The sequence below is a fragment of the Tachyglossus aculeatus genome, chromosome 14 (assembly GCF_015852505.1).
Source record: "Tachyglossus aculeatus isolate mTacAcu1 chromosome 14, mTacAcu1.pri, whole genome shotgun sequence".
Lineage (NCBI taxonomy): Eukaryota > Metazoa > Chordata > Mammalia > Monotremata > Tachyglossidae > Tachyglossus > Tachyglossus aculeatus.
In genome coordinates this window covers 35199716-35343894 of record NC_052079.1, presented here as the reverse complement: position 1 = coordinate 35343894, position 144179 = coordinate 35199716, and the positions used below count along the sequence as shown (strand labels likewise).

The following is a 144179-nucleotide window of genomic DNA, read 5'->3' as shown; positions in this document are numbered from 1 at the left end:
GAACCCAGTTCCTCTGATTCCCAGGCCCTTGCTCTTTCCACTATGCCATGCTGCTTCTCTAAGCTTGGAAATGTTCAAGAGCTGCAGTAGTGCTCTAGAGGAGAAAGAAAGCTAGAATAAAATCTCAGGGGCCAAGAAACGGAAGAACTTACAAGGAAAGAAGCCGTGGGTCCTAGCAGACAGTGTTACAGTTTCCTCAGCTGTAAAATGGGCATTAAATCCCACACCCTCCTATTTAAACTGTGAGCTCCCTGCAAGGCAGAGACTGTTTCCAACCTGATAAATTTGTATCTACCCCAGGGCTTGTAACAGTGCCTGACACATAGTAAGTGGTTAACATGTGTAATAATACTAATATTACTACTTCTACTACTACTAATGATAATAATACAGGGGGAGGTAGCCATTAAAATAAATTGTAGCGAGGGGAAAGAGTCATGTGTCATATTTATACTTATATACTTATATACTTATATTTATTCAAGAGTCATATTTATACGTGACGTACTTAGTACAGTAAGTGCTCACCAAATCCCCTTTATCACGTGCTTGATTAATAGGATCAAAAACAATGGGAACTAGAAAGAAGTCACTCTACCATTTATTAATTCATTCATTCAATCGTACTTATTGAGCGCTTACTGTGTGCAGAGCACCGTACTAAGTGCTTGGGAAAGTACACTACAACAATTAACAGTCACATTCCCTGCCCACAATGTGCTTAAAGTCTAGAGTGGGAGAGACAGACTAATAAAATAAATAAATAAATACAATTACAGAGATTTACGTAATTGCCGTGAGGCTGGGAGGGGGGAAGAGCAAAGGAAATGAGTCAGGGAGATGCAGAAGGGAGTGGGAGATGAAGAAAAGTGGGGCTTAGTCTGGGAAGGCCTCTCAGGGGAGATACGCCTTCAATAAGGCTTTGAAGCAGGGGAGAGTAATTGTCTGTCAGATTTGATGAGGGAGGCATTCCAGGCCAGAGGCAGGACGTGGGCCAGGGGTCGGTGGTGAGACACGAGAGATGGAGAGAAGCAAAGTGTGTGGGCTTGGTTGTAGAAGGATTATGGAAGCAATAATTGATGTCATCATTTTATTTAGGTGGAGCATCTAGTTATCATCATCCTCATCGGTGGTATTTATTGAGTGCTAATTGTGTGCAGAAAGCAGTATTAAGAGCTTGGGAGAGTACAGTACAACCAAGTTGGTATACGCGTTCCCTGCCCACTGAGGGAAAGGGACGGCAGCGGGATAAACATGGTAAGATGAAATGGGGTGATCTTAAAAAGGGTGGACCCAATGAAACAAAATCTCAAACTCTGGGCTGTAAGCTCACTGTGGGCAGGGAACGTTTATTGTTTCTGTTTATTTTCGTGCTGTACTTAGTACAGTGCTCTGCACACAGGAAGCGCTCAACACCTTCCATGCTGTTCCCTCGTTCTCATTAAATACGATTGAATGAATGAATGAATGTGGCTTATAACTATGGAGACTTGGGAATCTAAGCCTGGTGCCTCAGCCAGAAATGGGTAACGTCTGGAGTAGAAGCAACTCAATTAGTTGCTCTCCTCTCCTCCTCCCCATCCCCACTACCCTACCTCCTTCCCCTCCAAACAGCACTTGTATATATATTTGTACAGATTTATGACTCTATTTTACTTGTACATATTTACTATTCTATTTTGTTCATGATGTGCATATAGCTTTAATTCTAGTTGTTCTGACAATTTTGACACCTGTTTACATGTTTTGTTTTGTTGTCCTTCTCCCCCTTCTAGACTGTGAGTCTCTTGTTGGGTAGGGACTGTCTCTATATGTTGCCAACTTGTACTTCCCAAGCACTTAGTACAGTGCTCTGCACACAGTAAGCGCTCAATAAATATGATTGAATGAATGAATGAATTAGTTCTCTCCCTCCTACTTATACTTGTTCTTTTCCCACTACAACCCAACCCAAACACTTCATTCCTCTAACACCAACCTTTTTATGGGGCCTCGATCTCATCTCTCTTTCCTCTCACGTTCCCATCCTATCCTCCCTCCTTGATAATGCCCTTGCAAACATAGCCATCAAGTACCACCCTTCCCCAACCCCTAAAGCACTTAATATACAGACCCATACACTCTGTTGTTTCCCCTATCTGAAATTAATTTCATTGTCTGTTTTCCCTTTTAGATTTTAAGCTCCTTGAGGGTAGGGGTCATGTATGTCTACCAACTTTATCCGTTCAAACACATAATACAGTGCTCAGCATACAGTAAATGCTCAATTAATACCATTGATTGCTTAACTGATTGATTTAACGGGAAGATTTTGACATCAAGAAGGAGAAGAAATAGCTCCGTGGAGTACGTAACAGATGAAATGGTGCCACAAAAGCCAATCGGTATGCACATGATGCGGAATGGAATGTCAGCTTGCATTTTTTTTTTAAAGCTGGACAGCTATCCGCATTGATACAATGTCACTGCTAGTTCATTCATTCATTCGATCTTTATTGAGCGCTTACTGCGTTTCTTCAAACCCAAAGGACAGAGCTATACATTTATACAATATCCAAATGGCTGAAGCTTTATCAGTGTAGGAGAGGGGAAAATGGAGAAAGATTGGTATCTTTACTCTTGTTCTTTAAAAAAAAAAAACAAATCTCGACTCCCACTATGCTCTAGGTTCCTCTCAAACTATTGGGCCTCGTTCTCACCTCTATCACCACCAATCTCTCACTCACACCCTCTCACCTGTCTGGAATCTCCCCCAATTTATATCTGATTGACTACTATTCTCCTCTTTCTGAAATCTCATCTCCAGGAGTCTATCTTCTCACCCTGTAGACTTCTGATTGGCTCTTCCACACTTCTGTTCCACCTAAGCGCTTGGGAATTCATCCCTCTCCCAGCCATTACACTTCATCATCATCATCATCAATCGTATTTATTGCCCTCCCATCCATTACACTTATCTACCAAGCTCTATAGTCTATTACCTGCTCCTAGTTGTAATTAATCTCAGTGCCTAACTTCCCCACTGGAGTGCAAGCTCTTAAAAGGCAGGGATCATGGATAGTAATTATATTGTATTCCCAAGACTTTAGAAGAATGTGCTGCACAGATTAAGAGCCATACATATATACACAAACATATATATATAGTTGTCCTTCCAATTCAAATGACCATGAATACTATTGACCGATGAACTGATTGCCACAACTGAATGAAGTAGTTAGATATATCTAGGGTGAAAAATAGAATAACAAGAATAACTTTTTAGTAACAAAAAATCCTTGTCAAAACCATTTAATAGACATTTATCATTTCACGTAGTTATGGCAGGTGAGGTATAAAGTGGTTTGCAGACACAGTTTTCCCCTCTAAGAGCTTTCAGCCTGTACACATGTATGTGTATATATATGGATACACATAAAGGAGCATTTACAAATGGAAAAAATTGAACAGTACATTAATTATTTAATTGGGTCTTTAAATGAATAATGTGTTGGCTTTATGTGCAAGGACAGAAGTAAGTACATATTGTCTGGTGGTGAATGAAGAGGAGTCACGGAAGTTGAGACAAAGCAGAGCTTTGAAGGAACTGAGGATCCAGACGATCAGGGGTTCAGAGATGCATATTTGCTAGCTATCTCTGGCCAGCACATGAAGATCAGTCTGGTGTTGGTACCTGTCACCAGGTAAGGAAGTGAAAATATTATATTTTCTGTATTCACACCTCTTTCTAGTGAGTTGGCCAGAGGTAGGCAGTGAATATGTCAAGCTGATATTGCACCAGGGAAGTCATGTGGCAGCAAATAATAATAATAATAATGGCATTTATTAAGCGCTTACTATGTGCAAAGCACCGTTCTAAGCCCTGGGGAGGTTACAAGGTGATCAGGTTGTCCCACAGGGGGCTCACAGTTTTAATCCCCACTTTACAGATGAGGTAACTGAGGCCCAGAGAAGTGAAGTGACTTGCCCGAAGTCACACAGCTGACAATTGGCGGAGCCGGGATTTGCACTCATGACCTCTGACTCCAAAGCCCAAGCTCTTTCCACTGAGCAACGCAGATATGTTCTTGTTGCCATCAGTTGGCAGTAAGCCAGAAATAGAGAGGGATTGTAGGGGTAGGATGGTGCAAGAGTGACACTGAGGAGCAAGAGATGGGCCCGGCTAGAAAGTAGCGTTAAGTAGTGCACATGGAGGGGTTTTATTTGGGTTATTGTTTTTCTTTGAACACATGAATCATTAGCAGCTATAGTGTCCACAGCATAGTGACAATACTGGAATAACAATGACGGTATTTGTGAAGCGCCTAATATGTGTCAAACACTGTTCTAAGGGCTGGTATAAGACAAACTAATAAGGTTGGACAAAGTCCATGTCCAACATGGGGCTCACAGCTTTAATCCCCATTTTACAGATAAGGTAACTGAGGCCCAGAGAAGTTAAGAGACTTGCCCAAGTTCACACAGCAGACGAGTGGCACTGAGACCCAGTTGTCAGTTGTCTTGATAGCCACTGTGGTCTTCCCTGACAATGTTAACCAGCTAATTTTCAGGATTTTTGCTGGATCTTCCCACCTGGACAAGCACCCTAGATGAGTCTTTGATTAGAAATTTGCACCAGTGATGGTATGGCCGCAGCAAAGCAGAACAAGGACTAGAATCCAGCGCTCCTGAATCCCAGAATGGTGCGGTCTCTCTCTACACGACCGCACAGAGTACACAATAGCTATAAACAGTTTCAAACCCACTTACAAACCAAACCCTTGAGTGCTTTTCTTCATACCCAAGCCGTTTAAATTAACCTATAGAGTCACAGTCCTGTTTATTTTTAAAGGGTGTACTATCAAAATGAGGCAAATGAAAGATATAATGATTTACTATTTGCCCATTAAGTTACTATCAGTAACTTTGGCAAGCGAACAAGGAAATAATGCATAAAAGAAAATGGACTTTTGTTCAAGTAATGTTAAGGTTCCTTGCCTCTGTGGAGTCATGGAAAATTTTATAACTCTGAACTTGTGATTCTTGTACATATGCCACATATAATGATTCAGTGGAAAAATCACATAGGGGAAAGTCTAAAACCCTCTCATATCTCTCGATATCCTGAGTCATCACCATGACAAAAGTGCTAACCAAGAGGTCGCTACTCACCTCTGCACTTGATTTTATTTGTTATGAGAGTCCAGTCTAGAGATATGGAGTTGTGCAATGGAAAATTAGTTAATGTTATCTCTAGATTACTATAGTTTGTGTTTAGTTTTTATCACCTCTTTGGCAATGTGGTTGGGATGGTCACACTAAAATACTTCTTTATCTACTGTCAACCTATTTCTTTCAGTGCCCTTTCATTTAATTTGGACTTTTTTATGAATACATGTGAGTGGGGTATTCTTTAAGACTATGAAGCAAATTAGGGCCATTTGGAGCAGGGGTCAGGAGAAGCACTTTTTTCTTTCTCACATTTCAGTGACCACTTGAAGTCTAAAGATGGTTCAAAGATGGTTAGTTTATTAAAATGGCAGGGGAAGGCCAGGGTTTCAAACTTAATAATCTTAAAAGTCTGGAAATTGGATATACTAGGAACCTATGTTTGAAATCTAACTGGGCTCCAAACTAGAATCAAGCTAAGGCCCTTTGTCACCAAATATCTCCCCTTCCAGCAATGCTGACCTCTGTGGTTTCCCTCCATGAGGGAAGAGAGCCTGATCTGAGCGCATCAATCAATCAATTAATAAGCAGCATGCCCTAGTGGAAAGAGCCTGGGCTCGGGAGTCAGAAGGGCCTGGGTTCTAATTCCCACTCTGCCATTTGTCTGCTGTGTGGCCTCAGGCGGGTCACTTAACTTCTCTGGGCCCGCAGGTCAGTCCTCTGTGGAGGAAAGGTGCGGGGAGACAGGGAAAGAGATCTGAAAAGGGTGTTGGGTGATTGGGTGGGGCCAAAGGAAGTTGTAAATGATAGAAGAGGGTCTTAAAGGAAGACCAGGAAGATTTGGAGTGTGCGTTAAAATGGTCTGACGGTTTAGGGAGGGTGCAAATGCAATTGTAATGAATCTGGAATTCTATGGCAAACACGAGTATGGAAGCGTTCAGCTGTCGATACATTTTGTCTCTGATTTTTGCTGCTTATTGAATCATGCCACCTGTTCATTTCCTTTTTTTTGATAGCATTTATTAAGCGCTTACTATGTGCAAAGCACTGTTCTAAGCACTGGGGCTGTTACAAGGTGATCAGGTTGTCCCACAGGGGGCTAACAGTCTTCATCACCATCTTACAGATGAGGTCACTGAGGCCCAGAGAAGTTAAGTGACTTGCCCAAGGTCACACAGCAGACATGTGGCGGAACCGGGATTCGAACCCATGACCTCTGACTCCAAAGCCCATGTTCTCTCCACTTAAGCCACGCTGCTTTTGATTCTTTTTTGCCTGCTTGGCACTTCTCCATGAGAGTGTTTTACTTCCTACTAATCCCAATTGACAGTTATCGACTGAAAGTAATAACTCAAATGTCGATGTGGGATTAATGAAATTAGGCTCTAAATCTTAATGAACCCAGTTCTACTCTCTGGATGGGGGTGAGTGGGAAAGTTTTGAGCTCTTCCCCTGGCTCCTAGCCCATAGCTCAATAGTAATAATAATAATGGCATTTGTTAAGCGCTTACCATGTGCAAAGCACTGTTCTAAGTGCTGGGGGGGATACAAGGTGATCAGGTTGTCCCACGTGGGGCTCACAGTCTTAATCCCCATTTTACAGATGAGGTAACTGAGGCTCCGAGAAGTTAAGTGACTTGCCCAAGGTCACACAGCAGACATGTGGTGGAGCCAGGATTCAAACCCATGACCTCTGACTCCAAAGCCCATGCTCTTTCCATTGAGCCACGCTGCTTCACGTTGCATGACTTTGGGTGAATCATTTCAGTGTGCCTCACTTTCCTCATCTGTAAAATGGGGTTTAAGTGTGGGACGGGGACTGCGTCCAACCCCTTGATCTTGATCTTGTACCCCGGCACTTAGCACAGTGCCTGGCACCTAATAAGTACTTAAATACCACAATTATTATTGTTTACGAACCTATCTTTATAATCCCTGACCTAGAACTTATTTGGAGTCAGTCCTGTCCTGTCCTGGAGAACAGGGGTCCCATCTACTAATCAGTCAATTAACTGATGGTATTTATTGAGCGCTTATCAGGTGAGGAGGACTGCCTTCTCTGCCAACTGCTCAGTACAGCGCTCCTTTGCTTAGAGTCCGTGCTCAGTCATTACTCTCGAAGGGCCCCAGAACCCAATGGCTTCAGGGGGAACATGCAGTCTTGGCAAAGCGACCCTTGCCATGACTGCCCCTTTTGGCTTTCCTAATTCTTCAAGTTGTGCAGGAAAATTGTACAGAAAGTTGTGCGCATAGCCACTACTCGGAAAACCATCCTCTGCTCCAAGCTACTTTCTAGTCATGGAATAATGCTCCCAATAGCCTATTCGGATAGGCTCCGCACTTACTGTTCGGGAGATTTTTCGTCTCGCTTAATTTTAATTTCATTTAATTTTTCGTTTGCAGTTCACCCTTCAAGGTACCAGTTCTGAAGACGGCAATAAAAATTAATTAAAAGAAGCACAGTATGTTGCTTAGTGATTTCATATAATCGTGCCGTATATTACAGATCTAATTTTAACCAAGTTAAACTTAGAATTACCATATTATTAAGAAAATGTCCAACTCCAACATATTAATTGGCTATTAACGTGGATTCCCTAGGGTCCCAACAAAACCCATAAAGAAAAATGTAAGTTTTTTTTATTTTTAAGGTCTCAGGAAATCCAAAGTAACATCTTTGGTAATAGGTATCAGTAGACAGCCTCATTACTTGACTTGGAAATTCATTTTGTGAGTCACCTCGTGGGCCTGGTGAATATATAATAAGCAACTTATCCTAATTATTTATCTTCAGTATGCTTCCCAAAAAGGAGATGGTCTCCCTGTCTGATAAACCAGGAGCCTTTTTAATGTGATCTCTGGATTCATTCTGTAAATTTGGTTCTAAAGGCCAGCACTGAACTCTGGGCCATTTAATTAACCCACAGCTGAATTATTAGGATAGCATTTCTACTGGATTTTCCATTGCCTTCATCTGCTATTCATTATTTGGCATTGCTCAGAATCAAGTTCAGAGTTCAAAGATCATTTTGGGGAGGAAAATGATTTGGAACTTGTTTTCTAGAAAGCCATATAGTCTATATCACTCTTGGGGGACAATTATTGATTTTATCCTACTCTGAGAGGAATTTCCCTTGAGCATTTTATATGTTTCGAGGTTTTTTTCTCCATATATGGCTGGAATGGCCATACTTGCGGGGGCACCAATTCCGCCCCAAAATACAATAAATTAATCATAACAGTGATATTTGTTAGGCCCTCACTGTGCGTCAAGCACTGTTCTAAGCGGTGGATACAAGCTAATCAGGTCAGAAACGGTCCCTAACCAATCAATCAATCAATCAATCGTATTTATTGAGCGCTTACTATGTGCAGAGCACTGTGCTAAGCGCTTGGGAAGTACAAATTGGCAACATATAGAGACAGTTCCTACCCAACAGTGGGCTCACAGTCTAAAAGGGGGAGACAGAGAACAAAACCAAACATACTAACAAAATAAAATAAATAGAATAGGTATGTGCAAGTAAAATAAATAAATAAATAGAGTAATAAATATGTACAAGACCACATCAGGGTTGTACGTTTACGCCCCATCTCCTAGTTGCTTTGCTTTTACACCCCATCTCCTAGTTTCTTCAGGAGAAGCAGCATGGCTCGGTGCAAAGAGCCCGGGCTTTGGAGTCAGAGATCATGAGTTCAAATCCCTGCTACACCACTTGTCAGCTGTGTGACTTTGGGCAAGTCACTTAACTTCTCTGTGCCTCAGTTTCCTCATCTGTAAAACGGGGATGAAGACTGTGAGCCACCCGTGGGACAACCTGATCACCTTGTAACCTCCCCAGCTCTTAGAACAGTGCTTTGCACATAGTAGTGCTTAATAAATGCCGTTATTATTATTATTATTTGCTGATCACTTCTGATCCAGTCACATGTCGGGTGAGCCCAGGTAGCAGAGGCAGAAAAAGAAGCAGTGTGGCTCAACGGAAAGAGCCCGGGCTTTGGAGTCAGAGGTCATGGGTTCAAATCCCGGCTCCGCCAACTGTCGGCTGTGTGACTATGGGCAAGTCACTTAACTTCTCTGGGCCTCAGTGACCTCATCTGTAAAATGGGGATTGAGACTGTGAGCCCCCCGTGGGACAACCTGATCACCTTGTATGGGAAGCAGCGTGGCTCAGTGGGAAGAGCCTGGGCTTTGGAGCCAGAGGTCATGGGTTCAAATCCCGGCTACGTCAACTGTCAGCTGTGTGACTTTGGGCAAGTCACTTAACGTCTCTGTGCCTCAGTTATCTCACCTGTAAAATGGGGATTAAAACTGTGAGCCCCCCGTGGGACAACCTGATCCCCTTGTAACCTCCCCAGCGCTTAGAACAGTGCTTTGCACATAGTAAGCGCTTAACAAATACCATCATTATTATTATTATTATTGTAACCTCCCCAGTGCTTAGAACAGTGCTTTGCACATAGTAAGCGCTTAACAAATGCCAACATTATTATTATTATTATAATTAAAAAGCCATGACAAACGGTGGTGATAGCTGTGGGCTGGGCCAGTAGCCGACAGGTCAGAGAGCCCCCACATGGCTTCCTCTTCTTAAATATAAATGGGGGTAATGCTATAATCCAGCTCTAGGAAGGCTCACATTAATCTCCTCGCTCCCGACGTGCAGATAAAACAGACGCTGCTGGAGATGACCAGTACTTTTGACTCCCTTCCTGAGCATGAGTCAGTCAGTCATATTTATTGAGCGCTGACTGTGTGCAGAGCACTGTACTAAGTGCTTGGGAGAGTACGATATAACAATAAACAGACACCATTCCCTGCCCACAGCGAGCTTACAGTCTTGAGGGGGGCACAGACATTAATAGAAATAAATAAATGACAGATATGTACATAAGTGCCGTGGGGCTGGGAGAGGGGATAATAATAATAATGATGGCATTTGTTAAGCGCCTACTATGTGTGAAGCGCTATTCTAAGCACTGGGGGAATGCAAGGTGATCATGTTGTCCCATGTGGGGCTCACAGTCTTAATCCCCATTTTACAATCAATCAATCAATCAATCGTATTTATTGAGCGCTTACTGTGTGCAGAGCACTGTACTAAGCACTTGGGAAGTACAAGTTGGCAACATATAGAGACAGTCCCTACCCAACAGATGAGGTAACTGAGGCTCAGAGAAGTTAAGTGACTTGCCCAAAGTCACACAGCTGACAAGCGGCCCATGACTTCTGCCTCCCAAGCCTGGGCTCTTTCCACCAAGCCACACTGCTTCTCATACGACTCAAGGGAGCAAGTTAAGGGGACACAGAAGAGAGGAGGAGAAAAAGAAAGGCGGGCTTAGTTAGGGAAGGCCTTTTGGAGGAATTGGGCCTTCAGGAAGGCTTTGAAGGCGGGGAGAGCTGTCGTCTGTCGGAGATGAGGAGGGAGGATGTTCCAGGCCAGAGGCAGGACTTGGGTGAGGGGTCGGCGACGAGATAGATCGAGGCACAGTGAGAAAGTTAGCCTTAGAGGAGTGACCTGTGGGGGCTGGCGGAGTAAAGATAAGAATGCAGGAGCCAGACATCAGACCCTCTGAGACCACATCTCATCATCATCATCATCATCAATCGTATTTATTGAGCGCTTACTATGTGCAGAGCACTGTACTAAGCGCTTGGGAAGTACAAATTGGCAACATATAGAGACAGTCCCTACCCAACAGTGGGCTCACAGTCTAAAAGGGGGAGAGTTTCCTGTTTTCCTGTTTTCCTGTTTTCTCCACAGTCTCCTCCAGGAGCAGTTTCCCGGGCCATCTCCTATCTTTCCCCTCGTATCTCCCAAGTCCCTCTTTGGCCCTCCCATACTAAGCACTTAAGTTACCACATCCCTTGTTGGATAGGGATTGTCTCTATCTGTTGCCAAATTGTACTTTCCAAGCGCTTAGTACGGTGCTCTCACACAGTAAGCGCTCAATAAATACGATTGATTGAATGAATGAATATACATATACCTCATATAGCGCTTGGAACAGTGCTTTGCACATAGTAAGCACTTAACAAATACCATCATTATTATTATTATTATTATAAAACCTAGTACCCCCTACCATCTGTAATTCAAGTGTCCATCTCCCTCCCCAGACTGCAAACTCCTTGAGGGAAGGGGTTGTGTCTGCTTACCCTTTTGTACACTCCCAAGAGCTCAGCTCATTCATTCATTCATTCAGTAGTATTTATTGAGCGCTTACTGCATGCAGAGCACTGGACTAAGCGCTTGGGAAATACAAGTTGACAACATACAGAGATGGTCCCTACCGAACAACGGGCTAACAGTCTAGAAGGGGGAGACAGACAACAAAAAAACCCATGGAGACAGGTGTCAAAGTCATCAGAACAAGTAGAATTAAAGCTATCTGCACATCATTAACAAAATAAATAGAATAGTAAATATGTACAAGTAAAATAGAGTAATAAATCCGGACAAATATATATACAAGTGCTGTGGGGAGGGGAAGGAGGTAGGGTGGGGGAGTGGGGAGGAGGAGAGGAAAAAGGGCTCTGTGTTTGGCATGCAGTAGGTGCTCACTAAATGCTACTGTTGCTTCTGCTGCTGCTGAAAATATGAGACTTTTTTCGCCTCTACGTTCTTCTCTAGCGGGTTGGGAGAATTCAGTCCCATCTTGTTGTGGGCAGAGAACATGTCTACCCACTCTGTTATATTGCACTCTCCCAAATGCTCAGTACAGTGATCTGAACACGGAAAGCGCTCAGTGAACAGAAGTAATTGACGGAACGTGCTTTGTGGTGCTAGAATAAAAAAAAATTAAAGCATGAGAGCAAACTTGAAATGTCTAGAAATCACGTGGATTGCTATGGGATTCCTTTTGTTTGTCACTATTAAGATTCTTGAGGTCATATATTTCCATATCAGTGACTTCACTCTTCTTCCCAACCTTTCTCTTGCAACTGAACAACAGAAGGACATCTAAGAGAATAAGTCATTTATTCACTGGCAGAATAACCCTAAGCATTTTTCATCATTAGCATATTACACTGCCCAGTTCACTTTTAAACTTCGATTTTTTCAAGCCCTAATGATCTGTATTTCACTCTCAAATCATGATATTCTATTGATTGTTTCTCGCTTTGATAATCGATCAATCAGTTGTATTTATTGAGCCCTTACTACATGCAAAGCACTGTACTAAACACTTGGGAGAGTACAATACTACAGAATTAGCAGACGTGTTCCCTTGCTTTACAGTGATAGTTCATTTTCAAATGCCGGATGGCATACAAAGCAGAATCGTTTTCGTATCAGAGTCTAGCAAAAAGGAAGTCAACAATTTGACTTTGTAAGAAAGCCCACACACCTGTTATACATTAAAACCATAAGTAACTATCATTCAAAAACACTTCCCAAACCTTAATACTTCATTGCTGAAAAAGTCCTTTCCTGTAAAACTAATCTTAGAATTAAAAAGAAAGACTAATTTGGAGAAACACTCCAAAGACAGTGTGCTTTGCAAACAAAGGTGATATTTTTATATCACTAAGTGCTTAGTACAGTGCTCTGCACACAGTAAGTACTCAACAAATATATATTGCTTGATTTGTAATGACAATGTAACACTTGACAGCGTTACCTCCGTGGTTGCTAAGTATAGTTTTAGTACAGAGTTATTTTTTCCAGTTAAAGAAGAGTTGCTTTCTTACTAAAAAGCCAGTCCCAGACCTCAACCTTTTTATGCTGGATTTAAAGACAGAGGGAAAATTTTGTTATTTTTATTCACATAAACATTTTAGTTTATTCTAGGCAGATGGAAAAATAATACTGAAGCTGAAGAATTGTACCTAGATAAAGTCAATTGTTAAAAAAATCAATCAATCATACTTACGGAATGCTTTCTGTGAACTAAGCACTGTATTAAGCACTTGGGAGAATACAGTACAACATTCATTCATTCATTTATTCAGTTGTATTTATTGAGCGCTCACTGTGTGCAGAGCACTGTACTAAGCGTGTGGAAAGTACAGAGTTGGTAAACACATTCCCTGACCAAATAAAATGATAGATTCATATCCAAACCAGTATTAGAAAGGAAAATTAACCGTGTATCCTCTATGTGGTATGTAGGGTGCCTGAAGACTGAGTTTGTGTGCACAAAAGTATTATTAAATATTAATTGGGCGCAGAGCACTGTTAATGCTGCAGAGCAATTTTCCTTAAGGTGGGGTTTTCAAGAGCACAATCCCCACATATTAAGAGAACTAAGTATATTGATTTTAGTGTTTCCACTGACACTGTATGGATCAGAAAGCTGGATAGTGAAAAAACAGGAGAGAAAGAGCTTGGATTATTTTGAAATACGGTGTTGGAGAAGGCTTTTGCGAATACCATGGACTACCTGAAAAACCAATAAATGGATTTTGCAGCAAATTAAGCCAAAGTGGTCTTTGGAAGGCCAAATGACTCGACTTAGATTAGCATATTTTGGTCACGTAATCAGGAGGACTAATTCTCTGGAGAAGACACTAATGCTAGGAAAAGTCCAGGGAACACGTGGAAGAGGCAGACCAGCAGCTAGACAGATAGAGACCATAACAAGGATAACGGAAGAACCATTAGAAAGGTTGCGGAATATGGCAGCAGATAGGATGTTTTGGAGAAAATGCATCCATAAGGTTGCTATGATTAGGAAACGACTCGACGGCACTTGATAATAATAAAAGCTCCCAGTGTCCTGTTTGGAAAACTGCCTTTCATTTTTACACTTACTCACATTACTTGGCTTCTTTACAGTGCAATCTAAACAACGGATGATCATTTCTCTCTGTCTTGTTGTTAGCAGAGTGATTCATTCATTCAGTCGTGTTTATTGAGCGCTTACTGTGTGCAGAGCACTGTAATAAGTGCTTGGGAAGTAAAGTCGGCAACATATAGAGACGGCCCCTACCCAACAACGGGCTCACAGTCTAGAAGGGGGAGACGGACAACAAAACAATGTCACACTCTAGGGGCTGAAGCTAACGGAGTGTTTTCTAATTATTCACCGCTTCTTCCATCTTCCTTCCTCCTACTTGAGGTGTCCTATCAACTCTTTGCAGTATCTAGCAATGAATCAGGAGTGTGTTTATGCATGTTGTGGGGAAAGGAAAATGACCAACGTATACTTGAATACGATCTAGGGGCTTCAAGGAAATACTGGTACCTTCAGTGAATTTTTCTAGAGGTAAAAGAGTCATCATAGGTGAGTTAAGTAGGAGTCAGTCAATCAATCAGTCATATTTACTGGGTGCTCACCATGTGCAGAGCACTGTACGAAGCACTTGGGAGAGTACGGTAGAACAGAGTTGGTAGATGTGTTCCCTGCCCAAAGTGAGCTTACAGGCTAGAGGGAGAGACAGACATTAATATAAATTTTTAAAAAATACGGCTGGGTGCATCAGTGCTGTGGGGCTGAGGGAGGGGTGGAAAAAGGGGGCAAACTGGAGTGCAAGGGCGATAGAGAAGAGGAAATGAGGGCTTAGTCGAGGAAGGCTTCTTGGAGATGTGCCTTCAATAAGGCTTTGAAAGTGGAGAGAGAGTGATTGCCTGTCAGATATGAAGAGGGAAAGCATTCCTGGACAGAGGCAGGATGTGCGCAAGAGGGAGAGATCGATCTGATCAAGGTACAGGGGGTAGGTTCGCATAAAAGGGACAAATTGTATGGGCAGGCTGTAGGAGGAAATCAAAGAGAAGGTAGGCTAGGTTAAGGTGAATGAGTGCTTTAAAGCCAATGGTAAGGAGTTCTGTTTGAGGTAGAGGTAGAGGGGCAACCTCTGGAGGTTTTCGAAGAGTCGGAAAATGTGGACTGAATGATTTAGTAAGGGAGGTCAGCAAGGAGGCTGATGCGGTAATCAAGCCGGGATAGGATAAATGCTTGGATTAACGAGGTACCACTTTGGATGGAAAAGGAAGGGTGGATTTTAGTGATGCTATTTGTGATGGTTGAACAGAGACATCATTGAAACAGTCTTAATATGAGTCCCTCTGTGCTTCAAGTTAATGATAATGATGGCATTTATTAAGCGCTTACTATGTGCAAAGCCCTGTTCTAAGCGCTGGGGGGATACAAGGTGATCAGGTTGTCCCACGGGGGGCTCACAGTCTTCATCCCCATTTTACAGATGAGGGAACTGAGGCACAGAGAAGTGAAGTGACTTGTCCAAAGTCACACAGCTGACAGTTGGCAAAGCTGGGATTGAACCCATGACCACTGACTCCAAAGCCCGGGCTCTACGGGAATATCCAATCAATCAATAATAAATCAGTGGTATTTATTGAGCACTTTCTACGTGCAGAGCACTAATTAAGCGCTTGGAGAGGACTGGGCAATACCTTAATTTGGCGGGGTTTGTGGTTAAAATCATTAGAATGCCGATGATTAAGGCTTAAAATACAATTCTGTATATATATAGGTGAATCTGCTTCATACAAAACCATTTATTTATTTTTCTCTCTCAAATCTGTGGAAGCAGGGACAGTGTGGTTTGCCTCAGATGTGTTCTCCCAAAAGTTAATACAGTGTTTTGCTTAGAGTAGGGGTTCAGTACAAAGCAATCCATCAATCTACCAATCAGTAATATTTACTGAGCATTCATTCCATGCAGAGCACTGTACTAAGTGATTGGAAGACTACAGTAGAGTTGGTAGACATAATGGTGACAATCTAGTGGGGTAGGGGGAGGATAATCATCATCATCAATCGTATTTATTGAGCACTTACTATGTGCAGAGCACTGTACTAAGCGCTTGGGAAGTACAAATTGGCAACATATAGAGACAGTCCCTACCCAACAGTGGGCTCACAGTCTAAAAGATAATGTTAACATTATCATTAATAATGGCAATGTTAACAATAATAATAATAATGATAATGGTATTTGTTAAGCACTTACAATGTGCCAAGCACTGTTCTAAGCACTGGGGTAGATACAAGTTAATCAGGTTGTCCCACATGGGCTCACAGTCTTAATCCCCATTTTACAGATGAAGGAACTGAGGCACAGAGAAGTTAAGCGACTTGCCCAAAGGTCACACAGCAGACGAGTGGCAGAGCAGGGATTAGAACCCATGACCACTGACTCCCAAGCCCAGGATCTTGCCACAAAGCCACGCTGTTTCTCATGGGATTATGAGGTAGGAAGAGAAACAGATAATAAAATAAGTGAGAGGTGTAAGGGGGGAAATCCTGTTTAAAGATCTGTACATAAGTGCTTAGGGGGTGAGGACTCAGATCCGGAGGTGACTGAGTGGTGGAGGTAGGGGATTGTAGGGGAGAGGCAGAGAATAGGATGTGGAGATGAGAGAATTACTCAGGTAAGGCTTCCTGGAAGAAATGTGATAATAAGAAGGTTTAGAAGATGGGAAAGGTAGGGGTGATTGGAAATGTGATAATAAGAAGGTTTAGAAGATGGGAAAGGTAGGGGTGATTGGAAATGTGATAATAAGAAGGTTTAGAAGATGGGAAAGGTAGGGGTGATTGGAAATGTGATAATAAGAAGGTTTAGAAGATGGGAAAGGTAGGGGTGATTGATTCCAAGTTCACTGTAGGGAGCGGGTGTGTCTGTCAACTCTGTTTTTTGGGGGGACCGTTAATGGTCTTTGTTAAGCACTTACTACGTGTCAGACACTGTACTGATTACTGGGGAAGATGCAAGTTTATCAGGTTGGACACAGTCCATATTTTACAGGGGGCTCACAATCTTAATCCCCATTTCACTGATGGGGTAACTGAGGCTCAGAGGAATGGCATGGGCAGAATTAGAACCCACGTCCTTTTGATTTCCAGGCCTGTCCACTAGGCCAGCTGCTTTTCTGTTGCTTCCCTCCCAAGTGCTTAGTACAGTGTTCTGCGCATGGTAAGCACTCAATATCACAACTGATTGACTGATGTCTGGGGATAAACCCAAATCAAATGAAATGATCCCAAATAACTTGGCGATAAGACGGCTAAAATATGTTTATTCTATATGCACTGGTATCTTTGAATTCAACTAGTTCAATTGCAGTGTCGATGGGACAAATAAGGGACACACAGTCCATGTTCTACAGGGGGCTCACAATCTTAATCCCCATTTTACTGATAGGGTAACTGAGGCTCAGAGGAATGGCACGGGCAGAATTAGAACCCACATCCTTTTGATTTCCAGGCCTGTCCACTAGGCCAGCTGCTTTTCTGTTGCTTCCCTCCCAAGTGCTTAGTACAGTGTTCTGCGCATGGTAAGCACTCAATATCACAACTGATTGACTGATGTCTGGGGATAAACCCAAATCAAATGAAATGATCCCAAATAACTTGGCGATAAGACGGCTAAAATATGTTTATTCTATATGCACTGGTATCTTTGAATTCAACTAGTTCAATTGCAGTGTCGATGGGACAAATAAGGGACACACAGTCCATGTTCTACAGGGGGCTCACAATCTTAATCCCCATTTTACTGATAGGGTAACTGAGGCTCAGAGGAATGGCACGGGCAGAATTAGAACCCACATCCTTTTGATTTCCAGGCCTGTCCACTAGGCCAGCTGCTTTTCTGTTTCTTCCCTCCCAAGTGCTTAGTACAGCGTCCTGCGCGCAGTAAGCACTCAATATCACAATTGATTGATGTCTGGGGATAAACCCAAATCAAATGAAATGATCCCAAATAACTTGGCGATAAGACGGCTAAAATATGTTTATTCTATATGCACTGGTATCTTTGAATTCAACTAGTTCAATTGCAGTGTCGATGGGACAAATAAGGGACACACAGTCCATGTTCTACAGGGGGCTCACAATCTTAATCCCATTTTACTGATGGGGTAACTGAGGCTCAGAGGAATGGCACGGGCAGAATTAGAACCCACATCCTTTTGATTTCCAGGCCTGTGCTCTATTCACTAGGCCAGCTGCTTTTCTGTTGCTTACCTCCCAAGTGCTTAGTACAGTGTTCTGCGCACGGTAAGCACTCAATATCACAACTGATTGACTGACGTCTGGGGAGAAACCCAAATCAAATGAAATGATCCCAAATAACTTGGCGATAGGACGGCTAAAATATGTTTATTCTATATGCACCGGTATCTATGAATTCAACTAGTTCAATTGCAGTGTCGATGGGACACATAAGGAACATTTCCTCGATCAATCATTAGAAACACCATAAGTAATCCGGTGTCTAATGTAATGGATACATAATGAAATAATGGATGCATCTCTATGTTATTCAGAATCATTTTTAATTCCATTTTCAGCAACTATATTTTCAACATTATTTGAATAGACAGAAACTGAACATTTAAAACGTGACACTTGGCAACTTCCCTCACTACGTCCACCAACGTAATTTTAGTAACACACATTCATACAGAAGAAAGGTAAATGCAGGGCTCTGCCCACTTTAAGCGCTCAATGAATACCACCAATTGAAGGACCATATTTGTTGTAAAATCGAGGTTACGAATCGCCTGTAATTATTGTTCTAAAATTACGGTCACAATATTTTAGGGACATTCATATGTCATTTTGAACGGCAACCAACAATACAAATGCATTCCAATTAAATCCATTATGCATTTTCCTAGGGTGCCGTGGTAATGAGTCATACAAACTTTATTGTCAATTCTTGATTAAAGGAGAATGTATAATTGATTTTTTTTCTTTCTGAGACTCCTTCTTGGATGAAAAGCAGGAAAGGAGTCAATTATTCCTTAATGTCTCTGAACCTTTCAGAACAATTTTAGGGGGTGAAAAAAATTGACGTTTACCAAAATAACAATGCACTCAATCTACTTTCCTGCCAAAGAGCTTTGATAAGTGGCATGGCTTAGTGGAAAGAGCTCGGGCTTGGGAGTCTGAGGTCATGGGTTCTAATCCTGGCTCTGCCAGTTGTCAGCCGCGTGACTTTGGAGAAGTCACTTCACTTCTCTGTGCCTCAGTGACCTCCTCTGTAAAATGGGGATTCAGACTGTGAACCCCGCATGGGACTTGGCACGTAGTAAGCGCTTCACAAATACCATCATTATTATTAGTATTATTAAATGGCATGACGAGAGATAGAAATCTACAGTCCCACACGAAATCATTCTTTCACGGTAATCCAAAACAGGAAGTGCTTTATTATTATTCTACCCCCAAATAGGAAGTGCTTTATTATTATTCTGCCCCCAAATAGGAAGTGCTTTATTATTATTCTGCCCAATGCCAATTTTTGCAAGTCAGGGTAAAGCTAGGAAAGTTGGTGTTGTCCTAAGGGAATACAGAGTTTGAACCACGGGAGATCCATACCCTGACTTAGATAAAAAGATTAATTCTTCATTCTCCCAGCAGAACAGAGCAAGGGAAGGAAGTATGGCTCTAAGCGATTGTTAAACATATTTTTATAAAAATAAATGCTATTTTAATGTACACAGTAGCAAAGCAACACTTTACATTTCCGCCTGCCCGTTGGCTCTTGGATGGATACCAACATTCATTTGGCCTGCCCCGGAGCTAAAACAAGTGAATTCTGCAGAACTCATCTTTGGCTTTCATAAAACCGCACAGCATTGTGTTTGAAAACATAAATTTGCCATCTGTCCTGAGTCACACTGGTGAGGCCTCTGTAGCTGAGACTGAGTGAAAGCAACGAGGCAAAGACGGAGCACGGTATATTCGAATACATTCGAGTTGTTTTAATGAGAAGCAAGCGTGGCTAGCGGAGAGCCTGCGTCTGGGAGGACTTGGGTTCTAACTCCAGCTCCACCATGTGCTTACCGTGTGACCCTGGGCAAGTCACTTACCTCCACTGTGCCTCAGTTTCCGCGTTTGTAAAACGGGGAGTTAATCAACCAGTTGCGTTTAGTGAGTGCCTAGTTTGTGCAGAGCACTGTACCAAGCGCTTGAGAGAATATGGTACACCGGAGTTGGTAGACACATTTCCTGCCTAGGAAGATCTGTACTACCTCCCCGTTCACTGTGAGCCCCAAGTGGGACGGGGCCGCAACAATCAATCAAATCAGACTTACTGAGTGCTGACTGTGTGCAGAGCACTGTTCTAAGCATCTGGGAGAGTACAATATAATAATAATAATAATCATGGCATTTATTAAGCGCTTACTATGTGCAAAGCACTGTTGTAAGCGCTGGGGAGTTTACAAGGTGATCAGGTTGTCCCACGTGGGGTTCACAGTCTTAATTTGATTTAATAATAATTTAATTTAATTCAATAATAATAATAATGGCATTTATTAAGTGCCTACTATGTGCAAAGCACTGATCTAAGGCCTCCTCCAGGAGGCCTTCCCAGACTGAGCCCCCCTCCCTCTCCCCCTCCATGCTCCCCGCCTTACCTCCTTCCCTTCCCCACAGCACCTGTATATATGTATATATGTTTGTACGTATTTATTACTCTATTTATTTATTTTACTTGTACGTATCTATTCTATTTATTTTATTTTGTTAATATGTTTTGTTTTGTTCTCTGTCTCCGCCTTCTAGACTGTGAGCCCACTGTTGCGTAGGGACCGTCTCTATATGTTGCCAACTTGTACTTCCCAAGCGCTTAGTACAGTGCTCTGCACACAGTAAGCGCTCAATAAATACAATTGATTGATTGATTGATTGATCTAAGCGCTGGGGAGGGTACAAGGTGATCAGGTTGTTCCATCGGTGGGCTCACAGTCTTAATCCCCATTTTACAGATGAGGTCACTGAGGTCCAGAGAAGTTAAGTGACTTGCCCAAAGCCACACAGCTGACAACTGGCAGAGCCTGGGTTTGAACTCATGACCTCTGACTCCAAACCCCGGGCTCTTTCCACTGAGCCATGCTGCTTCTCTTAGCCATGCTGCTTCTCTTATTTATTAAGTGCTCAATAAATATGACGGATTGGCTGATCGAGTTTAAGCTACTTGGGGGCAGGGTCTGTTGCTCGGTTGGTGCGGTGTTTTTGGCCTTAAGTTGAACGTCTTACCGGCAGTTGTGGCAGTCTCCCCAAGCCCAATAATAATAATAATAATAACGATAATAATTATAATAATAGCATTTATTAAGCGCTTACTGTGTGCAAAACACTGTTCTAAGTGCTGGGGAGGTTACAAGGTGATCAGGTTGTCCCTCAGGGGGCTCACAGTCTTAATCTCCATTTTACAGATGAGATAACTGAGGCCCAGAGAAGTGAAGTGACTTGCCCAAAGTCACACAGCTGACGATTGGCGGAGCCCGTGTTTGAACCCATGACCTCTGACTCCGTGCTCTTTCCACTGAGCCACGCTGCGTCTCTTATTTATTAAGCGCTCAATAAATACGACTGATTGGCTGATGGAGTTTAAGCTCCTCGGGGGCAGGGGCTGTTGGCTCGGTGTTTTTGGCCTTACGTTGAACAGCTCCCCAGTGACCTGGCCGGGGCTAGAAGCCCCCCACCCATCCTCCTCAGCTGCTGCTGCTGCTCCATCATTCATTCAATCGTATTTATTGAGCGCTTACTGTGTGCAGAGCACTGTACTAAACGCTTGGGAAGTACAAGTTGGCAACAAATAGAGACAGTCCCTACCCGACAGCGGGCTCACAGTCTAGAGTCACCCAGCATTGACATCCCTGGGTTGGAAGCCCCCCAACCTTCTCAGTTGCTGCAGCTGTAGACCCCCAACCTTGGCAGCTATGGGTTAGAAGCCCCCCACCCCTTTCAGCTGCTGCAGCTGCAGACCCCTAGCCTTGGCAGCTCCGCATTAGAAGCCCCCCACCCCTTTCAGCTGCTGCAGCTGTAGACCCCCAGCCTTGGCAGCTCCGCATTAGAAGCCCACCACCCCTTTCAGCTGCTGCAGCTGTAGACCCCCAGCCTTGGCAGCTCCAGGTTGGAAGCCCCCCACCCCTTTCAGCTGCTGCAGCTGTAGACCCCCAGCCTTGGCAGCTCCGGGTTAGAAGCCCCCCACCCCTTTCAGCTGCTGCAGCTGTAGACCCCCAGCCTTGGCAGCTCCAGGTTGGAAGCCCCCCACCCCTTTCAGCTTTTGCAGCTGTAGACCCCCAGCCTTGGCAGCTCCGGGTTAGAAGCCCCCCACCCCTTTCAGCTGCTGCAGCTGTAGACCCCCAGCCTTGGCAGCTCCGAAGCCCCCACCCCTCCCAGCTGCTGCAGCTGAGCCCAGATTGAGCCCCCCTTTTTTCCTCTCCTCCTCCTCCCCAGACCCCCCCGCCCTACTCCCTTCCCCTCCCCACAGCACTTATATATATTTGCACATATTTATTACTCTTATTGGTACATATTTATTACTCTATTTTATTAAGGATGTGTATATAGCTATAATTCTATTTATTCTGATGGTATTGACACCTGTGTACTTGTTTTGTTTTCCGTCTCCTCCTTCTAGACTGTGAGCCCGTTGTTAGGTAGGGACCGTCTCTGTACGTTGGTGATTTGTATTTCCCAAGCGCTCAGTACTGTCCTCTGCAAACAGTAAGCGCTCAATAAATACGATTGAATAAATGAATGAATGCAGCTCCAGACTCCAGCATTGACAGCTCCGGGTTGGAAGCCCCCCACTCCTCTCAGCTGCTGCAGATCCAGGCTCCCTGCATTGACAGCTCAGCGTTGGAAGCCCCCCACCCTTCTCAGCCGCCGCAGCTGCAGACCCCCAGCATTGACAGCTCAGGGATAGAAGCCCCCCACCCCTCTCAGCTGCTGCAGCTGCAGACCCCCAACCTTGGCAGCTCCGGGTTAGAAGCCCCCCACCCTTCTCAGCTGCTGCAGCTGCAGACCCCCAGCATTAACAACTCCGGGTTAGAAGCCCCCCACCCCTCTCAGCTGCTGCAGCTGCAGACCCCCAGCATTGACAGCTCAGGGATAGAAGCCCCCCACCCCTCTCAGCTGCTGCAGCTGCAGACCACCAACCTTGGCAGCTCCGGGTTAGAAGCCCCCCACCCCTCTCAGCTACTGTAGCTCCAGACTCCAACACTGACAGTTCCGGGTTAGAAGCCCCCCACTCTTCTCAGCTGCTGCAGCTCCAGACTCCAACACTGACAGTTCCGGGTTAGAAGCCCCCCACTCTTCTCAGCTGCTGCAGCTCCAGACTCCAGCACTGACACTTCAGGGTTAAAAGCCTCCCACCCTTCTCAGCTGCTGCAGCTGCAGCCCCCCAGTATTAGCAGTTCCGAGTTAGAAGCCCCCCAATCCTCTCAGCTGCTGTAGCTCCAGACCCCCAGCATTAACAGCTCCGGGTTAGAAGCCCCCCAACCCTCTCAGCTGCTGTAGCTCCAGACCCCCAGCATTAACAGCTCCGGGTTAGAAGCCCCCACTCCTCTCAGCTGCTGCAGCTGCAGACCTCCAACCTTGACAGCTCTGGGTTAGAAGCCCCCCACCCCTCTCAGCTGCTGCAGCTCCAGACTCCAATACTGACAGTTCAGGGTTAGAAGCCCCCCACCCTTCTCAGCTGCTGCAGCTGCAGACCCCCAGCATTAACAATTCCGGGATAGAAGCCCCCCACTCCTCTCAGCTGCTGCAGCTCCAGGCTCCCAATCTTGGCAGCTCCGGGTTAGAAGCCCCCCACCCTTCTCAGCTGCTGCAGCTCCAGACTCCAATACTGACAGTTCAGGGTTAGAAGCCCCCCACCCTTCTCAGCTGCTGCAGCTGCAGACCCCCAGCATTAACAACTCCGGGTTAGAAGCCCACCACCCTTCTCAGCTGCTACAGCAGCAGATCCCCAACCTTGGCAGCTCCAGACCCCCAGCCTTGAGCAGTAATGGGTGGAAGGGGAGTGGGAGGGAGGATCCAGGCTGGGGGGCTTAGTGTTTTCCTTTCATTCATTCATTCATTCATTCATTCATTCATTCATTCATTCAATCAATCAATCGTATTTATTGAGCACTTACTGTGTGCAGAGCACTGTACTAAGCGCTTGGGAAGTACAAGTTGGCAACACATAGAGACAGTCCCTACCCAACAGTGGGCTCACAGTCACAGCGCTTGGAAAGTACAGTTCATTCATTCAATCATATTTATTGAGAGCTTAATTTAGTTCAATTGCATTTATTGAGCACTTACTGTGTGCAAAGCACTGTACTAAGCGCTTGGGAAGTACACCTCCTCCTCATTCATTCATTCTATTGAGCACCTACTGTGTGCAGAGCACTGTACTAAGCGCTTGGAAAGTACAGTTCATTCATTCAATCATATTTATCCAGCACTTACTTTCATTCAGTTGTATTTATTGAGCGCTTACTGGGTGCAGGGCGCTGGACTAAGCGCTTGGGAAGTACAAATCGGCAGCATAGACAGTCCCTACCCAACAACGGGCTTACAGTCTAGACTGTGTGCAGAGCTCCGGGCTAAGCGCTCGGAAAGTACAGTTCATTCATTCAATCGTATTTACTGAGAGCTTAATTTCGTTCAATCGTATTTATTGAGCACTTACTGTGCGCAGAGCACTGGACTAAGCACTTGGGAAGTACAGGTCGACAACATAGAGAGATGGTCCCTACCCAACAACGGGCTTGCAGCCTAGACTGTGCAGAGCACTGTACTAAGCGCTTGAGAAGGACAATTTGGAAACATTCACTGATTCAGTCAATCGTATTTATTGAGCGCTTACTGTGTGCAGAGCACTGTACTAAACGCTTGGGAAGTACAAGTTGGCAACATAAAGAGACGGTCCCTACCCAACAACGGGCTCACAGTCTAGAAGGGGGAGACAGAGAACAAAATGGGGGGAGAGGGGGTCCCCTTAAATCAGTCTAGGCTACGTCTTCATGCGGGCAGGGGACCCCACCCCGGGACAGAGAAGCAGGGTGGCTCAGTGGAAAGAGCGGGGGCTTGGGAGTCAGAGGTCGTGGGTTCTAATCCCGACTCTGCACCTTGTTGGCTGTGTGACTTTGGGCAAGTCACTTAACCTCTCTGTGCCTCAGTTCCCTCATCTGGAAAATGGGGATTAATAACGATTAATAATATTAATGATGGTATTAGTTAAGTGCTTACTATGTGCAAAGCACTGTTCTCAGCGCTGGGCAAGACTGGGAGCCCCACGTGGGACCACCCGATTACCCGGTATCTCCCCCAGCGCTTAGGACAGTGCTTTGCACATAGTAAGCGCTTAACAAATGCCATTATTATTATTATCTTGTATCTCCCCCAGCGCTCAGAACAGTGCTTGGCACACAGGGCATGGCTCAGTGGCAAGAACCCGGGCTTTGGAGTCAGAGGTCATGGGTTCAAATTCCGGCTCCACCACTTGTCAGCCGTGTGACTTTGGGCAAGTCACTTCCCTTCTCTGGGCCTCAGTTCCCTCATCTGGAAAATGGGGATGAAGGCTGTGAGCCCCCCCTTGGGACAACCTGATCGCCTTGTAACCTCCCCAGCGCTTAGAACAGTGCTTTGCACATGGTTAGCACTTAATAAATGCCATTATTATTATTATTATTATTCTCTGGGCCTCAGTTTCCTCATCTGGAAAATGGGGATGAAGACTGTGAGCCCCCATGGGACAACCTGATCACCTTGTAGCCTCCCCAGCGCTTAGAACGGTGTTTTGCACATAGTAGTGCTCAATAAGTGCCATCAGTGTTATAGTAAGCGCTTAACAATGCGCAGCATATAGTAAGTGCTTAACAAATACCACAATCATTATTATTATTATTACGGGCAAGGCCCCAGGCAGGCCCCCTTTGCCCTACCTCCTTCCCCTCCCCACAGCACTTGTATATATTTGTACATATTTATTAATTGATTTATTTTACTTGTACATATTTACTACTCTATTTTATTAATGATGTGCATGTAGCACATCTATTTACTCTGACGGTTTGGACACCTGTCCACCTGTTTCGTTTTGTTGTCTGTCTCCCCCTCCTAGACTGTGAGCCCGCTGTTGGATAGGGACCGTCTATGTTACCGACTTGTACTTCCCAAGCGCTTAGTACAGAGCTCTGCACACAGTAAGCGCTCAATAAATACGATTGAATGAATGAATGAATGAGCCGAGCTCTTGGGATTGCACAAAAGGGTAAGCAGACATGAAGACTTTGTATGTATTTATTACTCTATTTTACTTGTACACATTTATTCCGTTTATTTTATTTTGTTAATATGTTTTGTTTTGTTGTCTGTCTTCCCCTTCCAGACTGTGAGCCCACTGTTAGGTAGGGACCGACTCTATATGCTGCCAACTTGTACTTCCCAAGCGCTTAGTACAGTGCTCTGCACACAGTAAGAGCTCAATAAATACGACTGAATGAATTGTACTTCCCAATTGCTTAGCACAGTGCTCTGCACACAGTAAGCGCTCAATAAATACGATTGAATGAATGAATGATAGTACACCTCAAGTAGGAGGAAGGAAAATGGAAGAAGTGGTGAATAATTAGAAAACACTCTGTTAGCTTCAGCCCCTAGTGTGATTGTTTTGTTGTCCGTCTCCCACTTCTAGACTGTGAGCCCATTGTTGGGTGGGGACCGTCTCCATATGTTGCCTGCTTGGACTTCCCTAAGCGCTTAGTACAGAGCTCCGCACACAAGTAAGCGCTCAAATATGAATGAATGAATGAACACAAATTGTGATTATTATCATTACTGAGCGCAGCGCTGTGCACACAGTTAGTGCCCAGTGGGTCCCAGTGATGGACTGAGGAGTTCGGGGGGGCAGGAGGACTATTGATGATGATGATGATGATGATGATCTCTCTCTCTCTCTCTCTCTCTCTCTCTCTCATCCCCTCAGGCCGAGAAGATGTCTCGGTCCCGAGGAGTTCTGGAGGGGAGGAGAATTATTGATGATGATGATGATGACGATGATGACGATGATGATCTCTCTCGTCCCCTCAGGCCGAGAAGATGTCTCGGTCCCGAGGAGTTCTGGGGGGGAGGAGGATTATTGATGATGATGATGATGATGATGATGACGATGATCAATCAATCAATCAATCGTATTTATTGAGCGCTTACTACGTGCAGAGCACTGTACTAAGCGCTTGGGAAGTACAAATTGGCAACACATAGAGACAGTCCCTACCCAACAGTGGGCTCACAGTCTAAAAGGGGGAGACAGAGAACAAAACCAAACATACTAACAAAATAAAATAAATAGAATAGATATGTACAAGTAAAATAAGTAAAAGATGTCTCGGTTCCGAGGAGTTCTGGGGGGGAGGAGAATTATTGATGATGATGATGATGAAGATGACGATGATGATCTCTCTCGTCCCCTCAGGCCGGGAAGATGTCTCGGTCCCGAGGAGTTCTGGGGGGGAGTAGAATTATTGATGATGATGATGATGACGATGATGATCTCTCTCGTCCCCTCAGGCCGGGAAGATGTCTCGGTCCCGAGGAGTTCTGGGGGGGAGGAGGATTATTGATGATGATGATGATGATGATGATGATGATGATGATGATGATTCTCTCTCTCTCTCTCTCTCTCTCTCTCCCTCTCCCATCCCCTCGGGCCGGAAAGATGTCACGGTCTCAGGAGTTCTGGGGGGTGAAGAGGATTATTGATGATGATGATGATGATGACGACAGCGTGGCTCAGTGGCAAGACCACGGGCTTTGGAGTCAAGAGGTCATGGGTTCAAATCCCGGCTCTGCCAATTGTCAGCTGCGTGACTTTGGGCAAGTCACTTCACTTCCCTGCGCCTCAGTGACCTCATCTGTCAAATGGGGATTAAAAGTGTGAGCCCACCGTGGGGCAACCTGATCACCTTGTAACCTCCCCAGCGCTTAGAATAGTGCTTTGCACATCGTAAGTGCTTAATAAATGCCATTATTATGATGATCTCTCCCTCTCTCTCTCTCCCTCCCTCCCGTCCCCTCAGGCCGGAAAGATGTCTCGGTCTCGAGGAGTTCTGGGCGGGGAGGAGGATTATTGATGATGATGATGACAGCGTGGTTCAGTGGCAAGACCACGGGCTTTGGAGTCAAGAGGTCATGGGTTCAAATCCCGGCTCTGCCAATTGTCAGCTGCGTGACTTTGGGCAAGTCACTTCACTTCTCTGCGCCTCAGTGACCTCATCTGTCAAATGGGGATTAAAACTGTGAGCCCACCGTGGGGCAACCTGATCACCTTGTAACCTCCCCAGCGCTTAGAACAGTGCTTTGCACATCGTAAGCGCTTAATAAATGCCATTATTATATTATGATGATTTCTCTCTCTCTGTCTCTCCCTCCTTCTCCCTCCCTCGCGTCTCCTCAGGCCGGGAAGGTGTCTCGGTCCCGAGGAGTTATGGGGGGGGCAGGGAGGAGGATTATTGATAATGATGATGATCGATATCGATCTCTCTCTCTCTCTCTCCCCTTTCCTCGCGTCCCCTCAGGCCGGGAAGATGCCTTGGTCCCAAGGAGTTCTGGGGGGCGGGGGGGGGGGGGGAGGAGGATTATTGATGATAATGATGATGATCGATATCAATTTCTCTCCCTCTCTCTCCTTTCCTCGCGTCCCCTCAGGCCGGGAAGATGTCTCGGTCCCGAGGAGTTCTGGGGGAGGGGGGGAGGAGGAGGATTATTGATAATGATGATGATCGATATCGATCTCTCTCTCTCCCTTTTCCTCGCTTCCCCTCAGGCCGGGAAGATGTCTCGGTCCCGAGGAGTTCTGAGGGGGGGAGGGAGGATTATTGATGATGATCGATCAATCTTTCTTCGCGTCCACTCAGGCCGGGAAGATGTCTCGGTCCCGAGGAGCTCTGGGGGGAGGGGGGGGATTATTGATAATGATGATGATCATCTAAAAGATTATCTTTTAGACTGTGAGCCCACTGTTGGGTAGGGACTGTCTCTATATGTTGCCAACTTGTCCTTCCCAAGCGCTTAGTACAGTGCTCTGCACACAGTCAGCGCTCAATAAATACGAATGATTGATTGATCGATCGATATCGATCTCTCTCCCTCTCTCCTTTCCTCGCTTCCCCTCAGAGCGGGAAGATGCCTCGGTCCCGAGGAGTTCTGGGGGGAGGGGGAGGATTATTGATAATGATGATGATCAGTATCGATCTCTCTCTCTCCCCTTTCCTCTTGTCCCCTCAAGCTGGGAAGATGTCCCGGTCCCGAGGAGTTCGGGGGGGGGGGGGGGGGGAGGGAGGGGGATTGGAAGGATTATTGATGATGATCGATCGAACTTTCTTCGCGTCCCCTCAGGCCGGTCCGGGAAGATGTCTCGATCCAGGGGAGTTCTGGAGGGGGGGAGGAGGATTATTGATAATGATGATGATCGATATCGATCTCTCTCCCTCTCTCCTTTCTTCGCTTCCCCCCAGGGCGGGAAGATGCCTCGGTCCCGAGGAGCTCTGGGTGGGGGGAGGATTATTGATAATGATGATGATCGATATCGATCTCTCTCCTTTCTTCGCTTCCCCTAAGGGAGGGAAGATGCCTCGGTCCCGAGGAGCTCGGGGGGGGGGGAGGATTATTGATAATGATGATGATAGATATCGATCTCTCTCTCTCCCCTTTCCTCGCGTCCCCTCAGGCCGGGAAGATGTCTGGATTCCGAGGAGTTCTGGGGTGGGGGGGAGGATTATTGATAATGATGATGATCGATATCGATCTCTCTCCCTCTCCCCTTTCCTCGCGTCCCCTCAGGCCGAGAAGATGTCTCGGTCCCGAGAACTTCTGGGGGTGGAGGGAGGATTATTGATGATGATCGATCGATCTTTCTTCGCGTCCCCTCAGGCCGGGAAGATGTCTCGGTCCCGAGAACTTCTGGGGGGGGAGGGAGGATTATTGATGATGATCGATCGATCTTTTTTCGCGTCCCCTCAGGCCAGGAAGATGTCTCGGTCCCGAGGAGTTCGGGGGGTGGGAGGATTATTGATAATGATGATCGATATCGATCTCTCTCCCTCTCTCCTTTCCTCGCGGCTCCTCAGGCCGGGAAGATGTCTCGGTCCCGAGGAGTTCGGGGGGGGGAGGAGGAGGATTATTGATAATGACGATCGATATCGATCTCTCTCCCTCTCTCCTTTCCTCGCTTCCCCTTAGGGCGGGAAGATGCCTCGGTCCCTACGAGTTCTGGGGGAAGGGGGAGGATTATTGCTAATGATGATGATCGATATAGATCGATATCGATCTCCCCTTTCCTCGCTTCCCCTCAGGCCGGGAAGATGTCCCGGTCCCGAGGAGTTCTGGGGGGGGGGGGAGGAGGATTATTGATGATGATCGATCGATCTTTCTTCGCGTCCCCTCAGGCCGGGAAGATGTCTCGGTCCCGGAGGGGTGGGGGGGAATTATTGATAATGATGATGATCGATATCGACCTCTCTCTCTCCTTTCCTCGCGTCCCCTCAGGCCGGTCCCGAGGGGAGGGGGAGGATTATTGATGATGATCGATCGATCGACCTCTCTCTGCCCCGTCCCCTCAGGCCGGGAGGAGTCTCGTCCCCGCGCGCAGGCGCGCCCCCGCCTCCCCTGACGTCATGGAAACACCTACGTCAGCGCCTCCCGGCCAATGGGAGAGCCGAAGGGCGGGGCGGGCGCGCCCCCCCCGCCCCCGCCGACCTCGCGTGCGCGCGCCGCGGCACGTGACCGAGCCCGGCGAGGGCGCTCGGAGCGGGAGCGGGGCCGGGGCCGGGGGCGCGCGCGCGCGGCGCGGGTGCACGCGTGGGGTGCGGGGGGCGCGCGCGCGCGCTCTCTCGCGGGGGCGGGAGCTCGCCCCGGCCGGCCCGCTCCCGCGCTGCCCGTCGGTGCCCGTCGGAGGAGCCGGGAGGGAAGGACGGAGAGGACCGCTGGACCACAACGAAGGAGCAGAAGGGAGAAGGAAGAAGGAGAAGGAAGGAGGAGAAGGAGGAGGAGGGAGAAGGGCGCGCCGCCCTGTGCCCGGCCCTGCCCGCCCCCTCCCCTCCCCTCCCCTCCCCCGACGGCGAGCGCCGCGGCCCGGGTGAGTGCGGGGGGCCAGGGCACCGACCGACCCCCTTGCAGCGGCTGCATCACCCCCCCCCCCATCCCCATCCCCTCCCAACCGCTCAGTACACTGCCCCCGGCCGCCAGCCGCACGATACGTGCCGCTGAATGAATGCAGGACGGGCTCCTGGGCTGCCACCCCGCTCTTGGGGAGGGACCGTCTCTCTGTGTTGCCGGCTTGCCCTGCCCAAGCGCTCAGTACGGTGCCCCTGTCCCTGGAAGGCGCCCAGTACGTGCCGGTGAATGAATGCAGGACGGTCTCCTAGGCGGCGAACCCGCTGTTGGGGAGGGACCGTCTCTCTATGTTGCCACCTTGTCCTTCCCAAGCGCTTAGTATGATCCCGGTAGGCGCCCACTACGTGCCGGTGAATGAATGCAGGACGGTCTCCTAGGCTGCCACCCCGCTGTTGGGGAGGGACCGTCTCTAGATGTTGCCGGTTTGTCCTTCCCAAGCGCTCAGTACAGTGTCCTGTCCCTGGAAGGTGCTCAGTATGTGTCGGTGAATGAATGCATGACGGTCTCCTAGGCTGCCACCCCGCCGTTGGGGAGGGGCCGTCTCTAGATGTTGCCGGCTTGGCCTTCCCAAGCGCTCAGTACGGTGCCCTGCCCCTGGAAGACGCCCAGTATGTGCCGGTGAATGAATGCATGACCGTCTCCTAGGCTGCCACCTCGCTGTTGGGTAGGGACCGTCTCTCTATGTTGCCGGCTTGTCCTGCCCAACCGCTCAGTACAGTGCCCTGTTCCTGGAAGGTGCCCAGTATGTGCCGGTGAATGAATGGATGACAGTCTCCTAGGCTGCCACCCCGCTGTTGGGGAGGGGCCGTCTCTAGATGTTGCCGGCTTGGCCTGCCCAAGCGCTCAGTACGGTGCCCCTGTCCCTGGAAGGCGCCCAGTACGTGCCGGTGAATGAATGCAGGACGGTCTCCTAGATTGTGAGCCCGCTGTTGGGGAGGGACCGTCTCTAGATGTTGCCACCTTATCCTTCCCAAGCGCTTAGTATGATCCCGGTAGGCGCCCACTACGTGCCGGTGAATGAATGCAGGACGGTCTCCTAGGCTGCCACCCCGCTGTTGGGGAGGGACCGTCTCTAGATGTTGCCGGTTTGTCCTTCCCAAGCGCTCAGTACAGTGTCCTGTCCCTGGAAGGCGCCCACTACATGCCGGTGAATGAATACATGACAGTCTCCTAGGCTGTGATCCCGCGGTTGGGGAGGGACCGTTTCTAGATGTTGCCGGTTTGTCCCTCCCAAGCGCTCAGTACAGTGCCCTGCCCCTGGAAGGTGCCCAGTATGTGCCGGTGAATGAATGCATGATAGTCTCCTAGGCTGCCACCCCACTGTTGGGGAGGGACCGTCTCTATATGTTGCCAACTTGTCCTTCCCAAGCGCTTAGTATGATCCCGGTAGGCGCCCACTACGTGCCGGTGAATGAATGCAGGACGGGCTCCTAGGCTGCCACCCCGCTCTTGGGGACGGACCGTCTCTAGATGTTGCCGGCTTGTCCTGCCCAAGCGCTCAGTACAGTGACCTGCCCCCGGAAGGCGCCCACTACATGCCGGTGAATGAATTCATGACAGTCTCCTAGGCTGCGAGCCCGCTGTTGGGGAGGGACCGTCTCTAGATGTTGCCACCTTGTCCTGCCCAAGCGCTTAGTATGATCCCGGTAGGCGCCCACTACGTGCCGGTGAATGAATGCAGGACGGTCTCCTAGGCTGCCACCCCGCTGTTGGGGAGGGACCGTCTCTCTATGTTGCCGGCTTGTCCTGCCCAAGCGCTCAGTACAGTGCCCTGTTCCTGGAAGGTGCCCAGTATGTGCCGGTGAATGAATGCATGATAGTCTCCTAGGCTGTGAGCCCACTGTTGGGGAGGGACCGTCTCTAGATGTTGCCGGTTTGCCCTTCCCAAGCGCTCAGTACAGTGCCCTGCCCCTGGAAGGTGCCCAGTATGTGCCGGTGAATGAATGCATGACAGTCTCCTAGGCTGCCACCCCACTGTTGGGGAGGGACCGTCTCTATATGTTGCCAGTTTGACCTTCCCAACCGCTCAGTTCAGTGCCCTGCCCCTGGAAGGCGCCCACTACGTGCCGGTGAATGAATGCATGACAGTCTCCTAGGCTGCGACCCCGCTGTTGGGGAGGGACCGTCTCTCTATGTTGCCGGTTTGCCCTTCCCAAGCGCTCAGTACGGTGCCCTGTCCCTGGAAGGCGCCCACTACATGCCGGTGAATGAATGCATGACGGTCTCCTAGGCTGTGAGCCCGCTGTTGGGGAGGGACCGTCTCTATGTGTTGCCAACTTGTCCTTCCCAAGCGCTCAGTACAGTGTCCTACCCTGCCCCCGGAAGGCGCCCAGTACGTGCCGGTGAACGAATGCATGACAGTCTTCTAGGCTGTGAGCCCGCTGTTGGGGAGGGACTGTCCCTATATGTTGCCAGTTTGTCCTTCCTAAGCGCTTAGTACGGTGCCCTACTCCTGGCAGGCGCCCACTACGTGCCAGTGAATGCCTGACGGTCTCCTAGACTGCGAGCCCGCAGTGGGGTACGGACCGTCTCTATATGTTGCCAACTTGTCCTTCCCAAGCGCTCAGTATAGTGTTCTCCCGGCAGGCGCTCAGTATGTGCCGGTGAATGAGTGTATGACAGTGTCCTAGCCTGTGAGCGCGCTGTTGGGGAAGGACCGTCTCTATATGTTGCCAGCTTGTACTTGCCAAGCGCTCAGTACAGTGCCCTGGTCCTGGCAGGCGCCCACTACGTGCCAATGAATGCGTGACGGTCTCCTAGGCTGTGAGCCCGCTGTTGGGGAGGGATTGTCTCTATATGTTGCCAACTTGTCCTGCCCAAGCGCTCAGTACAGTGCCCTGCCCCTGGAAGGCGCCCAGTATGTGCCGGTGAATGAATACATGACGGTCTCCTAGGCTGTGAGCCCGCTGTTGGGGATGGACCGTCTCTATATGTTGCCAACTCGTCCTTCCCAAGCGCTTAGTACACTGCCCTTCTCCCGGCAGGCGCCCACTACATGCCGGTGGATGAATGCATGACAGTCTCCTAGGCTGCGAGCCCGCTGTTGGGGAGGGACCGTCTCTATATAATGGCATTTGTTAAGCGCTTACTATGTGCAAAGCACTGTTCTAAGCGCTAGCTTGTCCTTCCCAAGCGCTCAGTACAGTGCCTTTCTCCCGGAAGGCGCCCAGTACATGCCGGTGAATGAATGCATGACAGTCTCCTAGACTGTGAGCCCGTTGTTGGGGAGGGACCGTCTCTATATGTTGCCAACTTGTCCTTCCCAAGCGCTCAGTACAGTGCTCTAAGCGGGGGGGAGGGGGGGGGGCGGGGGAGCGGGCTACCGACCGCAGACTCCGGGCTACCGCGGGGGGAGGGCGAGGCAAGCCGGGCTGGGTGCCCTCCCCGTGGGGTACAAGAAGCCAACCTTTGGGGTTCTCCCTCCCCATCGCGCTCTCTTGGGAGTCCGAGGTCGTGGGTTCGAATCCACCCATCAGCTGGGTGGCTTTAGGCGAGTCACTTCACTTCTCTGGGCCTCAGTGACCTCCTCTGCAAAATGGGGATGAAGACTGGGAGCCCCAAGGGGGATCACCTTATACCCCCCCCCCCCCGGTGCTTAGAACAGTGCTTGGCACATAATAAGGGCTTAACAGATGCCATCGTCATTATTATTATTATTATATATGGATGTATATAGAGCGCTTAGGACAGTGTTGGCACATAGCGCTTAACAAATACCATTATATATCTATGTATATGTGTGTACAAAATGCCATCATCATTATTATATATATGACTATAGAGAGAGAGTGCTTTGGACAGTGCTTGGCACATAGTGCTTAACAAATACCATTATATATATATTTATATGTGTGTGTACCAAATGCCGTCATTATTATTATCATATATATGGATATAGAGAGAGAGCGCTTAGGATAGTGTTGGGACATAGCACTTAAACACCATTATGTCTATATTTATATATGTGTGTACAAAATGTCATCATCATTTATATATATATAGAGAGAGAGAGAGAGAGTGCTTTGGACATTGCTTGGCACATAGCGCTTAACAAATACCATTATATATATATATATACATATACATATATATATATATATACATATATATATGTGTGTACCAAATGCCATCATTATTATTATCATATATATGGATGATAGAGAGAGGGCTTAGCAAATACCATTATATATCTATATATGTTTGTACAAAATGCCATCATTATTATATGTATATGAATATATAGAGAGCACTTAGGACAGTGCTTGGCACATAGTGCTTAACAAATACCAGTATATATTTTATATATGTGTGTGTGTACCAAATGCCGTCATTATTATTATATATATGGATATAGAGAGCGCTTAGCAAATACCATTATATAGCTACATATGTATGTACAGAATGCCATCATCATTGTTATATGTATATGAATATAGAGAGAGAGCGCTTAGGACAGTGCTTGGCATATAGCACTTAGCAAATACCATTATATATATTTATATATGTGTGTGTGTGCCAAATGCTGTCATTATTATCATATATATGGATATATAGAGAGAGCGCTTAGGACAGTGCTTGGCACATAGTGCTTAACCAATACCATTATTTTATATATATATATATATATTTATACATATATGTGTGTGTATGTATCTAGTCTTTAAGCCTGGAGGTAGGCAGGGATTGTCTCTCTGTATTGCTGAACTGACCATCCCAAGCGCTTAGTCCAGTGCCCTGCACACAGCAAGCGCTCAGTAAATACGAATGAATGAACATGTGTGCAGATATACATGCGTGTGCACACAGAGCTCTGCACACAGCATTTAAATCAGAACCCACTGCCCCCTTGCTCTCTCCCGGACCAAAGGGCCCCTCCTCGGACACGTTTTCATTCATTCAGTCGCGTTTATTGAGCTCCGACCCTGTGCAGAGCACTGTACTGAGCGCTTAGGTCGCACTGATCCTTCCCCCCACCCCCACGTGTGGGCCTTTTTTATTTTTAAGTTAGTATGCCCGGCCCGTTTGGACTATCAGCTGACCGCCCAGTGAGGCCCAGACCATCTGCCACCTGCTCCGGTCACCTTGGCATTGCAAAATCGGATCAATCGATCGATCCGATCGATCGAAGGGTCGGGAGGAGGTCGAGCTTGTCCCCCCGGGGGACGATAAAACTGCGGTATTGTCCCCTCCCAGGCGCTTACTACAGTGTCCCCCCCCTCCCGTAAGCGCTCAGCAAATATGAACGAAGGAATGACGTGGACATTGTGCAGAGCGCTCTGGTTTGCGGCCAGTTGTAGGGCGTGGGGAGCATCATCATCAATCGTATTTATTGAGCGCTTACTATGTGCAGAGCACTGTACTAAGCGCTTGGGAAGTACAAATTGGCAACATATAGAGACAGTCCCTACCCAACAGTGGGCTCACAGTCTAAAAGGGGGAGACAGAGAACAAAACCAAACATACTAACAAAATAAAATAAATAGAATAGATATGTACAAATAAAATAAATAGAGTAAAAAATATGTACAAACATATATACATATATACAGGGGATGTGTGTGTTTGCTTTGTGAATTGTAGTGCGGTGTGATGAGAACCTGTTTTGCAGCTGAATGCCCTGGGTTCATCGGTCTGGCCTTCAGGGGAATTGGGTGTCCACTCATCCAGTCGTATTTATTGAGCGCCTGCCCTGTGCAGAGCACCGTACTGGACCCACCTCTCTTTTACAGGAAACATTTAGGGTGAAATCTGCCCCCATTTTTGCCTCGGTTGCAACCTGCAGCGGCTTCTCCCCCCCTCCACCTGACTGTAGCACACAGTTCTGCCGTAGTCACACCTTTAACATGAACATTATTTACCTTTAACCTCTATTTAACCTTTAACATTAGTGCAAGGACGCTAATATTTGGGCAATTGGACTTTCCCAGGTCGGTAACCATTCCAGGGCGTGTTCCTATTTGTGGAATTGGACTTGTTCACTGTCACAAAGTATCGCCCAGGGTAGATTTTATTTGCCTTGTTTAGTGAGTGAAGCAAAAATATCTTGCCGTGTGAGCCCGAAATGAAGCAGATTTGTCCTTTTTCTGTGATGTTAGGGTGTGTTCCTATTTGTGGTATTGGACCTGATCACTGTCACAGAGTATCGCCCAGAGTAGATTTTATTTGCCTTGCTTAGTGAGTGAAGCAGAAATATCTTGCCGTGTGAGCCCAAAATGAAGCAGATTTGGCCTTTTTTTTGTGATGTTAGGCTTTTCAGTTCTTGGTGGGGATGGGAAGAGCTTAGGAAGGTACAACAACGGTTTCGGAAGCGTTGAGCTAAAATGCAGCAGGGAATGGCAGGGGCCCCCTGAATGCCATTATCATTTTATTAGCAATGTGATGAAGGGTGTAGGGTATTGACTCCCTGCAGGAGGAAAGGAATTAGGAGCCTGGAGTCTAGGCATAGCAGTCTAAAATTGTGAACCTCTTCAGGGGCCAGGTCTGGGTCTGCTTCCCACCAGCATGCCCTTTCCCGATGCTGGGCATCCAGTAAACACTTAATAAATACTATTTATTATTACAATGATATTTCAGCAATGCTTGAATTCTTTGCTCGCACTATTACTTCTTGAATCCACAAAAAAATTAATATTTTGTGCACTCCTTCTGACAGATTTTAAACCATTTTCCAAGATTAAAATCGTTTATGAAAGCCTGATTAGTTCTTTTTGGAAGTAACTATAGCAACTTTTAGACACGGAAATCAACTTTGTTCCCTGTATGAAGTTTCACAAGACACTTCTTCCCTTGTGCTGTTTAGAATTCTAGCATGAATTGTGGATCGTTAGCAGTTGCAATGGAAGAAATGATTTCCAGTATGATTAAAAAAACCAAAAAAAAAACCACCCAAAAAAGCCTTTGGCAGTTTCTGACTAGATGGAGCCTCAACTAGAGGCTCAGCTTTACCACCTCAATTTAACAAAAGCTTAGTGATAGCTGAATTTATGTCTTTTTTTAATGAAAATTTTTTAAGTAGGGCAAGTGTAGTATTAATAGCATATTCATCTCATTCCTCCCACACAGCTACAGTGTGTTTTGCTTCATGATGCATTTACAAACACAGGTATGGGTTTAATTCAAATAATAATTTGAACCATTCATGAAGTGGGTAGAAGACTCTAGCTGTGGTTTTCTGCCAGAATCTTTGGGCTAATGGACCATACATTCATGATGTAGTCTCTCTCTTTTTTGGGGGGGTTCTTTTTTAAAAAAAAAATTCTCCACTCACAGAGATGAGGGCCATAACCTTTGTTCCCAGATCACTATTGAAAATATCAAAGGTGATAAATAGATCAAATGGCATTATTTGAAGAATTCAATGTCAGTATCAATGGAGTACAGAATTCTGGGCCTTGTATGCATTCGTGGAACATATACATTTAAAACCTGATGAAAATGCAAATCTTTACTTTTCCTCTCTAGGGTATTTTTGAGAAACTGCGGCCTTTTTCGATCAATCTTTCTAACACCTTTAATCTTATCTGCCGCTATATGATAACATTTTGTAACTGGAATAATATATCCTGTCTACCCACTGAAAATGTATCCTGTCTGCTGAAAATATTTTCAGTTAGAGAATTCAAGGTTATTGCGCTATGCCTAAATTGTTAACACGGTAACAGTAATTTTGACGTTCCCATGGATGAGATGCTTTCACACAGGTTGATAAACCCATAAACACAGACTGTTGCGTTGACTAATGAATCAAAACGACTATGCAGCTAGAAAGTTGGAGGCGGGAAGAATACCTGAAATTCTGAATTTTTAACTAGCGAGTTATAGGGAAAAGTGAGCGTTCCAGGGTAGAAATTGTGAGGAAATTAAAGCTGTAAATACCAGTCAGTAGATGAGTGATCAGTTTACTCCAAGAATGCAGGAGGACTAGAGCAATTCCGAGGCAGAGAAACTAAACCACGAATGGGATTAAACCTCCATGAAGAATGGGACCGGATCGCCAGAGACAGGAGCGATACCTCATTGAGTCATTTGAAATAGACTGGGTTAACTGCTGGAAACATTGTAGGAAGCAGACCTGCAGTAATAGGTAACAAATTGATTTCTTCTAGTTCATATTTCTCTGGCTGGTTTACAGTGACTGTGTTATTGTACCTAGACACTCTTTAAAAGGGCCCTGCAGGGTTTAATGCACTGCCCTTCCTTGCATGTTGGTGTCTGCATTTACATTAGATAATAGTATTTTCTGTGAGGCTTTTAGTTTTGTGAATCTCTTTCCACCCGATGTATCTGTCAAATTTTATTAAAAGGTGCGTAGAGGAAGATCAATTTTCATTCTGACCATGTGAATATGTAAACCTGGCAATAGACGAAAGGATCACATTTTCAGAAACGTCTGAATTGTAACCTGATGTTTTCAGAATAACCCAAATCATCGAGTATGTTCCTTTTTAAAAAAATGCTCAGGAATCCCTGAAAATCGTGGGGTTTTTTTTTTTTCCATTTTTCTGGATTAGAAGTTCTGTGCACCTAAAATTTTTCACTTTCCCACCCTTTTGCTTTTTGAAATGAATCTATTTGGTGGGTAGACTGCCTTGTTTTGATCTACCTAGAAAAAGATATCATACTCACAATTTATTCCTCCCTATCTTTGCAGTGGCTTGTTCTCAAAGACTTGATTATTTTGTTTTCTGTATGATACCGAGTGTTAAATAAAAAGCCCTATAAATCACAGGGCAGAGTTGCTTCCCCTGGCAGCCCTAGTTCAGACCATTCTATCAGGCCAAATATTGATTTTTCTTGGTTTTAGCATCTGTTTGTTGTCATATTGTATTCTGATCTTGGTAAAGTAGATAGCTAGAAATACTTCTGCAGTCCCCATTGTGTGCATGGTATCTACTATCCAGACTTGTGTGGATAGGTATTAAGCATTGTTTACCCTTTCTTCTTTAAATGAAATCTGTCTTCTCCTTCCCCTACCTCTCTCCTTCCCTGATCCCCTTAAAATTTTTGCTGATTCAAAACAAAATTGATTGAGACTTCTGCTTTTCTCCATTTTGTGTAGGTTTATTTAAGAAATCTTTTACAGAGACAAAACACTAGCGCCACCCTGGTTGGTGTTGCAGAGTAAGCAGGGAGAGGCACTGAAAATCGATATAAAATGTAATTAATGATCCTATGCTAAAGTGAATATTGCATGTGGACCTTCACAGATAGAAGTTTTTGTAATATTTTGCCTTTCCGGTGCTAACAGCAGTCGTAGCAACAGCATAGAAAATCCGTAAGTTGAGTGGATAAAACAGTAAAATGAGAGGCAATTTTCTGTAAGTGTATCAGTACCCTGATACTTTAAATAATTCATGTGGTCTAAATGCTATTTGAGATTTATCTTTGGGAGTCTGCATCTTCAGCTTTATAACTGCTCCAAGGTGGTGGCGTTCCTTTGAACTTAATCAGAAGAGAAAGTACATTTCCTACATTACCAAGCCTTTTCTCTTTCATAGAGGGTTCAAGCTCGTGTGTCTCGTGTTGCCCTTTGAACTCGAAGTAGATGATGAAGTTCATTTTCTATTGGCACCTATGCGACTCAAAAGGTCAAAGAGGGACACACATTCAGTCAATCAATCAATTAATGATAGCACGCTGTTCATGCAGAAAGGCCATCTTTGTTGTGCTGTCCGAGGTGTATTGATCAACCCGGTAATATTAACTCTGAAATTTCATACTGCAGGGTTGTGTAACTGTTAAATTTATACCCAAATAATAATTGTAACATAGGCGCTTACTACAATAATAATAATGATGGCCTTTTATTAAGTGCTTACTATGTGCAAAGTGCCGTTCTAAGGACTGGGGAGGTTATATAAGGTGATCAGGTTGTCCCACAGACGGCTCACAGTCTTAATCCCCATTTTACAGATGAAGTAACTGAGGCACAGAGAAGTTAAGTGACTTGTCTATATTGTGAAGATAAAGTGTATCATTCCGAAGATCATTAGGTTTATCTGCCTTTGGCATGTAATTATGTTAGGTTTGCTTGACTTTCTGTGGGATTGCAAGATCCTTGCAGGCAGGGATTGTATCGTAATAGTAATTATAATTGCGGTGTTTGTTAATTGCTCACTATGTGTCAAGCACGGTTCTCAGCGCTGGGATCGATACTACTAGCTAATCAGGTCGGACACAGTTCCCACATGGGCTCACAGTCGGTCCCCATTTTACAGATGAGGTAACTGAGGCACTGAGAAATGAAGTGACTTGCCCAAGGTCACAGAGCAGACAAGTGGCAAAGCCGGGATTAGAACCCAGGTCCATCTGATTCCTAGCCTTGTGCCCTATCCACTAGGCCGTGCTGCTTATCCCTGGACACCTACGACAGTACTTTGCCCACGTTGTGTGCTCAATTGATCCCGTGGTTATGAAGAAAAACCCCATCAAAAATGAGGTTTTGTTTAGCTCCCTGTGCTTATTCATGATGCTCTCAGGAACATTAGTCATCGGCCATTTGGTATAGAAACAGATCATAATTTAATTTTATAATCCCAAGTTAACATAGGCAGGTTTTCTCAGGAAGTAATTTATTTTATGTTTTGTGAAAATGTCATTGTGGGTAGGGATTATGCCTGCTCTATTGTTATATTGTATGCCCCAAGAGTTTAGTACAGCGCTCTTCCCATGGTATGCACGCAGTAAATACGATTGAATTAGGTAGTGACATTTCATGGATCCCTTTGAAAAGGTAAACCTTAGACAGCTCTCAGAAGCTCTTTTTAACTATGTTACTTTTTAAATGTCCCAATTCACCTTTAAACCCATCCCAAACAAGTTGAGCACTATTTAGGACTGGGGAAATGCTGCAAGTATTATGGAGTCCTTCCTGTGTAAATTACAACATCGTTATTAACTTGGTGGCCAAAGATTTATTTGATGTAATCAACAGGGAAATAGCCAGAATATTATTTACATATAAAAATGGTTTCTAATGTAGTTTTACATTGATGTGTCTTTTGTTTAGAGTTTTAATCAATCAATCAATGGTATTTATTCAGTGCTCACTCTGTGCAGAGCACTGTACTAAGTGCTAGGAAGAGTATAATGCAACAGAATTGGAAGATGTGTTTCCTGCCCACGACGACTTTACAGTCTAGAGGACTGTAATCCTTAAATCATCATCATCATCAATCGTATTTATTGAGCGCTTACTATGTGCAGAGCACTGTACTAAGCGCTTGGGAAGTACAAATTGGCAACATATAGAGACAGTCCCTACCCAACAGTGGGCTCACAGTCTAAAAGGGGGAGACAGAGAACAAAACCAAACATACTAATAAATTCATTCATTCATTCAATCGTATTTGAGTGCTTACTGTGTGCAGAGCACTGTACTAAGCGCTTGGGAAGTACAAGTTAAATCTGCCTACAACAGTGCTAGGTAATAAGGTACTTTGTGATCGATTGATTCCATGTCATGGTAACCTTAAGCAGTCGTCTTGTTTAAACGGTGCCAACTCAAATTTTTATTTACACTTTATGATAATTATAAGTATATAGCAAGCTAATTGTTTACAGTTTGTGATTGCCGTTACTCAGCAACCTTCTCCTCTCGATCATCATCATCAACATCATCCTAGACATTAATTGAGCCCCAGCATTGTGGCCCAGAAATCTGCCTTTTAAGCCTGGCATGCTCATTAGCGGGTGTGACATCTTCCTCCTCCGGCTGCTAGAGTTGGACTGTGGAAGCCGCGGTGTCATTTCAGGTACAGGGCAGTGAGTCCTGATTTATCAATAAAGTGTGCATGGATGAAAAGTGAACTTTATCGTAGTCTGTAACTTAGCCTGCTTAAATCCATTGGCATACTATTGAATTTGAACCCGCGAAGCACTTTTAAATTCTCCAAATATTGAAATTCCTTTGTCCCTCAAACATCTCAGTGTCATCTCCTTTCCATTTCTCGGCTACCTGCATACGCAGACTCAGTTCTGAAGGTCAGAGTGATAAAGACTGCACTAAGAAATTAAGACTGGTGTAGGTCCAAGAAAGATTAACCCTCATTTCCTCAGTGATCTGTATGACTTAATGCCTTTTGGAGTGTCATTTCCCATGATTGCTACTATCAGTCAATCAATGATATTTATTGAGTGTTTACTATGGGCAGAGCACTCTACAAAGCTTGAAGTCCCTAACAGCAGACCCCAAGAGGCAGTTCAGGAGCCCGGAAATTAATGCTGGGCTTAGAATAATAATAATAATAATAATATTGATGGCATTTATTAAGTGCTTACTATGTGCAAAGCACTGTTCTAAGTGCTGGGGAGGTTACAACGTGATCAGGTTGTCCCACGGGGGGCTCACAGTCTTTATCCCCCTTTTATAGATGAGGGAACTGAGGCACAGAGAAAGTTGTGACTTGTCCAAAGTCCCACAGGTGACAAGTGGCGGAGCTGGGAGTTGAACCCATGACCACCCCCCGCCCTGCCCAAACCAAGAAATTTTGAAAGTGAAGTTTAAAAAACGTATTTTTTTATTAACAGCATACGATTTTGAAACGAGGGAGAACTTGGTAATGGCTAGTTAAAAAATATAGGATCTTCATTGCAACCAATGCATGAGAATAAGTTTACTTTTATAAAATGGTTCATCTGGAAGGAAGAATTTTGCATTTGGTGAGTTAAAGTAACTTTTTTAAAACATTTCTTCAGCGAAAGTGTAATGTCTGTGGTCTTAGCATTTCTGTTGGCATCAAGCAATTCTTAGGACTCACTGAGGGGGATTGTCAGCTCTTGTTCTAGGATGAGTGAAGGATTGAAATGGGACATGGGAGCCCACTATCTTTTGCAAATGTTCTTCTTAACATAAAAGTCTTAATAGGTGTTGCAAGGTAACCGGGGGATCTCCTCCATGGCATAGCGGGTAGAACACAGGCCCGGGAGTCAGAAGGTCATGCGTTCTAATTCCAGCTCCACCACTTGTCTGCCGTGTGACCTTGGGCTAGTCTCTTAACGTCTCTGTGCCTCAGTTCTCTCATCTGTAAAGGGATTAAGACTGTGAGCCCTAGGTAGGACAGGGACTGTGTCCAACGTGATTATCTTGTGTCTACCTCAGTGCTTAGAACAGTGCCTGGCACATAGTAAGCACTTAACAAATACTATCATCATTATTATTATTATTATCATCATCGCTAAATCCTGGCTGCAAGAGCCTCGGATTCACTTTAAAGGTACCCGGTCCCAGTCAGCCTTTGCTGGCTCCTAAAGTCCTCCAGTTGGGACCTTTCCATTCTGTGCACCCCAAGGCCCTGGATCCCTATCGCTGCCACTCCACTTTGACCGAATCAATCAGTTAGCCATATTTATTGAGTGCTTACTGTGAGCAGAGACCGAAGGCCAGGTGTTTCCCTAAAGGTAGAGACATCACTGGGGACTACCCTACAACCTACTTCCTGGGACTGGCTACAGACTGATTGCAGACAAAGTGCTCCCTCCCGACCCCCCCTACACCCTCTCCCCAAAGGCTTCCGAGGTCTATGTGTCTCCCCTCGCGACCAGGGATTTTTCTCCAGCCCCTACCACAGGTAGGCACCAAGGTCTGAGCTCTCAGAATTGTTTAGTAGTTTAATTCAGGACCAGTGAAAGCACTTCCATTCATTATCGTATTTATTGAGCGCTTACTTTGTGCAGAGCATTGTCCTGAGCTCTTGGGAGAGTACAGTACAACAGTAAACAGACACATCCTCTTCCCACAACGAGCTTATAGTCTAGAAGATTCAAACCGCCTTTCTTTAGGTCTAATACTTTTCCCTCCAGGACCCTGTATACTTCCCTGTAGGTGTCCTGGGACTCACATACTGCTGCTCCTTCCCCCCCTTCTCTCCGGGTCTCCCAGTTTCCAGTTTTTCCCTCTCCGAATCCTTTGGAAGCGGCGTCTCTTAGCATCCTTGTCCCCCTCGGAGGCAGGAGTCTCACTCTTCCAGAGTCCTAGTCAGTCTGTTGTATTTGCTGAGCGCTGACTGTGTACAGAAAGAACACTGTACTGAGGGCTTGGGAGAGTTCAATATAGCGATATAACTGACACATTCCATGCCCACAGCGAGCTTACAGTCTGGAGGGGGAGGCAGACATTAATAGCTTCTAGACTGTGAGCCCACTGTTGGGTAGGGACCGTCTCTATATGTTGCCAACTTGTACTTCCCAAGCGCTTAGTACAGTGCTCTGCACACAGTAAGCGCTCAATAAATACGATTGAATGAATGAATATAGGCAAATAAACGTACAAAAGCGCTAGCAACTGCTTTCCCAACCTCAGAGGCGACCTAACCCTTCCCTGTGCCCATTTGGGGTCAAAGCACCAAGTTTCCCTTGTCCTGCTCTCCCAAGCGCGCAGCTCACCACCCTCTCATCTCCAAGATGGCTGGGGTTCTCCTCCAACTCTTCGGCTTTCCTCCTCCATCCCTAATCCTTCTCTCTGACCGGATCGTCTAAGGATTTACCCTTCCCTCGGGGACACAGAGCCACATTCCCGGCTCCATCTTCCCCCTCCCGAGTTGCGGCGGTGTCACCCAGATGGGTCGCCGCAGGCATGGACCGTAGCAAAGTCACTCTTGTGTTCTTGACTCTTCTGTTCTTTCACCTGTAATTTCACCTTAGCGGTTGTTGGTGCCCCCACACTATTTTGCACTCAAAGTTGGGGGAGCATTTTTTGGTCTTGTTGAGCTGTTAAGGTGCTCCGGAAGAACGGATTGAAAAATTGCCTTGTAATTTCTGGGCAGTATAGTCCATATATAACTATATATCAGCAGGAACACTGACTTCTGGGAAAGATGAAAGAAAGGGTGAGGCCTTCTGGAGCTCTTCTTGCCCTTGGCCCAGTCCCAATGTCTGCTGTCTTTTTTGCCTAAGGTTTAAGGAAGTTCCAAGAGCTGTTGGGAGTCACAGCTGTGACACAGTTAACAACAGACACTACACAATAAACCGACACTTTTGGTTCCGATGCCACAATTTTTACATCTCCTTCATTCTGTCCAGTGTCCCTGGGAAGATAGAATGAGATTGGGAGTAGCCATGGCAGAGCGGAACCTAGAAATGCCATGGGACCTGATAGGAATTCATTCATTCAATCGTATTTATTGGGCACTTAATGTGTGCAGAGCACTGTACTCTCCCAAACAGTACAATATTATAACAAACAGGTACAATCCCTGCCCACAACGAGCTTACAGTGTAGAGATAAAGATATACAACAATGAAGGCTGAGACTTGGCAAGAGAATTGGTTTGTCATACTTCATGTGTGCTAGGATTAGTATCTCTCCCGTGCCTCCATCTCTCACACATATGCACGTTTTTCTTCATTGTTCATTTTCAGGACCCGAGCCGGTCTTGCTTTCTTTGTCGAGGACTTGGTTTCTGATCTACTTCCTTCTCAGAAAGGTGGGAGAAAGCAGAACAGTGGGTAGTCACCCAATTATCTACTTATTTCACAGCACCCCTTGCCTTCGATTTGGGACCCTCTGTGGCATTAAAGACTAGCATAGGGCTTAATCCTATGCTAGGATTAAGCATAATATAGTGCTTAATCAACCTTAATCAAACGCTTAGTACAGTGCTCTGCACACAGTAAGTGCTCAATAAATACGATTGAATGAATGAATGAATAATCCACTATCTTGAGCAGCTATAATAATAGTAATAATTGTAACATTCATTAAGCGCTTACTATAATAATAATAATAATGATGGCATTTATTAAGCGCTTACTATGTGCAAAGTAGTGTTCTAAGCTCAGGGGAGGTTACAAGGTGATCAGGTTGTCCCACGGAGGGCTCACAGTCTTAATCCCCGTTTTACAGATGAAGTAACTGAGGCACAGAGAAGTTGAGTGATCTACCCAAAGTCACACAGCTGACAGTTGGCGGATCCGGGATTTGAACCCGTGACCTCTGCCTCCAAAGCCCATGCTCTTTCCACAGAGCCACGCTGCTTCTCCTTAGTACTATGTGCCTAGCACTGTCTAAGCACCAGGCTCGCTGTAAGGCAATCAAGTTGGGTCTAGTTCCCGTCTCTGGTGGGGCTCATAGTGTAAATAGGAGGAAGGATCTCCATTTTACGGACGAGGAAACTAGGCTCAGAGAAGTCAACTGACTTCTTCAAGGTCACCCAGCAGGTACATGACAGAACCAGGATTTGAAAACATATCCCGACTCCAAGCCCTGGCCACTGGGCCATGCTGCTTCTCTGTCTCTTTTTGACTCCCACCCAAAAAACTGTCTTGGTTGGGGTCAGATAACCACTGCTGCTGCTTTTCATCCCTCAGCTTGCATTTTCCAAGAGCCATGGAAGAGACAACAAATGCATTTTAGACTGTGAGCCCACTGTTGGGTAAGGACTGTCTCTATATGTTGCCAATTTGTACTTCCCAAGCGCTTAGTACAGTGCTCTGCACATAGTAAGCGCTCAATAAATACGATTGAGGATGATTATATGGGTCCAAAGACCCCTCACTTGGTTGCTTCTCCGCTCCTCTGGTGTATATGTAATGTACTGGCTCATGGTACGGTGACATCTGGAGAGCCACAACACTAATATAAGGGCTGAGCTGAGGTTGGGCTGAAGTAGGGAGAAAATCTGATTCATCTTTCCAAACTCCCTCAAAAAAAGTCAGTGTTTACCCTAACTCTTAAGAAGTTATCAATGTGATCTGTTATTTAACTGAACTAACATTGATGTCGGCACCTAGGTACATTTTGGGAAGATAAGATGGCGAATTGTACATATTTATTACTCTATTTTACTTGTACATATCTATTCTATTTATTTTATTTTGTTAGTATGCTTGGTTTTGTTCTCTGTCTCCCCCTTTTAGACTGTGAGCCCACTATTGGGTAGGGACCGTCTCTATATGTTGCCAATTTGTACTTCCCAAGCGCTTAGTACAGTGCTCTGCACACAGTAAGCGCTCAGTAAATACGATTGATGATGATGAATAATTTGAAGCCTTTTCAAAACTAAAATCCCTTTATTATTTTATCTTTTCAATGAACGGGAAAGGATTTATGGGGAAGCAGTGTGGCGTAGTGGAAAGAGCACAGACTTGGGAGTCAGAGGAAATGGGTTCTAATCCTGACTCTGCCACTTGTCTGCTGCGTGACCTTGGGCAAGTCACTTCACTTCGGTGCCTCAATTTCCTCATCTGTAAATCAATCAACCGGTGGTGTTTACCCTAACTCTTAAGAAGTTATCAATGTGATCTGTTATTTAAATGAACTAACATTGATGTGGGACCTAGGTACATTTTGGGAAGATAAGATGGTGAATAATTTGAAGCCTTATCAAAACTAAAATTCCTTTATTATTTTATCTTTTCAATGAACAGGAAAGAATTTATGGGGAAGCAGTGTGGCCTAGTGGAAAGAGCACAGACTTGGGAGTCAGAGGAAATGGGTTCTAATCCCGACTCTGCCACTTGTCTGCTGCGTGACCTTGGGCAAGACACTTCACTTTGGTGCCTCAATTTCCTCATCTGTAAATCAATCAACCAGTGGTATTTACTGAGTGCTTACTCTTTGCAGAGCACTTCACCAAGCGCTTTCATTCATTCAATTGTATTTATTGAGCGCTTATTCGGGAGAGTAATAATAATAATGATGGTATTTGTTAAGCGCTTACTGTGTGCAAAGCACTTTACCAAGCGCTTCATTCATTCAGTTGTATTTATTGAGCGCTTATTTGGGAGAGTAATAATAATAATGATGGTATTTGTTAAGCGCTTACTATGTGCAAAGCACTGTTCTAAGCCCTGGAGAGGTTACAAGGTGATCAGGTTGTCCCGGGGTGGGGCTCACAGTTTTAATCCCCACTTTACAGATGAGGTAACTGAGGCACAGAGAAGATAAGTGACTTGCCCAAAGTCACACAGCTGACAGTTGGCAGAGCTGGGATTTGAACCCATGACCTCTGACTCCAAAGCCCCTGCTCTTTCCACTGAGCCACGCTGCTTCTCCGACAATATATCAGAGTTGGAAGACACGTTCACTATCCCCAAAGAGCTTGAAGTCTGTCGGGGAGATTAATTCCTATTCATGAAAAATGAGGATGAAATCCTACTCCGTCCTACTTTAGACTGTGAGCCCCATGTGGGACTGTCCAACTTGACCATCTTGCATCTACCCCAGCGCTTAGTACAGTCTTTGGCGTGTAGTAAATGGTTGCCGAGTGCCATTAAGCAAATCAAAGTCCGTTGATAACAATAGAGGCTGTAATGGGCAACTGCTGTTTTTAAGATTTTGAAAATGTATTCAAGCAAGGATTTTTAAAAAAATCTACTTGCGGTTTAATTTGCTTTCTCAAAATAAAAGCCACCAACAGTTTAACTTATAAACTTTTAACTTTAACAAAACCTCAACTTTTGACTTATTGGGCTAATCATCCTATAACTGCTGTGCTTTAGGTTTATTTGTGTGTAAAAATTAAATAATCTTTTAAAAGTGTCAATAAAGTTGAAGCAGCATAGGGTGTATTTATGACACAACTGGGACAAATGAGATAAATTACTGTCCCAAAGAATAAAACCAGTGCCTTGCTAAAGTTAATAAAGTATTAATTAATGTCTCCTAATGAGATGAACATGACTTTATGAGAAAAAGGTGTATTCACTTCCTGTACTAAGTCGACTGTTGTGCTGATTACCTACTGTAGTGTAGTTCATTTTCAGAAAATGGATTCAGATGGGCACATTCCTTATTACCACTACGTATATACTACCAGAAGGATTGCCGATAGAAGTGGGGCATCCTGAGATGTGTCCATGGCATCATTATGGGTCTGGAACGATTCGACAGACAAGACAATCATAAACTGTTCGGGCTAAATTAATCAACTTGAAAGGAATGTGGTTTTTTTATTTTATTTTTTAAGGATCTGTCAAATGAGTTATCACCAGTTTTTTTTATGGTATTTAAGCACCACTGTACTAAGCCCCCGGGGTAGAGAGAAGTTAATCAGGTTGGACACAGTCCATGTCCCACATGGGTCTCACAGAATTAATCCCCACTTTATAGATGAAGTATCTGAGGCACAGAGAAGTTAAGTGACTTGCCGAAGGTCACGCAGCAGACAAGTGGCGGAGCTGGGATTAGAACTCAGATCCTTTTGACTCGTACTCCATCCACTAGGCAATGCTGCTTTCTATATAGAATAATGATAATAATGATGGCATTTATTCATTCATTCAATCGTATTTATTGAGCACTTACTGTGTGCAGACTGTGAGCCCACTGTTGGGTAGGGACCGTCTCTATACGTTGCCAACTTGTACTTCCCAAGCGCTTAGTACAGTGCTCTGCACACAGTAAGCACTCAATAAATACGATTGATTGAATGAATGAATGCAGAGCACTGTACTAAGTGCTTGGGAAGTACAAGTTGGCAACATATAGAAGCGGTCCCTACAGTGGAAAGAGCCCGGGCTTTGGAGTCAGAGGTCATGGGTTCAAATCCCGGCTCCGCCAATTGTCAGCTGTGTGACTTTGGGCAAGTCACTTGACTTCTCTGGGCCTCAGTTCCCTCTTCTGTAAAATGGGGATTAAAACTGTGAGCCCCCCATGGGACAACCTGACCACCTTGTAACCTCCCCAGCGCTTAGAACAGTGCTTTGCACATAGTAAGTGCTTAATAAATGCCATCATTAATTAGTTAATTAGAAGGGGAAGACAGACAACAAAACATATTAACAAAATAAAATAAATAGAATAAATATGTACAAATAAAATGAATAAATAGAGTAATAAATACGTACAAACATATATACATATGCAGGTGCTGTGGGGAGGGGAAGGAGGTAAGGCGGAGGGATGGGGAGTGAGGCACTGTTCTAAGCGCTGGCAGGGATACAAGATCATCAGTTTGTCCCACATGGGGCTGACAGTCTTCATCCCCATTTTACAGACGAGGTCACTGAGGCCCAGAGAAGTGACTTGCCCAAAGTCACACAGCTGACAAATGGCGGAGGTGGGATTTGAACCCATGACCTCTGACCCCAAAGCCCGGGCTCTTATATAGAACTTCCTTCCCAGAGTTGCTTTATTTCGGGGGTTGGCGTCTAGCCATGGGGAGGCCAACCCCTGTGAACCAAAGAGCCATAAAACAAAAACAGAATGTCGACGGGGAGTTATATTTCGAGCCACACCAAGCTCTCCAGTCTCAGTTTGGTGACTCGATGGTCCCATGCAACCCGTGGATGCATCTTGCTCCCAGGCTGAATCCTCGCCATCAGCGAACGGGCCGTGCGGCCCAGCGGTCTGGGCATCCTGGGCGAATGAGGGTACTGTGGACCACTCCGGCGCTCATAGTAAGCATTTAATAAATGCCATTATTATTATTATTATTACTATTATTATTATATTGGCAGCCCCGGGCCAAACCAGCTTACAAGCCGGGGCAGGCAGAAGTGGAATCTCCTCCCTCTTTGGTTTATTTAAGAGATAAGACTAAGGCTGACCCCGGGTGCCAGTTATCAAAGGAAATTCCAGACTTTGGGAAATCCTCCAGGAAAAACAAAACATTTATGAAGTATTTAAAGATGTCCAGACTTTCCAGGTGTCACATTGCAAAGTTCACGCTGTCTGTCGGTGACAGTGGAAATATCGACGGTTCATCACATAAATGCAGTAAGTCGACCTAAATCGGCCTGTTTAGAATAGGTTAATAAAAGCGCCTTTAGCCCATTTTGTCAGAGAAAGTATTAAGAAAGACTAAGCCTATTTTTACAGTTTTGTTTTTATCTCAGTGTGAAGTCCACAGTGGGTTAAATCAAGTAAAATCTTAAAAAATGCATGCTCTAGTTATGTAACTGTGTCCTGAGATTAAAATTTAGGGGGATAGTCTCAGGATATTTGAGGACAATATTATAAAATATATTTATGATATTATAAAATACACACTTTTATTTCTGTCGTCTGCCTCCATCTCTCTTTTTTTTTTGCATTGTGCATCTGATTCTAGCAAATGGACCACGTCCTTCTGAATATCTGTATTTTATTGCTTAAAATTTTAGCAGGGGGGGTTGGTTTGTTCTCTAAGCAAAAATAAGTTCACCGGTGGTTTTTCTGTTTTGTTTTTGCCACAGTGTAGAACAAAACCTGTCTTTCTTGGGAAGGATAAGGGAAATAGAAACTGCTTCATAAATAGTGGGTGGGAGATGGGACAGGAGCTTGTATCAACCGTCTTTGTTAAATGGTGCGTTATAGAGGGTTATTCTATATTTTAAGGTCACCTTTGAATGCAGGAATTTGAGTGGGATATTTTCTAACTTAAAAGTTTAGGATGGAAAAGCGATGCAATTTGGAGAATCCCCTTTTGAGAAATACAACTATAGATGCTAAAGAAGTCTTTAACTCTACCTAACTTAAAGGAGCGTTTGTTATATTTTTAAAATGTGGTAGCCAGGAAGAACGCTTGGTCCCTTCATGTAGCAACATTGTTCTTTCTGGGATAAGATTGGAGGACGGCATTCTGAGGAAGATTTATACTTCCTCAGTTTCCCAACAAGAGGCCAACAGTTTCGTTCAGGCCTCTGAAGTCATTTGACACTGCTGAAAAGAAAAGAACCCAGTATTATTTTTGCTTACCATGTGTGAGACAAATACATAACTAACCAAGGGTTTAGTTGTAGCAGGTAATTCAGTTTTTAACACCAATGTTATTCCCAAATATTGACATGGCCACAATTTAATTCTTTAGGACCGATTTCACGCGATTAATCTTGTGTACGTATCTTTAGGAGTCCATTGTTAGTGTATTAGAAGGACATGAGAGTTCTCTCATCTGTGAAACAGGGATTAAATCCTACTTCCTCCTACTTAAATTGCGAAGCCCTGTGTGGGACAGGGACTGTGTCCAACATGATGTGTGTCGTATCTACCCCAGCGCTTAGTATACAGTCCGTGGTAGGTAGTAAATGCTTAACAAGTACCTTAATGATGATATAATTTAAAATCTGGACATTTAGGCATTCACATGCTGTTTAAAGTAAGTCTTCATCAGAAACTGCTTTTACGAAAATGAACTCTTGACTGTTGTAAACGTGAGCGTTTGAGAATAATCCACTTCCAAGAGTGGTGTAGACCTGAGGAGAGGGTTTAGTTGTAGCAAGTAATTCAGTTTTTAACACCAATGTTATTCCCAAATATTGACATGGCCACAATTTAATTCTTTAGGACCGATTTCATGCGATTAATCTTGTGTACGTATCTTTAGGAGTCCATTGTTAGTGTATTAGAAGGACATGAGAGTTCTCTCATCTGTGAAACAGGGATTAAATCCTACTCCCTCCTACTTAAACTGTGAAGCCCTGTGTGGGACAGGGACTGTGTCCAACATGATGTGTGTCGTATCTACCCCAGCGCTTAGTATACAGTCCGTGGTAGGTAGTAAATGCTTAACAAGTACCTTAATAATAATATAATTTAAAATCTGGACATTTAGGCATTCACATGCTGTTTAAAGTAAGTCTTCGTCAGAAGCTGCTTTTACGAAAATGAAATTTTGACTGTTGTAAACGTGAGCATTTGAGAATAATCCACTTCCAAGAGTGGTGTAGACCTGAGGAGAGGGGAGAGGCATTAGAGTCCTAGGAAGACTTTGCTCATGGCACTTGTTGAGAGAGGAACATCCCATCCTTTCTAATCGCTTGTTCTTTCCATTTCTACCTGGCACATCTGCAGAGCTAGTGCTTACCCACATCCTACACCAAGCCTGTCCTCCCCCTCTTTCTTTCTAGAGGAACAATTATTCTCCCGATTTAGCAAAGGGAGTGTAGGCCGGTGGGAAGAAGGCTAAGCTAGGAGTAGCACTTGGTCCCAGAAGAGGTGCAGGGGCTTTAACTGTCAGAGAGGGAGGGAAATAAATTCTCTTGGCACCACTCCTTCAAGGTTCAGGGCAGTTTCCCAAAGTTCCCACACTGATCCCTGGCTAGGAGACCCTCTGGGGTTCAGTTTCCCTTAACTACACCTCCCAGAGGATAAAATGAAATATAATGGGAAAGTGCTTTGCAAATAAAAGTGTTTTATAAACTCGTTTCATTTTTTTTTAATGATACCTGTTTAGCACTGACTCTGTGCCAGGCACCGTACTAAGTACTGGAGTAGATACAAGCTATTCAGGTTGGACACAGTCTATGTCCCACAAGGGGCTCACCTTCTTAATCCCCATTTTACAGGTGAGGTAACTGAGGCACAGAGAAGCGAAGTCACTTGCCCAGAGTCTCACAACAGACAAGTGGGGATCCGGGATTAGAACCCAGGTCCTTCTGGCTCCTAGGCCTGTGCTGCATCCAGTAGGTCTCAACTGCCTCCCCAGATTATGATTATTAACATGGAAGCCTTGTTTTGTAAGTGTCAGAAGGAATAGCCTTTCAGTGAAATACAAAAATGAGCTTGACAATTTGCTTTCATGGCTTGAATTCCACTCCCCCCCAAAAAAACAAATTGCCTAATGTTATGATACTCCATGCAGATTTCATCCTTACATTTCTGCAAAGCATTTTCCAACTGCTAGATAGGTAGCATCATCATCAAATCAATAAATAATATTAGCTGACACATTCCTTGCCCACAATGAGAGCCTTTGTGTGTATGTGTTTGTGTGTGTGTATATGTATGAGAGAGAGAGAGAGCGCACAACATTGTTCTAGGTACTATAAGCATAGCACCTAGTATTACCGATTGTAATTCTTTAATTTTTTCCTAGGAGAAAAACATACGTAGAGTTTAAAAGTATGGATTCCTAATACAACTCTTCCTAATATAACTCATTTTTTCAAGATGTATTTCTTTTTCTCATTCTCAGTAAGTTTAGATGAGTTTTGGAAAGGAAAAAAACATACTGATGGTCAAACACTGTAATTATAGAATCATTTTACACCTAGTGCATTGAAAGTCATTAAACTGAAGTCCAAAATTCCTTTCTGAAATGAATATTGTACTGGCATCACCGTTTAATCTATGCCTCACATGTGTCTTAGATACTTAGCTTTCCTTTATTTAAACTTAACTCTCATTTATTTTCAACTATTGCCACAAATGACTTTTAACTTAGTGAGCATAGTATTTTGGCTGGCATTTTAGGGTGGTTGAAAATCCATGTTCCCTTAAACAGATTAAGGAGTGGAATCACTGACAATTGGTTACCCAGAGAGTGATTAACAATACACTCATTCTTAGCAGAGCTGAGCCTCCCAGAGAAAAGAGAAATGCAAATTCCTCCTTTTGGGATTTCCTTCAGGACCATTGTGGGGAAAATCCCCGCAATGCATCTTTACTAAAACCACACAATGGTTTAGCCTTGGTTGACTTTCTTTTGCCCTCCCAAGTTTTCTGCTCTCCTGAAATGACTGGTTACTGCTCCCCAGGCAAATAAGCGTTATGCTGTTAAAGTAGCTAGTGGATCTATAAATTTACATTTTTGCAAAATTATAAAACGTTAGTAACTGTTAAAGTAGCTAGTGGATCTACACATTTACAGTTTTGCAAAACTAGAAAACTTTAGTAACTTTCATTCTAACCAGCCACCACCCTTATTTCACTGTTGTAGAATTACAGCTCATTGGTCTGGAGTTTCTGTATAAATGGGAGGCCATCATTATCATAATTGTGGTACTTGTTAAGCACTTATTGTGTGCCAAACACTGTTCCAAGCACTGGGGATGTTACACATTGATAAGGTTGGACACGGTGCCTGTCCCACATGGGGCTCACACTCTTATCCCCATTTTACAGGTGAGGTTGTTGAGGCACAGAGAAGTGAAGTGACTTGTCCAAGGTCACACAGCGGATGGGGCAGAGCTGGGATTAGAACCCAGGTCCTTCTGATTTACTCTATCCACTAAGCCACACTGCTTCCTCATACTAGGCCGTGGATTCAGCAGGACCTCTTTTCTTTTAGCTGGAGTCAATGAGGCAGGATTTTCCGATCCAAAGAGATGGCCATTCCCCCAACACCCCTACTGGGGCCTCTACTGGGCTCTAGGCAACATATCCTCCACAGGTTTCAGAATTCGTAACTTCTTTAACTTCTTCTGTGAGCAGGGACTGAAAAGCTGAGAAGAGACCCGACTTGGGTAGAGTGGTTAGTGGGTGATCCGGCGGCAGTAAGGCAAGGAGAGACAATTTCCAGTTCCCCTCAGCTTGACGTCCACCATTAGCTGGGGACTTGGAATGGTGGTATGTGTATGTATATATATATATACATATATATATATATTTGTACATATGTATTACTCTATTTTATTTTGTTAGTATGTTTGGTTTTGTTCTCTGTCTCCCCCTTTTAGACTGTGAGCCCACTATTGGGTAGGGACTGTCGCTATATGTTGCCAACTTGTACTTCCCAAGTGCTTAGTACAGTGCTCTGCACACAGTAAGCGCTCAATAAATACGATTGATTGATTGACTGGTATAGTTAGATCTGTCACCGTGTATGCTTCCTCTACACTTTTTACCTGGAAAGCTAGTAGTAGATCGGGAATGTTCTTGCGTTTCCCAAAATGCCGAGTGCGGTTCTTCTGCATATAGTAAGACCATTGATTTGATTCAGTCACTGTGAACCTGTTTGGATACAGCAGGGCGTGATATTGGAAGAAATTGAAAGTCGTGGTTACATGGATTTGCACAGCGTGGGACACCGGCAGCAGTACAGCATGAGTTTTCCTTAACGTAATACTTTGTAAGAATGCTAGTCCCCCCTCACACCTCCTCCAAGAAGACTTCCCTGACCAAGTCCTTATTTCTCGTACTCCTTCTCCCTTCTGTGCCACCCCATACTTCAATTTTTATGCCCTTAAATACTTGATATTCACTCCACCCTCAGCTTCATGGCACTTATGTTCTCCTCTGTAAAATGGGGATTCTCCTCTGTAAAATGGGGATTCTCTTCTGTAAAATGGGGATTAAGACTGTGAGCCCCACATGGGACAACATGATCACCTTGTAAATTCCCCAGCGCTTAGAACAGTGCTTTGCACATAGTAAGTGCTTAATAAATGCCATCTTTATTATTATGATGTACATATCCATAATATATTTTAATGTCAATCTCTCCCTCTAGACTAAGCTCCTCCTTAGTGGGCTCGGAATATGTCTACCAACTCTGTTGTATTGTGCTCTCCCAAGCGCTCATTAAATATGATTGCGTGGTAGGAGATCTGTATTTTGTCAAACTCCCTAAGGCTGGATCCCTTCACCAGCCTTGCTGCCTCTTCTCCTCAACCTTGCCTGAGCTGGCTCTCTTCCAGCCTGTCACTTGATAGGGCCCTCGGCTAGTTTTATGAAGTACTCATCCAAATTAATCACCTGAGTATGATGACTAGCCCTATTCCTACCTCCCTGTTCGTTACTCAAAATGATGGAAAGGAAAAATCATGGGACTGCATTTCTTGAGGCATTAAAATAGCCTAAAAATAGCATCTTTGTGTTTTGAGAGTACAGTGCTCATAGTATTACTCCATGAGGAAGACTGCTTTACCAATATATTGTCCTTTGGTTTGGACATTACAGAATCTTTACATGTCATTCCTGGTTAAACAGGAGAATGCAGAAAGAAGGTATCTTGTGTCTAGCTCAGGACAGCAAATCCTTGGGTCTTGCTCCCTTCCTTCCCTTAAACCCATTCTCTCCGTTACATTTCCTCCCCGTTCAGGCCAGCTATTGCCTAATTGTAGGAGGGAGCAGAAAAGGGGGATGAGTTTGGAACTAGAAAGGCTGGGGATGAATTGGAGAGATTAATGTTCCTCATTTTGGGAGTGCAGTTGTCACTACAATTTCTAGGATTTTCTACAGTTCATGAAACTGCTCTTACATTGTAGCATATATATACATACATATATGTACATATTTACATATATATTTTCACATTTGAAAAGGATACAACTGATGGTAAAATCTTCCTATTCTCATGAGGATCCCTAAGAAGCCCTATTTGTGTCCATTTTGCCATTCCACATTGTGTTTATGTGAAGATTACCCATTATTTTGCTGATGCCTTTTCTGTGTCCAGGGCCAGGTACTGTTTTATAGTATGTTTCTTGGTATCTGTTTCCCCCCACCCCCAAAATCTCTATCGAAGTAACAACTCCTTCTGACTGCTATATAAGGCTAGTCTCTCTGTTGCACTTGTCATCCACCCGTCCACCTCAATTCCACTTGGCATGAGATTTTCTTTTTCCTTAAAACACCACCTCTGCTCAGCATGGTCAGGCATCCTTTATTTCAGTTTATCATTCAGCAGCAGTGTGGTAGGGCTTTTCTCCCCACTCACCTGTCTGACATTATTATAGCTTTGGAGCCTCTGGTGAAGATTTGTTGCTCTGCCGTTTCCCGACTCTGTTTTGACAGTCACCCAAAGAACTTGCTGGCCTTCTGGTTTTGGTGTTCTATTTCTGTCGGAGCATTTTTGGACTAGCATGTGGGCTACTGAGGAAATGCCACGGGATTTAATAGCAGGCCACCCCAGTCACCACTTTCATTTTTCTTCCTGAAGAAGAAGCTGACTGTGGAAACTGCTGCCGTATCCTACCGGACAGCAGTAATTCTAACCAGAGTTCTGAATGGACTCCTGAGGAATATCATTAACCGTGTCCTTGCAAAAACCGGCACTGGCTTCAGCTCAAAGCACAATATAGCAGATGTGGTCATTGCAGCCTGACCGACGAAGACGTGCAAGGAGCAACAGTTAAATCTCGTATCTATATTTGTAGCCCTTCGGAGCATTTGATATTAGCAGCTTTGGACAGGGGCAGCTACTAAGCCTACTTGGCTGCTTAGAGAAGTTAGTCAAGGTCCTAAAGCTACCCAATAGTGGCACGTTTAGTTGTGGGAGGTGAACGGGCCCTTTTTAACAGTATCCTCGATAGTCGGAGTGAAGCAGAGCTGGGTGGCACATCCTACCTCGATCAAGTTAAACTGCCGAGGAAGCAACTAAGGGGCCTTGAAGTCGGCGTCAGATCCACTAGGGAATCGTGTCATTTGGTGGGCTCCCCAAAACGGAGGGCTCTCAAGGAGGAAAAGGAGGTCTGGAAGGAAAACCTGAACTCAGACCAGGGACAAAGCAGTTTCCTCACATTTTCAGAGCCAAAGCTTTCCCTGCACATTGCTTCACCGTCCTGTTCCCGGTATACCTTGAACACAATCTACGGAGCTCAAAAATAAAAAAGAAGAGGCCACTAGTTCCCAGACAAATTAACAGCCCACAAGCATCACTGAAAATCTGAGGAGCCTCTATCATCAGGATTTTAATCAACAATATGAGTGTCTACTTTGGACAGGGCATTTTATTAGGCATTTGAGGCCACCAACCGAGAAATATGACATGCCTGCCTTCAGTAATACAGTCTATTGGAGACTAGTTGACATAAATTAAAGCAATAATTAAGGGGGTGAGACTAGGTGTTGAAAGCAGAAGTAGAGAAATAAATCCACAACAAATAGATAAGTACATAATAAGCCTGAAGTGACTTGAGAAGAAGGTATGACAGGCAAGGCGGGAGGATTAATTAGATGTCACATAGAGGATTTGGCTGTATGTATTGGATCCATTAAGCCTGAAACTAGGCAAATAGACATTTAAATACTTTGGCAAGTGGGAGCCTCTTTTTTGGCGTGGGGTGGGAGGCAGGGGGCTCCATAGATTGGGTTCAAATGGATAGTGGGTATTAGGAATAGGATTGTGAAGAAATGTGTGGGGAAAACTTTGGCTCTGAAAATGCGAGGAAACTGCTTTGTGATCTGCAGAGGGACTTTAGAGGTGTGGGGTGGAGTGGGTGTTTTCACATTAGAACTCCATGGAACCCTATGTGAATTGTAGTAATAATAATAATAATAATGATGATGGCATTTATTAAGCGCTTACTATGTGCAAAGCACTGTTCTAAGCACTGGGGAGGTTACAAGGTGATCAGGTTGTCCCACGGGGGGCTCACAGTCTTCATCCCCATTTTACAGATGAGGTAACTGAGGGACAGAGAAGTTAAGTGATTGCCCAAAGTCACACAGCTGACCAGTGGCGGAGCTGGGATTTGAACCCCTGAGCTCTGACTCCAAAGCCCGGGCTCTTTCCACTGAGCCACACTGCTTTTCCTCTGCTTGTAGTGTTGCAGCATTTCTTGGTTCTGGCCCCTGCCAGGTCTGATCCGGTGGAGCCCTGGTTTGTGAGGTCCATATCCCGCCCACATTGTGCAAACTACGATAACTCATGCATGCATTAAACTGTGTGATCATGGTACCGTGGGTCCCCTTGGCCTGAAAAGGTCACAGAAGATACGTCGGGTCTCACTGCAGAAGTGTCTGATGGCCCTCTCAGGTTCTGCCCCACCATACTTGGAAAAAAAATCAGGATTTTTGTCTCTTTTTAAATGTGAAGGAAGGTGTACGTAGGGGAAAAACAAGTATAATGGTTATTATTTTGATCACATTTTCAGGTTAGGTATATTATGTAGCCAGCCTGTTTAGACTCTCCCTCCCCTGTCCCCAGCCTGCCCCAGCACATTGCGACTTCTTAAATCTGGTATTTACTGAGCACTTACTCACTGTACTAAGCACTTGGAAGAATACAAGAGAGTTAGCTGAACACATTCCCTGCCCATAACAAGCCTACAGTCTTTACTAAGTTAATCTTTGTTAGAATTTTCAAAAAGTGAAACAGCTGAAAAGGTTGTTTTCCTCCTCCAAGGATTTTATTCTTATGTGAGTCTAGACATTAATAACTCAGGTTTAGAGCACTAGGAAAGACAAAAGGTAAATGTTGGTTAATAAGTTGGAAGTATGTCCTTTGTGGCGGTGTTTCTCCTTCCCTCTAAAACTGGTTAATTTTGCTCAGTATTTGAAGTTAATGCTTTTCTGTACTTAGTGGATCTAAGGAATCACTGAAGTGTACAGAAGCAGCATGGCTCAGTGGAAAGAGCACGGGCTTTGGAGTCAGTGGTCATGGGTTCAAATCCCGGCTCCACCATTTGTCAGCTGTGTGACTTTGGGCAAGTTACTTAACTTCTCTGTGCCTCAGCTACCTCATCTGTAAAATGGGGATTGACTGTGAGCCCCCCGTGGGACAACCTGATCACCTTGTAACCTCCCCAGTGCTTAGAACAGTTCTTTGCACATAGTAAGCGCTTAATAAACGCCATCATTATTATTATTATTACTGTGAGCCTTGATGTCTTGAGTCAGTGAAGCACTCAGTTTTAGGATTCTTCTTTTCCATTTCTTGGTAGATTGAGCTTTTAGTATTATGGCTTGAAAATAAATCGTACTTCCCTTTATCCACCCTGATCTGCGTGAATGAAATCAAATCCAGAAAATCTTCCCTCCCTTTCCTCAAACACATTTGTTTCTGGATTTTAATTATTTGCATATCATGCCCTTGTAATCACAATATAAGAAAAAGAAAAATGAAGAAGATGGAAGAGCAGGGACAAAAGAAGATGCAGTATTCAGAGGGGTAAGGCAGTATTCCACTTCAAAGCTATCTTTTTTTTTTTGTGGTAGTAAGCGCTTACGGTGTGTCAAAAACACTGTTTAAAGTGCTGGGGCAGATAGAAGCAAATCAGGCTGGACACAGTCCTTGTCCCACATGGGGGATCACAGTCTTAATCCCCATTTTATAGATGAGGTAGTTGAGGCACAGAGAAGTTGTGACTTGCCTGTGGTCACACAGCAGGCAAGTGGCAGATCCGGATTAGAACTCAGGTCCTTTTGACTCTGAGGCCCGTGCTCTATCCACTGTGTTTGCCTAGCACTTGGTATAGTGTTCTGCGCACAGTAAATACTCAGTAAATACGATTGAACAAAATGAATAAACCATGCTGCTTCTCTGCTACAGGTTGTTGCTCCCGAGAAGGCTGTTGCCATTACCAAGCTGTAGAGAGGAGATATAGAAAAAAAAAAAGGATCAATTTTGATTTATGGTGTTTAAACTTATGGGCAAAAATGCCTATTGAACAGATAGATGTAATTAGCACCTGGAAATTATTCCCTCAAATCATTATTTGTTACCCTGCTTGACCACTGATTGAATGGCTTAACCTCTGTCCCCACCTCCCAATTTCTAAATGAGATTCCTGTGGCTGAATCCATTTAGATGGGTCGGTTCTACATCGCAGTACTGTGAAAACCTGAAGGTAGGGGCTATGTAAAATGTAGGTCAGTTAAAATCCATATTCAGATCAAGAGACAAGGAGGTAAAAGCGACAGCAAACTTAGCACAATGAAGGACAGTCTTCGTGTGTACACAGCACGTTGGGAATTGTGCGTCCTGTATTGGCCTTTTCAGCTGCCTGAATCCAAAGGGAAATCTCACCATTAGTAGTTTGTTCTTCAAGCGTTAAGCACTTTGTAGATGTATATATTATACCTCTAGATCGATAGATATCTGCACTCTATATTCTATCTATATTCTGCACACAGTAAGCGCTTAATAAATACAACTGAATGAATATTCAGAATTCTGCAGCCCTTCCTTTGTCCTGATGCTGTCCGCCAGGCCCTTTTGTTTTTAAAGGAATATTCAGTATCCCAAATTAGAGAACTATTTTGAGGAGGATGACAGTTGAGGAAATGTGACTTAATGCCATGTGTTTGGGACTACCTTAGTGGAAAGAAGCCAAGACTTTCCTTCTGACTGGTTTGTGCCTCACATCGACAGGATTTATATTGGGAGAATTTCCAGTAATTATCGGTGAATTTTAAACAAACCCAGGAATGCTCGCTACTGAGAAGGAACATGGACTAGTGGATAGAGGACGGCCCTGGGAGTCAGAAGGACCTGGGTTCTAAGTCTGGCTGTGCCACTTAATTGCTTTGTGACCTTGGCCAAGTCACTTACCTTCTCTTGGCCTCAAGGGGATGAAGACGGTAAGTCCCATGTGGGACATGGACAGTGCCCAACCCGATTAGCTTGTATCTACCCCAGCGCTTAATATAGTGCCTGGCAAATAGTAAGAGCTTAACAAATACCAACCCCCTACCCCCCCAAAAACCCCACTCCTCTTGATCCCTTTTAATGTTCCCTGATTTGCCACAGTGCTTGGCATGCAAGTCATTGCTCCCCAGGTCACAGTCTGTACAGCACTTTGAAAAGATGTTTGAGGTGATAAATTAATGGAATAAAAAAATCATAAAGCAACATGTTTTCTCTCAGAAGGATGCCATGGCTCTAATGGAATGAACTATGAAACAAATTATGTTCTCAAGCTATTTTTCAGGCTTTAATGTCACAGGAAATCCATTTGGCTAAAGAGATTGGAAAGCTTTTTTTCCTTTCTAGGGTTCCCCCTCAGGACTTAATCCAGCCAACAACTGTGTTAGATTTTTGTCCAGGTTGTTAAGCGCTGCCAAAGAGCACCTTCCACTGGAGATAATAACTAGGTCAGCCCTGAAAGGAGCCCTGAGTTTATCTCTGCCCTTATTCCCGATGTGATTACTGGAGATAGTAAAGAGGGCCTTAATACCCCCTTAATGGTAGAAGAAGACTCCCTAGAATGTGGTGAAAAGCCCACTGTAGTTCTGTTTTGATGATACAATAACTGAATATATTAAAAGACAGTTTAGTGGAGAGGGAACAATGAACTGAAGTACTACTACGTTTTTTTGTTTTTTCCTCTGTAGCAATGTTAAAGACAGCCTCTTTGACTCGAGGCATTAGAGCATCTACTTCCTGCATTTGGCCTAGTGGATAGTGACTTGGGAGTCAGGACCTGGGTTCTGTTTCTGGCTCTGCCACTTGTCTGCTGTGTGACCTTGAGCAAGTCACTTTACTTCTCTGTGCCTCAGTTCCCTAATCTGTCAAATGGGCTTAAGACTGGGAGCCCCATGGGGGACAGAGACTGTGTACAACCTGATAGCTTGTATCTTCTCCAATGGTTAGAACAGTGCTTGACACAGAGTAAGCTCTTTAACAGATATCATCATCATGGTGTCCCCAGACTGTTCATTTTAGTGGTCCCTAAACTTTTCAGCAGGATAAAAGTCCCCTCGACATCCTATGTGTTGTTCGTGGCTGTTGCCCAAATCCTCCCAGCTGCTTCCTGGACCCCATTTTTAGAACAGGAGTGTGTGGCAATAGCCTGAACTTAAAAATAGCACAAGAAGTATTCTATTGGGTCCACCGTTCAGGCAAGGGCTCCCTCCCTCTCAAAGGCCTAGAGGTAAAGGTCTTTGGAGTGGGTGACAGTGTGGTCCATCTCCCTCCTGCAACATCAGATCCAAGCCAAACTGAGAAACTGCAGGAATATCAAGGAGATACTGAAAAGATCAAAAGTTAATCAAATTTTTCTCCCTTTAGTGGGACAACTCTGCTTGATTCTGTACATCTCTCTGCCTGCTTGAATTATTACTAATAAAATAAAGAAAAGAATCTAGGTAAAGAATCACACAACTCAGCCATACTACTCAGTGCTTCTGTGAGCCTACTCAGTTTTTCCATATGTGTACTTTCAGATTGTGTTTTTTGGATAGAATGCTGTTAAGGGAATTGGGGAGTGTTTTTCTAACAACTCTTATCTAGACAGAATGCAGGTGTGTGTACTGTTGTTTTGTTTAGCACAGAAGCTGTCAAGAAGCCACCACATTGTAGGAGAATTGAGCATACCTTCCAAACTGTACCCCTCCTAGTTTTCAAAGCCCTTCTAAAAACACTGAGGCATTCCCTCCTGTCATCTTGGTCACGCTGTCCTTTCAACCAATCAATCAATGACATTTATTGAGTGCTTACTATTTGGAGAGCAAATGGTTCTTCAAACACCATGGATTATGGCGAACGAAACTGCCTCCCAATGTAGGGGTATCACTCCCAACACTTTACTTTCAATATGTTGTCTAATCAACTTATTTTGATAGCCCTTTAGCAAAATACGTGTCTCACCTAAACTATTACCTTGTGTGATGATAGAATATCAGTTTTAATGTCCAACCCTGAAGGGGGGTACCTTTAGAGTTTTTATTTTGTTCCAGATTCTGACAGAGCATGGAAGGTGAACAGTATTAAACACGTCATTCTTGCATTGTCTTGAGTGTGGAAGAGAAAATAATTGAACAAAAGATTTTGGGGGGGGAAGTCACAGCATATAATGACTGTGGCAAAAATGATTGTTCATTCAAGGAAGAGCCAAGGAAATTTTAATTGATCTATTTATAGAAGAATTTTTAAAAAGAATGGATCAAAGATCTGTTTTTAAACCCACTACTTAGCCATAATTTCCTTGGTCTGTTTTGACTGACCTGAGAAGATGTTCATAGTGGAAATCCTACAAATCATCAATCAGTGGTATTTATTGAGTGCGTACTGTGTGCAGAGCACCGTATTAAGCACTGGGGAAAGTACAGTACAGCAGAGTTGGTAGACACGTTCACTGCCCACAATGAGTTTACTGTCTATATCAGAAAGAAGTTTTAGATATTGGCATTCTTTAAAAAATACAAGTTTCAGAAATGATTGAAGGCACATAAATGAGTCTCATCATTTCACTCACCACCCCATCCTCCTTATTCTGTTTCAATATTATTTTTAAAACCTGTTTCCCTTACTAGCTGTCATTTCAGCTGCTCACCTTCAGCTATGAAAGGGCATTCCACTGCCCTGTTGTAGCAGACACAAGGGCTATTTCAGAGGCCAGCTGACAAGGAAATTTAGATGAGTGGCACAGTCAGCATAGTCCTCTTTCCTCCCTTCTTTCCCTCCTTGGATGCTGTAGAAATTGGTGTGAAATGTCAGGATATGTAGTCTGTTGAGTGAATTCAGGCCCTGGGTGAAATCTTTCTTTTGCAAATGTATTGCATGTAAAATTAGAATAAAGGAACATACGAGATAATACTACAGATTTGGGAATCTAGCTGAACTTGTACCTTAGAAATGAAGTTAAGATCCACTGTAGTAGTGACAGTACCAAAGTGCTACTATGTGCAGAGTACTGTACCAAGTATAATAAGTTCGGAGGACTATTCAGTCCCAAAATTGCACTTCAGACTCCCATTTTTTTTGGCAAATGGATAATTACGGTGAAATGAAGATGTGAAAGTTCTGAAGATTGAAGTGTAGGGGATTCTTCTCTTCCATATACTCACAAACATCTTGTCAGGTTGGTAGTGACAGGAAGAAAAGAATTGTGACCCGCGGTATGTTGGTAATGAACAGCTGAAGCCATTGAGGCTCTCTTTGGGTTAACCATAGCCTCCTCTGATATAACCTTAAATTCTGATCTATTGCACATTTGCATAATAATCACAACCTTATTAGATACTATACAGGCTAAAATATATGCTAAAAAGTAAGTTGGCATTGAAGATTGAAGAGATAGTAACTACAGGTATGTTCTAGTCAGGCATACAGTTATTTGGGGAGGTAGCAGCTCTGGCATTTTTCACCTGATTATCTTTCTGAAAGTCACCTTTTGAAGTAAATATTTCTGTTATGGCCTCAAAGGAAATCCTGGATCTTGTGATGACAAAGTTTCAGGTCTGTAAATTTTGGCATGTCAGATGGGGACCTTATACATTTCAAACTTTAATGTCAAAGGATTTAATCGTCTTCATAGACTGAAGGGAGGGGGTAAACAGTAAAAGAACTCTAAGAATATCCCATTTAATTGGAAATGTGGTGTACATGCTGAAGTTTTAAAAGAACTGATTCAGAATTAAGATTCTCCCACCAATAATTTACCACAAAGCACCCTGCATAGGGCATATTTATTATATGGGTTTTTTTGGGGGGAAGGAATGTATAATTGTTAAGGATTTAAATTTGATTAATGTTAGTAGTCTTGAACACATTCACTTCTAGAAACACTCATTTTTATCCTAAATTGCGTTCCTGGAAAAGCACTGTGGTCTAATGGAGAGAACATGAGCCTGGGAGTTAAAGGAACTGTGTTCTAAGCCCAGTTATGCTGCTTACTTACCCGCTGTGTAACCGTGGGCAAGTCACTTCTCTGCCTCAGTTTCCTCATCCGTGAAGTGGGGTCTAACTAAATACCTGATCTCCCTCCTGCTCAGACTGTGAGCCTTCTGTGGAGCAGGGATTGTGTCTGATCTGATTATCATAAATAAATTATGGATATGTACATAAGTGCTGTGGGGCTGAAGGTGGGCTAAATAAAGGGTGTGAGTGCAAGGATGACACCAGAGGGAGTGGGAGTAGAGGAAATGAAGGCTTCGGGTAAAGTGTTCAGCTACAGTGCTTAACAAACACCATCATCTGTATTATGAAGGAAGTTGGTAGGCTTGTTTAAATCAGGAGTCCTTACCTAATTAACTGTGGTATCTGTTAAGCCAAGCCCTCTGCCAAGCACAGATCAATCTGATACAATCAGATCAGACACAGTCTGTGTCCCACGTGGAACTCAGTCTTAAAGAGGGAGGCAGAACAGGGAGAAAGATCTAGCTTCTCCTTTCTAGTCTTACATCCAAACAGGAGGGTAACTTTAAGCAGGCTTAAAGTATATCATTAATTGCAGCAGTGACATTTGTTTGGTGCTTATTATGTTCAGAAAACTCTATTAAGCACTGGGAAAATACCCAGGTAAAAAATTGGGCTCTTGAGGGGTGCACAATCTGAGAATCGGAGGAGAGAGGATATAGGCAACAGACAACTTCTATTGTCATTGAATCGTTTCCAAGTCATAGTGACTTCATGGACATATTCCCTCCAGAACGTCGTAATGCATAGAGTTTTTTCCTTGGTAAAAATACGGAAGCGGTTTACCGTTGCTGTCTTCTTCACAGTAAAAACTTACGTCTCTGTCATTGTCTTTGATCATCATCATCAATCGTATTTATTGAGCGCTCACTATGTGCAGAGCACTGTACTAAGCGCTTGGGAAGTACAAATTGGCAACATATAGAGACAGTCCCTACCCAACAGTGGGCTCACAGTCTAACATTATCACTTGATCATCTGCCTTTGACTCTTACCCATGAATCAACTTTGACACTTCAGCTTAGTCCTTTTCATTATGAGTAACCCCGACGAGACAGTATCTCTCAGTGACGTAGCTCTAAGCGTCATTGGCATATACAAGCTCTCCTGCTACAGTAAGGCATTGATTTATAGGGGAGATATAGGCAACAGACACATTGAAAAAATAAAAGCATGTGCACACAAAAAACGGAGACCAGGGCACCAAGAGGGATAGGGGACTGTGGTTTGAAGAGCGTGGCTTTAAATCCAACCATCACAGGAGTCCCAGAGGCAGCCCCGGCCTTCCCTACAAAGTTGATAGGGCAGACTGCCTCTTCATTCTTATCTTCCGGACTGAAGAGGGGGGCTCATTTTATTTGTACATATTTATTCTATGTATTTTATTTTGTTAATATGTTTTGTTGTCTGTCTCCTCCTTCTAGACTGTGAGCCCACTGTTGGGTAGGGACCGTCTCTATCTGTTGCCAACTTGTACTTCCCAGACAGTGCTCTGCACATAGTAAGCGCTCAATAAATACAATTGAATTAATGAATGGGTCATTGTGGAGGGGGGAGGAATCTCTCTGCCATGGGGCATTTCTTTGGGGCTAATGTGAGAGGTATGGCCAGGGGCTTTTACTGCCATCTGACTCTCCTGGCTGCAAGAGAAGAGGCTGGCGGGGGGGACTCCGAGTTGGCGGGACAGGGGATGTGTATGTGGGGGCAAAGGGGTGCTCTCCCATCGTGGTCCCTTGTAACAGAGCTGAAGGCCCCTCTTCACCTTTACCACCTTACCTTACCTTCCTTACCTCCTTCCCCCCCCGCCTTACCTCCTTCCCCTCCCCACAGCACCTGTATAAAAGTATATATGTTTGTACGTATTTATTACTCTATTTTATTTGTACATGTTTATTCTATTTATTTTATTTGGTTAATACGTTTTGTTTTGTTCTCTGTCTCCCCCTTCTAGACTGTGAGTAGGGACCGTCTCTATATGTTGCCAGCTTGTACTTCCCAAGTGCTTAGTACAGTTCTCTGCACACAGTAAGCGCTCAATAAATACGATTGAATGAATGAATCTTTATCTTCTCCTCCAAGAGGCCTTCCCCGATTGAGCCCTCCTTTCCTCTTCTCCCACTCCCTTGTGCATCACCCTGACTTGCTCCTTTTATTCCTCCCCACTCCCAGCTTCACAGCACTCATGTACATGCCTGTTCTTTATAGTAATGTCTGTCCTCCCCTCTAAACAGTAAGCTCGTTGTGGGCAGGGCATATCTCTGCTTATTGTTATATTGTGCTGTCCCAAGCACTTTGTACAGTGCCTTGCACATAGTATGTGCTCAGTAAGTACGATTGAGTGAATGAATGACTCCTGTCAGGTGGAAGTTCCTTCATTCATTCAGTCGTATTTATTGAGCGCTTGCTGTATGCAGAGCGCTGTACTAAGCGCTTGGGAAGTACAAGTTAGCTGCCTACAAGTACACCCAGTAGATAGAGCTCGGGCCTTTGAGTCAGAGGGACTTGGGTTCTAAGTCTGTCTCCACCATTTGTCTGTTGCGTGACCTTGTGCAAGTCACTTCACTTCCCCTGTGCCTTTCACCTCAAAAGTAAATTGGCAATTGAGATTGTGATTCCCATGTGGGACATGGACTGTGTCCAACCTGATGATATCTACCCCAGCGCTTAGTACAGTGCCTGACACATAGTAAGTGCTTAGCAAATACCATTTAAAAATATGTATGTATATATGTACCTTCCTGTGAATTGGGAGGCTGGAGTGCATTAGAGGTTCCCCTGTCCTCTTCCAAAACTCTAGTCCAAATGGTAATAGACGCAGAAGATAATCTTAGGAAGAGGAGTACGTAAATTAAAAGTTTGAAGACCCCTCATTCTTACTAATTTCCTCTCTTCTGACTTCACTCTTTCATCATATTGAAACCTTCAGGCCTTGTACTGTGAACCCGATTCCGTCTTTTCTGCTTCATACTTATCGCTGTTTTTTTAGTCACTGATTGGATGCTTAATATTCCTAGGTGAGGCCTATAAGCCCAATTTTCAGCTTCCAATTACTCCTTGGAGTAAATGCCAATTACTCCCTCCCACAGAGCCAGCCATGAAACTGCAGATTCACATTGGACTTGAAACCTTGCCTCCATCCTCTGGATAATTTTCTGTCTTGTTCTTGAGACATAAGGAGCATCCCTCTCAGGCATTTGCAGGTGGGTTCTGATAAACATTGTGCTCATAAGAATCAAGTAGGCAGGTAAAGCAATTGGTGAGACCATCAAACAGCCATGTTGCTTCTTTATCCCTGAAGTATAATTAAACTCTTTGAACACCAATAAAAGTAGACAAATCTGGAACATTTAATTCTGATATTTAGGGGGGTATGAGTATTATATGATGATTTAACTTGAAACCGATTCCCATTTTGCAGATGAGATGACTGAGGCACAGAGAAGTTAAGTGATTTGCCTAAGGTCACACAGCAGGGAAGTTGTGAAGCCAGGATTAGAACCCGTGCCCCATCTGCTAGATCATACTTTGTTTTAGTTTCTCCTAGTCCATGTTAATTTAGCATTGCAACGTATTAAAATAATTTTGAGTAATAGGATTGCTGGAAAGAATTAAATTAGATTTGTTTCAGCACATTGTCTTTTTCCGACATTTTGACAGGTGGCCAAAAAAGTTATATGCGTGATAAACATGTAATTTCTGAATTTCAAGCAGAATGCTGTTCATATATTATGGATTCGGTGAACTTAACACTTGAAAATAACTCCTAGTTAAAAGAAACCTAGATAGGGTTACATGCAAAATTCAGTTTTCAGTAGGGGGATGAGTTTGTTTTCAGGATTTTAGCAACTTTGTTGTTGTTTAAAATCAGTTGTCAGTAGGTGTTATGTATTGACCACCTACTAAATGCTAAATTCTTTACTATCGTTTCTGAAAATACAGAGGAAGTACGATACATGTTCAGTGCCCTCAAAAAGCTTGCAATCTAATGTGGAAGACAGAGACAATCATTTATAAATGGGAGTAGAAGGGACAACCAGATTAAAGGAAGAAGTTGTATAATCAATCAATCAGTGGTATTTACTCCTCCTGGGCACAGAACACTGTACTAGCCACTTGGAGAAGTACAGTAGAGTTGGTAGACACGATCCTTGCCCACAAGGTCCAGAGTTGGAGGCAGACATTAATATAAATTACAGGTTGGGAAGGTGGCAGAGCCTAAGAATGTCATCATCGTAATTATCAATGGGATTTATTGAGCGCTTGTTGTGTGCAGAGCACATAATCTTGTCTCTAGACTGTAAACTCATCGTGGGCAGGGAACGTGTCTACCAACTCTGTTGCAGTGTACTCCCCCAAGCACTTAGTACAGAGCACTCCATAAACTCTCAGCAAATACCATTGATTGGTGCGTACTTGAGTGCGGTGGGGATGAATATCAATAATGTAAGGATAGACCAAAAGGTAGAAATTTGGAACAAGGAGGCTAAGATGTCCGTGTTGTCACGAGCCAAAGACTCATTAGGGTTGAGCAAGGTGGAGGTTTATATAGCAATGGCAGCAAACATCCTTGCCCCATGTGGGACGGGACTGTGTCCAACCTGATTACCCTGTATCTACCCCAGCACTTAGAACAGTGTTTGGCACATCGTAAGTGCTTAAAATATACCCCAGTTGTTGTCATTGTCCTTCTCAGTCTTTGGAAGTCCAGTAACGTCATATGTGTGCCATATTTAACATCAAAAATAAGACGATCCCAAGCAGTGAAATCTTGGAATAGGATGCATCCTAAGCGCTGAAACTAGGCTCATGTCATTACATCTGTTCTGGGCTACCGCAGAATATTCAAACAGCTGCTATGGTAAACTGAAATGGGAGAAGTGGTAAACACGGTAGACGAGGGGTGTTTATTGGTGAACAGTGGTAAATACAGGAAGAACTAGGTTATAAACAGGAAGTAGTACAAATGGTTGAGGATGACATAAATGTTGGTTTTGTATTTTCCATAGCAGTGGTTAACGTTAAAAATGAAAGTTATTCAGTTGGGGGTAAACAGCTATTATTTCAAGTATTTACTAAGCAGGACACAGAGTAGAGGTCATATTAGAAGTTAATAATAATAATAATAATAATGGCATTTATTAAGCTCTTACTATACAAAGCACTGTTCTAAGCACTGGGGAGGTTACAAGGTGATCAGGTTGTCCCACCGGGGGCTCACAGTCTTAACCCCCATTTTACAGATGAGGGAACTGAGGCTCAGAAGAGTTGTGACTTGCCCAAAGTCACAAAGCTGATAATTGGCGGAGCTGGGATTTGAACCCACGACCTCCGACTCCAAAGCCCATAGAGCAGATGTAAACTGTAAGCTCGTTATGGGCAAGGAGCAAGTCTGCTAATTCTGGTGTTCTCTCCCAAGTGCTTAGTACAGCTCTACACATGGTGAGCTCTCAATAAATACCATTGATTGATTGAGGTAAACCAAGCTCCCTCTGGTCTAAAGAAAAGATTCATTTAAAAAAAAATAATGGTTATGAGTAATAGCCGGGCGTAATGTTTAAGTATAAAGAGAACGTGAGGAAATTGCTGCCAAAAGAGTGACACTACTGAAGATCCCTCGTTCTAATTGTAATTCTCTTCTGGTCAGGTCCTGCAAAATTTGGAGGCCAGATTATGTTGGCACATCTGTTAAGGCAGGAAGATCCTTCTGTAAGGAGTGGAATTGTCCCATTTCTAATTACTATAAATGGGAGTAGTCTGCCTTCCTGCTGCTGCCTTCCAACAGTCTACAGTTTGCAAACTTTGCAAACCAAAATCAAATCAAAAGCTTCTGTGCATCCCTGAAGTGTATGTGCGTTCACCACGGTTAGTGTTCTCAGTCAGTTCCGTGAAAATGGAGGGACTTCAACAAAAGGCATACTAGAGGAGGAGGAGGAGTAAAGGTATTTATTAAGCACCACTGAGTACAGTGTATTATCAGTCAAGGGTGTTTATTGAGTGTTTACTATATGCCAGGCATTGTACTAAACGCTGAAACTAAGTGCTTGTCAAAGTACAGCAGGGAGGATTTTAAACTAATGGGGGAGACGAGCAAAGATTTTGGCAAATAGAGCATCCACAATAAAGTACAATTGACTATCAATCACATAGTAAGTGCTTAATAAATGTCATTATTATTATTAATAATATTATTATTATTGCATTTACTGAACACTTTGCTGTGTTCAGAGCACTGTACTAAGCACTTGGGAGAGTACATGACGGTCTCTGTTAAATAGATTTCTTCCTTCCTCCATCTCCCCTTCATGCACGGTAGCACAGTTTTCACCCCACCCTCCTCTTCCACCCAAAATGACTCAATGATCAGAGGAGGAAGAGTGCTTAAGGCGTGCCATCTGACTTCCTACTGAACTCCCTGCCGTCCCTTGGACTTTAGGTCTTACGTGGTCATGTTGTGGGGCTAACTCAGGAAACTTTGCTTCTGGTACTTCCCCAGATTTCACTGGGATCATTGCCTCTCTTCCTGGTCCTAGATGGAGCAAAGGCAGGATAATGGGGGGAATTCCTATTTTGTGCATTCCCTTGGGATTCGGGCCAAGTAGTGTCTTAGCTTGAGCTGAGTGACTCGTTCTTCCTCTTCCTTTCCTGTTTGGTGGATTTAACAGCTGTGGAGCTGGCTGAATAGGATTTGAATTGTTTGTGTGACTGCTCAAAACCGTAGGACTGTTTAGAACCCCTTCCCCAAAACGAAACAAAAAAACTTCTGTTGCATCCGTTCCTGGCTAAACTCCTTAAATGGTGATGATGATTTTGGTATTTCTTAAGCGCTTACTATGTGTCAAGCACTGTTCTAAGTTCTGGGGCGGGTACAAGGGAACAGCGGGCTCAGTGGAAAGAGCACGGGCTTTGGAGTCAGAGGTCATGGGTTCAAGTCCCGGCCCCACCAGTTGTCAGCTGTGTGACTTTGGGCCAGTCACTTAACTTTCCTCTGCCTCAGTTACCTCATTTGTAAAATGGGAATTAAGACTGTGAGCTCCCCCGTGGGACAACCTGATCACCTTGTAACCTCCCCAGCACTTAGAACAGTGCTTTGCACATAATAAGCACTTAATAAATGTCATTATTATTATTATTATTACAAGCTGAATACATGTTTGTTGGAGAATATGTACTTCTATTTGACTTTTGATTTTCCTGGCACGGAACGCTTGGTTGAACCTTCCTTAGGCTCCTTGTGCTTTTCTTCTTGTTCATTGCTTTTCTTCTTCATTTGGGAACTTCCATAGTCTTGGGTTTCTGCTACCCCTTCTGTGTAGATGACTTCTTAATCAATCAATCAATCATATTTATTGAGCGCTTACTGTGTGCAGAGCACTGTACTAAGCGCTTGGGAAGTACAAGTTGGCAACATATAGAGACAGTCCCTACCCAACAGTGGGCTCACAGTCTGAAAGGGGGAGACAGAGAACAAAACCAAACATACTAACAAAATAAAATAAATAGAATAGATATGTACAAGTAAAATAAATAGAGTAATAAATATGTACAAACATATATACATATATGCAGGTGCTATGGGGAAGGGAAGGAGGTAAGATGGGGGGATGGAGAGGGGGACGACTCTTAAGAAAACGACCACCTGGAGAAGTTAAAAGGTGTTGAGAATCCCAAAGCGTTTTAGTCACAAAGGTTTTGGGGTGATCCGGTTTGTTTTGCAAAGTCTGCACATAGCTCTGTAGGCCAGCTCCTTGCCTGAGCTGTAGTTTTTATATGTTTATATTATTCTTGCCGGTCTACATTATGTTTGTTTCAATGCTTCCTTAGATTGTTTGTGATAGCTCTGAAGTGATTAAAGTTTATTACTCTTTTGAAATATAAGAAATTTCAGGAAGGGCATTTTCACCTGTTCACCCTGGCAGAATTAAGTAAATCAAAAGCAGTGAAAAATGATGATTGTTATTGTATTTTAACCAAATCTAGCGCAAATTAAATAGAAAACAATATGAATAGTTTTCATTGAGCACTACTGTAGTAGAAAAGGTTAAAAACGTGGTCTCTGCCTTCAGGGTTTATAGTCCAATGAAGCAAGTTCAAATTGGGTGGCATTCGGACAATTACTTTTTTTTAATTAAAAAAAGAAACCCCTCCCAAATAAAACAAAACAAAAACCTTTATTGCATCCATTCTTGGCCAGACTCCTTTGCCCGATCCTCTGTAATCTGGCATTTTCCCTCCTCACTGCTGAAACCACACACACATACATCCCCAGTGTTTATCTCGTGTTTATCTTAATGGACTTTATTCTGTCTCAATCCTCCACAACTATGAGTAGTTATAATAGTAATTATTAAGCAGTTGCTATGTGCAGAGCACTGTACCGAGCGCTGGGGAAAAAATAGCCTCCTTACCCATTCCAAACTGTCACCTCTTTAGCAACCTGGCATTTCCTCCCGCCTCCAGGACATTTCCACCTGGTTGACCCTCCAGAGCTGTAAATTCCATGCTAAAAATGGAATTGTTCGCCTTCCTAAACCTCCTCCACTTGACTTAACATGCTCCTTGCCTCAGAACATCACCATGATGGTGTCATTCATGGCTCCTCTGTATTTTATTATTTGTTTCCAACATTCAGAGGGTCCCTATATCCTGCCAGTTCTACAACAACTGGTAGATCTGCCAGGTCCTTTTCACTCACGGTGCAGTGAGGGGAAAACGGTCGATCCACTGTGGCCTAAATTGTTTGCCTAGGCCTTTTTTTTGTGAGCGGGGGTGTCAGTCTGTATCATTTTATTCAGTCAATCACCGGTGTTGATTGCTTATTGTGGGCAGAGCACTGTGAGTACATAAAGTAGAGCTGGTAGACAGAATTCCTGCCCTAACTAGAGAGCGAGACAGACACGAAAATAAATTACAGATATGGGAAATGGCAGATTATAAGGATGTGTTCGTAAGTGCTGTGGGACTGGGGCTGAGGAGAGTAACCAGGGACTTGAGATACACATTCAAGTGCATAGGCGATGCAGGAGAGAGAGCAAATAGTGGGAAAGATGAGGGCTTAGATGAGGACTGGCAGGAGGAGATCTCTGGGAGGAAATGTGATTTTAGGAGGGTTTTGAAGATGCCTCCTCATGTTGGTGGTGGTCCGTTAGCTAGGTGAGATGAAGGTACAGTTGAGTAGGTTGGTGTCAGAGGAGCAAAGTGTGCGGGCTGGGTTATAGGAAATCAGCAAGGTAATCAATCAATCAATCAATCAATCGTATTTATTGAGCGCTTACTATGTGCAGAGCACTGTACTAAGCGCTTGGGAATTACAAATTGGCATCACATAGAGACAGTCCCTACCCAACAGTGGGCTCACAGTCTAAAAGGGGGAGACAGAGAACTGAACCAAACATACCAACAAAATAAAATAAGTAGGATAGAAATGTACAAGTAAAATAAATAAATAAATAAATAAATAGAGTAATAAATATGTACAACCATATATACATATATACAGGTGCTGTGGGGAAGGGAAGGAGGTAAGACGGGGGGATGGAGAGGGGGACGAGGGGGAGAGGAAAGAAGGGGCTCAGTCTGGGAAGGCCTCCTGGAGGAGGTGAGCTCTCAGCAGGGCCTTGAAGGGAGGAAGAGAGCTAGCTTGGCGGATGGGCAGAGGGAGGGCATTCCAGGCCCGGGGGATGACGTGGGCCGGGGGTCGATGGCGGGACAGGCGAGAGCGAGGTACGGTGAGGAGATTAGTGGTGGAGGAGCGGAGGGTGCGGGCTGGGCAGTAGAAGGAGAGAAGGGAGGTGAGGTAGGAGGGGGCGAGGTGATGGATGGACAGCCTTGAAGCCCAGGGTGAGGAGTTTCTGCTTGATGCGCAGATTGATCGGTAGCCATTGGAGGTTTTTGAGGAGGGGAGTAATATGTCCAGAGAGTTTCTGGACAAAGATAATCCGGGCAGCAGCATGAAGTATGGATTGAAGTGGAGAGAGACACGAGGATGGGAGATCAGAGAGAAGGCTAGTGCAGTAGTCCAGACGGGATAGGATGAGAGCTTGAATTAGCAGGGTAGCAGTTTGGATGGAGAGGAAAGGGCGGATCTTGGCAATGTTGCGGAGCTGAGACCGGCAGGTTTTGGTGACGGCTTGGATGTGAGGGGTGAATGAGAGAGCGGAGTCGAGGATGACACCAAGGTTGCGGGCTTGTGAGACGGGAAGGATGGTAGTGCCGTCAACAGAGATGGGAAAGTCAGGGAGAGGACAAGGTTTGGGAGGGAAGACAAGGAGCTCAGTCTTCGACATGTTGAGCTTTAGGTGGCGGGCGGACATCCAGATGGAGATGTCCTGAAGGCAGGAGGAGATGCGAGCCTGGAGGGAGGGGGAGAGAGCAGGGGCAGAGATGTAGATCTGGGTGTCATCAGCGTAGAGATGATAGTGGAAGCCGTGGGAGCGAATGAGGTCACCAAGGGAGTGAGTGTAGATTGAGAACAGAAGGGGACCAAGCACTGAACCTTGGGGAGAGGGAGAGCCGTGTGCCTTAAAACCTATGGAAAGGAGTTTCTGGAAATGGATTGGCCTCCATTGGAGGGTTTTGAGGAGCGGGGAGTCATGGACTGAAAGACTTCTTAAAAAATTGACTTGGGCAGCAGAGTGAAGTGTGGACTGGAGGGGGAGAGATGGGAAGGAAGCAGGGAAGGTCAGTGAGTGGTCGGTGCAGCAGTCAAGGTAGGATCTGAGTACTGGGATCAGTGCGGTGGCGCTTGGGATGGCAAGGAAGGGGCCCTTTCTAGAGCTACTGTGACGGTAGAACCAACAGGATTTGTTGACAGACTGATTATGTGGGTTGAATGAGAGAGAGGTGAGTTAGGGACAATGGCAAGGTTATAGGCTTTTGAGATAGGGAGGTTGGTGGTGTTACTCTATTGGAAAGTCTCGGGGAAGAGGGTTTGGGCAGGAAGATGAAGAATTCTATTTTGAAGTGTTTGTTCAGCTTCCCCTGTAAGAAAATCAAATAATGTAGTGCTATCATTTAAAATACAAGATTCAAACAATTAGAGGGTTGCCCTTTATCTTCCTCCTTGGAGGAAAGGGCCTGTGAGTGAATGTGCCACTCTTCTCTAAAGGTCATTTGGTGAATTGCATTAATTCCAAGAGCATGAAGGTAGTGAATTGTGTCAGTGAGCCTCTAAGCCCACTCTTGTCTAAATGTTTTCGCATCAGGTACATTAGAAGCAATTTTCTGGCTTTGGCCCTCGCTGTAGAAAGGATTGCCTGGTATCCTGCTTCTTTAATAATTCAGTTTAGAACTGAGGATAAAGAGCAAAATAAAATATTGACTGTTGGAGAGAAATAGGGGTTTCGGTTAGCTTAAGTGATTCGCCAATTGGTGTCACTTCAAGATTTGTTGTGCCCGGTGGGAGCAGGGATTGTCTCTCTTTATTGCTGAATTGTACTTCCCAAGCACTTCGTACGGTGCTCTGCATGCAGTAAAGCGCTCAATAAATGCGGTTGAATGAGTGAATATTCCCCAGACAGATCTGACACCCCTGGGAACTACGAGAGAGATCAGGGAGGGGGCAAGGATAACCTGTTCCTCCAACGCTTGCTCTTCTATCACTTCCTTGCTCTCCCAAAGAATCCCAGAAAATGTCTTGGTCCCCTTCCGGCACTGGGCTCTTCAATCTCTCCCCCTGCCCCTCTTCAAACTTGCGTCCATATCGTTACAATTTGCTTCTCCCCACCCCTAATTTATTTTGTGTCTTGCTCTTCTTCTGATTTGTAAATCCTCAAGGGCAGGGATTGTGTTTTCCATCTCCTTATCCTCTTCCAAACATTTAATGCAGCGTGTTGCCCTTAGGATGTGCTCAATAAATGCTATTTATAGAGAAGCAGGGTTGCCTAGTGATTAGAGCATGGGCTTGGGAGTTATGTGGGTTGCCATATATCTGCTGTGTAACCTACCGCAAGTAATGATAATAGTAACTTAAGTCACTTATCTTTGCTGTGCCTCAGTTATCTCATTTGTAAAATGGGGATTAAGACTGTGAGCCCCATGTCAGACATGGACTGTGTCCAACCTGATTTGCTTGTATCTACTCCAGCACATACTAAGTCCTTAACAAATACCATAAAAAATATTCGTTGGTTGACAGGCAAGTGGTTCTTTTACGATTGTATTTTAGAGATAGCATGTCTGAATTTGCAACTATAAAATGCTTCAGAAGACTGCCTAGGAGATTCTGCTCTAATCACCTTCTCTCTTGACTCCTAATATATCCACCTTTGGGTTACTTTGGCTTTTTTGATCATTTGTAGTGGTCAAGAAACCCCTTTAATTTTGTAATGTTGATATCAGGTTATTAAAACTTGGTAAAAATATTTTACTAAATTTTAGATTTTCATTTTGATGTTGGATTCAGGGTTGTCACGTTTATTTTTACTGCACCAGATGTAAAAAAAAACCCACCTTTATTTCTTAACAAGATCTTTTTATACCAAATGCTCTATTCTAAAGTAAACCATTTTTCTTAGAACATTTGTATTTTATATTTTATATAAACACATGTATTTGTCTTTCAAGATCCAAATAGCCCATTTGTTAAATATTGACTTTTAATTTATTTTACTGTATTCTGGCAAGCCAACTATTATACAAATATTGATATATTTAGAACATGGCTAGATTATTATGCTGTGAATGACATGAGAAACCAATTTTATTTTTCAGATTCAGCATCTCTTATAATTGATGTGGAGAAAAGGAACTAGCCATGGGCCAAACAAGATACCTCTCCAGAAAGTGTTGCTGCTAATAGTCGTATTTAGATTTTTTTATTCACATGAAGAGCATATGATATTTTGATGATCTTCATACACACACACGCACATGATTTTTTTCACCGTGGATGTTTTTCAAGTCTAAGAAACTCGTTTCACCGGGAGACAAACACCGTATAATAAAGCTCTCTGTGTAATGGGCGACATGGCTAACAACTCAGTTGCGTACAGTGGTGTGAAAAATTCTGTAAAAGAAGCTAATCACGATGGAGGTTTTGGAATCACATTGGCTGAGCTCCGTGCTCTCATGGAGCTGCGGTCCACCGATGCGTTGCGTAAAATACAAGAAACCTACGGCGATGTTTACGGGATTTGTACCAAGTTGAAAACCTCTCCCAATGAAGGTAAGTTTTATTATATCGTTTTTCTCAAGTCTTTCATGCAGAGGAGGCATAGTGTGAACTGAGCACATTAATGATTGAATGGGAAATTTTTTTTCATATACATTAACCCTGAGTAATCAGATTTTTCCAACATAGTAATAATAATAACGGTGATATTAAAGTGCTTACTATGTGCCAAGAACTGTACTAAGCACCAGATGGATTCTAGCAAATTGGGTTGGACACAGTCCCTGTCCCACATGGGGATCACAGTCTTAATCCCCATGTGACAGATGAGGCAGCCGAGGCGCAGAGAAGTGAAGTGACTTGCCCAAGGTCACATCGGAGAAGCAGCGTGGCTCAATGGAAAGAGCACGGGCTTTGGAGTCGGAGGTCAGGAGTTCAAATCCCGGCTCCGCCACTTGTCAGCTGTGTGACTTTGGGCAAGTCACTTAACTTCTCTGGGCCTCAGTTCCCTCATCTGTAAAATGGGGATGAAGACTGTGAGCCCCTTGGGACAACCTGATCACTTTGTAACCTCCCCAGTGCTTAGAACAGTGTTTTGAACGTAGTAAGCGCTTAATAAATGCCATTATTATTCATTATTATAAGTGGTGGAGCTGGGATTAGGACTCCCTTCTGTATCCACTAGGCCATGTTGGTTCTCTAGGCCTGCTAAAACAATTATATTTCAGGGACAGGGGGGCAAACTTTTCATTTGAAGGTGGAGACAGACGTGGGAGGGGACTTTGAGAAGGTGAGGAGGAAAAGAGGGTGGGAAGAGAAGGACGGAAAGAACAGAAGGGAAGAGGAAGAAAAGAAGAGGATGATGTGATCATTATTCAAGCTAGCCCACACACAGAGGTGGAAGCACAGCCAACTGTCAGGGTGGAGTGGGAAAAGAAGAGGCGGCTAGTTAACTGTCAGGAAGACTCTCCTGGTCAACTTTACATCGGATGGGACTAAGCGATCCCTGGGGAGCGAGGCTTCATACCCAGAATCGGGAAAAGTGATCGGCTGGATTGGCAGCAGTTTTTCCCTGGCATCTAGAATTACCAAGGGAAGAATCCGGGGGGCCGATCCTGGATCCTGGACTTCTCCAAGAGAGGCTGAGGAGAATCAGCCAGAGGAACGTGCAGAACTTGCTTGCCAGGATGTTGGCAAGGATGTAGAAGGTGTTCTTGAAGGGACAGGTTTAACCTCTGCCAGGGGAAGCGATAGAGCAAAGGATAGGCGGTTTACGCCGTGGGTTCTTTTAGCTTTTCGAATGCATGTATATGTAAAAAGATTGTGTTTCTTGTATTTGAAGTCAGTGCTCCAGCCTCTGTTTCTGGATTTGCACGGAGGTCTGCGTAACTTCTGCAGAGGGTCCCGAGCGGGTTGCTGATTGCCTACTGTCCCTGGCAGCGGCGGCCTCGTGCCACGGGGCTAGACTGAGCTCAACAGCACCGTGCCACCCGCCTCGGTGTGCCTTGTGTGTTAACGGCACAGCATGGGGTGTTGAAGTGGGGACACCCCCCCAGGCCCCTCCTTCCTGGGTTTAAGAGCCACATTTGGTTCAAAAAAGATCCAGATGTGGTGCTGCTGACCCCGCCTGAGAGCGGGCAAAGGCACGGCACTTTTATCTCAGTGAGGCAATCAATGCAGGAATCAGAGCCATGAGAAAATGGCAGTGCACTTTTCCGTACCCACTGAGCTCTACAAGCAAGGAGATGACCCTGCCTTAACACTTTGAACAGCTCTTTACATGTGGAACACAGCTGAGATGCCCCGGATCTCAGAAAATACTAATCATAATTAGAGTATTAAGCACTTACTCTGTGCCAGGCAATGTACAGAGCACGTGGGCTTGGGATTCAGAAGTTGTGGATTCTAATCACAGTTCCACCACTTGTCTGCTTGACTTTGGGCAAGTCACTTAACTTCTCTGTGCCTCAGTTTCTTCAACTGTAAAATGGGGATTGAGACTGTGAGCCTCCCATGGGTCAGGGACTGTGTCTAAACTGATTGTCTTGTACCTAGCCCGGTGCCCAGAACAGTGTTTGGCATATATCAAGTGCTTAAGAAATACCATAATTATTATTATTATACAAGAAAATCGGGTTGAACACAGTCCCTGTCCCACGTAGGGCTCACAGTTGTAACATGATGGTGAAACAACGACCATCGCCATTTTTTGGATGGTATTTAAGCTCTCACTCCGAGCCAAGCAGTGTACTAACTGCTGGGGTAGATACAAGATAATCAGGTTGGACCCAGTCCCTGCCCTGTGACTCACAGTCTAAGAGGGAGTAGGATTTAATCCCTACAATACAGATGAGGAAACTGAGGAATAGAGATTTTAAGTGACTGGCCCAGAGTGACACAGCAGACAAGTGGCAAAGCCACCATTAGAATGTAATAATGTAATAATGGCATTTGTTAAGCGCTTACTATGTGCTAAGCACTGGAGGGGATACAAGGTGATCAGATTGTCCCACGTGGGGCTCACAGTCTTAATCCCCATTTTACAGATGAGGGAACTGAGGCTCAGAGAAGTTAAGTGACTTGCCCAAGGTCACAGAGCAGACATGTGGCAGAGCTGGGATTCGAACCCATGACCTCTGACTCCCAAGCCCGGGCTCTTTCCACAGAGCCACGCTGCTTCTCCTACTCCGAGGCCTGGGCTCTTGACATTGGGCCACGCTGCTTCTGTGTCTTATTAGACAAAAGGTGGAAGATTAGCAAGGCATTTCTCTATTCTCTGTGGCTTGTCAGATCCTAGCCAGGATTCTTTTGGATCAATTACTGAGGAATAGAATCATCCAAATGCTCCCGGAACCACAGTGTGACCTCAGATCACAGCGAGGGACAGTGGACACCATCTTTGCAGCCTTCTGATTCAGAAAAAGGGCAAGGAATAGCATCAAGACCCGTATATGGTTTTCATAAATCTTCGTCGTATTTATTAAGCACATCCTCTGTGCAGAGCACTGTACTAAGTGCTTGGGAGAGGAGAGTACAATGCAACCGAATTGGTAGACACATTCCCTGCCCACAACCAGCTCAAAGTCACTCTCAGTAGATCTGAATTCTGGAAGTTACTTATTAAGTCTGTCTTGAAATGCTCATTAAAACACTGAGACTGCTTCACCATGGCCTGGCTGGCTGGGCTAGAATCCGTTCTCCATCACCAGTGGGGCGAAACAAGGATGCGCGGTGAGCCTGATATAATCAGTTTATTCTCTGCAGCCCTGCCTGAAGACGCAGTAAGAAACTTGGTCTCAAGTATTAAGAGTACCCTTGTGCTGCTCTGGGAAACTCTTTGAACTCAGCAGAGCTGGAGCATCATCCAGAATTCCCAGAAATAGTCACTCAAGAGTTGTTGTCTGCAGTTGATTGTGCCCTAGAGGCACAAGCTCAAGAAAACATGCAGTAGATTGTAAACTACTTTGCCCGAATCAGCCAGCCAACAGCAGCCTGTATCAAGAAAGCTGCAGCCACAAACATACATCTGTTTTGATAGCACAAAGTTAAAATGTTGTCAATTCTTACCAACGATACTAAGCTCCCCTTTTCCTCTGCTCCCCTTCCCCTCCTCCCCAACTTGCTCCCTTTGCTTTACCTTCCTCACCCCGCCACAGCACTTGTGTATATATGTACATTTAGACTGTGAGCCCACTGTTGGGTAGGGACTGTATATGTTGCCAATTTGTACTTCCCAAATGCTTAGTACAGTGCTCTGCACATAGTAAGCGCTCAATAAATACGATTGATGATGATGATGTACATATTTATAATTCTATTAATGTGTATATATATAATTCTATTTATATTGATGCTATTGATGCCTGTTTACTTGTTTTGATTCCTGTCTTCCCCTTTCTAGAATGTGAGCCCGCTGTGGGCAGGGATCGTCTCTATTTGTTGCTGAATTGTAAAAAAAAACTGATGGTATTTAAGCGCTTACTATGTGCAAAGCACTGTTCTAAGTGCTGGAGGGGATACAAGGTGATCATGTTGTCCCACGTGGGCTCACAGTCTTCATCCCCGTTTTACAGATGAGGGAACTGAGGCCCAGAGAAATTAGGTGATTTGCCCAAAGTCACACAGCTGACAACTGGCGGAGCCGGGATTTGAACCCATGATCTCAGACTCCAAAGCCCGTGCTCTTTCCACTGAGCCACGCTGCTTCTCTTGTACTTTCCTGGCGCTTAGTATAGTGCTCTACGCAGAGTAAACAATAAATACTATTGAATGAGTGAATGAATGAATGAAAGGCCAGCTTATTCTTTGGGAATAAGACAGGGACCATGAGCGGCAGACTATTAGACTCCAGTCTGAACTCACAGTCTACAGAGCTGTAATGCCGTCCAGCCCTCTTTATGTCATGTACTTAGTGTACCTCTTTATGTCATGTACCTAGTATACCTCTTTATGGCGTTGCCTGGGAGTCAAAGGATCTGTCTTTTCGAATCCCAGCTCCACCATTTACATGCTGTGTGACTTTGGGCAAGTTACTGAACTTCTCTGTGGCACAATTCCCTCGTCTGTCAAATGGGAATTCAAGACTCGTTCTCCCTCCTACTGTGAGCCCCATGTGGGACTTGATTATCTTGTATCTGCCCAGCTCTTTGCTTAGTACCGTGCTCAGCGCTGAACGGATCGCTCAGTTATTATCAAATGCAGCATCACGTTGCAAGGCATCCTCACTATCGGCTGACAAGGCGAGATTACAGACAACCAAGTCCTATGCTTCCCCTCAACACAGCTGTGCTGGATGGGAGGAAAATGATGAGGGATAGGAGGGTCCCCATATGGGTATTCTATCATCAGCTGAAACTGAGAAAACAAAAGCAAAGAGGACAGGGGATGTATTTTGAGTCTCGGTCAGTGCTGCATCTCATGAAAACTGGGCGTCATTTGCGACATACAGACCATTACGGCATGCCAAATCGACAACTGAGCGACTATTTTCGAGCAGTAGCTTCATAAAGACAAGGAAGCAAAACTGAATTGGGCCAAGCCCGGCAAATAGGGCAGCAGGGCAAGGGGCAGTCTTTGTGTGTGCACGGTTGGGGCACGACTGTCCATCCCATATTGGTCTTTTTGCCACACATGGACTCGTAGTTTAATTTCACTGTCAGTGTTGCCTTTAATCATGCGAGGCAACCCTGGATGTGTGTGTATATGTATAGATAGATATGTCAGTGGAGAGAGAGCACTTCATATGCAATGTCCCTCTAGTAATATCCCTATCATATTTATTGGTTACCATGTACCGAGCATGGTACTGAGTGCTTGGGGTCGGTAGACATGTTCCCTGCCCACATTGAGCATTGTTCCTCTAGATTGTAAGTTCCCTGTATTTAGAGAGAGTTCCTGGGTACCCCTGCCGACCCCCAGCTCCCGGTGCCTTGATGGCATTAGGGGTCCCAGTTATTTGGCTTTAAGCTTCTGTCAACCCTTCACTTCTGCAGTGGAGTGAGGATGGTTTTTCAGGGAGAGGGTATTCAGTAGTTGCTTGTTTTTTCAGGGAGGAGGTACTCAGTAGTTGCTTTCCCTGTCTACTGATGATCAAACAAACAAATTGGACTTAAAGCCGCTGATATTTGGTTGGATATTTTGGTGATTAGGATGGTAGAGTTCTGGAATGGAGCCATCCTTGGTGATATTTAGGATGTGCTAGATGTCTTATTATTCACTTACCTCTTCGTCATTGCTTTTGGCCGTAGTGGTGGTGATTCCCCACCCTGCTTTTTGAGGGTTGGCCCTCTGTCTTTCTCCTCTGCACCCTCTGGGTCCTTTTTGTAAATCACCTTCTCAGTCACCCTTGCCACCTTCTTCTAAGTATTGCTCTGTACTCTGGTGGAGTCTAAAAGGAATAATGCAAGGTTCCTGTTTCTGCCAGTTTCTTCCTCTTGATGTTTTTGAAGGCCTTAGAGTATCTCAGCAACAGCAGGCCTTCCCTCTGCCCTAGCCAGGTCTCACTTTTCACTTTGCTGCCTGAACCTATTTTAAGTGCCAAACCCCCTCTCTTCCCAATGCTCTCTTCTGAGTTAATCATAATAATAATAATTGTGGTATCTGTTTAACTTTTACTGTGTAAGCACTGGGGTGGATACAAGCAAATCGGGCTGGACACAGTCCATGTCCCATCTGGGGCTCACAATCTTAATCCCTGTTTTGCAGATGAGGTAAAAGAGGAACAGAGCAGAAGTTAAGTGACTTGCCCAAGGTCACACAGCTGATAAGTGGCAGACCTGGGATTAGAGCCCAGGTTCTTGTGAGTCCCAGCCCCTGCACTGCCTACTAAGCCATGCTGCGTCCCCATTGGAAACATAACCTTAGGTGGGCTTGCAGAGAATCTCCTGGAGTTAAAATTAGCACATTTCCCTGAGTGTTTGACTGCCAAGAAAGAGTTTTCCCTAGGTCCTGCTTTCAATCTTGGGGTGAGCCTAAGGGAACCGTCCTCAAGTGCACCCTGGGTCCAGAAATCGAACCTTCAAATACCACTTTCACCCTATTTCTCAAAGCAGTTTTTGGAACCGTTTTTCAGCACTGAGGTAGTAAAGAAGACTCAAATGACCTGACTTGTGATGGACTGAAACAACAGCCTATATCTTTGTCCACATCTTTGCCAGGAACTGGTGATAGTACCCACTTGGGTATTAAAGCTTGTGATTCTTTGGCATTTGATTCATCCTTTCTGGACTGTATTGGCATGAGAATTCCTCTGACGCAATAGCCCGTGTTACCCAGCTTCAATCCCCGTCCAGTTTTGTCACAGATTTAGGGAATGATTTCCATCCCCAAATACCTATGCCTGCTTTTAATTTCTTTTTTTAGGATATATCATAACCCATAGCCTGTGAACGACATTGGCAGACTTTCCAGCGAACACGCAGTTGATTTACTAGACATTCTCAAGGAAGATTTGCCCAGAAAGAGCTTACATTTCTTTCATTATCTATTGGCTGACACTTATTTTGGATCTTTCCGCAGTAATGACTTTTTCAGTAGACACCGATCTTGCTCCTGATACTAGCTGGCAAATGCGGGTGGGAAAGCCTAGTGATGCAATCAATCAATCAATTGTATTTATTGATTGAATAATAATCCTGGCTCTGTCACTTGTCCGCTTTGGACATTGGGCAAGTCACTTCACTTCTCCGGGCCTCAGTTCCCTCATCTGTAAAATAGGGATTGAGACTTTGAGCCCCTTGTGGGTCAGGGACTGTATCCAACCCCATTTGCTTGTCTCCACCCCTGTGCAGAGTATAGTGCCTGGCACATAGTAAGCACTTAACAAATACCATTATTATTATTATTATTATTATTATTATTATTATTATTATTAATTGAGTGCTTACTGTGTACATAGGCAGCTACCCTGGCAACCATTGGTCTGTTGGTCTTTGATGTAGTCTCTTTAGGCATAGATGGGTTTTGGATGTTAAATTCTTGCATGCACTTTGCAGTGTACTGCACCGCTGCTTGTGTTCTCCCTTATTGTGTATGCTGCCCCAGTAGGAATGTGACTAGCAAGAATAAGAGAAAGTGGCACTGCACAAACCATTAGCCCCATAATCAGTAACTTAGCGAAGGTTTTCCACTCCTGAAATCTCTGTGGACCAAGGCTCATCGGTCATTTATGACAGCTGACTTCATTTTTAACTCAATCATTCATATTTACTGAGCACTTACTATGTGCAGAGCACTGTGCTTGGGAGAGTACAGTATAACAGAGCTGGTAGACGCATTCCCTGTCCACAGCGAGCTACCAAAGCTAAATAGTTCAAGTTCCTAAACTAATACGTTCTTGTTTGTCCTAGATTCAAAAGATGAAGGGTGTTCCAAAATTTATTAAAGCAGTTTGTAAAGAAGAAAAGCATTATTTATTTTTGTCGTGCTGGGAATTTAACCATAGTCGTTGGCCATGATTTCACTACAGTGTTCAGATATTATGAAAAGGGCTTGTCAAAATATTTTCTACCATTCTGGATGAAACCTGTTCGTTTGTCAAAAAATATTTTTGAAGTATGCTTTCATTCAAAAAGTTATGTCACTCTTCCTTCCCTTTATCTTTGTTCCACAAGCCTTCCTCCCCGCCTACCCCTGTCCTTCAATGCAGAGATGATGTCATCATAGTTATAGTATAGTGGGTGTTTACTTGATGAGAATAATTAAACCAATTTAAGTACTGACCAACATTCCCAGAAATTTAGGATTTTAGAACATCTCCGAAGATGATACACATGGGCCAGATCACCACTCATCGATATTTCCAGACAACCTAGGGGGAATTAAAGCTACCAGTAAAGACAGGACTCCAAACTCTTCAGATTTCTAGCACCGCCCTAGAAGAGTGTGCCTGAGGAGTTATACTGACCAAATGAATTTAGAATTTGGGTTCTTTTGCCAACCGAGACATTTTTTATGCATAACTTCTTCTGAACCGTGTCAACTTGAATGTTTCTTCTCTGTTGACCTTTATCTACCTTGTGCCAAGTTCCTAAACCTCAGATTCTTCCCACCACTGAACAGAACTTATTTCTATTCTGAAATATAGGTGTGCAATTCATGGCTGTGCTGTGGGCAGACACCCGCAATCAGTAGCAGGACGGAGGGGGGAAGGGAAAGAAGCCCAGAAGGAGACTCCCCGCAGCCCCGAAGCTTTGGGGATCCCCAAACCTGGGGCTCTTAGAGGGTGAAGGCTGCCACAGTGCAAGATTAGTTGAATTTTTTTGTTTTCTAATTCAGTATACGGACTGAATGCACTGGGAAAGGGGCTAAGGATTTGAAGAAAGGTGGAGGAGCTGTCTCCATGGGAAGTTGTGCAGGGAAACAGAAAACCTTTTAAAAGTCTCCATGAGAAGTTGTGCAGGGAAACAGAAAACCTTTTAAAAGCTGAGAGGAGGGTGGACTGGGCAGAAGAGGAGGAAAGTCAAGTGAGGGTGGATCCACCTGGTCACTACCTGATCAAGCTTGTCCTCTAGACAAGTAACCTCGTTGTGGGCAGGGAATTTATCTGTTATATTCTTATTTTGTACTCTCCCAAGAACTTACTGCAGTGCACGCAGTAAACGCTCAATAAATATGGTTAATTGAAGTAAATATTGCCACACCACCATGGGACGGTTGCGATGACAGCTTCCAGCAGTTTTCAGGATGGCCATCAAGAGTTGGCTCAACTCTTCCTCCTCCATTTGAGTGCCATCAGACCAGTGTATTTTAAGGACTTCTGAATCTTGGTTGGGAAGAGATGAAAGGTTGAAATTCCTCCAAGGTTGTTTACTCCGTGACGGTCATTTGGGCTATTGGCCCCACAAGTTTTAGAACTGGAATCCCAGGCTCGCCCCTCTCAGATCTGCCAGAAGACCCCAAATGGTGACTCTGACCTGCTAGCCCACATCCTCCGGTCCCTTCTTTGCCCTGCGCTCAAGATGAAAAGTTGGCAGCGGTGTACGTGGAGAAGATCTTTCTCCAAAGGTAATTTACCGGGAACTGGAACCAAGTTAAAGCTATAAAAAAGAATATGGCAGTCAACAGAAATGATTGTATTTCATTCAGCACCACTAATTAATTCCAATTCTGGTACAATATAGGAGCCAAAAATTAAATCCACTCAAAATGCAGGGTTTTTTTCCCTTCTCCAAGACTTAATCCCAGCTAAACAGTCTTGAAATTCCAGAAGTAATTCAACCTGTTCCAGGTGCCCAGCGGTTGGTCCCTCCACAACAATATCCTCGATTTTCAGGGGCTCCCTGGCACGCATGTTTCAATCAGTGGTATTTACTAAGCACGTACTGGGTGCAGAATATTACCCTACCATGGGGCACCATTTTCCTCAAAATCCTTCTCATTTCATCGCCGTGGCGAAAGGATATATTCTTGTTAGCCCAGTCACTTGTCCTGGTCTCAGACTTGGTTCCTTCCAGCTCTGGTGTCCGTTGAGGTTTTTGCAAAGTCATCCAAGCGGAGAAGCTCCCGGAGTGCGAGGGCGTCCCTTGCCAGCTCTCTAAAAATACACACTGCCTTGGCCCAAGGAAATTACAAGTGACTCTTGAGGCAGGCAGATCCCTTTCATTAATTTGATTTTGTTTGGGGAGCAATTCCAGTTTAGGAAGAAACCTTGAGGGTTTTTTTCCCCCCTTAAGGAAAACCTCAAATATTAAAATGGAAAAACAGGGTACCTTTGTGCACGTACATTCGCTAAAGCCAATCTTAATGAAAAGGGTTGTTGAAGAACATTTTCCCCGTGGTATCGCTCTCACAATGCCCGTACTTGTAAAGACCCTGCTAGTTTAGATTGGAAGTAGAGTGCAGCTAAAGAAATTTGGGTCACTAGCATAATTAGTTAGAATTAAAACTTGGGAAGTGCGAGAGGCAAAAGAGAGGTGTTTGCTTCTCTACCGCATAGAAATTGTTTATTTTTATCTGCCGGTCCAGCACTCTCCCAAACTTCAAAACCCTTCTGAAGTCACATCTCCTCCAAGAGGCATTTCCAGACTAAGCCCTTTGTTTCCCCTTTCCTCCCCGAGTTCTGCATCAACTATGAACTTTACTGGTTATTCCTTAAGCACTGTCATACTCCAGCCCTACAATACTAATGTAAATATTCTTTACTCTTTCCCCTGTCACTACTATTTTAATGTCTGCCTCCCCAGTAGGCTGTAAACATCTCCCAACTCTGCTGTATTTTTCCAAGCACTTAGTTCAGTGCTCTGGACACAGTAAACACTTTAAAAAATGCCATTGATTGAGTGAGTTGTAAGATTCCTCAGTGTTGATAAAGATTCTGAACCAGCCCTGTTATTTTCCCTGTGAAATTAACCTAGCAGAAATAGTTGATCCGTCACTGTTTATTTCAAATATATTTATATGTGGGTTGATAGGTTAGTCAGCAAGAATTGCATCTTCAAATCCAAACATTTTTTAATGTTATTTGTTAAGCACTTACCATGTGTCAAACACTGTTCTAAGCGCTGGGGTAGGTACAAGTTAATTAGGTTGGCTACATACTCCCTGTCCCTCATGGGGCTTGCAATCTCATGTTTATCAATTAATCAGTGGTATTTTTCGAGTGCTTTCTGTGCACAGAGCACTAAATCTCCTACCTACCTGAAGTAGCAGAAGCTATCATGACAGGCAGGTGAAAATATGGGCTGAGATTTTATTTGATTACTGCAGAGGAGGCCGTAAGTAATCTCAGACAACTTTTCCATGGCAGCTTTCTAGTGCCGGCTTCTGTTGTCAGTAATGATTATATGTAGCTAATACCGGCAAGACCTTGTTCCAGGATTGTAGCAAATATTTTTTTAACTGTGAAGTTCTGTTGCTCCTTGTTTTAACTAATCTAAATGTTGTTCAAATGATCCAGTTTAGAAGTTGCTGCTTATATAAGGAAATCTTTCCTGTTGGTTCTGTCTAAACCTTGCAGTTTTTCTCTTCTCTCCCCCAACCTCCTCCTTCTTAACTTGTAGTATTTCTCTCCTTGGGTGACTGAGAAAAAAAATCTGACTCCAGAGATCAATTTTCTTTTGCCCAATTTCATCCAGCATTTTTTTTTTTAAATGATTGTTCCTAGAAATAAATGATTGCAGCATGACAATTTGGGACTCTGACAAACTGAAGCACACTCTGTTCTCTACCCTCTTTTTGAATGGGGGATTAGACCCTAACTGTTGCTTCAATTTATGTGTTGCTTCCTTCCCATTAAGAGTGTTTAACATTTGGGTCTTTTATTGGCCCTCTGTTGGGAAATCTTGTATAAGAGCTTTTTTGGAATACTTTTGTCTCCTTCCCCTGGCATGCGTTGAGTGATTTTTAAAAAATGATCATACAGTTCAGCGAGCCACAAAATAATTTTGATTTCCTTTTCTTGACTCCTTTACTGTCTGAATTTTAACTTGAATGTCATTATGAAAAAATCTGTAATGTCATTAATGTCTTGGGATGCCCATTTTATTAAGCATGTCCTCTTTGTATGTCTGCAGAGGGTTTTACAGTAAATAGACCTGTTGCAGAACCTGATTTAAAATAATTCATCTTAGCTCTCAGTGGTGATTAAGTGATTAACAATGTGCAGAACACACATACATATTGGTGTGACCCACCAAAGATTATTTTTAGGCCAGTTTACTGCTGAGATCTCATAGACAATTCTTTATAGAACCTTTTTGCCAGCATCCTTTTGTGCTCAAATTCCTCTAAATCCCAACTTTTCCTTGATCATTAGATATCATGGAAAAGCAGTCGGCCCTCTCCATCATCTGTGTTTTTCTCCTTTGGTTATTACTTGGACGTGGATACTCTGTAAGAAAGACTCTATGCTATGCTTTAGTTGTATTCATCCATTTCCTTGCTTCAGTTCTTTCAGGTGCAATATCGATGAATAAATATGATTGAATGAATGAAGGAATGAATGAATGATGTTTTGGGGAATGCTCAATATTCAACAGTTGGATGAGAGTCTGAGAGGTTAACTCTCTTGTATTCACTTTACACCAAACTTTAATTCTCTTCATATATTTGTGTGCTTCTTGAAGACAGGGATAGTGACTAATAGTAATAATGATGATGGTATTTGTTAAGCGCTTACTATGTGCCAAGCACTGTTCTAAGCGCTGGGGGAGATACAGGGTAATCAGGTTGTCCCACTTGGGGCTCACAGTCTTAATCCCCATTTTACAGATGAGGTAACAGGCACAGAGAAGTCTGTTCTGTGAGCCCTACTGAGAGCTCATCTCCTCCAGGAGGCCTTCCCAGACTGAGCCCCCTCCTTCCTCTCCCCTTCCTCCCCCTCCCCATCGCCCCGCCTTACCTCCTTCTCCTCCCCACAGCACCTGTATATGTGTTTGTACGTATTTATTACTCTATTTTACTTATACATATTTACTATTCTATTTTGTTAATATGTTTTGTTTTGTTGTCCGTCTCCCCCTTCTAGACTATGAGCCCACTGTTGGGTAGGGACCGTCTCTATATGTTGCCAACTTGTACTTCCCAAGTGCTTAGTACAGTGCTCTGCACACAGTAAGCGCTCAATAAATACGATTGAATAAATGAAAGAGAAGTCAAGTGACTTGTCCAGAGTCACACAGCTGACAAGTTGCGGAGCTGGGATTAGAACCCACGGCCTCTGACTCTCAAGTCCGTGCTCTGTTGTACTCACCCAACTTCTTATTACAGTGCTCTGCACGCACTAAGCACTCTAATCGGTAAGACTGACTGATAGTCATATATGCTTCCTGAAAACATTGCTCATATTTGTTAGCCAAAAACAAGTTCTTATTTTAGACCAATTAAATGATCTAGTTTAGCAATTTCAGAAACGATATCTAAGAATTGTTACTGCCCTGCCTAAACTAAATTGTTACTGCCCTGCTTGTTTTAAATTTTTGGACTTTCACATTTGGGTGGGATAATACTCAGTAAAAAGAGCATTTGGGCGCTTACAGAATAGGTAACCCAACGTGTTGGGGTACTTTAACCCCATTTCCTTTCCAAGCCCTGCCCTCTGTTTCCATGATAGGTGAGAGAGACGGGGATGGTATCCCAAAGTTCCAGATTTCAACAAAAAATCAGCTGAAATTTAGTGTGTAACCTCCAAGAGGGCAGAGAGCATGTCCATTTGTTGTTTTGTAAATGGGGACCCTTGTTGCAGCATGATTAGATGGTTGTCGGTCTTAAGATTCCTTTTTTTTTAGTAAATGACTATTTCCACAGAACTGTTTTTAGTTTGTAAACCTAAATTTCGCTTTTTATGACAGCCAATAACTAGCGCTAACATTCCCGGCTGTCCAAATTCTTGCTTCCTTCATTTCTCTTACTGGTGCTCCTCTTCCAAGGTTAACCGCCAGTCTGTCGTCGTCTTTGTTTTGTGGTATTTGTTAAGTGCTTACTGTGTGTCAAATACTGTTCTAAGCACGGGGATAGGTACAAGTTAATTCGGTCAGACATGGTCTCTGTCGCACCTGGATCTCACAGTCTAAATATGAGGGAGAGCAGGCATTGAACCCCCATTTTATAGTTGAGGAACTGAAGTATAGGGAAGTGAAGTGACTTGCCCAAGGTCACACAACAAGCAGTTGGCAGAGCCAGGGTTGGAACCCAGGTCCTCTGACTCACGGGCCGGTGCTATTTCCACTAGGACAAGCTGCTTCTCCACTTTAGTTTTTAGTCAATCAATCAATCAATCGTATTTATTGAGTGCTTACTGTGTGCAGAGCACTGTACTAAGCGCTTGGGAAGTACAAGTTGGCAACATATAGAGACGGTCCCTACCCAACAGTGGGCTCACAGTCTAAAAGGGGGAGACAGAGAACAAAACCAAACATACTAACAAAATAAAATAGAATAGATATGTACAAGTAAGATAAAGTCACTATCACCTCCCGAGTCCTTTCTTGGAACTTTTTCTTTTCCCTATCCTTCCCATGCAACCGCTCTTTTTATTGCTTCATAGATCACGGTCGACATTGAGTCAAGTGGTTTATTTTGCTCTCACAAAAGCTTTCAAGTTTTCATCATCTACAGCTAGTAGACTAGTACAACCAGACGTATCAACTACATCGTGTTATCAAGTACAACCAAAATGTGGATATAAGAGGGGACAGCCGTTGGGAAACAATCTGAATGAAGATGGCGATCAGAATTTTCTTTAAAGCTATAAGTTCAGATAGGGACAATTTTATTTTATGGAATCATGTGACTTGGAACATTTTGAGATTCAGAATTCAGTACAGGTTCAGTACAATAAATTGAGTTTTATTAAGGAACACTGAAACTATTGACCTTGACTTTTTTTTTTCTTCTTCTTCTTAGGTCTAAGCGGAAATCCTGCAGATATAGAGAGGAGGGAAGCAGTATTTGGGAAGAATTTTATACCTCCTAAAAAGCCAAAAACATTTCTTCAGTTAGTGTGGGAGGCATTGCAAGATGTTACATTAATTATCTTAGAAATTGCAGCCATAGTATCTTTAGGCCTTTCTTTTTACCAGCCTCCTGGAGGAACCAATGCTGGTAAGTAAATGTGACTTGTTTTCAAATGTTTTAAAAATATTTGAACAGTTAATCCACCAATAGTCGTATTTGTTTCCTTTTTACTTTTGTTGCTTTGGAATGAAGAGCATTTTATCCTGTGTTTTTTAGATTTTGTTATTTAGTGCTACCCATTCTAGCTAAGACTCATCAGGCTGAAGGCTATTTAGCCCGAAAAGAATCGTTAAATATTATCCCCATTTGAATTCTCAGGTTAGCTTTAGCTACCTAATTAACTTCTTTGCTGTCAAGCTTTGTTTTCCCTGTTATTTCACTGTACAAATAAAAATAAAAAAATCAAATTTATGGTGATATTATGTGACTATGTACTTTCCGTGCTATCACCACTAAACCATAGCCACTAGAAAACCTTGCATTGGTTTTGATATTGGTGCGTGTGAGTGACTATAGCATTAAAACAGTCCTCAGTAGCAAAACACAACCAGTTCCTGCAGACTGTATCTTAAGCGAAAAGTAGATCAGAACTGGTTTTCTCATAGGGATATTATCATGGGAAAATTGGTTCCCAAATGACATCCCTGTATAGAGTGTAAGCTTGTTGTGGGCAGGGAATGTGTCTGTTTATCATTGTATTCTCTCAAGCGCTTAGTACGGTGCTCTGCACACAGCGCTCAATAAGTATGATTGAATGAATGAATATCAGATACCCTATTTTTCCTATAATCTCCGAATGGTGTAGTCAGTCACTAATGAGAAATATAACTACATTAGTGTCTTTTTATTCAGTCATTGATTTCATGGTAGGGTAGCTGAATTCTGTCTTCATTGGGAGTAAAATGGATGTCTTGACCTTCCCAGCTGACTCTGTGTCACTGCCCCTGCTCTGTTTATACCTTCCCACTTCGTTTCCCCACTCATTACGGCTTGTAATTGTGATACTTGTGGTTTTGAATCGCTGAAGATGTGCTACGCCCATCGGAAGGCAATGAAGACAAAAAAAATAACAGATTTGCCCCCATATGTGAAATCCACGAGGGCGGTGGCCCTAATCACCGTCATGTATTTACAGTTCTCTGTAAATCTTTGAATCAAATAGCCAGTTGCCGTAACCAGAAACTAGATATGTAATCGATTTTAATGACTCATTGATGTAAGTTTCAACTTTATCACGATAACAACGGGAACGGTTTAGCAATTCTTCCGTTTTAGCTGTCAGCTACACATTATCAGTGAATTCTCTCTTATTTTAGTAATAATAACTGTGGTGTTTGTCAAGAACTTACTATGTGAAAAGCAGATACAAGACCATCAGGAAATACACAAATCCTGTCCTACGTGATGAGGCTTATCATCTGAGTAAGAAGGAGAACAGGGATTGAATCCCTGCTTTACAGATAAGGAAACTGAGGGCCAGAGAAGTTGTTACTTGTTCAGTGTCACGTGGCAAATGACAGAGCCAGAATTAGAACCCAGGATCTCCGACTCCTAGGCTTGTGTTCTTTCCAATAGGCCACTTATTCCACTTAGAATGGAGTAATAAAACATTGACACTTGAGGCTAAAATTTACCTGCCAAATCCAAATAGGGAGGGGTTACGTTATGGTTTGATGGGGTCTTAATGTAAGTTAATACCTTTACAGGTTTTTCTTTCTCCCCGTAGAAAGTTGTGCTTTTCTTGGTAATAGTCTCTTCTCAACAGAATTTAGAATTTTTAATAAGTTTACTTTCATTCATTCAATCGTATTTATTGAGCACTTACTGTGTGCAGAGCACTGTACTAAGCGCTTGGGAAGTACAAGTCGGCAACATAGAGAGATGGACGGTCCCTACCCAACAACAGGCTCACAGTCTAGAAGGGGGAGACAGACAACAAAACAAAACATGTAGACATGTGTAAAGTCGTCAGAACAAATAGAATTAAAGCCAGATGCACATCATTAACAAAAGAAATAGAATAGTAAATATGTACAAGAAAAATAGAGTAATAAATGTGTACAAATATACACAAGTGCTGTGGGGAGGGGAAGGAGGTAGGGCGGGGGGAATGGGGAGGAGGAGAGGAAAAAGGGGGCTCAGTCTGGGGAGCACTTGGGAGAGTATAATACAACAATAAACAGATACATCCCCCGCACACAATGAGCTTACAGTCTAGAGGGGACACAGTCCCTGTCCCACACTGGGTTCACGGTCTTACTCCCCATTTTACAGATGAGGGAACTGAGGCCCAGAGAGGTGAAGTGATTCTGCCCACGGTCACACAGAAAATGAGTGGCGGAGCCGGGATGAGAACCAGCTCGTCCTTGGCTCATATGTACTAAGCACTGGGGTAGAGACGAGATCATCAGATCCCACCTGGGGCTCACAGTCTCAGTAGGAGGGAGAACAGGGACCTAATCCCCATTTTGCAGATGAGGGAACTGAGGCCCGGAGAGGTACAGAGACTTGCATAAGGACACAGCAGGCTAGTGGCAGAGCTGGGATAAGAACCCAGGTCCTCTGATTTCCAAGCCTGGGCCCTTTCCTCTAGGATAAGCTGCCTCTCAAGACGTCAAGGATCTCAAAGAGTGGGGCTGTTCCAGGCTTAGGGCTGTTAATTAGTTGCCCTTCTTGTGGGCAGGGTTCATGTCTACCAACTCTGTTGGACTGGACTCTCCCAAGCGATTAGTCCAGTGGCTCAGTAAGTACCCTTGACCAAGTACTGCTTGACCAATCGGGACAACTAAATCCCCCATCGGCTGGATGGTTGGGCTCTGTAACCTCTCCGACCCAATTATGTTTGCCAATTTGTACTTCCCAAGCGCTTAGTACAGTGCTCTGCACATAGTAAGCGCTCAATAAATACGATTGATGATGATGATGATGATGACCCAGGGCTTTCCAAAGACGGGAACCTCAAGTGGGTTGAGGTGGGGGCGGCACCTGTCTGCGGGCATGGAACATGCCCCAAAACACAAACCACACAAAACCAAAAACCACACAAAATCCCGGGCCTCTCCACCCCACTGCCTCACTGAGTCCCTGTTCCCGGCTGGCCTCTTGAAGTTTACGTTCAGTAAAGAGCTCTAATAACGGACAAGTCCGTATTGATACCTGTAGCTCTATAGCTAGCTACAAAGAGTATTTTTCCTTACTCAAAATTCACTTAAAGTTGCAAATTGGGATAGAAAATTTTAACTTAGACTTAAAGTGTTGGCTTTTCTAACCAAAATGTATTACAGGGGATCTTTCTGAATTTGGTTTTCATTTAAACTTTTGTCTGAATCATTTTACACAGTTTGACTCCTGATCGTCTGAATGTGGATTACTTGTATTGCAGTTCAGTCTTCCAAGCCCCTGCCTTACTTCTTCTCGAATATACCCAGTCAATAACTGCCAATCTGAAGCTAACACTGTGCATTTCTTACACAGTTTGACTCCCGATTGTCAGCATGTGGATTACTTGTATTGCAGTTCAGTCTTCCAAGCCCCTGCCTTACTTCTTCTCAAATATACCCAGTCAATAACTGCCAATCTGAAGCTAACTCTGTGCATTTCAAACCTCTGCCTGTTGTCACCAACACTCATAAACCTTCAGCTCACAATTCTTGCTCTGGAAAATAAAAATAACTCATAAGATTCCCAGAATTTGCCATTCTACTTTTAGAATGAGAACTTTTTAGGGTTTGGAAGATTGGAAAGAGTGACGTAGGTTCTGCCTAACTAAATCCGTTCCCCCTTGAAAATTGTGTGTAGAATTAAGTAGTCACTCTTTTTCCACGATCAGGGATTCCAAAACAAGGCTAGCAAATTTCATGTTGCTTTTTGCACTTATCCCAGTAGAATAATAATAATAATTGTGGTATTTAAGTGCTTACTGTGTGCCAAGAACTGAACTAAGGTCTAGGATAGCTGTAATGTAAGCAGATTGGACACAGTCTTTTTCCCACAAGGGGTTCCCACCTTAAGCGGGAGGGAGAACTGATCAGGTAAGTGATGTACAGAGAAGGTAAGTGACTTGCTTAAGATAGCACAGCAGGCAAGTGGCAGAGCTGGGATGAGAACCCAGGTCCTCAGGCGACGAAGCCCGTGCTCTTTCTATTAGGTCATGTTGCTTCTCATAACTGCAGCTTGTTACCTGTATAACAAATCTTCGGAGTTGATAGGTATTTTTTTCTCAGGGAGCAGGGACGTGAAACTGGAACTGGATTCTCTGGGACTCTCAATAACTCCTTCCCATAAGTATGAGCAATGTAGAGTATAGTGCAAAGTCAAATGGTTGGAGAAATGTTTGGTTCATGGCTAAAAATGCAATGAATTTATTTGTCATTTGAAGTGTAATTGAAAAGCAGTGTGGCCCAGTGGAAAGAGCAGGGGCTTGGGAGTCAGAAGACCTGAGTTCTAATCTCAGCTCTGCCACTCATGTGCTGTATAACCTTGGGCAGGTCTCTGTGCCTCAGTTACCTCATCTGTAAAGTGGGGTTTAAGATTGTGAGTCCCATGTGGGACCGATTATCTTGCATCGGCCCCAGTGCTTAGAATAGTGCCTGGCATGTAGTAAGGACTTAACAGATACTGTAAAAAAAACCCAAAAAACCCCAAACCTGAGACCCTATTTATAAAAATTTGCTTTCATTTCAAATAGCATGTGGAGATGTCTCTGTTGGAGAAGAAGAAGATGAAAGTGAAACTGGGTGGATCGAAGGAGCCGCCATTCTGCTGTCAGTAGTGTGTGTGGTCTTAGTAACCGCTTTCAATGACTGGAGTAAGGAGAAACAGTTCAGAGGTTTGCAAAGTCGCATTGAACAAGAACAGAAATTCACAGTCATTCGAGGTGGTCAAGTTATCCAGATTCCAGTGGCTGACATTACTGTTGGGGATATTGCTCAGGTGAAATACGGTAGGTATCCATGCAACGATATAAATCTGCCACTATCGATCCAGTTGTTGTCTTGTTAACATTTCACCTCTTTAATTTTAGGTGATCTTCTACCAGCTGATGGTATACTTATTCAAGGAAATGATCTTAAAATTGATGAAAGCTCTTTAACTGGAGAATCCGATCATGTGAAGAAGAATTCAGATAAAGATCCACTACTTTTATCAGGTGTGAATTTTCATTTTTTCAAACTGTCAAAATTTAGGAATTTAACTTTGGCCGTGACCAAGATAAAACATTTCTTTAAAATTGAATGCCACCTCATCCATTTTTCCTCCTCGGAGTTTGTATTTTGGTGGCAGTTGCCTCTGAAGCAGTGTCTTTATCCTATTTTGTACCTTTCAATCTCACAGCATTGGGAAATGTAGCCCCAGGAATATTTTGTGTGTGTGTGTAATATATATTTAATTCAAAAATGTTAGTGGATTACAGGATGTCTCTAGCCCTGCTTTTTAGATATCAGAGAGCCACATCATCATCATCGACAACAAAAAAGTTTCGATTGGACATCTATAATTTGAGAGACACTGTAATCACTGGGGAATAAAGAAAATTGGAATTAAAACTGTCTCCACTCTCCAGTGAGCTCATGATCCAGAGGGCAAGGAAATCATAGAAATAATTAACAATTTGACAGTAAACATTTAAACAAGTGCTCCTTATCTAGATTGCTCAGAGCAGTGTAGCATTCCTCTCCCTCGTCTGACTCGCTTCCCCCGCCCCAGTCCAATAACCTGAAAAATCAGCTGTGTTCTGAGATTGATTCAGTTGCCTCTGAAGAAAGGAAGAAAACCTTAAAGTTCTTGGGCTTCCTATGCCCAGCTGCAACTCCCCTCACCACCCCCATCCTTCACCAAGGCTTCCTTTTTGTGGCAGAGGATGAGGGGCAGCCAGAGCCAAGGTATATGGACATAGACTTTTCCCTTCCAGGTTTGTATTAATATCAGAATCCTGTTAATAACTGTGCAATATCTTTCATTCAAGTTATTCTTAACAATAATGTGGTATGTGTTAAGGACTTACTATGTGCCAAGCACTGTACTAAGGACTGGCGTAGATGTAATATGAACAGATCAGCTACTATCCCTGTCCCACGTGGGACTCGTGGTCTAAGGGGAAAAAGAGAAACATCCCCATTTTTACATATGAGAAGTCTGAGGCACAGAGATGTTAAAATGACACAGCAAGCAAGAGTTGTGATTAGAATCCAGGGCTCCTGATTCCAAGTCTTTGCACTGGGCCACACGTCTTGGTTTTCCTCAATCCTTTTGGAGCATGTTAGCACTTGAGTACCATATTATGCTTTTTTTTCCAGTTATAATGAAGTACACTAAACACTTGGTTATCTCTAGACTGTAAGCTCATTTTGGGCAGGGAATGTGTCCATTTATTGTTATACTGTACTCTCCCAAGCACTAAGTATAGTGTTCTCCACACAATAAGGGCTCAAAAATCTGATTGCCTGATTGTCTTGGACGACGGGGAGTTTAAACAAATTTCAGTATGTTTCAGTTTCCCTCTGTTGGGTGTTTCCATGGAGCTTTCTACAGAAGTGACTAGGGGATAACTAGTAGTTCTATCTTGACATGGTCTATCTTGATGTGGTCTGTTGATATGATTCATAAACTGTCACTGTAATACCTATGCAGCAGCAGTGTTGTGCATATAATAATAATAATAATAATGATGGTATTTGTTAAGCACTTACTATGTGCCAAGCACTATTCTAAGCGCTGGGGGATACAAGGTGATCAGGTTGTCCCACATGGGGCTCACAGTCTTAATCCCCATTTTACAGATGAGGGAACTGAGCACAGAGAAGTTAAGTGACTTGCCTAAAGTCACACAGCTGACAATTGGCAGAGTTGGGATTTGAACCCATGACGTCTGACTCCAGAGTCTGGGCTGTTTCCACTGAGCCATGCTGCTTCCCATAATAAGGTGTCTGTAGTCATAAAATGAAAAAAAAAAAGGCTCAGTCCATCATTGTCAGTCAGTCAATGGTATTTATTGAGCGGTTACTGTCAGAGCACTGTTGCAAGTGATTGGGAGAGTACAGTACAGCAGAATTAGCAGAAATGTTCCCTGCCCATAATGAGCTTGCAGTCCATACAGAGCTGGTTTTCTCATAGAGATATTATCGTAAATGGAAAATTGGTTTCCAAATGATATCCCCATCTAGACTGTAAGCTCTTTGTGGGCAGGGAATGTGTCTGCTTATTGTAGTATTCTCCCAAGCGCACAGGACAATGCTCTGCACACAGTAAGTGATCAATAAGTATGATTGAATGAATGAATAATAAGTGGTTGCCCATCCACCTCCATCAAATAAAACCTCCTTTCCATCAACTTTAAGGCACTCAGTCAGCTCTCCCCTGTCCCCTCTTACCTCACTAATCTTCTTTTACAACCTAGCTTGCACTTGGCTCCCCCAACACTAACCTGCTCACTGGACCTCTCCGTCTCATCTGTCACACCACAACCCCATTGCTCGTGTCCTCCCTCTAGCCTGGAAGTCCCTCCGTCTTTGTAGATGACAGGCCACCACTATCCCCACCCTCAAAGCCTTATTAAAATCACACTTCATCCAAGAGGCCTTTTCTGACTATGCCATTATTTCCCCAGATATTTGTCCTCACTTCTGCATCATATATGTACTTGTACTTGTACTTCCCAAGCGCTTAGTACAGTTCTCTGCCCACAGTAAGCACTCAGTAAATACGATTGATTGATTGATTGATTGATCGTATATACCTCGTGAGGTCTGTAATGACTTTAATCCTCCACCCCAGGCCCACAGCCCTTAGGTACATATCCTATATTCTGCCAATTCCCCGGCCTGTAATTTAGTTTAATGTCTGTCTCTTCTCAATATATCGTAAGCTCTTTGAGGGCAGGACTCCTGTCTACCAACGCTATTGTATTTTATACTCTCTCAAGTGCTGATTTTCACCCTAATTAGCTTGTATCTACACAAGTGATTAATATGATAAGTTGATTTATTAAGCAGAATTCATTGGTACTAATAGTAGTAATAGTACAGATTAAGCACTACTGTGTGCGGAGCACTGTATTAAGTAGTGGGAGAAAATACACAGAAATGTTGCCTGTTCCTTTTCAAGAAAGTAGATATTGAAAGGAACAAGAGATAAATAAAGTAAAGCCAAGAGAAGAAACCAAAGGTTTGGATAACCCACATTGAGTAATCAACATCCAAGTAATCCAGAATTGATTTTTGTATAACTATTAAATATTTGAAGACACTGGTGATGGTAGCTAGAATAAGTTTTCATTTTCTCTTCCGAAATTGTCACTGTGCTTCCCATTTATCTTCCCTTCAGTTCTAAGGAAGTTTCATGGTAAGCGACATGATTTCTTACACCGAGACATCCCAAAGCTCTTTAGATGTAAATTATTAACAAAGAGAAATGTTTGTGTTAGATCTGAGTATTTTTGACTTGTTTCTATCGTTATTATTGCTGCTAAAAATAATTTACTTAGCAGTTGAGTTAGTTCACCAAATACCACTTCATTGTTTGAGGTAGGAGCAATTAGAATAGAGTCTTATTATCATTAAAATTAAATACAGCTACTTGCATCTACAGTTTTTACTTCTTAGACCTCTTATGTTGCAGAAAAATATATATTTTGTAAATCATTTCAATACTTGTGATTTATTTAAAGGGAGATGGCTTGGATTAAATAGTCTGACTCATTTAATGAAGTGAATTTATTTTGTGAACATTTGTACCGATTTTTTACATTCCACGTGGTTTTAATGTATTCTGTAATGATTTCTAAAGTTACAGGTTTAAAATAAAACTTTACTTCTTAATCAGTCTTTATAAACTGCTATGAAATAGGGGCAGGATTGATTGGGTTTATTCTGTGCAATATCTAATTCATTCATTCAGTCGTATTTATCGAGTGCTTACTGTGTGCAGAGCACTGTACTAAGCGCTTGGAAAGTACAAGTTGACAACATATAGAGATGGTCCTTACCCAACAACGGGCTCACAGTCTAGAAAGGTCAGTCAATCAGGGATATTTATTGAGTTCTTACCATGTGGGACAGTAGGGTTGGTGCCCATGATTCCTGCCTTCAAGGAGGTTACAGTGTAGGGTCATGTGAAATCATTTTTGATGAGTGATAATCTTTGTATATTTAAAATGAATCATCAGTCATAATGAGATTATCGATTTGAAAAATGGCTAAAGAAAGATTCCATCTGGTTATTTGCCGTAAAAGCGATGGAAGACAGTTTTCCTCTGTACTCTGCCCGGCGGTCAATGCGGTGGCCCTACTCCTTCAGTACAGTCCTGCCACCTACGGGCTGACCAAAATGCCCATTTTTGCTGGCCAGTCCCCATTTGCATCCAACTCCTAGAGAGCATCTATCCATGTTTTGCCTCCTCTCGTTATTAGAAGGCTTTGGGTTTGCTCTCCGTGCCAGTTTCAGGGAATGTTAGGAATCACCAATTGTCCTTACTGGAGGGAGTCAAACTCTTCTCTTCCTGTTCATGGGTTGGGGTCCTGCTTAGCTTTGGGGCCACTCAGCTCCTCTAATGCCAACCTACTTACTGTACCTCAGTTTCGTCTATCTTACCTCTGACCTCTCGCCTGTGTCCTGCCTCTGGCCTGGAACATCCTCCCTCTTCATATCTAGTAGGCCATCCCTCTCCCCATCTTCAAAGCCATATTAAAAGCACTTCTCCTCCAAGAGGTCTTTCCCCAACTAGGCTCTCATTTCCTCTTCTCCCACTCCCTTCTGTGTCACCTTTGCACTTGGTTTTTCACCCGTTCTTCACCCCTCCCTTAGCCCCACTGCACATCTGTACAGATCTGTAATTTAATTATATTAATGTCTTTAATCCCCCTCTAGACTGTGAGCTCACTGTGGGCAGGGAACGTGCTACCAACTCTGTTACATTGTGCTCTCCCAAGCGTTTAGTACAGTGCCCTGCACACAGTAAGCGCTCAATAAATACCATTGATGGATGGATGGCTAGGCCCCCTTTTGCCAGGTGAATACCTATCCAGTGCCTGCTGGCTCACTCTGATTCAAGTTGGCCCCTTGAGCAGTAAATTGCTTTCTCAGAATCCTCTGTTTTGCTTGGTGTCTCTCCTAACAAATACTTTTCTTTAAAACATGTTTTTGGAATGTGTGTATAAAGCAGAGGTGCATTTTTGACAAACCCCATTTTAAGGAGAACTCATGCTTCAGTCCAAATGCCTTGAATGGAACAATACACTTGTATGTAGCCATTTCTTCAGACTTTGCAACTGTTATTTCCAAATGGACATGTGTTGTCAGAAGATTTCTTAATGCCCTAACCGTGTTCTATCCAAAGCAACGTAAAAGCATGTGTTCTGGGAAGATCTGGGTATATCTATTTTGTGTACAGTGCTCTGCACACAGTAAGCGCTCAATAAATACTATTGATGTAACAAGGTTATATTTAGTATACACAAGAATTAGAAATTACATGGAATATCACTGAGAGATATTTTGTCCATTCTGAAGAGGCCACCTATTAATCCTGTGTTATATCTCTAGCATAACTATCTTCTATTTTCTGAAGTACAAAAACTTTCTTTACCATAAGTTGCTTTCAGGAGCATATCTTTGCGTATGCATTCATTTGTAACAAAGAAATGCAACTTCTGTTTTAATAATGATAATTCTATTTAAGATCATGCATATAATACCTAATTTACCGAGTGGAAGCTAATTTGTTGTCGTTTACAGGTACCCATGTGATGGAAGGCTCTGGAAGAATGGTAGTAACTGCTGTAGGTGTGAATTCTCAAACTGGAATTATCTTTACATTACTCGGGGCTGGGAATGAAGAAGACGAGAAAAAAGATGAAAAGAAAAAAGAAAAGAAAAGTAAGTGCAATATCATAGATTGCCTTTGAGTCAATATTTGGAGTATAGAGCAACAGATTATGGAAAAAAATATTTTAAAATAAACTTGTCCTGTGTAAAGAATTGGTATGTATAAATAGTAAATACTCTCCAGAGAACATCTAGAGCCCCCCAAATATGGTTTTGTTTATTTACAGTTTCACAAAACCGAAAAGAACTAAACTTAGTCAAGAAATGGTAAAGGACGGGAACCTAAGAGTTCAAAGAGCTCCTCAATTCTTCTTTCTCAGGAATCTGTACAGCTCAAAGGAGCGTTAGGTTATGCCTTCGTCTGCCTTGGCCTTCTACACTTAGTAGGCTTAACAAGATTTCGTGTAATCAAAGAGAAAATAATAAGGCTGACACTTAACCAAGTTTCATGTAATCAAAGAAAAAATAATAAGGCTGACATGATGGAGTTAAGTTTTGGAAAGAACAAGCTAAATTTGAACCACCGTTATATAATGTGCAGAAATATGCTGGTTTGGGAAAAAAAATTATTTGTTTTGTCTCTGCAGATAAAAAACAAGATGGAGCTGTAGAGAACCGCAACAAAGGTAAATGCAAGGAATGTACTACTACAAAGCAGATTCCTCCTAACTTAGTAATGCAAAAATGCACTTATGAAGGAAAGATAAACTTATCTGCCATCATTTCTGCTGCTTTCTTTTCAACATTCCTCATTCAGATATAAAATCTCGAAAAAGTTTTACAGAGCCATATAAATTCCTTGAATTGCCAGTGTCTTTATGTGGGAATTAAGAGCTCAGGAAAAGCTGTGATAAGGACTACCATCCCTTCCTTGGGATTTAGTTGCTCTGGCAAGTGACTATTTACAAGACTAGATAAGTAATTCTGGAACTGCAGAAATGCCCATTGTTTTTGTCCAGAACAGACAAAATCTATACTTCTCTTCCTGCCCTTAGCCCTTCACTCTCTCTATCTTTATCTTCTTGATTAATTCCTCCTCTTTCCTAACTACTCTCCTCTCCGACTACTCCTGTGTAGCTAAGAAACTCAGTTCATGCACAGTAAAATCGGAGCCTGGAGTGTAAAGCAATCTATTCTGGAGTGATTGTCTTTTTACTTTTAAAGATCTAAGATAAACTTCACAGTATTATTAATAATGAATAACTTCCAGCTCCCAAGGATTTAAGCCTTTCTTAATGATTTTTCAGGGTGTTTCAAAATAAGCCCTTATAGATCCGTGATATCAACTAAAATGTATTTATTGAACTCCTGCTGTATACAGAACACTGTACTGAGCGCTTGGGATAGTACAATAAATGTAGGTGTCATGGTCACTATAAAAGCTGTACTAATTTAGAAATAAATTCACCTAACATTTCAATCATACAAGGCTGGAACTTGCATGCTCTTTTCAGGGTAGCTAAAGGCAAATATCCTTTTACATTTAGCAAAAGCCCAAGATGGTGCCGCCATGGAAATGCAGCCTCTGAAGAGTGAAGACGGTGGAGACGGTGATGAAAAAGACAAAAAGAAAGCAAATTTGCCAAAGAAAGAAAAATCAGTTTTACAAGGGAAACTTACAAAGTTAGCGGTTCAGATTGGCAAAGCAGGTATGGCAGTTAATTTTTTTTTAATTTTTTAACCGGTTTGGGAATTGTTTTTATGCAGTTCTTAAATTTGTACTTAATGCCTGGAAGTAGTATTATTATATTAAAATACAGATAAAATTCATATAAAGCAAAAGAAACTGTTGCTTGTTTTACCAGAAATTTTCTTCTCTTCATTTGACCGGTTACCTGTGAAATAATGTATCAGTGCATTTTGTATATGAGAAGCAGTCAAAGCAGTGTCAGAAGAAAGTGTTTACTGATCACTCACTATGGTGCACAGCTCTTATTTAGGTGACATGGGGTTACCTAATCAACCAATCAATGGTATTTATTGAACACTTACTATGTGCAGAGCACTGTTGTAAGAGCCTGGGGGAGTACAATACAATGGAATCAGCAGACACATTCCCTGCCCATAACAAGCTTGGAGTCGGCTCTTGGAGGGTACGATCCGATAATGAAACGAAACAAATGGACTTTTCCGTCAGATGATTATTCAACTATATATGTCATCAATCAATAGTAGTTATTGAGTGCTTACTGTGTGCAGAGCATTTTATGAAGGGCTTGGGGGAGTATAATAGAGTTGGTAGGCACAGTCTGTGCCATGAAGGAGCTCACAATCTAGCACCAATAATTACAAGCACAAATTTGGAGGAGGAGGAGGAGTGTTAGAATTGATTTGGAGAATTGACAAAGCCAGGTCAAGACTCAGATATGTGTAGCAAATTTCAAATTGATTAGTTCTGATTAAATTCAATCTTCATTTTGGCCAATTTTCCTTTATGCTGTTCGATCAAATGTTTTATGACTATGATTAGAAGTAAATAGCCGTAAACTGTCATTGGCTGCATTTTTTGAGTACATTTTTAAGTGCCCGGGTTCTTTAATAGTGAAACTCTTTCCCTTCTCCTACGAAAGGCCTATTGATGTCTGCAATCACAGTGATCATTCTTGTATTATATTTTGTAATTGATACCTTCTGGATACAAAAGCGCCCATGGCTTGCTGAGTGCACACCGATTTATATACAATATTTTGTCAAGTTCTTTATTATCGGAGTGACAGTCCTGGTGGTGGCAGTGCCGGAAGGTCTTCCTCTTGCAGTCACTATCTCACTTGCGTACTCTGTAAAGGTAAGAGATAAAATAGTATGGTGAAACAAATATATTTGCTCTAAGAAAATGGTTTACAGTGCGATACATCAATAGGTGTCTCACTCTTTCAGGCATTCCGAAAGGAGATTTATGTGTGTTCAAAAATGAGTTTTCCTTCACAAGTAATTTTGATATGTAGACTTGGACTGTCTCCATTTCCCTACTTGAAAAAACTTTTAGTTAATAGTGACAGCCCCATAGGGAAATACAAAGTGGTATTACTGTTTGAGATCGATGGTTTAGATCCAGAAGTGGCTCTTGGCTGTTCAGAGTTTCACCCTCCTTGATATCTATAGAATCTCTCTTTGTTAGGAGAGGACCTTTATTTCCTTTTTCCTTAAGATTTTTCGAGATCACGTATAATCATATGAAGCTTGAGTTAACTGCAATTCTGGAGATAACTTTGCTAGTGCTCTTTTTTTCCTGCTGTTGGCTGTAAGCAGTAATTCAATTGGGGTATCTAGCACATAGGCGACAAGCATTGTACTAGATGCTTGGGAATGTATAATAAAAATCACCAATGCGGTCACTGTCCTCAGAACTTTAAGAGTAGTGATGAGGACTGAGCAAATCTACCCCTTCCCAAAAATCACTTCAGTTGTATATTCAGAAATGAAATATATGGAAAGGCTTCTTGCCTAAATTTCCATTTGCTTTTTATCTTGGTTTGATTACGAATACTTTAAGTTGAGAATGCTGCTTTGATAGCTAGATTTTAGTGTGGTGATGGAAGATTAGGACTTGCTAAATTTATAAATCTCAGAAATCAACACATAGAAGCTACTTTGCACAACAGAGTTGGTGCCCTATTTTGTAGTAATGTTCAGTTACATGTCCCCAACATCAACACATATTGAAAACCCTCAAATTGTATAACTCAGTAGCAAGGAGCATGCCTTAAAAAATGAATCAGAAAGTATACTATTCAGGGTTCATCCAGTGTCTGAGTATTTTCATTCACCATCCAGATTTTCCCTTTTTTCTGAATGGAAGCTTTGAACTTATCGTTTTAGTTCATTGCAGTTCTTCTTAATTTCCAGCTCATCTCTCATCAACTTTAATTGTTCCCTCTGCATGACAGTAGAAAAGTCTATTTGTTGAACCTGTTTCTATCAATATACATGTGTACATTTATATTCAGTAGTGAGTTGAGGGGAAGGAGAGAAGGGAGTAAGAGAATAGAGGAAATTAGGAAGAGAGCCCTAAAGAATGCGACACAAGTCATGATTTAAAAGAGGGGAACAATGTGGCTTGTGAGAAGAAAGGCTTGTTTGGTAATTTTGTTTCACTTTTTCTTAGAAACACATACCATGACTACAGGGCAGATAGCTTAATGCTCTTTAGGCATGCCTCAAAATTAAAACTTCTACCCATTAAATAATCTACAAATACGATCTTTGGCCGTAAAGTTACCTGGAATTAATAAAGCTTACTGAGATTTTTCTCGATAGTAGCTAAGCATTTTCTTTGTTCTCTTGTTGTACTTTAGAAAATGATGAAAGATAATAACTTGGTAAGACATTTGGATGCTTGCGAGACAATGGGAAATGCCACAGCAATTTGCTCAGATAAAACTGGAACGCTGACCATGAACAGAATGACGGTAGTTCAAGCTTTCATAAATGAAAAACATTATAAAAAGATTCCTGAGCCAGAAGATATTCCTGCGGCCACTTTGTCCTGTCTTGTAACAGGAATTTCTGTGAACTGTGCTTATACTTCAAAAATATTGGTAAGTTTTTTCATCTATAAAGCTACTGTCTAACTTAAAATAGTGGAATTTGAGGCAAGCTTAGTAACAGGGGTGTATATTTAATAGTTGATAAAGAAAGATCTCTAAAATAGGAATCAGATTTCAGTCAGCCTCAGAGTAATGGCAGGATATGATGCTGGTATTTTGTTTTTGGACTTGAAAAGTGAGCCTGTTGTTTCTGACATTAAAAGTCTTAGTGGGGTTGCTTTTTCTCTTAGTGGTGATGGAGAATCATTTTGTCAGTGGCATCTGAGGGCCTACCTTATGCAGATTACTGGGCTATGTGCTTGAGAGAATATACTAGAGTTAGTAGACATGATCCCTGATTGCGAGGAATTTAAAATGTAGCAGAGAAAAACAGACACTAAAGTAACTTACCATTTGGAGGAAGAAGGGAAATGGGATAAATGCACAAATTAGTGCTTAAGAAGCAGGATATATAAAATAAGTACATAAAGTGAAGCAGCATGGTCTAATGGAAAGAGCACAGGCCTGGGAGAAAGAGGATCTGAGTTTTAATCCCAGCTCCGCCACTTGTCAGCTGTGTGATCTTGGGCAAGTCACTTCTTTGTGCTTCAATTAAGTCAGCTGTAAAATGAGGTTTAAGGCTGTGAATCCCATGTAGGATATGTTCTCTGTCTAATCTGATTAATTCGCTCATTCGCTCTCACAGCTTCAACTATCATCTCTACGCTGATGACACCCAAATCTACATCTCTGCCCCTGCTCTCTCTCCCTCCCTCCAGGCCCGTATCTCCTCCTGCCTTCAGGACATCCAGATGGAGATGGATGTCTGCCTGCCATCTAAAACCCAATTATGTCCAAGGCTGAACTCCTTATCTTCCCTCCCAAACCCTGCCCTCTCCCTGACTTTCCCATCACTGTAGACGGCACTACCATCCTTCCCGTCTCACAAGCCTGCAACCTTGGTGTCGTCCTCGACGCCTCTCTCATTCACCCCACACATCCAATCCGTCACCAAAACCTGCCAGTCTCACCTCCACAACATCGCCAAGATCTGCCCTTTCCTTTCCATCCAAACCGCTACCCTGCTGGTTCAATCCCTCATCCTATCCCGACTGGATTACTGCATCAGCCTCCTCTCTGATCTCTCATCCTCCTGTCTCTCCCCACTTCAGTCTATACTTCACACTGCTGCCCGGATTATCTCTGTACAGAAACGCTCTGGGCATGTTATTCCCCTCCTCAGAAATCTCCAGTGGCTGCCTGTCAACCTACGCATCGGGCAAAAACTCCTCACTCTCGACTTCAAGGCCGTCCATCACCTCGTCCCCTCCTACCTCACCTCCCTTCTCTCCTTCTCCAGCCGAGCCCGCACCCTCCGCTCCTCTGCTGCTAACCTCCTCACTGAACCTCGTTCTCGCCTGTCCCGCCGTCGACCCCCCAGCCCACGTCCTCCCCCTGGCCTGGAATGCCCTCCCTCTGCCCATCCGCCAAGCTAGCTCTCTTCCTCCCTTCAAAGCCCTACTGAGAGCTCACCTCCTCCAGGAAGCCTTTCCAGACTGAGCCCCCTTTTTCCTCTCCTCCTCCCCATCCCCCCGCCCTATCTCCTTCCCCTCCCCACAGCACTTGTATATATTTGTACAGATGTATTACTCTGTTTTACTTGTACACATTTACTATTGTATTCATTTTGTTAAAGATGTGCATATATCTATAATTCTATTTGTTCTGACGATTTTGACACCTGTCTACATGTTCTGTTTTGTTGTCTGTCTCCCCCTTCTAGACTGTGAGCCCATTGTTGGGTAGGGACCATCTCTATATGTTGCCGACTTGTACTCCCCAAGCGCTTAGTACAGTGCTCTGCACACAGTAAGCGCTCAATAAATGCGATTGAATTAATTAATTAATTGTGTCTACCCTAGCACTAGTACAGTGGCTGACACAGTAAACACCAAAAAAATACCATTTAAAAAATGACATGGGAGGTTCTGAAATAGTAAGAGCACTTAGAAGTTCTTTGTTAGAAACCTTCACCACTGACAACCTAGTTCCTGTTGGCAAGATCCTGGAAAATGAAATACGTTAAGTCAAAGGCAAAGTAGTTTTTTAAAAATTTAGCAAATTAAGATCTTTTTCAAGTACTAATTTTGTATTTTGCAAACAAATGTTAGTTTAAATGACAGCAGTAACTTTTGAATCACACAGTCCAATGTACTTTCTTGCTGTACTTGTATTTGATGGTTAATTTTTGAATAAGGATATCTTTTAAACATTGGTTAATCCTATTTAATATGGAAACTTGATCCTCTAATAAAATAAAATGTGATTGCAGTACAATAAATTTTTCTTCTGCAGCCTCCCGAGAAAGAAGGTGGATTACCCCGTCATGTTGGCAATAAAACTGAATGTGCCTTGCTCGGATTGCTTCTGGATTTAAAACGGGATTATCAAGATGTAAGAAATGAAATACCAGAAGAGGCATTGTACAAAGTATACACCTTCAATTCGGTTAGAAAATCAATGAGTACTGTGTTGAAAAATTCAGATGGCAGCTTCCGGATATTCAGCAAAGGGGCATCTGAGATCATTCTCAAAAAGTAAGGCTATTTTAATGCTTGGGTGAATAGCAAACTGATTTTTATTCCATTTGGTTTCGGTAATACATCCATTTATTTATCATATAAATAATAGTTAATATTAAGAGTTTTTATAATAGGTGATTTGTGGTCTGTTTCAAATTATTTCATAAATTTGTCTTATGTTTCTTGCTTGGCTGCTTGGCTTCTTCTTAGCTGCTATATCCCTCTTTAAGTTGGTTGGACAAAGGAAATCTAGATTTTAATTAAGTGTTTTGAGGTTAAATTACTGTTTGTACCCATTGATTTTTCTGACTTCACAGTATTTAAAGTTCTTCTAATAAAAATGTGCTTAGAGTTTTAAAACCATATCTTTGAAACAATTCTTTGGTAACTCTACCTTAATGGGAAGTGTCTCATTAATCGTATGCTGTACGTAGAGATTTTTGAAGGTGTTTTAGGGGTTCAAAGCTAATTTCCCAGTCCCCCTTTTTAGAAAATGAGCAGAAGCTTAGTTCCTTTACATTGCTTATATTTGTCATCTAGTTTTCCTTGATTTGTAAGTGTTGTTGTCATTTGAGTTGTGGAGTCCCAGGAAAACACATTGTCATGAATATTTGGAGCATTTAAAATCCAATTTTTAACTTCTGTTCATCATTTTAGATATTTCAACTTTCATAAAAGAATACTATATTTGTGAGATCTCCAATAATCCCTACCAGCCTTCTGCTCTGTGCACCGAAGTGCTTGAACTATTGTAGTGTGCTTTTATATTTATTCATTTGGTTAATATTTGGTCTTGAAACTAAAATTTTAAAAAGCGGTTTAGCTGCTACTCCTATTTTAGATTAAGCTTACGGAATGTGCTTTTTTATCTTTTTTGGAATGTGATCACCAGAGATTCTGATTTTAGGCAAATTCAAATTTAATCCTTTAATCTAAAATATTTATGGAGTACCTACTGTGATACAGAGTTCTGCACTGTACACTTTGGAGCATTTGAGAAGCAGCGTGGCTCAGTGGAAAGGGCATGGGCTTTGGAGTTAGAGGTCATGAGTTCAAATCCAGGCTCCGCCAATTGTCAGCTGTGTGACTTTGGGCAAGTCACTTAACTTCTCTGTGCCTGTTACCTCATCTGTAAAATGGGAATGAAGACTGTGAGCCCTTCGTGGGACAACCTGATCACCTTGTAACCTCCCCAGCACTTAGAACAGTGCTTTGCACAGAGTAAGCACTTAATAAATGCCATCATTATTATTATGATTATTATTATCCAGTGGAACTTGGAAGCATGGTCTCTGCCTTCAAGGAGTTGGGGAGTAAGTTACCGAAAAGAGGAAGTAATAGACTCTAAAGGTAGACACCTATACACTAGATTTCTTTCTACAAAAGTGAGTTTATAGCTCCAGGGTCAGGTACCAAGAAAATGAAAGCACTTGTGAAATGTTTACAGAAATTATCTGTCAGGGAACTAAAGATCTGGAGTGGAATTGTTGTCCTAATGATGCATAACCTTAAAGTGCTTTTCCCTGAAGAAAAGAAAAAGTTACAGGTCAAAGGGTTGTACAGATGGCTTCATTTTACTGTGTAGAGTAAAATAAACTGTAAGCTCGTTGTGGGCATGGATGGTGTGTACCAACTCTGCTGTACTGTACTCTCTCAAGTCCTAAGCACAGTGTGTTGCACACAGTAAGCATTCAGTCAAATACTGTTGATTGATAGAGATAGGAAAAAATGAATTTTTATCATTCATTTTAATGAAAGAAATTTGAAAGAGAAGACTGAGGTTTAGGGTGTGTGCTTCCCTACTATAGCATCGGGGAAAAAGGCTACCAACTTTTTCCATTTCCTAAGCATAAGAACACAATTGAAATACTTAAGTGGAGTTACATTTTTTGCAAATCAGTTTTATGTTTAGCATATTTTGTTGAACATTTTGAAAGAACCGATATCCTTATCTGTATCCTACGTTTCTTTTTCTAGGTGCTTTAAAATCTTGAGCGCTAATGGTGAAGCAAAGGTATTCAGACCAAGAGATCGTGATGATATTGTAAAAACTGTAATTGAACCTATGGCATCAGAAGGATTAAGAACTATATGTCTTGCATACAGAGATTTCCCAGCAGGAGAACCTGAGCCAGAGTGGGATAATGAAAATGATATTGTCACTGGTCTTACGTGTATTGCTGTAGTGGGCATTGAGGATCCTGTAAGACCTGAGGTAGGAAACTCTTTTGTTCTTTATTTATTTATTTATGTATTTTACTTGTACATATCTATTCTAGTTATTTTATTTTGTTAGTATGTCTGGTTTTGTTCTCCATCTCCCCCTTTTAGACTGTGAGCCCACTGTTGGATAGGGACTGTCTCTATATGTTGCCAACTTGTACTTCCCAAGCGCTTAGTACAGTGCTCTGCACACAGTAAGCGCTCAATAAATACGATTGATGGAATGATTGATTCTTCCATGTGTTTTTCTCAAAGCCAGAGTGTCAGTCCCACTCGTGTTGATCGTGGGCCTGTGAAATATTATGTTGCTATAGTTTTGTAAAGCAGCATATTACAAATGCTTCATAAAGCGATTAACCATCTAGCACGTTTATGAAATTCTCTTGTGCCGTACTCATCCAAGCACTCGTGTACAGTGCTCTGTGCATAGTAAGTGTTCAGTAAATACCAGCAGTCCATAGAAAAAAGGGGAATGAAAATGGAAAAAATAGAACTTTCTATCTACTGCAGCTTCCATGTTGACAGAAATTCTGTGGGGCAAGAGAGAGTGGTATGAGATTTGGAGAAGGGGAGGAGGAAATTGGCAGAGAGAGCCATGAAGAGTCAGAATTCCCTCTCTCCCAACCTTTCTCTCAGCCCGCCAACCCTAATGATCTCCGTAGGAGACAACAGAGGGAGAGGAAGTGTCAACTGTTGCTGCAGCTGTTGTCTCCTACGGAGATCATTAGGGTTGGCGGGCTGAGAGAAAGGCTCTATTAACAGTATTAACCCCCATTTTACAGATGAGGTAACCTGAGGTCTTTCAGACTTTCCTCAGCCAGTACATGCGAAAAGTTTTAAATTTTGTAAACTAATACCTGTAACCTCCAGTTTCATTTTATGATGGCCTTCCTAGCTAAAGTGTCTCTCTGCCTTCATGTAGCAACATGAAATTAACCCCAACCCGCGACTAGACACAGTTGACATTGAATTTGTCTTTCCTGGCCTCATAACTTATTTATGGACCTTTTTGTCCTCCCCAGGGATATCAATGTCTCCAGAGGGTCATGAACCATCCGTAAATTCATGCACTGTCTGTAAAAATGAGCTAAAATTAGTTGTGGGTGGATGTAAAGCCCATAAAAGAATTTGTATTTCGATAAATACTCTGGGTTGGTGGCAGGAACCTCTCAGTGACGTCATTGCCACTGCCTCCTCGTCTAAAGTGACGGCTGTTTGTCTGTCAGTGTGGTCAAGTGTGGAGAATGGTTTTTACTGAATTCTTCATGGGTCCAGGCTGCTGCTCCCATGTGAACCGCCACCCCCAAGCCCTCTCAGCACCTGCGCTCTGCTGGTTTTTGTCAGTCAGTGAAAAACTTTGAAAGTCAGAACTTTAAAGTCATGCTGCTTGTAAAAATCATGAGGAGCAGCTCCATTCCATGCAGGTTTTCTTTATTAAAACGATATAAAATATTTTACAAGGTAACATAATTTAAGATGCTATAAATAGTCTAGAAAGAATGTAGAATTTAAGACAATAGCGGTGGTATTTGTTAAGGCCTTACTATGTGCCCGAGCACTGTCCTCAGTAGGTACAATATAAGCAGATTGGACGCAGTCCATGCCCCATATGGGGCTCACAGTCTTAAGTGGGAGGCTGAACAGGTCATTTAATTCCCATTTTACAGATGAGGCGTAGAGAAGTTAAGTGACTTGCCCAAAGTCACACAGCAGGCAAGTGATAGAGGCAGGATTAAAACGCAGGAACTCCCGGCCCCACGCTCTTTTCCAGTTGGCCACGCTGTTTCTTAAAAATAGGGCATCTCATCTGTTTTCTTAAGTCCGACTCGAAGGATGAGGTCCAGATCTCAGGATAGTATGTCTTCAGAGGGAGAGCAACAGAAACTTTGCTCCTGATAATAATGTCCCTCCAGGGGAAGTGTGGGGTGGAGGAGCAGTGTACACTTAGATGTCATTCCCCCCAGCAGCTGGTAATCTTCAAGTTGTTGTTGCTCTAAGCATCCTCATTCATCACATTAGTACCTGCCTCTGTGTCAAGAGACGACAGAAAAAGCATTTCTTTTGGTTACAGTTTAGAACTCTGGATTTGACAGAAGGGCACAGTAACCTTTAAATAGGTAACTTTACTAGAAAAATGGTTTATCTTCCCTGTCCAGTGCTGTGCCTCGAGCAGTGGCACTGCAGGGTGCTAGGAAGAACAGCATGATGGTGGTTCTTCCTGACAGTCATTCTGAGTTAGAAATATAATATTTTAATAGCTCTGAAATTTTCTTCCAATAGCCTTCTTATCCATGCATACATCCAGACACTTCTTAAAAACTCACGATATCTTCTACCTACACAGTTTCCTTATACATTAAGAGAATTTTTGTACATTCTCTGTGAAGGGATAGAGCACCGGCTTGTAAATCAGAAGGTCATGGGTTCTAATCCCGGCGCTGCCACTTGTCTGCTGTATGGCCTTGGGCAAGTAACTTCACTTCTCTGAGCCTCAGTTACCTCATCTTTAAAATGGGGATTAAGACTGGGAGCCCCATGCGAGACAGGGACAAAGTCTAACTCGATTTGCTTGTATCCACCCCAGCACTTAGTACATTGCCTGGCACATAGTAACTGCTTAACAAATCATATAAGTATATTGTTGTTTTTATTAATATTGTTATTAATGAGTAGAAAATCCTTGTCTTGGATTTGAGCCTCATTTATTATCAAAGGAAAGTCACCCTGAGGGCTTCTTTTCTAGTGGTGTTAAGTATTTATTGTGGGCCAGGCACTGTACTAAGCGCTTGGGTAGATACAAGACAGTCATGTTGGACACAGTCCATGTTAACCAATGAATTGTATTTAATCAATCAGTCATATTTATTGAGTGCTTATTGTGCAGATAACTGTACTAAGCACTTTGGAGAGTACAATATAACAGAGTTGATGGACAGCTTCCTTGCCCACAGTGAGCTTTTATGGGGCTCACAGTCTTAAACCCCATTTTACAGATGAGGTAACTAAGGCGTGGAGAAGTAAAGTGACTTGTCCAGAGTCACACAGCAGACAAGTGGTAGAGCCAGGATCAGAACCCAGGTCCTTTTGGCTCCCAGTTCTGTGCTCTATCCACTATTATTTATCTCCCTTAATACCTGTTCCAGGAAATCAGTTGCTTTTCAAGATTGTGTATTCTTGCAAATGATCACAGATCACTATGTTGTTCTGTTGGGGAAAGAGTACTCTCAGATGCAAATTTTAAAAATCTGTCCCTTCACCCCATTTGATTTAGATGTGTGGCTTGCATGGTTGCTTTTGTTTATACAACTTGCCAGTTTGTTAGTTATTTCACAGGGTCTTAAATATCAAATTTCCAAAAGGCCATTTTTTACCATTTGAGATTATTGTACTAAAACAACATTGTGCCTTGTGGCTACTCTTACTTTACTACTATTACTACCACCACCACGGTCAGGCAGTAAGGCCGATCCCCAGCCTTACTATTCCTCACCTTTCTGTGCTTTCTTCTGTGTAGGGTGTCTTTATTAGTGAAAGTAACAGGATGAGAAGGAGTGCAGAAGGCAACAAAAATCAACAAAAACATTTCAAGGCGATGAATTTTAATTTTAAAATTTCCTGGGAACAGCACCCATAGTCTGTGAAGGCGTACTCTAGTTTCCATGTGAACATTTTAATGTCCCTACTATTTCAAGTGGCTCTTGGGAAATTCTAGTGGAGATCATTGTTCAAAATAGCCATTTGTACGTTTTTGCCTTTGAGTTCAAGAAAAATCAGAGCAGTTTCCCTAGGAGGAACGTGTCACGTTCATAATTTACCGTAAGATGAAACTGTTGTTAGCCTACTTAATTATAGGAAGCATTAACTGAGTGTCAATTACAATAAGAATGTTTTCTTGGTAATCATAGTCATGCTAGGTATACATAAAATAATAGGAAAATAACATAAATCTTTTCCATGCAAACAGGTTCCAGATGCAATAAAAAAATGCCAGCGAGCTGGAATCACTGTTCGAATGGTCACTGGTGATAACATTAATACTGCTCGTGCTATTGCTTCAAAATGTGGTATTTTAAATCCCGGTGAAGATTTCCTCTGCCTAGAAGGCAAAGACTTCAACAGACGGATACGAAACGAAAAGGGAGAGGTAATTTGATTCTTGTCTTCCGTCACTTTGCTTGGTTTTCATTTGGTCTTCATTAGATTTGTTTTAACTTGAATAATATTTTCAGATTGAACAAGAACGAATAGACAAGATTTGGCCAAAACTTCGCGTCCTTGCAAGATCTTCTCCTACTGACAAACACACCCTGGTCAAAGGTAAGTTAGAAGTGGTTTATACCCGGGCTGACTTTCCATCTGTAATAGAATCTGAGTAAAACTCTCCCATTATGTTCTGGACTATTCTTTGTTAGCAAAAACGGTTAATAAAGTTTGCAGAAAGGAAATCCTGTCAGAGAACATGAACCCTGCTGTTAAATTAGCTAGTTGTATTAGGATCCATGTTTTCATTTTGTAATCTGAGAATAAGATGGTATAAAAATTAGCCTGTTCTGGTTTATCTTGCTCTATAAATAGAATCACTTTGGTAGGAAACAGTTTTGCTTGTGGCACTGGAAATGGTGTGGTAATACTATACTTCCCCACCTCTGCCTTAATCTTACTGTACTACCCTTACAGTGCTTAATAGTTCTTGGCATTTTCATAACTATATAGAGTAAAATAGAGTAAAACAATCATTGGCGAGGTTTATAATAGCGGCAGACCTTAAAGTAATATAGTAGTCTGAACTGAAAAGTGTCTTTATCTTGTGTTTTCGAACCTTCTACTATCTAAATCATTAATTCCTAATGAACCAGTGATTACTGTAATGTGAATTTCACTTGTCAGTTTGAACAAAACCTCCCCCAACGAATAAGTAAAGTTTAACCCTGAGAGCCTCTGTCCAAAGGATCAGGGGAGTAGGGTGTTTTGTAGTTCATACGGGAGATGTCCCTGAAAATTGAATGAAGTAAACAGAATGCTTAAGTGCAAATATTTGAACTTTTATTTTAGGTATAATTGATAGCACTGTCTCAGAGCAACGCCAGGTTGTAGCTGTAACTGGTGATGGTACCAACGATGGCCCGGCCCTGAAAAAAGCGGATGTTGGATTTGCTATGGTAGGAGTTCAATACTTTATTAGTCATTTTTAAACTAATCTGCCAATTGATTTTTTTTTAACATTTAGGATGTAAACAAAAATGACTGATCATTACTTTTTCAGTATCAAAGAAACAGTGAGGGAGAACTGAGACTACTGCTTCCACCTCCAACTTCCAAGCCCCTTGATCTGTCAGTCTCAATCAGTCAAGAAGATTGAACTGGGGAAAGAACTTTAATTTAGAAACGGATGAGGCAGGTGTCGATGAGTCTTTGCCGAAGGGTCTATTCAGGGCCTTGAAAATGTTAGATAAACTGGTCAGAACTTTCTAGAAGATCTGTTCATTGCTAATGGCTTAATATCAGCCATTGGGTGGGGAACTTGGGTGGGAAAGGATTTACTTATCTGTGTCAGTTGGCCCAGATATCAGACTTATGTGAGTGGTAAATTAGACTATTCCTATCTCAGCGGTGGTTGTAAACCAGGGTAAGCTATTAAACAATCCTGACTGTGTGGCGGGGTATTTATTGAATGCTTAATCTGAGCCGGGCACTGTACTAAGAGCTTGAGAAAATAGAATATAATAGAATTGGTAGATGTGTTCTCAGCCTACAAGGGAGATTACAGGGCAGGGACAATGTTTACCAACTGAACTGTACCCTCTCAAGTGCTCTGCTCAATAAATACCACTGATTTTTTTTAGACTATCGCTTTAATTTTCTCAGCCACACTAATCAGTCGATGTACTCTTAGTTGTCTAGGGACTTTGCCGAGCAAGTTTGAACATAGAAAAGTCTCTGGAGGTTTAGAAAAACTGAGTCTGTCAGTATTCATTGGGATAAAAATAGACATAGTCTTCTGGTAGCTAATGTTTTACAAAATCTAGTCTGTGATGGATTGCTACCTCTACACTTGTTTCATGTGCTATCTCCCTTCCTCCCTTTTTTTTTTTTTTACCCCCTCCCCCTATGGAAATTTGTTGAAACTAGTGGGCATCATTGTATTTAGGAGGACCTTGATACTAGTTTTCTTATTACAAATATATATCCATGTAATTTTCTTAGTTACATATTGTATGTCACCAGGGTGAAGTTTGGAATGCTACCCAAGCCAGTTAAACCGTTAGCTATTGAATGTAAGAATTCTGTGACTCCTTAGGCATAAATTGCCATGTTTTCTGCTTGATTCAGGCTCATCATAGACAAGATACCAGCAAAATCGTTTTGAATTTATGGCTGTAAAACATAGCAAATCTTAAAGGTACAGGCTCTTATAGGTGATTATTTTATCTTCCTACATAGAGTAATTACAGCTAAAGTTCTTCTTACCAGAATTTATTTTTGCAAAGACCTAGAGAAATATCATTTTTATAATACAGTAAATGTGTTTTTTTAAAACTAATTGTTTTTTCCACATCCCCTTTTCACAATTTTTTAAAAAAAGAAAATATTGACTAATTTAAATATCTGACATAGTTTCACTAGCCAAAAGACAGTTTTAACATTGAATTTGGATTTATTTTATGTATTTGGAAGTGATCTAATAGACTGGGAAAATATCTCCTTTTAAAAACTAGAAAATGACACCGGTGGAGATTGTCGCTCTCTTAACACATGACTACCTTTAATGATGAAATAGATTGAAAGCATCCTCCCTGGTGGCAGATGTTGTACTCCTGTCCACCCTGCCCATCTCTAAATTACTCTAATAGGTGATAGTGGAGCAACAGCAGAAGTTTTGGCAGTGCCTCCAAGCTAGCAAATCCCCAAAGGTTTTAAATAGTCTTGATGAAGTGCCCAATTCAAGCATAAGTGCCCACGCTTCGTGGATGCAGTGAGCACCATCACCCTTAAGTTTGGTACCAGTAGGAACCACCATGAACTCATCCCCACCCTTTGGATTTGGGAAACGGATCAGAAGAGAGGCCAAGAGGGCAACTCCATTCCTTGCATCCTTCTGGCAGAAGAAGGAAGGTGTCAAGAATGCCACCCCGTATTTCCGGGCCTGAGCTTGTGGTGGGCAGGGAATGTGTCAGTTTATTGTTGTTGTAGCGTACTCTCCCAAGCATTTAGTGTAGTGCTTTGCACACAGTAAGTGCTCAGTACATACGATTGAATAATTGAATGAATTAGGTGCTTCTGCCCGTCGTGGGCAAGGAATGTGTCTGTTTTCCCAAGCGCATAGTACAGTGCTCTGCACACAGTAAACGCTTGGTAAATATGATTGACTGACTGACTTCAGTCAAATCTGAATCTGGTGGCATTCAGATGCTCTCCAGAACTCCAGAGCCATGGTTGCAGTGTTCTTCCCGAGAAATAGTGTGGCCACCGTTGAACCAGGATCCGTGGCCCTGAAGCTGGGTTGTTGCCGCCACTATTGCAGCAGCAGTAGCTTTGGCCGTTATGGGCAGATCTGGTCCGCGGATCCCAGCCTAAGAATGGCGGCAGTGAGAAGCAGCGTGGCTCAACGGAAAGAGCACGGGCTTGGGAGCCAGAGGTCATGGGTTCTAATCCCTGCTCTGCCACTTTTCAGTTCTGTGACTTTGGGCAAGTCACTTAACTTCTCTGGGCCTCAGTTACCTCATCTGTAAAATGGGGATTGAGACCGTGAGCTCCACGTGGGACAACCTGATCACCCTGTATCCCCCCCAGCGCTTAGAACAGTGCTTCTCACATAGTAAGCGTTTAACAAATGCCATCATCATTATTATCATGACAATTGTGTGGCCCCATCTGGGCAGACGGTTTCGGGCAAGGGGAGCTATTCAATCAATCAATTGTATTTATTGAGCGCTTAATGTGTGCAGAGCACTGTACTAAGCGCTTGGGAAGTACAAGATGGCAACATATAGAGACGGTCCCTACCCAACAGTGGGCTCACAGTCTAAAAGGGGGAGACAGAGAACAAAACCAAACATACTAACAAAATAAAATAACTAGCCCATGCCTGGGGAGGACCAGACACTCAGTGGAGGAGAGAGTGGTCCTCCTTTTATATTTTATACCATTTGTTTCCTCTCTTCCCTGTTGCTCTCTTTCTCTCTCCTTTCATTCTCCTTTTCCTCCCTCACTTATGCACTTTTTCATACTGCTCCCAATGGAACCTTGCTCTCAATATGCACCCCCCACAAAAAAAAAATTCAAAAGGAGAAGTTGGTGCCCTAACTCAAGGGCAAGGAAAAATATTTTCTTGCTAACCAGCAAAAGGAAAACATATTTTACCACTCTCCCGAAGTCCCCTTTGTAGGATGCCCTATGTAGATTTTAGACAGCCCATTCTGATATCCCCCAATATAGTGGGTAGAATTAGGCTCAGTGAAGCAAAGAAGTTAGGTACTTAAAAGGGTTGCATCGTTCATTGGTTTCAGTAGCCTTTTATAAAGTACAAAATATTCAGTTTCAACCTTGATGTTTTTAATGCAATTGGTGTCTCACCAGTTTGACTTTTAACAAAGATAGTCTACTCTTTGGGGGAAATAGTTACATTTTTTAGCTGCATTTTAAAGAGACTGTGCAGACTGTTTAATAATTATCATGCGGCACCATCTGGTGACTAATCAAGAATCTTACTGCCTAAAGGAGTAATAAGTGCTAATTGTCGAGGGATTTTAAAGCACTTGACATACACCAGAGCTCTCCACTTTGTGCTTAAATTAGTTTCACCAAAACAATGACAATGAGACCTCAGTTGCAGTGGTGTCAATTAGGCATATTCGAGTGCTTAGAGAAGCAGCATAGCCCAGTGGAAAGAGCACGGGCTTTGGAGTCAGAGGTCATGGGTTCAAATTCCGGCTCCACCAATTGTCAGCTGTGTGACTTGGGCAAGTCACTTAGCTTCTCTGTGCCTGTTACCTCATCTGTAAAATGGGGATTAAGACTGTGAGTCCCATGTGGGACAACCTGATCACCTTGTAACCTCCCCAGCGCTTAGAACAGTGCTTTGCGCATAGTAAGCGCTTAATAAAAATGCCATCGTACTGTGTGCAAAGAACTGTGTTAAGCACTTGGGAGAGTATAGTGTAACAGAGTTGGTAGACATGTCCCCCTGCCCACATTGAGCTTACACCTAGAGGGGGAGACATATTATTAATATGAATAAGTAAGTTATGGCTATGTACGTAAGTGCTGTGGGGCTGAGAGGAGGGTTGAATCAAGTGTGCCAATCCAAGTGTAAGGATGATGCAGAAGGGAGTGGGAGAAGGGCTTCACTGGGGAAGGCCTCTTGGAGGAGATGTGCCTTCAGTGAGATTTTGAAGGTGGGTAGAGTGATCATCTGTGAAGAGGAAGGGTGTTCCAGGCCAGAGGCAGGACGTGGGCGAGAGGTTGGCAGCAAGATAGACAAGACTGAGGTACAGTAAGAAGGCTGGCAGGAGAGGAGCGAAGCGTTCTGGCTGAGTTGTAGTAAGAAAGCAGCGAGGTAAGGTAGGAAGGAGAGGGGCAAGGTGACTGAGTACTTCAAAAACAAAGGTAAGGTGTTTCTGTTTGATGTGGAGATAGATGAGCAACCACCCCGGAGGTTCTTGAGGAGTGCGGAAAAATGAACTGAATGTTTTTGTAGAAAAGAGATCCGGGCAGCAGAGCGAAGTGTGGACTGGAATCGAGAGAGATAAAAGCAGGCAAGGAGGTCAGCAAGGAAGCTGATGCAGTAACCAAGGCAGGCTGGGATAAGTGCTTCGCTTAATATGGAAACAGTTTGGATTGAGAGGAAAGGGTGGATTTTAGCGTTGTCGTGAAGGTTGAACCAAAAGGATATGGTGACAGAGTGAATATGTGGGTTGAATGAGAGATGAATCGAGGCTAATGCCAAAGTTACAGCCATGTGAGACAGGGAGGATGGTAGTGTTACCTACAGTGATGGGGAAATTCATGGGGAGGCAAGGTTTGGGTAGGAAGATAGGGGAGTTCTCATTTGGCTATGTTAAATTTGAGGTGTCAGCAGAACATCTGAGTAGAAATGTCTTGAAGGTAGGAGGAAATGCGAGATGGCAGAGGAGGAGAGAGATCAGGGCTGGACATGTAGATTTGGGAATCAGCCACATCGATATGGTAGTTGAACCCATGGGAGAGTATGAGTTCTCCAAGGGGTGGGTGTAGGGGGAGAATAGAAGGGGACCCAGAAGCTCTTAATTCACTATGATCATCAAATATTTGTCATTAGAAATAAAGATCAGTCCTATAAATGATTCTTGTTAAGCACTTACTATGTATCAAGTACCCTCTAGCTCCGTGTAAACTCCTCCTCTAGATTGTAAGCTCCTTGTGGGCAGGGAGCATATCTACCAACCAACAATGTTATCCTGTACTCTCCCAAGCACTTAGTACAGTGCTCTATACACAGTAATCGCTCAATAAATACGATTGATTGATTGTGCTAACATCTGGGGTAGAGTCAAGATAATCACACTGGACAGTCTGTCCCAAACAGAGCTCACACCCTAAGAGATCAAGAGAGCTAGTAGTTAATCCTCATTTTACAAGTGCGGGCTGAGGCCAAGAGAGGTAATGTGACTTGTCCCAAGCCATACAGCAGGTGAGTGGTGGGGCTAGAGCTACAATCCATGTTTCTGATCTCCCAGCTCCTTGCTCTTACCACCAAGCAACATTGCCTCCCCAAACAAAGTGATGAAAACTGTGTAACGAAATAGTTGAAGCACCTATGACAAACTAGCTCCCCGTAGCCAAACATATCCTTATTTTCTCACTTGCAGGTAGTTCTTCCCGCACGACTCCTCTTTACTGTCTTTCTTCCTCTGTTCATCCTTCCGTCACTCTCTAGCCCATCACACTCTCTAACCCATCACACTCTAACCACGGTTTAATACCTTGACTGCTACCCGAGCCCAGAGTGTCCCCCATTCCTGCCTTCAAATTGAAGTTCTGATCATTGGCAATGTTATGGTTCAATGTGTGTTTGATATAGATTGCAAAACTAAGTTTTTCATTTATAGCCATCATAACCTTAGTTTACCCTTCTGAGTGTTTAAAAGGATTGTGTGGATTAAATGTAACTGTTTTCTCTGGTAAACGTGTAAGTTGATGGGTCTTTTTCTGCAATCCACAGGGTATTGCTGGAACCGATGTAGCTAAGGAAGCTTCTGATATTATTCTCACAGATGACAACTTCACAAGCATCGTCAAAGCGGTTATGTGGGGAAGAAATGTGTATGATAGTATCTCAAAGTTCCTTCAGTTCCAGCTTACAGTGAACGTAGTCGCAGTGATTGTTGCCTTCACGGGAGCCTGCATTACTCAAGTACGTGCTAATATACACTCTCTTCCTCAAAAGCGAAAAATACTTCCTCTAAATTCCAAAAATATCATGCGTGAGGTCATCTAGTAAAGACTAGTTATTCACGAAATTTGATAATCTTGTTCAGCTATGAAGAAGCTATTAAACAAATTGCTTCGTCCTGAGATACTTTTGAATATCTATTAGGAAACCTATCTTTTTCTAGGATTCCCCGCTTAAGGCTGTGCAGATGCTGTGGGTAAATCTCATTATGGACACACTAGCTTCTCTGGCCCTGGCAACTGAACCGCCCACTGAATCTCTCTTGCTTCGGAAACCATATGGCAGAAACAAACCTCTCATCTCTCGCACGATGATGAAGAACATTTTGGGTCATGCATTCTACCAACTTGTGGTAGTCTTTACACTCTTGTTTGCTGGTAAGAAATATTGCGATGGTGCTTCAATTAATCGTTGCTGAGTTTCAAGCTAGTGTCATCCAAGACTCCTTCATCCTCTGCATTTTTAAAGGAACTTGAAAACTCGATTCTGTTCTTAACTCTCCATTTTGCCTTCCTTTTCTTGGTGTTTGAGATTAGATGGTCAAATTTAGTTGTATTCGGGTTGTTTTTTTTCGAAAATGGGATAAAAGTACTCCAATGGGCTCTAAGAAAATCATAACTTCATCATTCCCGCAGGTGAAAAGTTTTTCGATATTGACAGTGGAAGAAATGCGCCTTTGCATGCTCCACCTTCGGAACATTACACTATCGTTTTTAATACCTTTGTGCTAATGCAACTCTTCAATGAAATAAATGCTCGAAAAATTCATGGTGAAAGGAATGTTTTTGAAGGAATCTTCAATAATGCCATCTTCTGCACTATCGTTCTAGGCACATTTGTGGTACAGGTCAGTAGTTGCCATTATGAATGTTTAAAATGTGACGATTATGATGGAGGTATTTGCTTGGTGTGCTCTTCTGTAAAATACTTAGCTGTCAGTCCTAGTTTAAATTTCTTACATAATGTCTGTGTTCGACTTGTGCGCACGCAGTTCTTCTAAAACAGGTTTTTTTTATGCGGTAACCCACATTAAGGAAAAAGCACATTGTAATACTAACCGTGGTGGATGCCAGATTCAGCCACTTCTTCCGACTCTACGTCTTGCTACATCCAAGCAAGCTCGTGTTCAGAAGAATCTGACCAATTTCTGCCATTGTCCTCTAGCCAAATAAAACTACGTGTTCTGGCAGAACCGAATGTATGTAGGGTAACATTGGGCATTAAAGGTACAGATGGAGGAAAAAAGTTTCGCCTTCCAATGCCACCTTTGGTACTGTGGAGGATAATGTTTTATGAACGTGGAATCACAGTGCACGTTCTGTAAAGCGAGTTTTCCTTAATGTGGACTTCACCAGGAATATAACCCCTGACTTTTAAGAGAACTCATGGTAAAATAAAATTTGTAAAATCTTCCACAGATCTGCTGCAAATAATTATTTACATTGCAAAAATTGTGGATTTTTCTTCTGATCATAAGAAGTATATTTTTATATTCTGGGATGGGTGTCTGTAACTGAAAATGGAAAATTGTCGTGCATCATATATTTTTAGTGTTAAGCATACATATCGGGTAATAAGTGCTCAAACTGCTAAAAAGTATTGAGGTTTGGTGACTCATGAATTTCATTGCAAAGCACAGAATTTGCAGTGAAAAGTAGAATGTCAAGTCTATTTTAAATTTAGGAAAGAACAGCTATTGGATATTATTTAAGAAAACGATAGTTTAAAGGAATTGATTTTTCATTTATTTTTAGACTGCGTAGGTAAAATGTGATTAGAGAAAAAATTTAATACAAATTTGACCTTATTTTAACCCCAGAATTTAATTTTCAACTGCGTTACAGAAGTGGTAATTGAAGCAGGATGCTGTAGTTTTTTTGAATCATTATTGTTAAGAAAGTTTACCTATTTAGACACATAGGCACATTGCCTCTTTGGGCTTTGCTGCTTCATGGAGAGGACGTACAAAAGAAAAGCCTTTTTTTTTTTTCTTGGAGTTACATAAAGTTGGAGGTTTTTTGGAGTTCCATAAAGAAAATTATTAAATTGGTACTTAATCATTGCATTTGGTAATAAAGAGTTTGTGTAACATATCAATGTTATTATAATTTTTTAAAAAATCTGAAAGTTGAATATATATTTACTCCATTTTCCTTCAGATTGTTATTGTACAGTTTGGTGGAAAGCCATTCAGTTGTTCAGAACTTTCAGTGGAACAGTGGTTGTGGTCAATTTTCCTGGGAATGGGAACCTTACTCTGGGGCCAGGTAAAAAATTTACTTTTATATATGCCGTCTCAGTTTTATGTGCCAAAATTTCTAATGGAACTGATGTATTCAACGAAAAAGTTCTATAATTTGTCCATACTTCAGCCAAGCAGGATCACCTATGTCTTCGATATGTTGAATAAAGATGTTTAAAGAGTGCATGTAATTAGCAATTCAGCTTGAACACATTTTATTTGCATGCACAACTAACACAGTGCGTATTGGTTGTGTGGCATAAAATTAGTCAAAGAATTTTCTTGGCAGCACGTACACAGGACGGTACTGGATTCTGCCACTCGAGCACCAAAGTATGTTTGGTGATAAGTATAGAAATTGAATCAAGAGGGTTATTGTGTTCTCGGGTGGCAATTGCACAAAGAGTAGCCAAAAAAGTGCCATATTCCACCCGAAGTAGGAAGAGCATCAACAGGACAAATTGAAAAAACACTTTAAGGACTTTCAGACTTTAAGGACTGACAGAACTGTCAGAAATTGGGACATGGGTATAGGTTGAGATAGGCTGGCCTGTTGAAGATAGTCAAAAACAGCTTCAGGCTTCCAATTGTATATGCACGCTAAATGTTGCTGAGGAGCTTTTTTTTTTCTAAATAAATGTCTAACCTGCAGAAAGTAATATTCATAGGTTAGACTTACTGGTGCCTTTGATGTTAATACATTTATATCGCACTTAGATGTTTTTGTGATTTCCATAGTGGTGACTGAATCATTAATCTCCCTTCTGAGAAGGAGACCTGAACAGGTTTTGAAGGCTGTCTCCAAAAAAAGGGGCTGCGCACACCTAAAGGTGCCATCCTAGAGTCGTGAGTGAGGAGATGGCTTGTTCCCATAGGAAGCATAAATTGGCTGACTCTTTCACAACCCAGGGCACCTCCCTGATTGCTCTGAATTCTATAATAAGCTTGCCCTTGTCACCAAATGCAGGAGGGGGTTGCCCTCTTTGTCGCTCTAGGGAGCGTGTTTCTATCCCACTCTAGAGAGAAAACTTGTCAAGCACTCGAAAATACTGTTCCTCTTCAAGGGCCCTCCATTGTAGTTTAGGTAAACAGGAAATCCCCTTCCTTGCTTTATGTCTCTATTTTACGATGAATATAATTTTCCATTGTGTCCTCAACACAAAAAGCACTTTTTTTAGAGGTTGGTCAGTTAAGCGGCGAATCCAAGTTTATTCAGATCATTTGGAACCAGATGTTCCCAGCCTACATATTTAGAACTCTCTAACTATTACACGACACGATATGAAAAGAATATGAAATAATTCCAGACAGTTAAAAGTTCATCTGGCTGAATTGCATTTTCTTATCTTTTGCCAAAACTCAAAATAAATAAATCAGTACGGTGATTTTTATTCTAAGCGTCTGAATGCCGATGGATCAAATGGGCAATAGAAATTGTATTTTTAAACTCAACATTTGACCTTTCAGATCTGGAGTTCAATTTTTAAATCATTTCTCCTTCATAATGCTTCACTCTATGGGAACTTGCTGTTAGGACTCAAAGGCTTTTTTTAACCCCTTTTTTCCAGCTCATCTCAACTATTCCAACCAGTCGGTTAAAGTTCCTTAAAGAAGCTGGTCACGGCACACAAAAAGAAGAGATTCCAGAGGAGGAATTAGCTGAAGATGTTGAAGAGATAGATCATGCCGAAAGAGAATTGCGTCGTGGCCAGATCTTATGGTTTAGGGGTCTGAACAGAATACAGACTCAGGTATGGTCTTGGAAGAAATTTAGGAGGTTATGGAATTAGGCGGTAGATGTTTGGGGCTCGGGAGGTGGGAAATTCCCCCTTAAGCTTTCCCTCGCCCCGCATATCCCTGACCCAACATTCCTAATTTTTGTGGTGGTGTAACATGAGTGAGTGAGAGAACTTTTAACCAGTGGATGGTGTGGTGTGGGGTGTCCTTTAAACTCTTTATTTTCTTGAGCTCTAAATGTGACTGTTGCTTCTTTATCTGCTTTATAAAAAGTGCCTTTTTCTTTACTTTTTCTGTGTTATAGATGGGATGGTCCTTTCTCTTGTTCTCTCTCTCTCTTGCTGAGCAAGCTATCACAATCTCTGATTCCTTGCAGATGGATGTAGTGAATGCTTTCCAGAGTGGAAGTGCCATTCAGGGGGCTCTAAGGCGGCAACCCTCCATCGCCAGCCAGCATCACGATGTAACAAATATTTCTACCCCTACACATGTAGTGTTTTCCTCTACTACTGCTTCTACTACTGTGGGGTGTGAGTGTGTGTTCCTAAGTGCATGAAATTAACATCTCCTACTCCACACAAACCTAACGTTGGTCATTTTCTCCTTAGTGTTTCAAATCATTGTCCAGGCTTTCATTCAGCTTCCTTTTCACAAAGTGAATTGAGCCCTCTCCTGGTTTTTATTGTTAAGAGGGTTAGAGGATGGGTGGGACAGCCATTAAGTAAGGGATCGGTCAGCCTTGGACCTGTGCCACGTCTTCGGGCCTTGTGTTCTTGTTAGCCACGGATTAGTAAAGCTGCTGTAAATTTTCAAGTATTTGCCTTTGAAGGTGTTCATACCGTGTTGTTCCAAGAGGCCTATGATCTGAAATTGGTCCAACAACGTTTAAGATGAGCGTTTTCTGGGCCTTCCAGGTTTTTAAACGCTTTGTTCAATTTTGATAAAAGTGTGGACAAAAACAGCAAGTTATATGATTACACGTGTTGGACTGGTTTGGGATTTTTCATAGGTGTTCTTTCAGAACTTCAGGGTTTCGTGATAGTAATATGTGTATTTTTTGTTTAAAATTGGTACAATAGACCAGGAGTGTTGTGTTTTCAGGGTGAAAAGACTCATGAAGAGCATTAATCATTACTCTTTTTCTGTAATATTCATTTTCTAAGTGACCTACTTTCTTGCAGGTTTTCTGGTGGTTTCAAACTCCCAAACTGTCTCCCAGTAACTTAATCTTGTCATTTTATTTCGTGTTCTAAATTGTGAGCATTAGAGAGTCATTAGGACGGTCAATGAAAGGAAATAATGAAAAGGTGAAATTATCTCAAAACTTTGAGAAATGGTTCTATTTTATATTGAACTGTATAAATCCAAATGGATTCACTGATTTCTTCAACTTAAAATGATTGAGACATGCTGTAAGTTGTGCATTGAATTCAGAATCGAGACTGTTTGAGTTCTTATTGGGTACAGATCGCCACTAGGCACTTAAGAGAACAAAAAAAAAATATGACCCCTGTCTTTGAAAAGTTTACGCTCTAATAGAAATTCCATTTAAATGAAATTCATTTGGTGATTTTGTTTTGGGGGGCTTTTTTGGTGGCTTTCTAAGTGAAATCTTGAAGGAGCAGGGTATGCCAGAGCTCAGTACTACTTTTAATATTTTCCCTACTGGGGTGGCAGCTCTTTTTTCCAAATTTAAGCATTTTGCCTTATGGCAAGAACTTTGATAGAAATGTCTGGGTTTAAGGAATTCTAAATTCTATTCCCAGTGCTATCGTTTAACTTGCTGTGATTACAAGCAAGTCAGTTAACATATTTTTCTATATCAATAAAAGTGATAATATCAGATGTTAGGTGGAATAAATAAAAAGCACTAAAATTATAAATATCTAAATTACAAAGCACTTAAAAATACTCATGCAGTATAAAAACCAAGTATTATTACCCTGATGGTTTGTTCATGTGTGTGGGTATTACTGTGATTTGGGGTTTATAAATGAATTATTTTCCTCTGGAATCAGTGTTCATGTGTGTGTCCTAATTAAACACACACACACACACACACACACATCATTTTTATTATGCTAAAGTAACCTTCTGAATTAGGACCATTATTTTCCAAAACTGCACAAAGTTCAGAGGAACCAGCGTCTGTGTGCTACAGGATCCTTTTATGGGGGTGTTCATTCTTCATGCCAACCAGTGACTTTAAAATAACTCTATTTTGAAAAGGTGGCGGAGCTAGTCAAGGATTAAAAGTGACAACCGATGTCCATGGTTGAGCAGGCCTGGCATTAGGAGAGAATAGAAGCAGGAGGAAGGTTAACTAGGGAATACAAGGAGAGGTATTTTGCCATGCCCTGTGTTTGCCAGGGGAAAGTTCTCTTAGCTTTGCTTATTTGCCTGCCTCCCTTGAGCTAGAGAACAGACTTTTTGTTAACCTCAAAAATAGAATAGCTGTGTGTAATCTGGGAAGAGCTCAGTTCTTGAGAAATAGAAAAGCCCAAGGCATATAATAAAAACCTTTGTAAGGGAGAGGAGAGATTTCCTTTTGTCTCGGGGACCTTTATGAGCACCTTTGGTTTTTCTTTCTATCTTTCTCAGGGCCTACCCACAGGAACTGCTTAGAACATAAAGGTTTCTAGTGAGCACATCTCAATTTCAGAAGTCCAGGAAGGCAGATATCCTTGTCACGGTTGTGCAGTTAACGACAGTATAGCATTGGCCAACTACCATAGCATTCTTTCCTCTGATTAACTCAGTAAGCTAAAGCAGATGGGAAGGACAATGGAAAACCTGCCCACACCGTAAAATCCGAGGTTTTAACTGCAAAGTTTGACTCCCTCAGATTCATTAATACTAAATAATTGTGGATTTGTTAAGTGTGAACTGTTATAAAAACTGCTGGAAGCACTGCGGTAGATAAAAGTTAATCAGGTCGGACGCAGTCCCCATCCCACAGGGGCTCACTTCCTAAGTAGGAAGGGAGAGCGGATATTGGCTCCCCATTTTACAGATGAGGAAACTGAGACACAAAGAACTGAAGTGACTTGCCCAAGGGCAAACAGCAGGCATTTGGCGGAGCCAGGTTTGTTACCCACTTGCTCCACTTGATAGCCCACAGAAAGCACCATCTCTGGAGCAAAATGGTGCCAAATGATTTGTATAAGTGTGTTCAAGTCTGATGACTGATGACCAAGAGGCTCTCCATTTTTCCATCCTCAAATCAGAGGTTTGGGAGGAACCCATAAAGGGACTCAACGATGCATCCCAACTGAACTCAACCTTAGCAAAAGAGTCCCTGGGATTTTTAGAAAACTCTTCCCTCCAAAAAAGATTCCACTATTACCTCTCTTTCCCCACTCGAGTAACAGATTTCATAAATGTATTCTGTCCATCTTACTGCTACTGATATCCTCTTCTAAATCAACCCCAAAGGCTTTATGCCCCAAATGCAAGTAAAAGTGTCAGTGAGACAAAGGATGGCCACTTTCAGGGATTGAAACGCCTTATCCATATTTCAATAAAGTATTTGAGTTTCTACATGTTCGAAACTTGACTATATTGTAATCTAGAAATTATCCACAAATGATTTTGTCAGTGACCAATTGTGGTTTAATGTATGCTAGATTCGTTGCAAGGATCTTGTCAGGATAAATGCCTGTATCTAAATTGCCCCAAAATTATTAGGCTATTAATTCTGACTTTTGAGAGATTTTGGATAGAAAGGAGAGGTGAAAATTTTTCTTTTGAATTGGATAGATACAGATTATTTTTCTGGTGTACTATATCTTTTCAGGTTTGTGGTAGTTTATCGTATTCAGCATTAACAAATAGTTCAAGGTCATTTCTTAAACTTTGTGACTTAGTTGACTGTTCTTTGTAGTGTGTTATAGTAGTTATTTTTCATGCAAAGTTTATTCTTAACATTCCAGAAACATTATTTTAGTGTGTATCTTCCCAGGAGTAAAGACATTGGACATTAGATTGCTTATTTGCTGTATTCTTTCAAATTTATAATTTCTCAATTTTGATGAAAAACTAGATGAAAGGGGAATAGGTTGTCAGGTGTGAGAATTATTCTTTGAAAGATTCTTTGAAGATGGAATTATTGAGTTATTTTTCCTGTGAGGCTTTGAAAGAGAGAGTCTGTCGTGTGATCTGGGAAAGCTAATCTTAATGAGATGACCTTTAAACCTTACCTAATTTTGTGTTGTTTTTTTTCTAATTATTTTTGCTTTATGCCTGCTGTGATGCATAATAACCAGATGGCAAAAATTTACTAAGTGGGAATTGTGGTCTTATGTAAACTAATTTGAAGAACTTTGGGTTTTGAGAGAGAAAACACGAGAAAGCTTACATCTGATTTCCTAAAGAAAAAGGCTTGAGAATCACCAGTATTCTTCCCATGACTCTGATCGTTCCCTGTGAGCTGCAGTGTGTAGTTATTTTCTTCAAGGTGCATTGGTCTCTTGACGGGACAGTTTATAATGTTGAGAGTAAATGGGCATATACTTGAAAATTTACAGCTGACATAAAGGTTATTTTTTGCCTGGCTTGTTTTGAGGGTATTTTTATTAATGGAGGAAAAGGGTAGTTGTCAACTCATTGTGGCTTTCAGCGTATATTTGCTTGGCTTTTTCCATAGTTGGTGACACCCTAATTCCTAGCATGAACAATAATAACTCCCTTTTGTGCTTGTCTTCATTGTTTAGCCCTTCCTGTAATTTTAGAAGGAAAACATTTGCCTGTGTGAAATTCAGTTTAAGAATTTGATAAAAAGCTATTTCATCTGGACAGTATCTCTCTGATATGGCAAAAAAATGATTACCCCAACACTACCAGATCCCCCAAGTATATAATTTTCTCGCTGTGCAGTGTCCTACTAAAATGTTCCTATTTGTTTCTTACAGTGTATTGCAAGTTCCACTGCATTACATGCAAACTCGATTCACTCATATCTATCTGTGTGTGGATTCAAACTCATAAGTAATCCTTTCCCCAGGCACCAGGCCTGCAGCCTACTGATAACCTCTCATATCCTTTGGCATTTCCAGATCCGAGTGGTGAACGCGTTTCGTAGTTCGTTATACGAGGGGTTAGAGAAACCCGAGTCCCGAAGTTCGATCCACAACTTTATGACGCATCCTGAATTTAGGATAGAAGATTCTGAGCCTCATATTCCCCTCATTGATGATACTGATGTAGAAGACGATGCTCCCACAAAACGTAATTACAGCCCTCCACCTTCTCCCAACAAAAACAACAACGCAGTGGACAGTGGAATTCATCTGACGACGGAGATGAACAAGTCTGCTACCTCTTCATCCCCAGGGAGCCCCCTCCATAGTTTGGAAACGTCCCTCTGATGGTAAACTGAATGTCAATATACTCTCAGCGTTGTAAAGAAACCAATTGAAACTGGGTCTCTTCGCACAGTGTGATGAACGAGGTGGCATCCTTGTCTTGGACTTCGACCGAAGACCTACTTGTACGAATGTAGATTTATTTTTTTAAAGAAACAAAAAAGCTTCCTGCCGGACTTGGGGCGCTTTCGTGGGGATGGGAGGGATGAACTCTGGGCAGGTAACTCGGCAGAAGCGACCCTCGGATCATCGGCTATACATTAAGAGTGATCCTGAACAGTCCTGAATGGTGTGAGCAGAGCTTTAGATTATCTCAATCCTTGGGTGGGGGGGAGGGCGGGGGGGAGAGGGCTGGGAAAGGCAACGGAATCATGGATCATTGAATCGACTCTTTAATTTCTGCTGTTGGCTGTTAATAATTTGGATTATTTATGTTTATAAATGATACAGATCTGTTTACAAGGTTTGTAGATAATCTTTTGGTTCCTGTTGATAGATGGGAAGCTTCCTTATAGATGATGCAGAGAAAAACTAGTCCTTCAAATACTGCTGTATTTTCAGGAAAAGGGTGTTTCTATTGAAACTACTAAATTTTTGCCTACAATTTACCTTGTTAAATACTGTAGATAAATTGCTGATACTGATAGCCAAATAGATGACACTAATGCTTTGTAAAAAAAAGAAAAAAAATGAGCAGTGGTGTTCTAATGAAGTTATGGCCTCTGTCCTAATTAGTTTCTTAAAATACATTTACTACTTAATGGTTTTGAAACAACTGTTTAATTTTTAAAAATTTTGACAAAACTTACCGGGTAACTTTTTGTTCAGAATTTACTAGATTGTTTAATGCGGACATCAATAGGTGATGAAAGACGCCTGAAATACTTTTGCTATTTCAGGCAAATTGGATTAAATTAAGATACAAGAGAACCTTAGTCTTTTTGTTTTTGTCGAAACACGTTAGTTTAGTGATGTCTTGGTGAACTGTGAGTGAACTGTGTTTGATTTTTCTAATACATCTTTGGAAACCTTACAGCATGAGGGCTGTTGGCATTTTGAAAAAGGTTATTAGTAATAGCATTCATGTTTTTCTTTTGTTTTTGAAACTTGTTTGTAAACATAAATAAACATGCCCTTTTACTAAATAAAAATGCAGCAATGTTTTTTTACAAAGTTTTCAGCTTCTTTAATAATAATAATAATTATTATTATGGCATTTGTTACCATGTGCAGCGCACTGTACTAAGCGCCGGGGGGGATACAAGCAAATCAGGTTCCCTGTCCCACGTGGGGCTCACAGTCTCAAATCCCCATTTTACAGATGAGGGAACTGAGGCCCAGGGAAGTGAAGTGACTTGGCCAAGGTCACACAGCAGACAAGCAGCGGAACCGGGACCTTCTGTTTCCCAGGCCTGTGCTCTATGCTGCTTCTCTGCTCCTTTACTGGAACCATTCAGAAAGATTCAAATTCTGTATCACGACCATAATTAAAGTTGCTAATTTCAAGATACGCCAGCCCCTGAGATAGTAGGTTCAATCTCCTCCCCATCCCCCCCGCCCTACCTCCTTCCCCTCCCCACAGCACCTGTATATGTGTTTGTACAGATTTATTACTCTATTTATTTTACTTGTACATATTTACTATTGATTTTGTTAATGATGTGCATTTAGCTTTAATTCTATTTGTTCTGACGACTTGACACCCGTCCACATGTTTTGTTTTGCTGTCTGTCTCCCCCTTCTAGACTGTGAGCCTGTTGTTGGGTAGGGACCGTCTCTATATGTTGCTAACTTGTACTTCCCAAGCGCTTAGTACAGTGCTCCGCACACAGTAAGCGCTCAATAAATACGATTAAATGAATTAAATCAGCGGTTTTATCGGATGAAGAAAAGCACTGATCGTTTGACAGATGTACTAGGAAGGAATTAGTTGCTCACTCAGCATGGAAAGATTCAGTAAAACTGCATTTTTCATTTTTTTTAAGATATTAGTTAAGCGCTTACTATGTTTCAAACACTATTCTAAGCATTGAGGTAGGTCCAAGTTAATTAGGTCGGGGACAGTCTCTGTCCCACATGGGGCTCACGATCCTTTTAAGTAGGCAAATGCAGCCACGTGGAGATGAGGTCAGTCGATCAAGTGGATCAATTATTGTAATTCACAAATTATTTTATACTGTAAAATCTAATGGCCTAGCACCTTCCAGTAAGAATGAAGGAGCTTGCCTTCATTCGGACTCAGTTGGCCAATGGGCTCCATAATGACTGCTTCCCCAGATTAAGTTCAGAGAGGGAAGGGAAGGCTTGAAGAGCAAAATAATTTCCTCAGCCACCTAGTCCCTCCCCTGAAACAGACACTGTCCTGGAATAGTAATAATTGTGGTATTTGTTGAGCGCTTTCTCTGTGCCAGGTACTGTACTAAGCACTGGAGTGGATATAAGCATATCAGAGTGGACACAGTCTCAATCCCCATTTTGTAGACGAGGTGACTGAGGCCCAGAGAAGTGAAGTAACTTGCCCAGGGTCACACAGCAGACAACTGGCAGAGCCAGTATTAGGACCCATGATCTTCTGAGTCCCAGGCCTGTGCTCTATCCACTGAGCCCACTGCTGGGTAGGGACTGTCTCTATATGTTGCCAACTTGTACTTCCCAAGCGCTTAGTACAGTGCTCTGCACACAGTAAGTGCTCAATAAATACGATTGATGATGTGCCATGCTGCTTCTATGGAGCGTCTGCACAGATCTTTTTTTTTTCAGACCTCGCACCAACCAGGCATGGCCTTCCTCTAGACTGTAAGGTCCTTGTGGGAAGGGATCGTGTCTATCAACTCTTACTGTATCGCACTCTCCCAAGCACTTGATAGAGTGCTCTCTGCACACAGTAAGTACTCAATCAATCAATCAATCAATCAATCGTATTTATTGAGCGCTTACTGTGTGCAGAGCACTGTACTAAGTGCTTGGGAAGTACAAGCTGGCAACATATAGAGACAGTCCCTACCCAACAGTGGGCTCACAGTCTAGAAGGGGGAGACAGAGAACAAAACCAAACATACTAACAAAATAAAATAAATAGAATAGATAGGTACAAGTAAAATAAATAAATAAATAATGCCATTTACTGATTTCTCAATCCATTGGATTCTATGCACATCAGATCACTGGCCATATTTTTCCTGCCTAGCCCCACGGGTTTCCAGTTTGACTCTTAAGTTTTTGACCTCCCTCTTTAGTGTGCATTTATTGAGAAACTATCAAGCTCTCTTCCTCCCTTCAAGGCCCTACTGAGAGCTCACCTCCTCCAGGAGGCCTTCCCAGACTGAGCCCCCTCCTTCCTCTCCCCCTCGTCCCCCTCTCCATCCCCCCCGCCTTACCTCCTTCCCTTCCCCACAGCACCTGTATATATGTTTGTACACATTTATTACCCTATTTATTTATTTATTTTACTTGTACATATTTATTCTACTTATTTTGTTAATATGTTTCATTTTGTTCTCTGTCTCCCCTTTCTAGACTGTGAACCCACTGTTGGGTAGGGACCGTCTCTATATGTTGCCAACCTGTACTTCCCAAGCGCTTAGTACAGTGCTCTGCACACAGTAAGTGCTCAATAAATACGATTGAATGAATGAAATGAATGAATCAAGAGCATAATTGGAATAGTCTCACTATATATGGCACAGCTGACCTCGAAACTAATGGTATATCCTTATTGGCATTTTCTTAGCACTTAGTACAGTCCTTGCACATCTTAAGGGCTTACCAAGTACCATAATAATTATTATTAGTATCATTATTATTAATTTTTATAGGAAACGAAGATTTTGACGAGTGGGGTGGGTGGGTTTTTTCCCCTCCTCTTTAAATATTAATCCAGAGTAAGCAAAAATCCTTAGAGTTAGGAACACAAATTGACTATGCTAACTTCTAATGATGGGTCAGAAGAAGTTGGACAGAGAAAAAAATCTTATGAAATGGGAGAGTACTAAAGAAAAGCATTGTCTGTCTTAGTAAGAAACTAAAGTCTAGTTCTTAAGGAAGCATATTTGTAATGGAAGCAGAGAACATTATGAATTGGAGAGCTTCCAAAGGTTAAGTAAGTATCTTAAATTGGAGCAAAGAGCAAAGGTAGACATTTTCTTCATCCTGCCTTTTTTTGAATTTGGGTTATGCTAAAAGCACATACCAACAATGATAAATTCAATTGTTCCAGATTCCTCCTTTGTTCCTCCTCCTTTCCTCCCAGTTCCTTATTGAGTTTCGAGTTGAAACAAGGTCATGTTTTTCCTCCCAATAACCTTAGCACCAAATGGGTCCTTTTGACTACAAAAAAGATAACCCCATTGTTACGTGTAAGATGTTAGGAATTGACTCTTCTCTTTGTCACTGGATTTTCTTTCAGGATATTGGGAACGGAATGAAATTTAGCAATGCAAGCAAATAGTTCAGTTGCCAAGCCCTAATTCTTAAGTGCTTCTTGAACTTTGGTATGTTCTATACTATCAGAAAAAAAAAAAAACTTCCTTAAAACCATCTACAGCAATGTTTAATGCCACATTCAATCTCTTTGGAAGAAAAACAGTCACTGACTTTTTAATGGAACTTAATTACTCTCATACAAGTAATTCCTTGGGATCTTGTTCCTGTTCAGAAAACTCTTATTTGTGGTGAGTGTTCACAGTGGAAAAATGGATGATAGGAAAGTTGCTGTGAAATTACTCTAAATTTTGTCTTCCAGTGCGGAAAATTAAGTTGAGCATATTCAAAACTATTTCAACCACGGGGCCCTTCATTGCCCGTCTGCTTTTAACATTTAGTTGTCGTAAGTCATTATAACGATAAATAAATGTACTATCCGTCTGACTAGAGACTAAACTTTTTGGATAATGGATATACTGCACTATATTGGATATACTGATCAGTGGAAAGAGCACGGGCTTGCGAGTCAGAGGTCACGGGTTCAAATCCCGGCTCCGCCACTTGTCAGCTGTGTGACTTTGGGCAAGTCACTTCACTTCTCTGGGCCTCAGTTACCTCATCTGTAAAATGGGGATTAAGATTGTAAGCCCCACATGGGACAACCTGATCACCTTGTATCCTCCCCAGCGCTTAGAACAGTGCTTTGCACATAGTAAGCACTTAACAAATACCAAAAATATTCATTATTATTAAAGACAAATAATTTTGTTATAGGAATATTTTTAGCAATCCTATGAAGATATGAATGCCAATGAAATGTGAATTAATGATATAATATAACTGGCTGAACCTTAGTTTAAAGAATATATTCCTGCTAGCATCCTTTTTGTCAGAGACGTTGCGTGTCTTCCCCAAGGTCACATAGCAGATAAATGGTGGATCTGGAATTAGAACCCAGGTGATGATGATGATAATGATGGTATTTAAGCGCTTACGATGTGCCAAGCACTGTTCTAAGCGCTGGGGTAAATACAAGGTAATCAGTTTGTCCCACGTGGGGCTCACAGTCTTAATCCCCGTTTTACAGATGAGGTAACTGAGGCACAGAGGAGTTAAGTGACTTGCCCAAAGTCACACAGCTGATAACTGGCAGAGGCGGGATTAGAACCAACCACCTGGCTCCCAAGCCCGGGATTTTTCCAGGTCTGTCAGGCTTCCAGGCCCAGCTGTATCCACTAGGCAAGGCTGCTGGAGTCTGACTCTTCAAGAGCACCTTCCTTCCATCCATTTATTAATCTTTTTTAACCTAAACTTCCGTGTAAAACTAATGGCCATTTTTGCGGCGTATGGGCCACGCGAGGTTATTTTAATACTGCTTGCTGAATGATCAGTCAATACTATTTATTGGTTCAGTGGAAGAAACACTTCTGGGAATGAAGACCTAAATTCTGGACCTGAATCTGCTTATAGTTGGCTAATGTAGGTGAAGACCACACGTGTGCTTAACCGCGTGAGAAGCAGTGTGGTTTAGTGGTGGATAGAGCCTGGGAATCAAAAAGTCATGGGTTCTAATCCTGGTTCCGCCACATGTCTGCTGTGTGACCTTGTGCAAGTCACTTCATTTCTCTGGGCCTCAGTTACTTCATCTGTAAAATGGGGGTTAAGAGTGTGAGCCTTGTGTGGGGCAGGGACTGGGTTCAACCTAACTTGTATATGCCCCAGCGCTTAGAACAGTGCTTGGCACATAATAAGCACTTAACGGATACCATAATTGCTGGAAGAAACCTGAGAGGCAGAGATGACAATATGCTGGAATTAATTCTGTGCATGTTCTCAGCCTTGAGGTCTCAGGACCAAGGTTCATTTAATAATAGTAATAATAATAATAATGATGGCATTTATTAAGCGCTTACTATGTGCAAAGCACTGTTCTAAGCGCCGGGGAGGTTACAAGGTGATCAGGTTGTCCCACATGGGGCTCACAGTCTTCATCCCCATTTTACAGATGAGGGAACTGAGGCCCAGAGAAGTGAAGTGACTTGCCCAAAGTCACACAGCTGTCAAGTGGCGGAGCCGGGATTTGAACCCATGACCTCTGAGTCCAAAGCCCGTGCTCTTTCCACTGAGCCACACTGCTTCTCCTAATTTGTCATTTGTCATTCCAGATGGGAGACTTCATCTTCATTCATGGTTTCGAGCATTTATACTGGGTGCAGAGATTTATTCCTTAGACTAATGCCTGAGAAAGTGCAATAGAGTTGTTTAAGACATAATCCCTGACTTTAAGGAGCACGACTTAGTGGAAATTGCATGAAACGAGGAATCAGACAAGTCACTCAACTTTTCTGGGCCCCAGTTCCCTGATCTGTAACAATGGGTATTACTGGAGTGTTTGTTAAGCACTTACTATGCACCGGGCACTGTACTAAGTGCTGCCTGGGCAGGGGAATACAAGAAAAGCTTGTATAATAATAATAATAATGGCATTTATTAAGCACTTACTATGTGCAAAGCACTGTTCTAAGCACTGGGGAGGTTACAAGGTGATCAGGTTGTCCCACGTGGGGCTCACAGTCTTCATCCCCATTTTACAGATGAGGTAACTGAGGCACAGAGAAGTGAAGTGACTTGCCCAAAGTCACACAGCTAACAATTGGCAGAGCTGGGATTTGAACCCATGACCTCTGACTCCAAAGCCCGGGCTCTTTTCCACTGAGCCACACTGCTTCTTTTAGTATACAACTAAGTCCCTCTCCCACATGGGGCTCACAGTCATAATCCCCGTTTTAAAGATGAGGTAACCGAGGCACAGAGAAGTGAAGTGATTTGCCCAAGGTCACACAGCCAGACAAGTGGCAGAGCTGAGATTAATCTGGTCTCCTCCCTTGTGGGGGACTCTGTCCAGCCTGATATCTTGAATCTACCCCAGGGTTTAGGGCATGGTAGGCCCTTAATAAATGCTATTATTATTATGTTATTATAATCTAGCAGAGGACACAGACACTAGAAAAACTTACAGATTGAAAGAGAAAGTTACGCAGGATATGTATGAGTTAATGGTTAAGTAATAGAGTATGTAAGCAGGGCCAGGTAAGGGAGCTCAGTCATTAAGATATCCAGCTCCTTCCTACTTGCGGTCTTCCTAAATATGGCTATCACTTCAATAATAATAATAATAATAATAATGGTATTTGTTAAGCGCTTACTACGTGCAAATCACTGTTCTAAGCGCTGGGGGGATACAAGGTGATCAGGTTGTCCCACGTGGGGCTCACAATCTTACTCCCCATTTTACAGATGAGATAACAGAGGCACAGAGAAGTGAAGTGACTTGCCCAAAGTCACACAGCTGACAATTGGCGGAGCCGGGATTTGAACCCATGAACTCTGACTCCAAAGCCCGGGCTCTTTAAGTGATAGTGGGGTGTATATTGGAATATCAGGGGCCAAGAGGTGGAAGTCTGAAGCCAGCCCAGCATGGAAGATGTGTACAAGGGTGTTAATGGTGGTTGCATATACAAAACCGTGTGGTTGGTACGGAAATGCCATTGTATGTGCGGGTGATAAAACCTGGGAGATTTGATTTCAGAAGAATTTGGAAGATGGGAAGACCTAGGGTTTGGTGGATTCAAAGGGAAAGGGACCCCCATGTTACTGAGAGGACGGGGGCAGGAGGTGAAAAAAACTGTTGGAACAAAGCTAATGGGCCCTGCCGCCGTAATTTCATTGAAAAAGCAGGACTTATTGGACTCTGGAGTAGCTGTCCCTACCCCACATTTTGGCTGCAAAGTGCCTTATTGAAGGCAC

The 144179-nt window shown here is 42.9% G+C and overlaps 1 protein-coding gene across 4 annotated transcripts; it reads left to right on the top strand.

The window, feature by feature from the left end:
* The first annotated feature begins 30943 nt into the window (after positions 1–30943).
* Positions 30944–136275, top strand: ATP2B1 (ATPase plasma membrane Ca2+ transporting 1). 4 transcript variants are annotated; one of them, XM_038756024.1, is made up of 22 exons: positions 30944–30985; positions 79674–80127; positions 94915–95112; positions 99713–99967; positions 100049–100174; positions 105757–105897; positions 106434–106472; positions 107334–107495; positions 108417–108631; positions 110142–110384; positions 112728–112969; positions 114932–115169; positions 119142–119321; positions 119407–119494; positions 120230–120336; positions 126378–126569; positions 126772–126985; positions 127244–127455; positions 128768–128875; positions 130419–130601; positions 130964–131050; positions 135642–136275. In XM_038756024.1, the coding sequence occupies exons 2-22, from the start codon at positions 79920–79922 to the stop codon at positions 135951–135953; spliced, it is 3750 nt and encodes a 1249-aa protein (XP_038611952.1). In that variant the 5' UTR covers positions 30944–30985; positions 79674–79919; the 3' UTR covers positions 135954–136275. The 4 variants fall into 4 exon arrangements, with proteins under 4 accessions (XP_038611952.1, XP_038611955.1, XP_038611954.1 ...); XM_038756027.1 differs by having other exon boundaries at positions 130964–131117; positions 135642–135893; XM_038756025.1 differs by lacking the exon at positions 30944–30985 and adding an exon at positions 38918–39106.
* The last annotated feature ends 7904 nt before the right edge of the window (positions 136276–144179 follow it).

What these genes read in the sequence shown, in the direction of transcription:
- ATP2B1 (XM_038756024.1), top strand. Translation starts at nt 79,920, where the DNA reads ATGGGCGACATGGCTAACAACTCAGTTGCGTACAGTGGTGTGAAAAAT. An exon ending in AGGATCCTGTAAGACCTGAG is followed by an intron (nt 115,170 to 119,141) that starts GTAGGAAACTCT and finishes CCATGCAAACAG; the next exon opens with GTTCCAGATGCAATAAAAAA. An exon ending in CGGATGTTGGATTTGCTATG is followed by an intron (nt 120,337 to 126,377) that starts GTAGGAGTTCAA and finishes TGCAATCCACAG; the next exon opens with GGTATTGCTGGAACCGATGT.